Source organism: Hippocampus bargibanti, linkage group LG02, assembly GCF_051943395.1.
Source record: "Hippocampus bargibanti isolate YZ-2025 linkage group LG02, ASM5194339v1, whole genome shotgun sequence".
Lineage (NCBI taxonomy): Eukaryota > Metazoa > Chordata > Actinopteri > Syngnathiformes > Syngnathidae > Hippocampus > Hippocampus bargibanti.
The window spans coordinates 8,239,007-8,383,185 of NC_142735.1; the positions used below are offsets into that span (position 1 = coordinate 8,239,007).

The following is a 144,179-nucleotide window of genomic DNA, read 5'->3' on the forward strand; positions in this document are numbered from 1 at the left end:
CATCAAAGAAGCCATTGTCTCTGAGGTCTTTGAAGAGTGATAACCAGAATTCCATGCATTGGCTGCGAAGAAACCCCCACCAATATTCAATTCTTTGATTGGCGGTGCTGGCTCCATCCAAGTAACTGTCAAGGGTGCTGCCTGGCGGTATGGGCACCAGGAAACGCTGGAAGCCTTTAACATGACCATTTTCAGTCCCCAAATCAGCTCGAACGATTCGAGGACAACCTCCCAAACGGTGCACAACTTCAATGTAGTAACCTCCAATTAACTTCGGGTCACTACTTGTTGTGTAGGCATTGAGCCACATTATTTTCCTTGAAAAGCCATCAATAGCCCCATTGATGCAAATTCCAAACGGTTTCAGTTTGTCATATGAATCCATATGCCAAATAAAATTCGGCCCTTTCGAGAAGTAGTTTCGTCGTCTCAGACGTCTTGCTTGCCTTAAAGACACTCCTCTCGGATCCAACTCTTTCAGGACCAGACGAACATCCTCTTTCCTGACAAGAAGCCCATGTTCTCTGCACTTACTGTACATCCACCTGTAACCGTGTAGTTGTCCGGAATTCTGCAACTGGTTGTGAATAAAGTCAACCAAGACGCCCAAGTCATCGAACGTTTTTCGGCGAAATAGTCCACTTTTGTTCACCACTCGCTTCAAATGTCTTTCACTTATTAGTAAGCCGTGTTTAATCTCAAGAACGGATTTTATATCTTTGTATTTCAAGCCAATTTTAAAGTAAAACTGGATTAAAGGAACGAAAGGGTGAAAAGGCTCCATGTTTGTTGTTTTCGGTTACACTGACGATGAACCGGAAGTACATGTACGCGTATTTTTTTAAAAAAAGATTGCGAGATCTCGCATTCTTTGCAAGATCTCGCAAAGAATGCGAGATCTCGCAAAGAATGCGAGATCTTGCAAAAGTATTGCGAGGGAACGCAAAGTATTGCGAGGGAACGCAAAGTTTTGCGAGGGAACGCAAAGTTTTGCGAGGGAACGCAAAGTTTTGCGAGATCTCGCAAAGTTTTTTTTTTTTTTCTTCGATGTCCCCTTAGGGGCTCCGTACTGTACCATACGATGTAGTGCAATTTGTATGGTTAAATAAATAACATCACAATTATTATTATTTTTTTTTTTATGGGATGATGTAATTGTTTGATAGCATTTTCAATAAATATAAAATCAAAATAAATGTGCCTAGGCGCTGTATTCTGATTAACATTCCATTTACGGAAAAAAGAAGATTGAATAAAGACAGACTGATCATTACCGTCCATTTAAGGAGACACACATCTTTGAGAGCAATCCAACATTTTGATGCAGCAACACACCCTTAGTGAAATCTATATTAAAGAGCCAACGGGTCCAAATGTCATATGACCGAGCCGTGATCACCTGTGACCAGTGGTGGATTTCATTGCTAGGCCTTCAGTAGTGCTACGTCTGAATCAATCCAGATTGAAAAATGTGTGGTGTGATTTACAAGTCCACTAGAGTGTACCATTTACCAGGAAATAACTAACCGACCTTTCTTAATCATGTCAATTTTTTCTTGAAAAGTCCATCTTGAAAATGGCTTTAACAGGAAATCTCCAAACTAATCAATTTCTTCTCCTCCTTTAGCAATTGTGGGTTGACAAAAATGCGACTAAAACAACACAATATATTTGCCTATGCAGCTCACTACCGATACAGTGTGTTACCTGCAAGAAGGCTGTGGTACCCCTTTTGGTCTGCCAACTCGAAATCTCATTGGTTACAGCAACAGTTTGATCAACACATATGATGCGACAGGGTCCGCAGAACTGATTGTTAAGGTGTCCAGGTAGATTTCTGACCGTGATAGCGAAAATATGATTGGTTAAACGGTTAAATATGAAAACAGATGTCTGGAAGCAGCGGAACAGGGGAAAAGTAATGAAAAGAAGCTGAAAGACAATTTGGAATTATTTAATTATAATTCATGGGCAAAACATAATTAACATCAGTCCGTGATTGTCACGGTTTGCGAGGTGGTAATGGTGGGTGCGGATCCCAAAAAGCAGGCAGGAGGGAGCAGGAGGTTGTTTGACAAATTGTATTAAAATAAAGGTCAGCAGGAACAAAATGTAAAACATCAAAATTATCTGAACAGAAAAAATACAAAGTATCAAAAGAAGACCAAAAGTAAAAGTCCGCCAAGGTTAAACAAACAGATGCACAGCATACACAATGCATGCAACAAACAAGCAGCAAACAATGAACCGACACCGGATGGTCGTGCCGGATGTCCTTTTAAGTGTCAGTGATTAAAACGACCAGCACCTGCGAGGCTGCAGGCAGGGCTGACGTCGCTACCCGTTGGTCGCCAATCTGATCGGGACGACCAGCACCTGTGCAGGTGAGGGCGGGGCCGACAGCGCCCCCCGTTGGTCGCCAACCAGATCATGACAGTGATTCAGATTCATTAAGCCAGCAGAGAAGGCTTTGCAGCCCTTGACGGTCCGCCACTCCCTGTGACATGAGACAAAATATTAAATAGTACAGTGTCTTTATATGTGATGTGGCATGGTGGTTCACACTCCGTGTTTATTCTCCTTAAAATATAGTCTGGCAAAGCTTAATTGAAGCACCTCAGTTGTCATACTGTTTAGCAATGAAATGCTTTTATTCAAATGAAGAGTTTGGATTTCCTGAATCAGACAATTGAGTAGCAGGAGAGAACTGGAAAACTTCAAACGCTGAAGGAGGAAATGACCATGGTTAGTCTTCAGCAAGACAACACAACAATGACAGCAAAAATACCACTGTGAGTGTCACCCCAGTTTAGCCACGAGCTGCCTCTGAGGAGAAGAAATAGATGAATAGAAGCCTTTCTCAAAGGATAATTGAAGCAGCGGAAGGCAATTACATTTTCAGGGAACCACTTTAAAAACCGGCTGAGCCCCTACGTTTTACTATGTTTGAACTTTACCACCTGAACTATGTGCTCAAATTAGTATGTGTATTCATGTTTTGCTTGTAATCACATTATGTTTTGTGAGAGCACGTGTAGTTGGTGTTGCCCTGAACTTACATGTCTGAAGTAAATCAAGGTTTCTGCCCATGTCACCGTGGATACGGGAAAGTAGTGGGAAGACTATGAATAAACCGGTTTAATTCAGTCAGATTAATGCCCTCTTTCCTTCCTGAAATAAATCACTCTTTCCTTCAAGCGTCTGAATCTGACAGCCACTGACAGCCAATTAAAATGACTTTTCTCCATCAGCGTGTATTTTCTCTCCACAACTTGGCTCAGGCCAGAATAAACACTGAAGAATTCATGGTAAATGCTGTATCAGACCAGCCAATCTGCAAAACAAATTCCTTGCATGCCTCATAAAAAATAATAAATCTTGCGAAGAAGGAGCTTTAAACATTCAAACAGCAGTTCTTGGTTCAAATGGATCAGAGCACACGGTTCATTTAACATACCAAATAACATCACACTTTATTATGTACTATTGTTTCAAACATTTCAACGTTTGTATGAATGAATACCAATCAATAATATTTCAGACGAAGGCCAAATCACTCATTGGGGTGGTCCATTGTGGCGGGAAGGAGAGGATATTTTGCCGTTTAATTGCATTTTACAGTAAGAGCAAAGAGGGGACAGGGTGTGAGGGTGGAGCGGTCTCTCAGAAATCCAACTCAGGATGCAGGAGATGCTTTGTGCTGCCAAATCACGCTTGAGCCCCGCAGCATACAGCTGCACCTCACAGGAAATTCAATTACCTTTGCGCCGTGCCCAGAAGCGTGCCAGAATTATATTCTGGCACATTTTTGAACAGCATATATTGTGTTTATCTGAGTTATATATATATATATATATTGAGACCTCAACTTACAAACACCTCAATTTACAAACTTTTTGTCTTACAAATGTCAAATTTATGAAAATTAAACCTTATAATAAGCACTATTTTCATAATACACACCCACCACGGCTGGCGGAGTGATCTTCGGCGGAAGCACACGACCGAACAGCACCAGAGGTTAAGTTACCAACAGTCCTTATGGAAGGTGACTCTCCTTCCATAAGCCATCAACGACCATCAAAAAGGTAAATACAACTTTATTTTACAGCACAGTTTAATTACAGTCGTCATGTAATGCGCCTCTCTTTCCAAACAGCAATTCCCTTTGACCTTCGACCTCCAACGCCATTCCATCAAGCCATAAATGACCATCACAAATGTAAATAAAGTGACTTTATGATACAGTGCAGGGTATTTCTTGGATTGGATTGGATTGGATTTGCCTTTATTAGTCTCGCAGTGGAGAAATTTACATGTCTTTCATTATAATATAATAGCACATTTAATATAAATAGAATAAGGTATGTTGAGTGTAGTTTTAAGGCTTATTTAGTTGAAAAGTATATTTTATGGAAACCCGGGAACGGATTATTCCCATTTTAATGGTTTCCTATGGGAAATCTTTTTTTTGAGATACACACTTTTCGCCTTACACACTCTGTCTGGGAACCAATTAAGTTCGTAAATTGAGGTCTCACTGTATATATATATATATATATATATATATATATATATATATATATATATATATATATATATATATATATATATATAGGGTGCAGTTCCTTCCAACTATCGGCCAATAACCTGTCTCTCCACAACATAGAAGCTCATGTCAGGCATCATTGCGGCTAAGATAAATGGACACATGGATCAATACATGAGCAAAGCACAGAAAGGCATTAGTAGAGATACTAGAGGTGCCAAACATCAGCTGCTGGTTGACAGAACAGTCGCACAAGACTGCAGGTCCCGACATACCAACCTGTGCAGAGCCTGGATTGATTACAAGAAAGCAAATGACTCGATGCCACACACATGGATCACTGAATGTTTGGAGTTGTATAAGGTCAACAGGACCCTGAGAGCCTTCGTTGCAAACTCGATGAGGATGTGGAAAACCACACTTGAAGCCAATGGCAAGCCACTAACGCAAGTGTCCATCAAATGTGGCATATACCAAGGTGATGCACTTTCCCCGCTGCTGTTCTGCATAGGACTGAACCCCCTCAGCCGGATAATCGCCAAGACAGGCTATGGATACCGCCTCAGAAATGGAGCTACGATCAGTCATCTCCTCTACATGGATGACATAAAGCTGTATGCTAAGAGCGAAAGGGACATAGACTCCCTGATCCACACAACCAGGATCTACAGCAGTGATATCGGAATGTCATTCGGGCTGGAGAAATGTAGTCGGATGGTGACTAAGAGGGGCAAGGTAGTCCACACTGAAGGCGTCTCACTCCCTGAAGGAACAATAGCAGACATTGAAAACAGCTACAAGTACCTTGGTATACCACAGGCCAATGGCAACCTCGAACTAGCAACAAGGAAAGCGGCTACGACCAAATACCTCCAGCGGGTGAGGCAAGTCCTCAGAAGCCAGCTCAATGGCAAGAACAAGACCCGGGCAATAAACAGCTATGCCCTGCCAGTGATCAGATACCCTGCAGGAATAATAAGGTGGCCAAAGGAAGAGATCCAGACCACGGATGTTAAGACCCGAAAACTCCTCACCATGCATGGAGGGTTCCATCCCAAGTCCAGCACCCTGAGACTGTACACAAGCCGTAAGGAAGGAGGCCGGGGACGAGTGAGTGTGAGAGCTACTGTCCAGGATGAAACATCCAAGCTCCATGAATACATCAAAGAGAAGGCTCCAACGGATGATGTACTCAGAGAATGTCTCAGACAATGGGGAACAGAGGATGAGGTGCTGGATGAGGGACAATCATGGGAGGAAAAGCCCCTACACGGGATGTACCAGCGAACCATAGCAGAAGTGGCTGATCTCAAGAAGTCCTATCAGTGGCTAGAGAGGGCTGGCCTAAAGGACAGCACAGAGGCACTCATCCTGGCTGCCCAAGAGCAGGCCCTGAACACTAGAGCCATCGAGGTAGGGATATACCACACCAGACAAGCCCCAAGGTGTAGGTTGTGCAAAGAGGCACCTGAGACAATCCAACACATAACTGCAGGGTGTAAGATGCTGGCAGGGAAAGCCTACATGGAGCGCCATCACCGGGTGGCTGGCATAGTCTACCGAAACATCTGTGCGGAGTATGGACTGGAAACCCCAAGGTCAAAATGGGAAACACCTCCCAAGGTGGTGGAGAATGACCGAGCAAAGATCCTGTGGGACATCCAGATACAGACTGACAAGATGGTAATGGCCAACCAACCAGATATCGTGTTCATAGATAAAGGGGAAAGGAAAGCCGTTGTCGTGGATGTAGCGGTCCCGAGTGATGGAAACATCAGAAAGAAGGAACATGAGAAAATTGAGAAATACCAAGGGCTCAGAGAGGAGCTGGAGAGAGCCTGGAAGGTAAAGGTGACAGTCGTGCCTGTGGTGGTCGGAGCACTCGGGGCAGTGACCCCCAAACTCGACGAGTGGTTGCAACAGATCCCGGGAACATAATATATATATATATATATTTCTTAACAAACTCTCTGTCCGTGAAAGCTTAGCAACCCGAAAGCTGGCCCGAAAGGATGCCTTCTTCAGCTGAGCTTGGCGTACTAATGTATTCTGCTGAGATAGTAGTCCACTTTTCGCTTTGAGAGTTTGTCTGCTCTTATTTGGCCTTGCAAGCTATCGTACTTGTCTGTGACAGGATTCATAGTGTCGGCGAAGATTGTATTCTTTGAATACCGCCACCGCTTCTTGACAGATGAGACAAACAGCCTTTTCTTTGCATTGAACATAAAAATAATCGTTTGTCCACTGCAGGTTAAATACCCTGCATTCTGAATCAATATTTCTCTTACCTAACCTTTTCACCATTATTCCGTTCTCTCTTTGACAGGAAGGTTTACAAGAGAAAACGGGTCTGGGACCAAATAGAACGGCAAACTGAGCGCACCTGAATGTACCACTGGACTCCTTGTGTAGCGTCGCGACTCCTTTAGAGTTCTATTGTGAGCAGGCGTGTTTGTATTGTTCAATCACGATTATAAACAACATACATTGATTACATTGATTAAAATAGGAACAGATAATGATCGAAAACCGACCTTTCACTTGTAAAAGGATTTTTTATTTTTCTGGAGGCCAAATAGTAGAAAATCTGATATTCATCTCTGGTATTGTTCAGGGGGCCGGGCCAAATGTGCTGACGGGCTGGATACCGTCCGCGGGCTGTAGTTTGGTGACCACTGCCCTAGAGCGTTCAGGGGCAGAGACGATGTTACATAATGTTGTTGTTGGCGAGTTGTTACCAGGACTCTGCTAATAGAGTTGTATAAAAATACACAATGGATTCACCTTTATTATTATTATTAAAAGAAAGGAAAAAAACAGTCTCGCCGGTCCGTGAAAATATTGTCTGACATTAAACCGGTCCGTGGTGCAAAAAAGGTTGGGGACCACTGCTTTAGAATATCCAAAGAAACCATTTTTATTACTGATCCAGATCATCCGTCCTCTATGCAGGTGATGTAACATGTTGGTTTTTGTTTTTCTCACATTTTCCTATGCTTTCTTTTGCCCCATCACACGTTATTGACGTGCTGTCAAAACCTGACCCTACTGAACCTTTTTCTCTTTTGCTTTCCACTCAATCCTGCAAGTTTGACCACCTCATCCAGTATCCTTCTACTTGAAACAACATAGCTAATTTGTATTTGTCAGACTTTCTTTTTCAATGAACTGCCGGTTTTTACTTTCTCAGCTCATCCTTTTTTTCTAAAGCTCACATACTTTCAATAAATTACCTCTGCGGTTGGTTATTTACTCTCCTATTCTATTCTATTTCCTCTCCATTCCTCTGTCGGTAACAAGAGGTTGAAACTAATAACACCCCCTAAAAGCAACACTTTTGGAATCCAATTAAGGAAACACTCACTCAAAACCAAGTGTGGTGTAGAGTACTGAAGAATGCTTCGCAATCCAGGCCCAAACGCAGTTACTTCCTTGTTTGGAAAAAAAAATCCATCAGCATGGATTTTTTGTTGTTAGTTAATGCTTGTGCTGATCTGATGTGAGTGTTATTGGTGGACTAGTGTGGCAGTGACAGTCAACCAACATATACTGTAATGTTGATAGACCATATACTGGTCCAGTCATACCCGTGGAGCGGCCCTGTGAACCAGTGGATAGTGCATCGACCTCACAGTACAGAGATTGTGGGTCCGATTCTGACTCTGATCTTCCTATGTGGAGTTTGTGTGTTTGTGCTTTCTTCAGGTATTTTCAAATTTCTAAAACATGCATGGCAGGCTGACTGAGCACTGCGAATTGTCATTTGGTTTGAGCCTGAATGCAGATGGTTGTTTATCTGTGTGCCCTGCGATTGCCTGGCAACCAATTCAGTGTGTCCCCCACCAACTGCCCGAAGATGGCTGGGATAAGCAGGAGCACCCCGTGCCTCCCAAGACCCTTGTGAATCGGAAAATGGATGGACGGAGTTATTCCCGTGTTCGTGATAGGTCTGCGGATGTCAAGGGATGTTGAACAATAAATGTGTTGGACACCGTAAAATTAAATATACTGGCATTTGCCATTTAATTATTTACAAATTTATTAGCAGGGTTCTTCTCCACAGTACAAGTACTTTTATTACTACGCCACAATGATTGGGAGACCTTCCAAGTCAGCATAAAGTAGATAAACACGTAAAAAATGTAACCTTTGTCATTTGTGTGGCTGATTTCAGGTCACTGAGTGTCATTTAATCAGGTTCCACACAATCGGTGGCATGTATCGATTATATGTCACGTCTTCTTGTGCCTGCTTGTGCTCAGCCAGCTGGGCACTTCCACCTGAGCCAGAAGTTGAGGAAGCCAAGGAAGTCAATCATGTGGAGGCAAGGTACAGAGACTCACTCTGATAGTCAAGACTCGCGGTATGGTGAGTATGCTTGAACAGGGTAAATTTCCAACACACAAGTGATCTTACACTTTAGCTGGTATAATTTTTTAAAGGTGTACGTTTTGGTACATGACCAAAAATACACAACACACTCAAAAAGGTAAAAACCAGAAGGGAGAATAAATTATACATATGTTTTTCTACTGTTTAACTCTGAACACATTTCTGTTAACATTATTGCTCATGGGGGGATGGCGTTGTGTTATCAAACCAGCACCCTGGAACAAAAAATGTTGACCTTCAAGATGCCAATGTATTCATTTTAATATACACTTCTGTGGTAAAGCCTTCAGCCATATCGAAGCCATGTGGACGTGCAAATAAAGTGTGAGCACTCCGACTGTAGGACCCCGATATAGTATAACAGAAAATATCTTGGTGTGTGTTAAATGATAGAATTAATGAAGTTATATTTCAATCCATTCCAACTGCTGTTCAACTACAGAAAAATGGAGAGCGGAGTGAGACAAACAAAGAGAAAATCAACACTGTAGTACCTGGCTCGGTGAAGAGTGAAGTCTAGGAGGATTTGTTATGCTTTATGAATTATCTATGGGTTAGCCAGATTTGGAAGCACTGATAACTCCTACCTGGGGCGCTGGTTTATATCCTCCGTGTCCTCTCTCTTCCCTAATGGGGAAACAATGTATCAAACAAATATGCACACAAAATATTAAATCGAAGCCAGCACCTTCTGTTACAATATAAGAGACCCATGAAGACTTTTACTCTTGAGCTGATAATGCTGAAAAATGCGTAGACGCACCGACTGTTATAATCTGAAAGCAGGCAATACGGCGATGATGCACATAGCCGTTCTACAAATATTTGATGGTAAAATGGAGTGTTTTGACTTATTTTTTCTTGAAATGGGCAGTAGCGAGTCGTGCATTATTGTGCACATAAACCAGTTAAGAAGAAAACCCAAATGGAGGGAGCAGTACATGGTAAGAAGAGAGTTATGCAGCCCGTGGCAGATGAATTTTCTCTCCTAAAGTCAACAACTACTTGTATTTTGGAAGCTATTCAAGGATGAAAAACTTGAATGTCTAAATTACTTGGTAATTTTTTTGATAAATAAGAGGATTCTCATTTTTTTAACATCTTCAGACACTAACAAGCCTGAACACGGGGAACGTTGGTATCTCAATACCGATACATAATCAATATGTTTGCATTCTGACCACTCCACCATTTTCTCAACATGACTCATGTCTTAAAACTCCAACTCCAAGGATGTTGTTCATTCCCACCTTTGACTGTGTGCGCAATCATGCATCATACTAGAATAACAATAAATGCACTTAGTATGTCACATCAGTGCACTCCTTTGACTTTCGGTTGAACCCTTTTCGATGGTCTGCAAAGTACGTCTTCCCTCGCCATATTCATAGAACTCTTGCTGATATCTGCATTTTCAGCAACCTTCTGACACACTTTTTCCTGTCTGCCCTGCTGATCATTTTTTATTCCGTCCATCAGTCACTCCCAAATACAAAGCAAAATTCCTGCTGCCTCGTGGCCTCTGGTCATTGTTATCACACAGACACACATGCACACAAACACACACACACACACACACACACACACACACACACACACACACACACACACACACACACACACACGCACACGCACACGCACACGCACACACACGCGCACACACACACACACACGCGCACACACACACACACACACACGCGCACACACACGCGCACACACACATTAATTGCTATTATTTAGCTCCAATATATTGTAGAGTCGACAATGATACAAAAAGGTTCTACATTGTAGACAGACCTTTTTTCTCACATCAACATCCTTCTGGGAATTTGTTCATGTCACCGACTGATAATTAGACATGTGGATGATTGCCATGGCAAATATTTAGTTTGGCTCCACCAGTTTTCCAAGTGATCTCCTATTGTTTGTTTGTTTTATGCCATATCCACAGAGTACCAGCTGCCTCCAGGGATAGACACATCTTCGAAATGATTTATTCCAAAAGAACAGTTGAGAAACAAAGATGTGAGTTGGCTAGTCCTTGGTGGTTCCGCTGGTTCTGTGTTTAATTCTATCGGCCAATTGCTTTCAGTGGGAAAACGAAAAAGTATATTTAGGAGTCATAACACACAGTACAATCTCCTCTTCTTCTTTTCCTTTTGGCTTTTCCCTTCAGGGGTCGCCACAGCGAATCAATGTCCTCCATCTAACCCGGTTTTGTGCATCCTCTTCTCTCACACCAGCTACCTTCATGTCCTCTTTGACCACATCCATAAACCTCCTCTTCGTCTTCCTCTCGGTCTCCTGCCTGGCAGTTCAAGGCTCAGCATCCTTCTCCCGATATAGTCACTGTCTCTCCTTTGGACATGTCCAAACCATATCGGTCTGGCCTCTCTGACTTTCTCTCAAAAGCCTCTAGTATGAGGTGTCCCTCTAATGTACTCATTCCTGATCCTACCCAACCTGGTCACTCCCAAAGAAAACCTCAACATCTTCAGCTCTGCTACCTCCAGCTCTGCTTCATGTCTTTTCTTCAGTGGCACTGTCTCCAGTCCAAACATCATGGCTGGTCTCGCCACTGTTTTATACACTTTTCCTTTCATCCTAGCTGAAACCCTTCTATCACACATCACACCTGACATTTTTCTCCAACCGCTCCAGCCTGCCTGGACACGCTTCTTCACCTCTTTTCCACACTCTCCATTGCTCTGGACAGTTGACCCCAAGTACTTAAAATCCTCCACCTTCTTTATCTCTTCTCCGTGTAGCATCACTCTTGCACTTGGATCCCTCTCATTCACACTTCTTGCTGTGACTGATTTTCATTCTTCTCCTTTCCAGGGCATATCTCCACATCTCTAGTTTCTCCGCCACCTGTTCCCCGTTCTCACTACAGATCACAATTTCATCTGCAAACATCATTGTCCAAGGAGATTCTTGTCTAACATCGTCTGTCAGCCTGTCCATCACCATAGCAAATAATGACTATTTCCTTTCAAAAATGCAACCAACCAATGCTAAATCGTCAAGTTCTATTCACACGAAGCCACGAACGCCAGCATGTGTGACGGGTGTCACAACAGTGACTATCTTCATCTCCACGATGCTGCCGTATCAATGAAGACGAGACGCGTGGATGTGTCTTTTTATTTCCTCTATTTCTGCAACACAGTATGGCAGAAGGGATGGGTGAAGTCGCATGGGTTTCGTCTTGTGATTAACCTGAATCTCCTCGAGATTGTTCTCAAATGCAAAACATTGTAGATAACAAAACAGAATTAACAACGTGTGATCGTATAGTGGTTATTTACAGAAAAAGAGAATACAACACAAGTTCACTGTTATTTACAAGATGTCCCTGAACGCATCATGGGCGGAGACTCGGCAGAACACGCGGTGCGCTTGTAATGGCTGGCGCACAGTTCAACCAGCCACGGACACTCACGGGCAAATGAAACACGACACAAGAAACTAAATATTGTTCAATAAAAACGAAATGAAACAATTATTACCTGCAACACAGTATGGCAGAAGGGATGGGTGAAGTCGCATGGGTTTCGTCTTGTGATTAACTGCGCAATAGAAAAGCACTATGAAGCACATGCGCTCCAAAGTTCCACTCGACAAAACGTGAAGTAAATAATGACACAAAAAGTAATCTGGACTCGAAATGAATAAGGGAACTAATTAGATAACACTAGACAGTACAAAAGGGGAAACAAAATAAGATATTGTCATGAAAATGCGCGTTAATCGAGACCAACAGAAAATTGCGACTCACCCTGAATCTCCTCGAGATTGTTCTGGAAACTATGGGCGGGACATGGTGCCACACTGTGCGCCGTTGCGTCACTTCCTTCATAATTTAATAACCTAAGTGTACAACTCCGTTACATACACCCCCCTTAAATTATGCAGAAGTGAGGCAACATACACACGGAAGACAACAGAAAGACCAACAGGCACAATAGACAAGGTTATCGGGCAAGGATGTACAAAAATGCTGTCTAATTATGTCACTCATCTGACCAACTACGTCAGGTGACTGGAGTAAGGGATCTGTCGCCGGTGTGTCAGGGTCTGTGTGCTCGTCGGAGATGCACTGTACTGGGTCTGGGAAGGAACTCTGTCCCCACTAACATAAGTGGCCTCAGCTCGCACCTGCCCATTCCCCTCTGTACAAACTACATCACCCTGCATAGCACTACATAACTGTGACAGACTGGAGAAAGGTATCTGTTGCTGGTGTATCAGTTGTCTGTGCGCTCGTCGTAGATGCACTGCACTGGGTCTGGGAAGGAACTCTGTCCCCACTAACATAAGTGGCCTCAGCTTGAACCTGCCCATTCCCCTCTGTACAACCTACACCACTCTGGATTACACTACACAACTGTTACACGGTTGGGAAGCCTCTACTTCTAGCAACACACTCATTCAAAGGTGTGCTACTGGTTAAATGTAAGGAGCTCATTCTTAGACTTAACACACGAAAACACGTACATGAAAAAAAACACACTAATTGCAAAACAGCAGGTCAGACAATTAACACACTACATGTATTTCCAAAACGGGGGTCGACACACCGTCCACCGAGTGATGGGACTGCACAGCGTCTTCATTGTGCAGCATCGCGGTCCCGGTCCGAAGTGGAGAGTCACTTGTGATCCGGGTCACGGCACCAATGTGACGGGTGTCACAACAGTGACTATCTTCATCTCCACGATGCTGCCGTATCAATGAAGACGAGACGCGTGGATGTGTCTTTTTATTTCCTCTATTTCTGCAACACAGTATGGCAGAAGGGATGGGTGAAGTCGCATGGGTTTCGTCTTGTGATTAACCTGAATCTCCTCGAGATTGTTCTCAAATGCAAAACATTGTAGATAACAAAACAGAATTAACAACGTGTGATCGTATAGTGGTTATTTACAGAAAAAGAGAATACAACACAAGTTCACTGTTATTTACAAGATGTCCCTGAACGCATCATGGGCGGAGACTCGGCAGAACACGCGGTGCGCTTGTAATGGCTGGCGCACAGTTCAACCAGCCACGGACACTCACGGGCAAATGAAACACGACACAAGAAACTAAATATTGTTCAATAAAAACGAAATGAAACAATTATTACCTGCAACACATTATGGCAGAAGGGATGGGTGAAGTCGCATGGGTTTCGTCTTGTGATTAACTGCGCAATAGAAAAGCACTATGAAGCACATGCGCTCCAAAGTTCCACTCGACAAAACGTGAAGTAAATAATGACACAAAAAGTAATCTGGACTCGAAATGAATAAGGGAACTAATTAGATAACACTAGACAGTACAAAAGGGGAAACAAAATAAGATATTGTCATGAAAATGCGCGTTAATCGAGATCAACAGAAAATTGCGACTCACCCTGAATCTCCTCGAGATTGTTCTGGAAACTATGGGCGGGACATGGTGCCACACTGTGCGCCGTTGCGTCACTTCCTTCATAATTTAATAACCTAAGTGTACAACTCCGTTACACATGTACAATCATATGAAAAACAGTGATTGTTGCAAACAATAAAGATATCTGGATGCAACACAATTAAATACTGTACATGGATGAAAAACCAAAACTGCAACGTTTACATAACTTACGTGACGTTCGAGAGTGGCTGAATAGAATGCCGACGCGCAGCTGTGACGTTACAACAGCTTTTTGACTGACTCAAGAAACACAAAAAGTGATGTTGGTTGCCCTTTAATGCACAGTATGGAATGTACAGTCATTTTCAAAATCATGACGCTTCAGCAGACAAAACAACAAACATTGTTGCAAAAAACGCTTGCATTCATGTAACAGTACATGTACATAACACTGCAATTAGTATGTGTGTAAGCTATTTAAAAAAGTCATCAATCTTCTTCTGCTTCCCATTTTTATATTTTAATATGAACACTTCCATCTTGTTTAACGTTTCTAAAAAAACGGATGCATTTTCTACGTAACACACAATGCCTTTAATATGCAGTGTGAAAACCAACAAAATAATTAAAACTAAAGTTAAAACTTTCTAATTAACTGAAATAACATTTTCTATTAATAAAACACACCAAAACTAACTATAATTAGAGTGAAAATGTCAGTCCTTTTGATTTTTGGCAATTCATTTGGTATACCAGACTCTGGGGTTGATTATGAATGTATTTATTTTAATATTACTGCATGGCCATGAACTGGAAGTAGACAAGGTAACTCATCTGGGAGTTTTCATCCTTTTAAGGTATTTTGCCCACAAGCGACGTCATCAAGCAACAGCCACCCACTCTGAAAACATCCCCCCCAGATGATGTTTCGACTCCGAAAGAAATTTGTGCAATGCATTCCGCTTGCTTTTGTGATTTAACTCGGCCCGATACACAACGCGAGATCAACGCTTTCTTTTCTAATTTATTCCTTTACCAATCCGATTTATTCTCATTAGGGTCACGGGTGGCGCTGGGGCTAATCCCAGCTCTCTTTCAACAGTAGGGGACACCCTGAACCACCTGCCAGACAATCACAGGGCTCACCAACGAACAACCATACATGCACATGCACACACAGACACACTTAGGGACAATTGTACAACAAGCCTGTTGTGCATGTATTCGGAATGTGAAAGGAAACATTCCCCAAGAGAACCTACGCAGCCCCGAGGAGTACATGTAATTACCAGACAGGGAGGCCGGAGATGGAATTGAACCTGATACCTCTCTAGCGTGAAGTCGACATGCTTACCACTCAACTACCCGGCTACACTAATTTAAATTTTGAACAGAAGTATATAAAAGATAAAAAATAAAAATAAAGCCTGTACACGGGTTTAACGTGTTTTATCAATATTTCAAGCCACAAATACAGTTTATAACCTGTCAATTTGGCAAATGAAGAAAAAAAGCTTGAGAGTGTGTGTACATGTGATGAGAATGTAGCAACCATTTGATCTGGGCGCAGTATGTTTTTGCTATTTCTCAGGTGGGTTTTTTTTTATTTTTCAGCCTATCAGGGGTTGCCTATCAATTGATTGATTGCGTTACCAATTTCCAATTTAGTGATTGTCATTAATGACTATGTATGTCATAAAACACCAATATCATTATAGTTTGTACTGTCAAATGTTCAGTATTCACATTTTTCAATGTTGAATAATAATAATAATCATCATCATCATCATCATCATCATCATCATCATCATCATAATCTTATTATTTTTCTTTCGGTTTTTCCCTTCAAGGGGTCGCCTCAGCGAATCAATGTCCTCCATTTTAAGAGTTTTAATCCGCATGTTTGTTTTGGCCAAGCTTTTACGCCTAATGCCCTTCCTGTATTTCTCTCAGTTTGTTGTCTTCGCCACACACAGTCTGCTGTCCCCCCCCCCCAGCGAGCTATCAACTTTATTCTATACCCGACTTCCTGTTTTTGGGTTGGACTTTCTTTCTCATTCCAATTTGAAAGGTTCTCCCCCACCACCAAGTCCTAACACCATATTGTCCTTTCTGCGGCTGCCTTGGAACAAGATGGGCAGCTTTGAATGAAAATGCATGTACTGTAATTTACTCGATTGTACCGAGTTGCTCAAACAAGTTTGGGGAATGTCTGTGTGTCTGTTGGTCTCAGAGGATTCAACGTTATAAACTTGACAGCCGATTAAGCTTAGAAAGATGTTCAATTGTTTGTGATTGAGACACTTTTATTTTTTAAAGGATTAATATGTGGGCGAAATCTGGTTTTAATCCCTCATAATGCTAATTACAAAGTCTACGCGCACAAGCTTCAAATCGTCTGGCCAAATGATGGTTCAAACCACAACGGTTGGTATGCAGTAGTGATAAACTTCATTTGAGTCATTAGAGACTTGAGGGTGCTCTTGAACTACACAGTGCATCCTATCAGAACGGAGTCCACGTTAAGTAACGACTGAAGCTCAAAAGGAGGTATGCTAAGGGATTTTTTGAGAAAAGAAGTTAAATTACAAATGTGGCTCTCTTTGGCCTATTCTGCACCCTTCCATCAACTTCCTAAAAAAATCATTTGCATAATTCTGCTGGAAGACAAACAAACAAACCCAACAGATGCAAAGAAAACATAACCTCACTGACGGAGGTAACAACATGAATTGTTTATAATCCCCACGGGGAAATTTGGCTCATTGTTTCTGCTTCACTCAACAGCTCAGAGGGAAGCAGAGGAGAGAAGAACATTAACATGGGAAATGCTTTGTGTTTTGTTCTGCTCCTGCCAATCTATCAGAAACACATGCACTGAGATTATTTTTGCTCTTGGCAAAACTCTTGTACAGTGAGTTCAATTAACATTTCAATTTTGCATTGTAAATAAGTTGAAATCAACATATTCAGATGTCACAGTGGTCAACTGCTTAGCATGTCCTCCTCACAGAACCGAGATTGGGGGAACGAATCCGGCCGGCCCTGGCCTACCTGTGAGGCATTTGCATGTTCAGCCCATGCCTGTGTGGGTTTTTTTCTGGGTACTCTGGTTTCCTCCCACATTCCAAAACATGCATGGAAAGTTAAACGGACACTCTAAATTGGCCATCTGTGTTATTGTAAGTGCAAATGGGGTTTTGTCTATGTGTTCTCTGTTTGGCTGACCACACATTCAGGACAAACTTGAACAAAAACTTGAGATGCAAGTGTTTGATATGGTTGTTGTGAAATCAATGCTTCACAAGGAGCATTTGGGCAGATCAAGAACAATAATTTAAGCCAGAGGCTTCAAGCTGTTTGATACGACTATAGTGACAAATGGTGGAGAAACACATGTAGACAGACAATATAGTAAGAGGAATATCTCATCTCATCTCATCTCATTTTCCGTACCGCTTATTCCTCATTAGGGTCGCGGGGGTTGCTGGAGCCCATGTCAGCTGTCTTCGGGCATGAGGCGGGGGACACCCTGAATTGGTTGCCAGCCAATCGCAGGGCACACAAAGACAAACAACAGTCACTCTCACACTCACACCTCAGTAAGAGGAATATTATTTATTTTATTCAAAAATCTAAATATTAATGCATCTTATTGAAGCACTTCCACAAGTTGTGAAACACTTGATTGATTTGTTTGTATGACAGAATTATACTGCACACACCAGAAGGAGCCAAAATGAATTCATCATGATGCACAACCTATTTACTGTAATACCATTTGATTATGTTCTTAGAATAATGACTTGGGGCTGACTTTTTTTAGATACAAGCTGTTGTTTCACAACAATAAGTAGTTGGACGTCAAATAAACCACTTGTCAAAAAACAGGCCTTAAGCTGTTTAATGCAACTGCCAGTTGAAGTTTACGATTGACCAAAACAAAACGAATTGAATGACCCTATCAATATGTACCACCATATACAGTTCGTTACCTCGGCTGTCAGTCTGCCTGCATTATATTATTTGAACTAAATTCTGCATTGCAGTGCTGTGAGACTTAAAAGCAACAAATTAATAGATTATGCAACAACAAAGAGACACGAGTTGAGGAAGGGCAATGATTTGTTAATGTGAATCCCAGTGCAGAATTTGAGGTAGGACAAACTCCCCCTGCATAAAGATTGCTTGTTGCACCCATAAAGGACTGCTTGGAAAAAAGTGGTATTCCTAATATTGTCATCATCATCAACATCTGTCTTATATTGCTCCAGGTGGGCAAGATGGGCTCGCCAAAAAAGGCAATAAAATGGACATTCAATTTATGCAGTGTGACAAAAAAAAGTATTTCTATTTGTCTGTAATGATGTCATTACGGTATGTCTTTATGGACTGCTTGAATAGTTGGTGGCATTTGTAGTCATTTTAGTGAATAAGGATGATTTGATAAACACAAACCTCAAAGTGTCACGTTTTGCGAGGTGGTGATGGCGGGTTCGGATCCCAAAAAGCAGGCAGGAGGGAGCAGGAGGTTGTTTGACAAATTGTATTAAAATAAAGGTCAGCAGTAACAAAATGTAAAACATCAAAATGATCTGAATGGAAAAAATACAAAGTAGCAAAAGAAAACCAAGTGTAAAAGTCCGGCAAGGTTAAACAAACACGTACACAATGCATGCAGCAACCAAGCAGCAAACAAACAATGAATCGGCACCGGATGATCGTGCCAGGTGTCCTTTTAAGTGTCATTGATTATAACGACCAGCACCTGCGAGGCTGCCGGCAGGGCTGACGTCGCTACCCGCTGGTCGCCAATCTGATCGGGACGACCAGCACCTGTGCAGGTGCAGGCGGGGCCGACAGCGCCCCCCGTTGGTCGCCAACCAGATCATGACACAAGGAAACACCATTTAGGTTTATGCAGGTGCTGCAGTTGTACATTTTGTCAATAAAATGCAATATTTTACTCAAATATTCTGAATTTCAGTGTGTGTTGTGACTTTGTCATTTGATTCAGTGAGGAATATTATTCCACAGGTCTGTTCTCAGCCAAGGATGGCCTCCTTCTTGCTTACTGACAAGAAAGACCCACAAATGAGCAAAAAAATGCAGGTATTTTTGTCAAGTCTGCTCCATATCAATAAGGATACCCATGAGCTCCTTCAGACCTTAGTGACTCCGAATTCAAGTGAAGTTAAGTTTAGAGGAGCAATCTCCCAAAAGTAATTGATTTCCAAAAGAACAAAAGGGGAAAATCGAGGTTCACAAAATTACCGAAAACACTTTCTCAAGTGTGTATCGAAACTTGATGTGTTTGAGGTAAATGTCATCATTGTTCAAGTAGGAAGATATTGTGTCTGGAGAACTTAGTCCCATGTGGGAGCATCCGTGTACCTATTGCGATAGTTGACCTTTTCGAACTTTGCAAGTCCTTGTTACTCAGAGACATCACATAACTCAACATAGATTCTGTATTTTTTTTATTACAATTTCATTTTTTAGTCTCTACAATTGTCTTTAGAGTTATGACCCTTGTTTTTTTTTTTTTTTGTCATTCTGTCCATCTATTTTGAACCACTTTCTGCTCAGAAGGGTTGCGGGCGTGCTCGAGCCTATTCACCCCGGTTCAGGATGCAGACAAGGTACATCCTGAACACACCATTCACAATTTAGTTTAACCAATTGACCTACTAGACATGATTTGGAATGATGGAAGAAACCGGAGTACCCAGATAAAATTCACAAAGGAGAACATGAAAACGGCGCTCAGGAAAGCCGGAACCAGCATTGAACCCTGCACCTCTGTACTTTAAGGGCTACACACTAACCAATCAGTCGACCACCGTGGCTTTCTTTTGTACTCAAATTACATTAGGCCCTTTCACCTCCTACAGTCATCAGACGTCAAATGTACACAATGTGAATTCAAATTATAGTAAGTCACATGCCTGCTTCAAGCAAACGCACGATCCGAGTGTACTGTGACTCACCTCAATTCTTAGGAGAGAGCACAATGAAGTGGCTACCTACCTCCTTGATACACGGCCAGGACATCACATGTCCTTTTAGCAAATACTTTCTTGTTGAACCTCCCCACCCGAATCTGTCTTTACTTTTTTCTTTGACAATGTTACTTGCTCCAGCAGTACTCCCTGGCCTCACAACAAGATAAAAAACAGCGGACAAAAAGGAACAACTGGAATCACAAGGGTCATTTTCTGGTTAGTTTGAGTGGCCACTCTTTCGAAATGTGTGTGTGTGTGTGTGTGTGTGTGTGTGTGTGTGTGTGTGTGTGTGTGTGTGTGTGTGTGTGTGTGTGTGTGTGTGTGTGTGTGTGTGTGTGTGTGTGTGTGTGTGTGCGTGCGTGTGTGTGTGCGTGTGTGTGTGTGTGTGTATGTGCTAAATAAGTATGTAGATGTGTTTTTTTTACAAATCAAATGGTGAAAGTTATGATCCCAATTTATTTCAGAATTTACACCGACGTACACCTACATTGAAAGGTGACATAACACAGAAATACAATAAGATATTTTTGTACTTGTTACCTTCTGAAATAAAAACAATTTCCCCACTGTGGGACGATTAAAGGCTTTCTAATTCTGATTCAGTTTCAGTTTATTTTCCATGAAGAAAAATATCAGTTTAATTGAGGTGCTGTCCGCAAGTGCGGATACTTTTTTTTTTTGCATCGTTATGTTTTTTGTGACCACATACGTTCAGCCTATAATTAACAAATTTGTCTGTCAAAAAACATTGAACGACAATTGTTTTGATTTTATTTTAGGATAATTATAAAACATTTATTTTGCAGCATAAAATAAAACCATCCAGATGCAGATACATTTTAAGTAATGTGTCTATACTTAAAAATGTATCTGCATCAGGATGATTTTTTGTGTGCAACTTACTTAAGAAAGAAAAGTGAGGAAATTCTACCTGAAGATTTTTTCAGCATATATGCAGCCTGAGGTTGGCTGGCGATCGGTTGAGGGCGTACCCTTCCTCACACCCACAGCACACTTGCTGTTGTAATAAATTAACGGAATGATGGAAAATAAGTGTCCATTTGTAATAGAAGCTATGATACAAAAAATAAAATCAATGTGAGGATGATAAACAAAAGAAAAAACAATATAGGTTATATAAGGTTGGTAAACAGAACGCGCACCAACTTCAAGAGAAAAAAAAGTTCAGAATTTGAATACAGTTTCAATGAGAAAATTTTAATTTTGAAAGTCTAAATGGGTTATATAAATTCTAAGTGGATGGGAGCAAGCATGATATTGTACACACACAGGCTGTCATTTTTCACATTCCTGTTTAAATCCATTGTTTTCTTCCTGTCACATCTCTACTAATGCCGCTTAATGACATTTGTGGATAAAGGCGCCTCTCACTTTCACATCTTCCTCAACACATTAAATTAGCCGTCTGCAGGACTCGGGCATTGCAAACCTGGGGGGTAAATGTCAGCCAAGGGCGATAAAAGAAAGAGCAGAGAATGGTGAGTGAGACAGGACGAAGACCATAAAACAATCGGTTTGGAAACAGTACGCTAACAAAAGTGAACGTGATGGAAATAAGAAGACAGGAGATTGATGGCTCTTGTGGAGGTTGAATGAATGTGATTCGGATGGCCGAGACTTCAGAGACCTATTAATGCAATCTGTGGATTTAAAGGTCAAGGTGGTCTGAGTTCAACCTGATAAAACAAATCTAGGTCCATCTTCGCCTCAATTTTAAGTAGCCACCAGCTTGTCATTGTAGTTTGGTCCTGTGAGGCTCATTAGTACCTGACTTAGGTGACGGGCATTCATAGTTATCACACACAGACCCCTCAAGAGGACTCTCTGACCTGTTTTACTTATTCTGCTTTGGACTTGAAACCCTTCCATCAAAAGACTTTGACATGCCTGTAATCCCCTTTCGGTCCTTCGCTCACTTTCAAACCTCTGAGGTCTTGCTTGACATTCTGCTCCTTTGCGCGCGTTAAAGCAAGGTATCCTGATCTCATGAGATTTTAGTGTCAAAAGTTATATGAAGGATACAATTTTTCTCGGTTTTATGCTAGGGGTAAATATACTTATCATCAAGGGGATTGAGGATAAACTGATAAAGTGATTTCACTTTCTTGAAAGAACAAACAACAAACCGAAATCATCAGCAACATACACGTTTGTGATATAAAATATGCCCCCTTATCTTTACAAAACGATGACTAACACTACAGGACATTAAAATATGGAACCACAAGGCCCCAAAATACACAATTTTCATCATTTATAAACCAAAAGAGGAAAAAAGATTTTACTCGACAGATGGCAGTCAAAGGAAGAGAAAAAAAAATCGCTTACTTTGTTTTACTAAATCAATAATGTGAACACATACATCAAAACACATTCAACATACACCATATGGACTTTAACTTTGTAAAAAACTTTTACTCTTATTTTGTCTGTGCCTGTTTGTCATGAATGTGCGTATAATGTGGTTAGAAGTGTTTGTGTTTGTGAGTGTGCATCTGTGTCTATACAATTGTGAAGGCCTGTGTGTACGCATACCCAATGATTATACGAAGACGTGAGTGGCAGCTGCAGGGAGACAGAATTATTGATCGCATGACCGCAAGTTGTCGATTGAGACCCCCACCAGGTTGATGAGGTAATTGGCAAGCTTGCAGCTCTGTGTGTGAGATTGGACAGATTAAAAAAATAAATAAATAAATAAATAAATAAAATCCTCTACAAATTGGATTTTGGTTCATTCGGTTATTTAACAATTTTGGTAGCTGTCTTTTTTGAACATTTTGTGAATCAAAATGGACCACTGCAGTGAACATATTTATATGCTGTTATTATTCATTGTGTCAGGCTTGTAATTTGTATTTTTTTTCTCGTAACATCCAGATGAGAACAGATTGTGTTGGCAAATATATTTCCACCGATTTTAAACTGAATACAATATAAAGACAAGATATATCATCTTCTCATTGATCATGTTTTTTTTTTGAATGAACAAATATTCTTTAACGTTGAATTTGGTGCCTATACGACATTCCAAAAATGCTGGCACAAGATTACTGACATCATCATCACCTCCACCAACACGAGCACACGAAATACACAACAAAAACACAAAGTGATTACAGGATGATTCATTCATTATCTAATGTCGTGTTGAATTAAAGATGCTTGAGCACATACGCTAGATTAATGGCCATTAATCAATCATAGATGCAGGAAAACTGGAAGAAAGGATGCAGTTGGTTACATTTGGTATTCGTCGCTGAAAAACTGTTTATCTGAATTGTGTTTGTTCAAGTTGAATTTGGGGTCTTGCATACTTCCACCCAAACTCATTCAATAATCAAAACCCATAATTAATTATTAAAGTGGAACTAACATCTTGTACAACCCCTGATTAATTAATTGACAGAATTGCCATGTATTTTCTCATTTACTCTTGTGATGATAATCTGTTCAGAGGAATTAAATGAATCACTCGGAAAGAAAATTTGACTTTTTTGAAGTACCCTTATTTTATTTTGTCAGCTAGTTTCGTCCGGGCTAGTGGTTCTGAACCTGATTTGAGTTACCTAACTCAACCAGTTCATATGCACGTTCATTGAAATCTTCATTCGTGAAAAATAAAACTACAATTAATTTTTTTACAAATTCAAGTAAAAACATAGTTATTTAAAAGAAAACAAATTTACACTCAATTAGTATAATATGACATGTGAGTTTTTGTTTGTGCACAAAATTAACCAACCAGTGATGCCCAAGCAGCTGTGTCATAACTAATATTGAGTCGGGTGTATCTTTACCTCTGTGGCAGAAGCTCCCTGAGAGTTATCCACCCCTTCAGGTTTGTTGAAATCCAGGTTAAGAACCACTGGTCGAGGACAAGCCTGGGAAAAAAACAGAGAAACACAAACCCATTTATTTCGAGCTGCAATCATATTTTATTTGTTTTTGCATGTGGTGAAGTATTATAACCAACGACAAAAAATAGAATACCCTGATTCTTATATTAATATTTTTTCCAGAAGGGGATGTAATAATAATACCCCATAGGATAATCAATCCTAGATAGAAAATATTCTTCAGTCATTTACTGCCATTCCCGAATTTGGGTTTTGGCGCTGGTCAGACCACTGGCAATGTTTTTCTCCTTCCACAAGGGGGCAGGATTTCCCTCTCTTACAGCTGCCCTAACTTGTACCTCATATTACTTCAGACCCATATAATTTAGGAATTAACTATTTTTTTCTGATGAAAGAAGAGAGTCGAAGGTTTCTTACGCTGCATTGAATGTTTATGCAGTCTTAAAACTCAATATTCTGTGGGTGCTGGAATTTGAGTGAACATGACAAAAACTGGCACTGGAGTGGGCACATTTTTGTACATGTGGCAATGAATGAGTTAAATAAGCATTCAAGCAGAAGGTTGATTCATTCATTCATTCATTCATTCATTCATTCATTTTCGGAGCCTCTTGCTCCTCACGAGGATCGCGGGTGCTGGAGCCTATCCCAGCTGTCTACGAGCAGTGGGTGGGGGACACCCTGAACCATTTCCCAGCCAGTCACACACACACACAGAATCACAGATGAACAACCACCTGTGCTCACAATCACACCTTGGGCAATTTTGTGTGTTCAATCAACCCGCCATGGTTGTTTTTCGAATGTGGGAGTAAAGTGCAGGACCGGAGGAAACCCACACAGGCCCAGGGAGAACATGCAAACTCCACACAGTGAGGCCAGAATGGGGATTGAAAACACTTGAGGTCGACGCACTCACCACTAGATCACCGTGCCGCCGTGTGAAATAACATGCCACATTATTATGTTGCAATGCAGTCAAGTGTAATACATAATTTACATTGATCTCCTGTAAGGCTACCCTTTCTACATCTTAATAATCATCCTGCTTCATCTCAATGGTGTCATGAAAAGTGAAACGGAATTAAGTATGGGACTTCAAAATTATTATTATACAACCTAGACCATGAAATGCACTTAAAGGTGAATATTGAAGACAGTTTAATGTACATTCATATGCATTCATCTATGTATAAATGTATATCTTTATTTGACATAAATGAATGCAGTACTCATTTTTCTTTGTCTCTTCGGAGCTGGAAATGTGGCAATTGAGAATTAACACGTTGGTCAGAAAAGTCTGTTCGCCTTGTTCAGCGCATGAACCTGTAGAGTTAAAAAGTATTAGCAAGTTGCTATTTGCAGAAGTTATTTTGTATGGAAGGCTCAGAATGTGTGACATTTTCAGTAAATTGAGCCCACATTGAAAAATAAATATGACGAGTAGGCATATTTTTACTCAAACAGGATTGAACTGGCCTATACATAAAATAACATCGGGACACATAGGCGTGGAAATGAGCATTTTTCTTGTGTTTCTATGAAGCGACAGAATCTGTGTTTCCGGAAATGGGAAAAACATGGGAAAATGTGAGACTAAAATAGGGATTAGCCTTGCAATGTATCAAGTTAGAAACGCAAAATCAGGGCAAATCAAGCATGAGGAAAGACTTGTTCAAACTGTAGAGAACACGTGAAGAAAGCATTCAGCTTTAAGCTGCCTTCGCCTGCCAAGTCCAGATATCCACACTCCTACGGAGGCCTTTTCTGTCTTGTTCTTCCGGCTCTGCATGGGAAGAACAAAGCTTGATGTCCCTGCCTGGTGGCTCTCAGGATTTTTTCCAGTTATTGTCTGTCTTTATTTCCAGCTGACAGACACATGACACCAGGCACCTGACTGTTTGCTTGGCACATTGGTGAAGTATGCAGTTATTAATATGCAGAAACCAAGTATAAGCTACTTGAAACATGTTGCATACTGTATCTTACCATGGCTAGCACGATGACTTTTGTTTTCTATTTGAGGTTTTTATTCAAAAAGAATGATCATCCGGCCACTACGTCAGGGTCAATATCACTATTAAATGGTGAGCCTGCGCTTATACAATGGGGCACTTCCATCAGTGCTTTGTCAATCATTTTGTGGAAGTTTGAGAACATTCGCATTAAAACGAGCATCAGTCAGCGACGAAGTCGCGGACCTTCCGACAATAGTAATTGAATGTCCGCCTCAGTTGACCAGTGCTATTTGTCTTGCATCCTAACTTTATACAAAGAATATAAGATTCACTGGAAAGCTGCAACTTTTGGGGATGAAATGCGGAAGCCTCATGGCTGTCATGATTTGTAAGGTGGTGGGTGGTACTGCACCCATAAAGTGTAGGAGGGAGAAGCAGGGTGTATTTGACACATTGTATTAAATAAATTCAGCAGGAACAAAATCTCAAACAAAGTCATCAGAACAAAAAGGTTCAAAGTAGCAAACAAAACTATGAATAAAACATGACAACACAAAACAAACCTGACAGGTTAAAACAAACAATGACCCGACACTGAATATTCAGCGTGGGAGTCCTTTTTACTACCACTGGTTAAAATGGCCAAATCCTGTGAAGCTGAGGGCGGGGCCCCAAAGTGCCACCGGTTGGTCGCAAACCGAAACGTGACACAGGACACAGGCAAAGAAAGAGGGTTAACCTTAAAAAAACGAAATACAAGGAACACATGTCGCTCTGCACTCTAATTTAGCACGCAAAGCAACCTATGTTGTCACACTTGCCCAGGGCTAAAGTTAGGTAATGAACACAAAGACTAGGTAAAAAGATTTAGGCTTGTGTTCAGTCAGCAAAATGGACATCCAAAAATCAATTCAACCACAAGGGCTAATAGTACATGTCACAATAAGGGTAAGTGTGTGTGTGTGTGTGTGTGTGTGTGTGTGTGTGTGTGTGTGTGTGTGTGTGTGTGTGTGTGTGTGTGTGTGTGTGTGTGTGTGTGTGTGTGTGTGTGTGTGCGTGTGTGTGTGTGTGTGCGTGTGTGTGTGTGTGTGTGTGTGTGTGTGTGTGTGTGTGTGTGTGTGTGTGTGTGTGTGTGTGTGTGTGTGTGTGTGTGTGTGTGTGTGTGTGTGTGTGTGCGTGCGCGCACGCCTTTCACTGCACATCAATAAAATGATTGCATGACTGAGCTACTTGCACAAGGAAAGAACTCTCGCCTCCAAGCACTCTGACCACATAGGGATCAATTAATTTATGTAAACCAACAGCTTTGACTGAACATGAATCAATAGCTGCCTGAGAACATGAAGGGATCCACACAGGCAACACCTTTGAGGACAGATTAAGGTTACAGCGCCACCTGACCAGTGCAATTATTTATAACTGATTTGAGACACAATAACAATTCAGGCCTGGCTGCATGTTCTATTCTATCCTGATGTCTACTGACAATTTGACATGATTTTATTCATCTGACTGCGAATGCAGAATAAGAACACCATCAGCCTTGAGAGAGCCTCGGAAGCGTTAAATTTTGCAATTCAAAAAGACAACTTGTGGGCAACTAACAGTAGACGACTAGCCTTTGCACGCTGCACTTTATTTCCTACACTTTGTTGCTACCTGGCTGCAAGACAGTAATTCTTGGGAGGAAATGGAATGTTGTTGGAACCGCTCACCTTTACAGGCAATCCAATCCCACTTGCCTGCAGACGTCGGTAGTTGCACAGATCACCACATCCGTCAACTCAAAAGAGAAAATTGTTTTAGCATTTGGAGAGGAAATCAAGGAACAGAGCAGAATCTTTCAGAAGGACAAACATGTTACGTGAAACAAATATAATAGGCATACAACAGTAGTTGGGGCTGCTACTCAGTTGGGCAACTCTGGTGTAAACCGAAGGGATGTGCATCATAGCCAAAACATTGGAAAACTAACTGCATAGAATTGAGTAGAAGGAAACAATGCAAAATAGTGTGGTTGATCGATTTACAGTATTCTCATCTACTTTGTTGAAGAAAACATAATATTGAATTCACACAGAGAAGTGTGCATCCTCTCTGATTATTGTCAGTATAGAATCATCATGTCATGCAGATATAGTTGAATCATTATGGCTCCATCAGATGGATTGTCCTGAAAGAGCTGACTGGCTCCAGCCACATTGAATCAAAGTCATAAAACCTCAACGTGGCAGACTGGTTGACCAGTGGTCAGCACATTGACTTCACAATGCAGAAGTACGGGTTCAATCCCCACTCCTGTGTGGAGTTTACATGTTTTCCTCATGTGTGGTTTGCTCCCAAATTCCAAAACAGGCATGGCATGACAGGCTGATTAAAAATTCCAAATTGTAGCTTGGTGTGAGTGTGAGCACAACTGGTTGTTCGTTTCTGTGTGCCCTGCGATTGGTTGGCAACCGGTTCAGGGTGTCCACCATGCACCTACTGCCCGGAGAAAGCTGGGATAGGCTCCAGTACCCTTCACCCCACCAGCAACTGCTACTTTTGTGAGGATAACCAGATCAGAAGATTGATGGATAGATGAATGGAAACCTCAAAAAATTTAACTTGAAAATAAACAATTCCGGTACTATGCAGCCAATGGCTGTTGCAACTGGCAGTGATGTTACGTAATTGATAAAGGAGTGAGTTACCTCTTCATAGACTGGTACTGAAATGTGAAAGAGACCAAAACTAAAATAGAACTAATTATTATTTTTTAAACCGACATCTCTCTGAACTTTGCTCAAGGATGTGGAGAATTTTACATGTCATTTAAGGATGTGGAGAATTTTACATGTCATTTTTAGTTAGTGTCAATTGACTTGCATTATCTTTGAGGAGATCTTTTTCTAATCTGTTTGTTTGTCTCTCCTGTCCTTCATCCTCCGGAACGTGACCCAGAAATCAATGCCAGCGCAACATCTTGAAGGACATAGCAACGTTTTATGTCGATTAACATTGATGCATGTAGAAGGTTTTGTATGTAACGGAACAGCCGGTGTCCAATCATTCAGCACTACTTGAATTACTGGAGAACCCATTTGAGCATCACACAGTGAAATAGAGAAATAGAATAAGAGGGTGCAGTGGGCTCATATAAAGTCCCGGCTTGCTGTAAAATGTCACAGTGTACTATGTGAAATGCTGGTAGTATATTGCAACGTATCATCCGATTTAAAGCATATGTGGAACAGATCCATTACATTGTAAAATGCATGCTTCGGTTTGTTGAGCAACGTAATCATCTTCTTAAAGCCCCGGAACAGCCTGAAGTTGGGTAGAAAAAGCTTTGTGATTTTTCAAAGCATTGGCTGAATCGAGCGTTCGTTGCTGCCAAGTCCCACTCCGCAAAGCCTTTCTGTGGTTTTGCACACGAGGTTTTCTGAAGGGGTTTGGTGTTTTCATCAGCGGTGGTGGTTTGTCAAGACCAGAATCTGAGAAACCGAGAACTCATGTATGCATTGGACAGGGTAAATTGTACTATACATTGGAGAAAAAGAAAGTTGATGAAGCTTCTCAAACTGGTGTGAACTGCAGTCAGGGACAAAAAAATATTGACAGGTGGCAATTTTGCAACGCTGTTCCAATGTCATTTTCAACCACAGGCAAGGGAATGAACATGATTCAAAAAAGTGCAAAGCCAAAACCATAAAATAATGATAACCTCATGTCTGTCCAAATGATACCATCGACGCAATTGAAAAAAGGAAGTGAACTGTGGTTTTTTTGGACGCCCTGTGTATATCTAAGCCTAAAATAAATTACCCAAACCACGCGAATCTGGGGAAAATGTATATGCTTAGAATCTGCTATTATCACCTCCCGAAGGTTTCAATGACTGATGTCATGTGTTGTCATGTCATGTCTGATGATAAGACAAGTTTACCCAATGCAATTTCGGCGATGATCAACGTCTGTCAGTATTTTTGCCCCTTTTTGCCAGCATGTACATGCTTCAAATGATTCCTCCACATAGCAAAGAAAATCCACAATTTTAAAGAATATGGCTGTGGTGGCCCGCTGGCAAAGAGAGGGGCAAAGTCAGGAAAAGAAAAATCAAAGATCCACATCAATTAGCATTTCGAAATGTTCCAAGTATTGACAGGTGTTTACCTAACCTGACACAATATTTTAATGAATGCTCGTAGTCACAGCAGAAAACAACAAATCATGGAAGGGTCCACTCTGCTTGTGTACTGCTTATCATTAGTTACTGTACCAATGCATACAGTCATGAAAGCTCAGATTGTGTTTATTTTTTAATTTGATGTAGTTCATGTTCTTGAGTGATGACCATAAAAAAAGTACTCATTTTTAAGCCCAAATGCAGTGTGCTCCCATCCCAAGGAATTGAAAGATTCTCTACTGCTTATTGAGATGATTCCTTAACAGGGTAGGGTAAACCTTAAGATAGGAGGTCATATTTGAGGTTGGAATTACGAAATTAGGATAAAGGGATTATGTCACGGTTTGCATGGTGGTGATGGTGGTGGATCCCAAAAAGCAGGCAGGAGGGGGCAGCAGGGTTTAATTGACAAATTGTATTAAATAAAGTCAGCAGGAACAAAATCTGACAGGGTGAAGCAAACACAAACATTGACCTGACAACGACTTGTCGTGCCGGGAGTCCTTTTAACTGTCACTGATTGGAATGACCAACACCGGTGCAGGTGCAGGTGGGGCCGACAGTGCCACCCGTTTGTCGGCAACCAGATCGTGACAGATTAAGGTTGAGTATCCGATTAGGGTTTAGGTTCGCGTGAGGGGACTAAAGGTTGTTTGTCTTATGGTTTGGGTTGCTGTTGATTTTTTTTCCTTTTTTATTTCTGCATCGGTGGGATAGTGGCTTTGCTGTGTAAAATTTTATGAGATTAATGAGGTCCAGTCGTAAAGATAATGGATGGATGGATTTATTAATGAGGTTTTACTTTGCAATGGTGCAGAACTACAATGCCTCAGGGATTTTAGAAGCTATTTCAATAAAATCCCTCCAAAATTTACTGTGTGATTTGGCTATGAAGCCCACGACACAAGACTGCCTGTGACAATGCTACACCGGATAACTGCTATACATTGTTTTGGGTTTTTTTTGTGAATTTTTGGCACCAATAATGCCTTATTTATGCTGCATAACTAACAATATTCCACTTGACGTCTATGGATTTTATTGATGATTTTATTGATTGATTGAGCTCACACAATCGATTCTCTGGTTATCCATCCATCCATTTTCTGTACGGCTTATTCATCATTAGGGTCGCGGGGGGTGCTAAAACCTATCCCAGCCGTCTTCGGGCATCCTGAATTGGTTACCAGCCAATTGCAGGGCACACAGAGACAAACAATAATTCACACTCACACCGAGGGACAATTTGGAGTGTTCAATCAGCCTGCCATGCATGTTTTTTTGGAATTTGGGAGGAAACCGGAGGACCCGGGGAGAACATGCAAACACCACACACATGTAGGCTGGACCGGGTCTCGAACACTTGACCTCTGGACTGTGAAGCCTGCGTGCTAACCACTCGACTACCAGGCCCCCATTCTCAAAAACATGTTCATTTCGATATTTTTTTAAAATTTGTAATTAGTCAAAGTGAAGACAGTGCGGTTTATGAATTGAGATGTCGTCAGTCACAAAGGGCAAATTTGTCCTCGCTGTGAAGAGAACAAACCGTGAACATGGTGAACAAAGTCAAAGAGCAGCTCCGATCATGAACAAAGAATGAATAAAGGTGATGAAATATTGGGCAAGAAAAGACAAGCAGAAATGTCTTATTTTTTCTTTCTTGTTAAAATGTTTTACCCCACTTTTGCTCCTATGTCCTCTCTTTTACCTCTACATCCGATTTCTGCTTTTAATCGTCTTCAACTTTTGTTTTTCTTTCTTTAACCGATTCATTCTCTTCTCTTCACAACATGACTGGGGCTCTTTTTGGAAGCAGTTCAATAACTGTGCCTCCTTATGCACTGTATGAGTGCACACATCTTTGCATTGTAAATGGTTTTGTTAGGTACTACACCGGCAAATATTATTTAATTTCATCAAAATTAAAATATATCATTTGGGATAAGTGTGGTTGTTTGCTTGCAAGGCACAGCAAATAAATTGAACCAGGTCCTCATCTACGAGTAATTGCATGCCTGAATGTTTCTTTTTATTGTGAACAACGTCACAAAATGTTAACATTTACAAACTATACCGTGGATGACTGATGATTTATTGACATTGATCATTTTATTAATTATGAGTTAGTGCTGCCATACACGCTATAATATGTATAAGTGTATTGATAGTACGTTGCCTCTTGAAAGCATGGGGACAATAACTGCTCACAAATTTGAATGCATTCATCATACTTTGGTGTTATGTGATTAATTCAAAGTGGACAAAATGGCCAGTAAGTGAGATTATGATTACGAGGGTGTCTGTAACTATTATTTTGATTAGTAGAAATACATATCTCGGTATAAAGCTGAGAACCTGGACATGATAAGAGTCTCTTTTTTTAGAAATGGTCTTTCTCACATTCTCACGAATGATGCACTAACCACTAGACGTGCCAGTAATTGAAAATATCCCTATTTATTTCAATGTGGCTGTCATGTTTGATCCGTGTCACCATCAATAACTTTCTAGCTGGGAGAAGAACATAGTTTGGAACCAAATTTGCCTTGATATTTTTTAAGCCTGTCATCCCCGCTAGACTGAATTGCTGCATTTCTTTAAAACCCCGCGGCAAACCCTCAGCCAGCCTGCCCAGACTCGTCACTGCTTTGTATGAATTGGATTACGTTAGATTCATTTAGAGTTAACATAATTGTCATTGAAAGTACATGCGCAAATTCTGTTAATGTGCATAGCAATGACATTGTTAAAAATTGAGTTATGGTTTGGTTCCAGATTTTTAAAGATGTAACCAATACATATGCAGTAGTTGCTTTTGTTTTGTATTTATTATGTGCTCATATGTGTGATGAATGTACTGTAGTTAATGCCATCAATCACATTGAAAAGATAAATAAATACATACATACATACATACATACATACATACATACATACATACATACATACATACATACATACATACATACATACATACACTTGCTGGGTGCAGCTCATGATTTTAAATAAGCAGCACAATACAGTATTTGCTCGATATATGCAAGGATGAGGCATTGTTATACCAGATTTGCTTGTCACACAGAGAACACTTAACATATTCTACATAAGTAACATAGCAGCAATACATTTAACTTATAAAAAGTATCAAATTTCATGGAAATTTGAGTATTTAAATGACATTATGACATTCCGCTTTATCATTTTTGTCTAAAGAGAAGAAGGCAAGTTTCCCTGGATTAGTATTCAAAAATCAACCAATGAATTTGAGAAAAATAAATGTAATAATGAAACTAAAGAGTTTGGCGTGTGTGCCACTACACCATTAGTGATGTTTTAATTTCCTTAAAAAAAATAAATAAATAATGGTTTAATTTCCTTTAAAAAATCGTCATAATCAATACACAATCGATACTGTATATTAAGCTCAGAAGAGACAACTGCAATTACACAAAACAAGACAATGAAATGAAGAAATGACAGCATATTGGTAGAGAATGACATAGGTGAAGTAAAGAAAGACATTTGTTTTTTCATAGCTTCTCTCGGGCATTGTTTGAATGTACTGCTAATTAAGTATGTGGCTCATCATCAAGTCCGATTAGGGTTGCAAAATTGTGAGAAATGGACTATTATGTCATCTTAGTATGGCACTTGCTGCAAATCCCCCACACCGTTGGCCATTTCTTCTTCTGGTGCTTCGTCTTATCTCCCCTTCATTAGTGCCGCCTCCCATCTCATCTGTGCAAATGTATGCTTTCAATTACAGTAACTGTTACTGCTTCATCAGTTTATTTCCCACAACACAAAATGAACACTGAGAATGTTGAAGTGATTTTCACTATTTCACGGTTCCTTTTATTTTGGGATGTGTACATATACATTATGTATCTAGATAGATATGTTAATCAAAAAATATATATATATATATATATATATATATATATATATGTGACGGGCGTCACAACAGTGACTGTCTTCATCCCCACGATGCTGCCGTATTAATTTATTTCTTTTATTTCTGCAACACAGTATGGCAGAAGGGATGGGTGAAGTCGCATGGGTTTCGTCTTGTGATTAACCTGAATCTCCCCGAGATTGTTCTGGAAACTATGGGCGGGACATAGTGCCACACTGTGCGCCGTTGCGTCACTTCCTTCATAATTTAATAATCTAAGTGCACAACTCCGTTACATATATATATATATAGCAATCTCACACACACATGCAGTGCGGACACACAACCAATAATAACGATGATAAAACAATGACAATGTATAATGTCATGAAAAATCTGTCAATGCTTTTCAATTCTGAAAATGCAATGCCAGTCAAAGTGTTATCACAAAAATATTGATTTCCAGCAAAGCACACAAAGTACAAAAAGAAATACAGTAAAGTCTCGTTATATCGATATTCAAGGGAGTCCGAAAAAATATCGATATAACCGGGACTATCGATATATCCGACCCTGTTTGCATGTAATTTTCTCCGTGCGTGCATAGAAATAGTATCGATATAACCGGGACTATCGATATATCCGATATCGATATAACGAGACTTTACTGTAGTTAGAAATAGCTAGTTACAAGAAGCCAGGAAAAGCAATGCATAAAGAAAAGTGCTTGGGAAAGGCAATATACTGGGGAACACCAGGAATTAAAAAAAAAATGTCAAGAAGCCGATACTATGAAGGCAGGATCAAAAGCAAAAATAAAAATACTTCCAAACTAGAATCTAAGATTAACAAGAGTGACTATGGTGGGGTGGGCCTAGGGGGGTCGAGAAGAAAACCACACCTGAAACAAGGTCAATAATCCGACAAGAGACGAGGCAATTTGGCAGTCCTGAAATCTTTGTCAAGGCGAGATGAGGAATAGCTTCTGCTGGCAGAACATGCCCTTCACTCCAACAATTGAAACAGACAGAACATGACAAAAACACTTTTATCCAAAGCCATTTTGATTGTTGATGTGGTGTTTAAATAGCAAAGCCAATCTTGTCCCCGTTGAACAGGGCACTACCCTCAAAGGCAACAGCCTCGCGTGACTCAATACTTCTCTTAATACAGAGGAAGAGAAGGGTGCTGGGGTCAAGAGAGAGGAGAAGTGGCAGTAAAACAGGGGGTAAGGCAGGGCAAGAGACTAGTTTCAGTATCAGAATCATCTATATTGGCCAGGTATGTAGAACACACAAAGAAATTGTCTCTGGTAGTAGAAGCAACACTAATATTATCAATAACAAACAACTCTGATAAACAGACATTTCAACAAGGTATCAAAAGACTTTCAGGAGTGCCACCAAAGACGATGAGAACTAAAGTGATCAGTGGTAGAATACACTACTGTAACAGCTGTGCAGTTGTTGCAGGTAACTGTTGCACTTGTATTTAAAAATGTCCAGTAGAAATAGTTGCAGAACAATTCTCAAGTGTGTTAAACCGTTTAACTAAATGTGACAGTGTATAAATAAGGTTTTAATAGTTGTAGTAGAAATATGTTGACAGAGACATAAACACAAGGGTTTAGTTTACTTTGTAGTAAGTAAAAGAATTTTAAATCTGACAACAACAGTCAAGCTGAAGGGATGAGAGAAACTTTCTCACACATTTGAGTGTAAAGTGATGTCCACAATTGGAGACAAGATGACAGGCAGTTCTGAGGTCAACATGAGTTGTATTTTACAGACAGAGCTCACCCTGTGGATGGTTAAATCAGATATTTACCAAACTTCCATCAGATCATTCATTAATTCACCCATTAATTTCTGTGCCTCTACTCCTCTAAAATGAGTTTGAATGAGCCTCAAAGATTTACATAATCTCTAAAGAGTTATGAATGATAGCTTTTGTGCCAGAGGGTGATAACACATCATCTTTCTGGGGGTAGCAGTGTCCACAGGCACATCCTTGTGGAGATTGAAGCTTGGGGAGGTGAGACAGGCACAGTATTTCAAACACATTGAAAGTTCTGTCGGGTTATTAAAAGTACCTTTTTCGCCTGAAATTCTGATTAAACTTAAATTGTTCAAGACATTGCCTCCAACTTTAACCCTGACCTCCACATAGAAGCACAAATACACAACTGCCAAAAAGTCATACCTTAAGTTAAATGCGGAAGGCCACCGCAGATATATATATTTTATCAGTATTTGAAAAACGTTATGTATTGGGCTTTTTTTCCTGTCCTCGTGTAAATTATCAAGTGAAAGGAGCCTAAGGAAGGATTAAATAGAAGTCGCTATTTCATTTTCACGGCTGGTCCAGCTAGCAGAAACACCCAGACAGTGTGAATATAATGACATAAAGAAATAAGATTTGCCAATTGAAAGGAAGAGTGAATCGAAAGAAATTGCTTAAATCTGTTTTCACTAAAGTTGTACTGTGATGAGACACATTTTGCATGAAATTTGAAGGACAACCGACGTCTCCTGACAAGTTGTGTCCATAATTTGTAAAATTGCTTCAAATCACTTCTACTGCGCGTATTTTACAAATATTCCACTGCATATAGCTATATTTTACGAGGTAAAGTCTCGTTATATCGATATCGGTTATATCGATAGTACCGCTTATTACGATACTATTTTCATTTCCCTTGCGCATTTCTAGTCTTTTTATGTATAATTAGTACCGTTTACTACGATACCCGGTTATTAAGATAATCCGGTTATTACGGTGCTCCTTTTCATCCCCCGCCGGCCATTTTTGTTGTTTATATTGATATATCCGTCGCGCCATTGGTCAAGTTGGTCACGTGTCTTGTTACGTGAGCCGCCATCGGTCGCGCCATTGGTCGACTTGGTCACATGAGCCGCCATCGGTCGCACTATTGGTCGACTTGGCCATGTGACTTTGTCACGTGACACGCCATCGGTCGCGCCATTGGTCAACTTGGTCACGTGTCTTGGTTACGTGTCACGCCATCAGTCGCACCATTGGTCGACTTGGTCAGGTGACTTGGTTACGTGCCCAGCACCCGTGTAGCAGAGCCATTTTCATTTTCAGACGCTAGCTCGTGTGTAGCAGACGAGATTGAAGTGTTTGTGTTAAAAGGTAAAAATGGGAAGCAGAAGAAGATTGATGACTTTTTTAAATTGTATACATAATACAGTAAGATGTAAGCGTTGCAGTTTCCCTGTTGTGTTATGTACATGCCCACTGTACTGTATATGAATGCAATCGTTTTTTGCAACAATGTTTCTTGTTTTGTCTGCTGAAGCGCGATGATTTTGAAAATTATTAACATTCCATACTGTGTATTAAAGGACAGCCAATGTCACTTTTTATTCAAATGCAAATAAAAATGACTTCACGCCAAGACGTCTTGCATTGCTTGTGAATCCAAACAATGGCTTCAGATTCGGATAATATGCTTTCTTGTTACACATCCAGTTATGAATATGTTTCAAATACACTGTAGTTCTGAAGATTAAAGCATACATGTTTACAATCATTAAATAATTATATGTGCCATTTTGAGGCAACATTGGGGGAACATCTCTCACCCAAAAAAAAAAGGGAGCTAATGGCCAGCTCCGTTTCTTATATGGCGCTTGGCTGCCCTCTTTTGGCGGCTTTTGTTTAATGCAGTTCGGCGCAGGATCGGATATATCGATAGTCCCGGTTATATCGATATTTTTTTGGACTCCCTTGAATATCGATATAACGAGACTTTACTGTATTTGTTGTAATTTTTATTTGGCAATGTATGAAAAAATAATTAAGGAATCTGTTGAATAAGATGCTTGTACAGGAAGTGAAGCAAACAGTAGGAAAAAAGGAAACAATCAATCAAAACAAAACATTCAAACAAAAAAACTGACGATCTAACAATGATCTTATTGTCAGATAACCCCTATTTCCAAAATTGTGCTATTGCACTGCACACAGTATGGTTGTCTGGTTCGCATGTGGGCCTCACTGTGCAAAGGTGCAGGGTTCTGGCCTCCCTGTTTGGAGAATGCATGTTCTCCCATGCCTGTGTGGCTTTTCTCTGGGTACTCCGGATTCAACCCACATTCCAAAAACATGCGTGGCGTGTTCATGGAACACCCCAAATTGTCCCTAGGTGTGAATGTAAGCGTGGATGGTATTTAAGCGCCCTGCGATTGGCTGTAAAGCAGTTCAAGGTACCCCGCCAACTGCCCAATGACAGGCTCAAGTGCATTAATGCCCCTTCCGAGAATAAATTGATTAGAAATGAGATGGATGAAGAGTAAATACATTTTTTTTCTTTACTTTGGTTTTATTTTATTCTTTATTTTATTTTTATGTAAACACTCAACTTGATTGTTTTACCTATACCTTTTGGATTCTCGTTGCTTTAGTACAGCATGCATTATGAGAAATGAACTGAATCAAAATTAAATGAATCATTTGGAAATCACAAGAGCGCTCAGACACACACCACTGGAAAGAAGAGATACAAGTATTACTGATCATATTTGGCCAGTGTTTGAGTGTGTGTGTCAGATAGAGCAGGAAGAATATTAAGTGCGGCTGTTAACTTTTAGTGAGAAAGGTCCCTTCTGGATAAGAAGCTGTATATTTGACAATGTACAAGAAGATGTACCGAGACGACAGATATAAAAGGGATAGCAGGAACAAGGAAAGAGGACAACTTTCTTAAAGTGCCATTTATCATCCTGACGGTCTGGAAACAAAGCGTGACATTGCCGCAGCTCTACAACGTTATTTTGTTCTCTCACTTCTGCAAATGACTTTTCGCTCCATTTCAGTGCAATGCTGCAACTAGATCCTCAGGAGTAAGTAAAAGAGATCCGCTAGTGCTCAACTAAATAGCTTTGCTGGTGCATAAATATAGAAGCCGAATGACTTCGGATGTTAAATCACTTCTGCTTGTTAATGCCAAAGCTATACCAATCAGGCATAGAAATTACTTCTTAGTATTCTCCTTTACTCAGAACCAACTGATCAAGTGTTGGGGTATGAGTGGCTGGAGCATATGTTATATGTATTCTGAAAACGCATCTGAGTTAGGGGAAGCGCTCAGGACTAGAGTCAGGTAGCCTTAGAGTTATGTCAGCGCCATGGTCAGTTGCCATGACCTCTTCAAAAATTACCCTTTTCTTCAAACATATGGAAACTGATATTATTCCCATTCTACAAGGTCTAAATTAGCTAAATATACCAGTTATTGTGATCTTGGACCTTGGCTATGCCTGACTCAAGAGCCATGTAATTTTATTGTTGACGTTTTTCAAAAACGCTGCAAAATTAGGGATATTATGTCCTTATTTTCATTGTAGCTTTCCAGAGGTTGAAGCTATAGCATTGAAAGTGGTACCAAATGAAGGCTAATAAGATTTTCTTGAATATGGTGGGAAGCACAATAAAACACATGAACACCTGTGTAAATTGTAGCTAATTTTAATGCACAAACAGCTGGGACACTACAAAAAAATCAGTTTGGTAGTATGATAGCACTGCACTGACACATATATTGCATAAGAAACTGCCAGATAGAACGTTACTAATACATTTATTATCACTTGTTCAATGTGGCTTTTTTGAAACTGCCATTTTTTTTCCTGTGGTACTCCACAATTTGTTGTAAGCAGCTTCTTTGCTCTGGGTTGGTTGTGATCCGAGTTGCAAATTCACTCATTAGTTGCACACCTCTCTCAGCCACATCATTGGTCACTTTCACTGACCGCACAAACTTCTGTGCATTCCTGTAGCTGTAATTGTCTTCCCAGGTGTAGTGAGCCAGTCACATTTCACTCGAAGAGCATCAAACAGAAAGTCCGTCTCTGGCCCTACCAGGTCTGTGAGAACTGTAGCTGCTTTGATGACAGGAAACACTGCCTTGCCTTTCCTGTAACTCTCAGGTTTCTCTGTTTCTGACAGCTTGACTGCGAGCTTCTCTTTTGCAGACTTGGTCATGCTGGCATTTGAACTGAATAAGGTGAATGGCACTAGTTCCTGGGTCAGATACCAGCGGTGGTTGTTCATTTTCTTGAGAACAGAGGTTGACCAGTTCATAGTCATACTGCTTGTATTGCAGCATGTTCTTCATAAGATGGAGGTCATGGATAGGTGCATCAGCTGCAGATGTGGTGGTCACCTAGTGGCTGGTGTAGAATCAGGCCAGGAACTTGTTCATCCTCTCCAGCTTGAAGATAGTGTCCGTGTTGTATTTTAGTTCCTTGGAAAACATGAGCATCTTCATACAGTAAATGTTCCTGGCCATCCAGCGGGCTTGGTGAATGGCACCTGGCTTTGCCCAGTGGATACCTCAAGGAGGTTCCTCACCAAGCAGGATCAGGCACAGCTCTGCCTCCTCTCTGTAATCTGCCCTCGGACTTGCTTCCTCAAGGAAATTGCTTAAGACTGCAATTGTGCTTGTCTTCTTCTGTTTCAAGTCAACTAGGCCCAGAACCCTTGGGCAGTCCTTAACCAACTTGTCCCACTTCTCTTTCACATTGCTGAACATTGAGTTGTCAGGACTCTTGACCTTGCTAAACACAGCCTCCCATACACTTCCAATTATTACCTCTGATATGTGATGGCGACAAGCGAAGTAGAATACCTTTTTGGCTAGTTTTTCTTCAATAAGCTTCGCTGCACCCTTGTTGATGCCACTGTTGTTTGCTGTGGTATCAAATACCAAGCCTACAATGTTGTCTGTGAGACCCCATGTTTCTATCAGTTCCAATGTACCATTACACTGTTGGATTCCTGTGGAACTTTCTATTAAGGGCACACCAAGCAGCTTCCCTTCTTCATACGCTGGAGTACCAGAGACGAGCACTGCAAGACCTTCCACTGGGTATCTTTCACCAAGAACATCCCGTAGAAGTTTTCCATCCCAGTGTAGTGTGCAGTAATCTGGGGGACTTTCCTTGAAATTATTCATGTAACTTTGGCAAGTTACGACGAGTGTTTATCCTATTTCGTCTTGTAGTAGAGGCTGATATAACAAAGTCATCAAGATCTGCGCCTCCTGCCTTCAACACTGCAGACACCATCGCTGTAGTCTGGTTGCCAGAGAGTGACAACCGATCTGCAGTGCTACAAATCTCTTCACTGGTCATAACTGAGTGTGGAAAGTGGAAGGTTATCGTACTTTTGATGAACAGCTTGGTGTTGTCTCAGTGTATTCTGAACCCTCACTAGTACCAGAGCCTTGACTGTTCTCTGGGTCTTTATCACTTGAAATGTTCCCAATTTCTGCTGCTGCAGCAGTCACTGATTATAACATTCTTTCTTCTTCTGTGTGACCAGGCGAGTGGTCTTTTGGTCCAAGTAGAAATCGACGTACTCTTCCTTGGTCTCCTTTGTGAGCAGCCTGTTGCTTCTTATCTCCTCCACAACATCCTTTGTTCCAATATCAAATAACTTGTCTAAGTCCTTCAGAAACTTAGTTCGTTTCTCTTCCTCTGGTTTGTTATTTCTTCCCTTATTTTTAACAATTTTCCTGCATTTTTCATGGAGGATCATGAAACGGTTGACTGCATTTGGTCTAGTTAGTGTTTTAATCCTTGCCATATTCCAGAATGGCAAAACGACATCCACTGTATGATGGGCTAAAGACCTATTGTCACTGTTGGGATTATCATTCATCAAATGCAGGAAATACTGCAACACCTGGCGATTAGTAGGAAGTTGAGAGCCTCTGATGCTGGAGCTGGGTTGCCCAATGAGATCCACATCACTGAATGACAGGAGTTGCCACCTATCTTCTCTTTTCAGTTTGTTCATCCCGTTCACTTGTATCGCTGCCCACTTTCCCACAGCGTTGTTCTCTTCCAGATGCCATGTTGTCAGCAGTTCACAAATCTTAACAAATCAGCTTTCACTTACAATCTGAAATGAAGATAAAACATAATTAGTGATAATAAATTATATCCATGCATTAAGAGTAATATTTTTGAGATAAAGTTATGTATTATATGATGGCATCCTTCCCAAGCATAAAAATATATATATGTTTGTGCATTAAAATTAACACAGGTGTTCATGTATTTACTACCACATGTAAGAACACTTTATTAGCTTTCATTTGGTACCACTTTCAATGCTATAGAATCAACCTCTGGAAAGCTACAATGAAAATAAGGACATAATATCCCAAATTTTGCAGCGTTTTTGAAAAACGTCAACAATAAAATTACATGGCTCTGTAGGCACGCATAGCCAAGGTCCAAGATCACAATAACTGGTATATTTAGCTAATTTAGACCTTGGAGAATGGGAATAATATCAGTTTGAAGAAAAAGGTCAATTTTGAAGAGGTCTAATGTGTGGTAGATAAAATGAGCGCAAACTGTGATAATCACGTCAAGACAAGGTACATAAAATGAAAGTTCACAATGCTAAAAAGCTAGCTGAGCCAAGTCAAACCAATTAAAAACTTGTCGGAGATGGAAATTCCTGTTGCGGATTCCAAGGTTACACATGGTAGGTGCGTCAAAAACCTTTGACCAGAAATTCTCCACACATTGAAAGTGCGCGAGAAATTTGTTTCAGAGCAGGTGGGCAAATATATCCCTGAGTGTCGTCTCCATAGAAATGTAACTGGGTCTCTTGTACCTGTCTGCTTACTTGACAGACAACAGCTCTAAGTAGGCTGTGCTGAATTCTTCTCTACGCTGTACCAATGCTGCCCGCTAATTTGATAAATATAACCAACAGGAAATCTCCCTTGGCTGACCATTATTTGTGCATTTTCCTGTAATGCAGGGCCTGGTTGATCTTTGATTGCGTCCTTCCACAGTGGGATAGTGAACAAAGTAGTCTTAGACTGCATAATGCCAAGAAAAAGGCTGTAGAGATTCCGCTAGCTTAAATGTTTCCACCATTTGTTTACCTCCTTTGTTTCAACAACACAGAATCAGTCCCACTATTAGCTTTCTGCAGGGATACCATTGAGTAATTGCTTGAATGAGATGGAACCCACTCAAAAGCTATAAATATCAACAACAGATGTCCTCTTTGACATCATTGCTACTTTAAATCTCCGACCTTCGAGTTAGCGTTCCCCCTTGAAAAGCAAACCTCCTTGAGAATGGCACTCGGCATTCGATCTCCATGCTCCTGTGTCCAGGAATGAGATAATCGCATAATCATGTGAGTTCAGAGGTTCTTTATTTTTAAGACAGGCAATCCGACTTGATGAGTCCATTCATGCACTTCAACTTTGCTTTACTGTGCATGCAACCATGAACAACTGCAATGTACTTCAAGGCCATTAACATCATTACTCTAGTTTAGGTTTGGCTTATGGCTCATTATTACAAACATTTCAGTCAAATGAAAAAATGTACAAGTGAGGTCAACCGAAGCAACCTTGATCGCAAAAGGCATCATAAATATTTTTTCTTCTTCTCGGTTTAAGATTTTTGTTTAACTTGTATTTTTACGCAAATTACGGACTCAGGCAGCACAGTGTTCAACTGTTTAGCATGTCCACCTCACAGTGCAGAGGTATAGAGTTTAATTCTGACACTTGAATCAAGTTTGAATATTTTCCTCATGCCAGCGTAGATATTCTCAGTGTACTCAAAATTCCTCCACCCATACCAAAAACATGTATGGCAGGCTAATGAACACTAGAAATTATGATCGTGAGTGTGAATGGTTGTTTCTACATGGACCCTGTGACTGGCTGGCAGCCTATCCAGGGTGTACCACGCCTGCCGCCCAAAGACAGCTGGGAGAGGCTAGCACCTCCATGACCCCTGTGAGGATAAACAAATTCGAAAATGCAAGAATGGGTGGATTTTTATCTTATTGCAACGCTATCTGATTGTGCAATTCTTCATCCACTGTGAGCATAATGTAATGCAGGAAAATTCTGTAAGTGCACGAAAATACCATATGTAGTTTCTTTTCATAGTGTTGAATAGGGGGGGGGGAATCAAAGTTCTTAATTATACCTCTGGAAGGAACACCTGCATGCCGTGTGCTGGAGTTTCAATTATGATTCTCATTTCCCCCTATAATCGACAGTACATAGCCTCTCTCTGGCAGACATTAACCCCACCAACAAAAGAACCGAGAAGAAAAAAATAGGATAATTGAAGCAATGATTAGTACGAGATGGTGGAAGTGCCATTTTTAACCTGAAACATATGAACTCATATGCAATAATTAACCGAGAGGAAGTATTTGTTCACGTCTAAAACGTATAGATGCTACAGGTATATGCTTTCTTCTTTTTGTCACTCTATATCGTACATCTGTGTAGGCTCTCAATCGTACAGGAGTGGTTGATCGCTGAAAACGTTTCTTCAGCCGTCATCTGTACATCGTGGGTGTCAAAATCACACCCCGAGGGCCTAATCTGACCCACCACATCATTTTATTTGGCCGTGAAAGCAAATCTAGCATGTCAAATGCCATGCTAAAGTCTGAACCAAAATTTCAAATTGTAGTACGTAAACCACAATAGCAGTCATTATTATTGACTTCAAATTTGAAAACTAATTTGTTGTGCATTCTGTAAGTAATATGTGAGGGGGGGGGGGGTAAACCTCTCATGGTTTCCCCAAATTCATTATGGCTATCGAGAGGAAACCATAACTACAACGTGGCCCGGGCAAAAAAAAAATGAGTTTGATACCCCGGCTCTATGTAACTCAGCATTGAGACTAACTCAAACACTAGTTAGTCTCAGTGCAGAAAACCCCATTTTAAGGTAAATACACAAGTGGTCATGCATTGTGTTTGGATAACTTACAAACCTAATTAGTTGGAAGATTTAACTAACAAAAAGGCTGCAGAGTCATTTCATTTGATTAAGGTTGAGGGAACATTGAATATATATATTTTTTAACATTTATTAAAAAAAATTCAAGGTCTGGACTGAAGGCAGGCCAGTCAAGGACTCGCATCTTTTGACAAAGGCAGAAGATAGTTTGGTATTGTCTTGCTGAAATAATCAGGGGCATCCATGAAAAACATGTTCCTTGGATGGAAACCTGAATGAACCTTTGAGCATGAATGGTGCCTTCACAAATGTGTAAAGTAACAATGTCTTTGACTCTATCAAAATACCCCACTCTCACAGATGCGAGCTTTTGAACTTTCTGTCATGAACAGTAGAGATGGTTCTTTTCTTCTTTGGCCCGGAGGACATAACGTCGACAATTTCCAAAAACAATTTGAAATAAGTACGCATCAGACCATTCATCCATCCATTTTCTGAATTGCTTAATCCTTGCGAGGGTTGCAGGCCTGCTGGAACCTATCACAGCTAACTTTGGGCAATACGCGGGATACACACTAAACAGGTTGCCAGGCAATTGCAAGGCCACCTCTGACCCCCCCAACACTTTTTCACTCTGAATCACTCTCTCATGGACAATCTCTCTATTGAGAGCACCCTGCTTTCTTGCCTTGATGTTATTTTCATTGAAATATAGCATCTTCTCAATGCTGATCCTGTGACAATGTTCTCTACACTGAAGAGACTGCAGTACCATTAAGTGGAACTCATTCCTCTTTGGTGCTCTCAAATGTGTGTCTCTCCTTCCTTGCTCTCTTCTGTTCATCCTCAAGTTAAGTGGAGTGGCTCTATAGTTAGAGGCCCTCAGCTTCTGTCATGTCTTGCTCGGCCACCTTCCAGTGTGTTGTAAATGTTGCATTAAATGTTTTGTCAAATCGGTATTAGCTCAAAGAGACACATGCCTGGTGTCTAAATGATAGCTTCATGTTCATCCCATTATGTAGCTGTTTTTGGTCCAACCCACATCGATCACCTCCCCCTCAAGGTCCATTTTGGCATGCACTAATGCCAAAGTATCAATAAAAGCATGACTTATAAGTAAGTGGATGAGGCTATCCATGTCCTGGGTGGCCTCTTTTTTTCCATGCTGAGAGACGTGCCTTAATTCGCTGCTCGTCAATGCTGGTTCTCTGCACAGTTTTACTGAGCAAGATATGTGGAGGTGACAGGAAAGGGAAGTGATTTGAATTCAAATGTGAGGAAATAAATCTCGGAGGTGAAAGGACATGACAGTAGTGGTGCTACATCTCCTCACGACAACATCGCTTGTCTTCGGTACTTTGGAGGATTTGTTGATACAATATATTTCCATTGTCGAAAGAAAGGACAAATTGGACCCCCCCCCCCCCCACGGCACACACACACCCACACCAAACAATTTTACAACATGCTCATGTCGGTGCGAGAGGGAAGCTATAAAGTCGCAATTTGTCGTAGCTCAATTGGCTTAGTTGCACATTCACCAAAAGAAGGGAAAATGAGGTTAGTTTAAGTGTTGTACATTGTTAGTGAAACCAGTAAAGTGCCGGTGTCAGTACTGAATATCGTAAATTGAGGCTGTTTGTTTGTGTTCTTCGGAAACATTGATAGAAAACACCTTGCTTGAGTTGGCATTGAATAAGGCAAGTCATCATAGGAATATACTTGTTTTGACCACCAACCACTGCTTTTTTTAACTACTGGTCAAACCTTTCAGGTTAAACTTCTCTAGTTAATTCTCTTTTATCAGTGCATTTTGTCTTTTCAACACATCAAATCTGGCACAAGATAGCTGAAGTGAAAGGTCAGACATGAACATCGTGGGTGATTTGGAACATCTGGCCTGTCAGACGCCTGTTCATTATGGACAACTTATGACGAGCATATAAATCCCCTGATCAGAGCCACCACTGTGGCTCTGATCAGGGGGTAGGGGTATTCCTCCCAATCACGCCCCTCCAGTCCTCACTGGCATTGCCCATGTGAGCTTTGAAGCAAAATGATTGATTCCCCAGAAGCATCACTCTCTCGCACTCCTACCAGGGCCTCCAAAATGGGTGAGCACTCTGAACTGCTGTTTGGTGCACAAACAAACAATTGTCAGGACAATGGGTTATATATGTTGTACCCAACCAGCCCCGATTGATTCAAAAAAGTGATCTGAAGGAAGAAGAGAGGCGATGGGATAAACAAAGAAAAAAAAATCATTCTCATTTGTGACCTACAGCTGATTGCATGCCATGTGAGAACACTGAGAGGATGAGAAGCTGACTGAGTAATACACTATATCCTCCTTCTGGCTGCTGTTGAGCTGTTCTTTTAACTATAGTTAAAGGACAACTGACGTCTCCGGTCAAGTTGTGTCCATAATTTGTAAAATGGCTTCAAATGACTTCTACTGAACGTATTTCAAAAAGATTCCACTGCATAAAGCTATATTTTACGTTTTAAGACTTGCGCTGAATATTCAGGAAGTCTTGTTTTTGAGTTGGTGACGAGTCCGTATGTGACGTCACTAAAAGAACGCCCCTGACCGAAAAAAAAGACACATTGTAGCAGTCCTTCCATCACGTCAATGTATTTTGCTGTATTGTTTGGTCTGAAGACGTGGTGTTGCACCCTAAAGCCGCCAGAAGAGGGTGTCCAAGCTCCATATAAGGAATTTATCAGCCTGTGGAAACGGAGGTGGCCAAAGGAAGTCGGCATTTTGTGCCTCTTTTCTGGTGATCGTTTCTCCCCAATGTTGCCTCAAAATGGCATGGAATAAATTCTTTAATCGATTGCAAACATGTATGCTTTCCTCTTCAGAACCATTTGAATCATATTCATAACTGGAGGTGTAATCAGAAAGTATATTCTCCGAATCTGAAGCCATTGTTTTGATTCTCAAGCAATGCAAGACGTCTTGGCGTGACGTCACAAACTGGGGGCGGGACTTTCTGAAAATGCCCAATTCGCAGCTCAATTTTTTGCAGATTTTGGACACTTTAAGTCATTTTTGTTGGTGTTTTGCATTTGACTAAAAATATCATACTGCGTGTTTTGGGTATTTTAGATGCTATAAAACGCTTTTCTGGTGCAAGTTAAAAAACAAAAAAAGTGACGTCGGTTGCCGTTTAAAGGGGAATACATCTGAATTGTGATTGAAAAATAACATGTAGCTCCTATGGATCCAGTCGCTTGAAAGCTGAATCTCCAGTTCCTCGAGATCTGGTTGCTGCCTGTTTTAGACCCGCCTCCCTCGACTCCAACACACTTGATTCAAATGATCAGCTTATCAGAAAGCTCGGTAGAGGCCTGATCAATTACAATCAATTGAATCAGGTGGTTGGAGTAGGGAGGGATGTGAAACAGGCAGGCCAGGTCTCTCAGGGAACCAGAGTTCCCTAGCACTGTAAAGTGCTGCCTTAATGTGAATTGAAACCAGATGAGGGATGTACTCATAAATCTCAATAAAATGGTGTTCTTGTCTGACGTACTTTGTTACTTTTTGTTTATTTTTTTCTAACTCGAGGCGACGTACAGTTTGATTATGGCCTGAGATTATGATGAAAGGATGTACGTACAAACTGATAAATAACTGCATAACACGTGATGTGAATTCATCATGAATGAAAAAGTGTTCTTTTTACAAGTTTTTTTAACCTATCCTCATCAGATTATTGTTATTTTTGAATATGTTTATGCTTTCGTGTCATCTCGTGGGACATTGGTTTCATTGAACTATGTTGAAATGGGAGGGGGAGCTTCATTCAGTCGGGCCATAGCTGTATTTGTGAGGCAGTGCTTTGTCGCCATCTTGTGGAATATATTGGTGGTTATATAGTGCCACTTAGCAGTTGTTGTTTTTTACGACGATACTAGTGCAGCGTGTTCTACCGGAAAGAAATTCCTTGTGTTCTACATACTTGGCAATAACGATGATTCTGATTCTGATATACCTAACCAAATTGCAATGACTTGACTTGGGAGGTTTCAGCAATCAACCCAATTTTATTCTCAGAGTTCCAAACTTAGAATTGTTTGGATACAATGCTTTTGTAGAAATAACACCTAAAATACTTCCTTTACCTTTTCATATATAAATCTAACAACATATATCACAACCTTCAAATTAGATGTTTTATGAATACCCTGTACAATGATAATCTGACCTGTATATTTAACCGTTTTAAAATGAGAACAGCGTTGTTGTATGGCGTCATGCAAGAGTGATTGCATGTTGAGAGCATTAATTGTAAAAAAAAAAACTTGTTTGGTTGTAGGAGCAGACAAGGTGTGAGAACATTTTTTTAAAGCGAGGGAAACATTAAGTGATAACCGGTGTATGAAACATTTATTGGAATAGGGAAAAAGTGAACATTTCCAGGTAGTTTTACTGGAGGTATTTTCTTCCTTGGCAGTCAAATGCAATGAACGGTGGGAGCCAAGAGATGAATAATTGGATTGCAGCACTTGTGATAATCACAAGTGAACACAGTCTGGGGGAATTTCAATCACACGTTGAAACTGAGAGAAGTAGCGTCTGTTATTGACAAAAATGAGATTGACAGTCAAAAGGGAGAAACCGAGATGGGACATAAATTAATGGGATGAATAATTCATTTTAGAAGAAACGGATGAATGGCAAACACAATGAAAAGCTGAAATGGTCTGACAATTAGAGGGCAGTGGATAACTCAACAGAGGAAGGGCCAAGTATTCTTCAGGTTTGTATTTGTAAAATTCCAAACTCGTCGTGGAGCCACTGGAGCCTGAGGTAGAATCATATTCGGGAGGTGAGGGAATATAATGTTCTGCTGGTGGGCTCCTGCTCCTTTTACGTGTGTGTGCATGTGTGTCAGACCCCTAGAAATGAAGGACGTTCTCAAATGTTATCCATCCACGCCTGCCGTGGGGGCTATTACGGACACACAAAAAAATGTGGTGTCTCAGTAGAAATGTCAAACTGTCTGTGCAGTAAGATGATATTACTTTCAAACATCACTGCAGTCGGTCGCTTACATTTTGTGTGTTTAGACATAAACCTTTTATTTTCCTAATATTTCCATTTTTCTGCCATTTACATATGATGTAAAAGATGTTCTTGTTTTTTTTTTTAATAAATACATGTTTTTATTTTTATTTGTACTTTCATTGAATATGCAATCTGAATTTTCTTAACCCACTCTGTACTTGACAACAGCAACAAATAAACATTTAACATTGGCTATGTAAAATATAGAGTTTTGTATTGGTCCAATGACAACCCAGACACTTAAATGTCCTCCAAACGCTGAAGAACAATTACACATTCAGCTTTAACATATGGTGGTTCTTGTCTGACGTACTTTGTTACTTTTTGTTTTGTTATTTATTTTTTTCTGACTCGAGGCGACATACAGTTTGATTATGGCCTGAGATTATGATGAAAGGATGTACGTACAAACTGATAAATAACTGTGCATAACACATGAATATCAACATATTGTTGATCACATTCATAATGAAGTCAGCATTGTTAAGGTAATTCACGATACGAACACATTGTATACATTGTTTTTATTTTCTTGAACATCGTTTTATTTTCTCGGACCTTCGTTTTTATTATACATCCGATCAATGACGTCACATCCTGGCCAATTCCATTATTTGCCGTCCCAAAGATTAAATAATCTTTTTTTGCTGCTTTAATTTCTGCTTGATTTTTCTGTTGTTAAAAGAACCTAACAAGCATGCAGCCTGATCTAAGTCAAAAAGCCACATTCATTCATTTGGTCTGCACACGGGACCAGAAAAACAGTTTTTCAATAGAGGAACTTCGATGAGAAGGTTTCTTCAGCCGTCATCTGTACAAATTTGAAGGTTTCGGACCACTCCTGTACAACTGAGAGCTTACACAGACCAATAGAGGAACTGCAAGTGGATACTGGTGGAAATGTATAAAGATGTATGTGTGTGTGTATTCTCGTTTGCGCACTCCAGTGGGGACATCAACCTGACTGCACCTGACAGCCCGGTGGGGACTAATGTACCCGTGGCGACCTAAAATGAGGTCCCCATGGGCAAATTGTTCTGAGAGACTTCTGGAAATGATACCCCCAAGGAGGACAGCATGGTGTGGGACTTGCAATAAAAAATAGTCTCCTACTAAAACTCCCAGAATCACCGATTGGCATAAGCGAAAGGCTTATGTCACTTAGGATCCCTCTGGCTAATAAAAGATACGCCACCCTTCTTAATACTTATGCACCTACCCTACCATCAAAGGAAGACGCTAAGGACAGCTTCTATAAGGCATTAGATGAGGTCCTCCGCAGCATACCTAAAGAGGATAAGATCTTCTTGCTGGGCGATTTTAACGCAAGAGTGGGGAAGAACAACAAGGTGTAGAGTGGGGTGATTGGTGGGCATGGCATCGGGCATGTCAATGCAAATGGCCTACAGCTGCTAATAAGTCTTTGTGCTGAGCATGACTTGACCATCACAAACAGCATCTTCCAACTGAAAAACAAGCACAAAGCATCCTGGATGCACCCACGCTCTAAACATTGGCACCTGATCGATTACACCATTGTGAGACACTCAGACATAAAAGACGTCTTGCTCACTCGTGCAATGAGAGGAGCTGAGTGCTGGACTGACCACCAACTCATGATGACCACGCTTCGAGTGCAAGTACGCCCTGCTATTCGTCTCCAGAGGTCAGGGAAGAAGAGGCTGGACTGCACCCGGCTAGCGGAGCCTATGGCTCGGGACAAACTCTGTCTCTCTCTTGCTGGAAACCTGGAAGACATTGAGCCTATCCTGCTGGGAGAGGACTCCATTGATGGAAAATGGTCCACTATCATCTCCAGGCTCTATGAGGCAGCATCCAAATCCATCGGATATAAGCGCAGAAAGCACAAGGACTGGTTTGATGACAACACAGGCACAATAACCTCGATGCTCAAAAACATGCACTCAACAAGAAAGAAAGAAAGAAAGAAAGAAAGAAAGAAAAAAGAAAGAAAGAAAGAAAGAAAGAAAGAAAGACGTTTTATTTCTTGTAATGACAGCAAAAGGATGATTGTGCGAAAGTCTTGGAATGTTTTTGAGATGAGCACACTTAAATATTAATGTTTAGTGAAATAAAGGTCACTTATTAGACTGACTGAATAAGAAGAGAGCTAATGTAAGATTGTAACATTGACGAGAACAAAATCTCACACACACTTTTGTTGGAACGAAGAAGCTTATTTGAAGAGGCTATCAAATGAACACAGATGAACATAATTAGAGCTCATATATTGATTATGGATGATCTGCTGAATATACATATACTGTATATTCCAGTGTGGAGTTTGCATATTCTCCCTGGTCCTCCAGTTTTTCTCCCACACTCCAAAAACATGCATGGCAGGCTGATTGAGCACTTGAAATTGTCCTTCGGTGTGATTGTGAGTATGGATGGTTGTTTTTCTCTATTTGGTCTGCGATTGGCTTGCAACATTTACAATTTGCTTAGTGAAGCCCATAAACAGACAGACAGAGAATATATTTCTCTTTTGTCATCTCAAACATGGCATCATTTTGTCCTTTTACCCATTATGTGTACTTTTCATGATCCAGTATAACTAGTCACAGTCCAGACTCTTTGATCCCCCCGGAAAAAAGTACATGTGTCTCACACACATATGACTGCCCTTTCACTGTGCCCACCAGTTATGATAGACTGTAGCAATATGTGACTGGAGCGGCTGCCATGCCCCCATGAAAATGTCCACCATATATCAAGATTTACTTCATTTTCTACTAACAACAAAGTGAAAAACGGACACGCTCTTAAACAATGTCACGCACAAGGACGCAATAACACGAGTTTGTTAAAACATCATTTTTTTCATGTCAGGCCACTTTCTTGGTTCATTGTCAATTGATGTTTTTCAATGGACAAAAACAAATACGACTAGGTACTTTTTTTCTGTGTCTGACTATCATATGAGAGACAGAGTACTGTGGATGTCATCGCAGGAATATGGAGGAACATTAAGCTTTTAGTCAGTTTGATGGCTATCCTAAAAGGTGCCTGACTATTTCTCTTTTTGTCAGGGTCATCCTGGATATGCACACATGAACAGGCATTTATGATTTTTACTATCATGCCATGGAACTGAGACCACAACCACCAAAAGCTCAACTGGTCTCACTGCAAAGCGATTTCTTAATATCAGAGATTACATTATGTATGGATATAATTAACATAATCTATTTAATAAGTGTAAAGTTATTTCATTTTCTAAATACTTGGCACAAAAATGCCCAAAGAAAGCGCAAAAGCAATATTGTATTTGAACATAAACATAAAGCAGGTGAATTTTTCAGCAAACAGTGTAGAACAGATTCCCCAGAGAAGATAAAATAATAGGCTGGCGATAAATTGAGAGGAACAACAAAAGTAAACCTGCATACCAATGTTAATATACTTTAGTGTTGCAATATCACACTCAACAGCTCCCATGTTACTTTAGTGGTTCTTCTTCTTGCTGCCTTCAGTAAATTGCCCGGTATATGTATCCATGGGTTTCATGATAAATATTGAACTACACTATATTTTCTGATGTCCTGAGCAAGCCAGTCATTTATGAGGCAGTCTAACGCAGAACAATGGCTGATATAAATGTTCATGTACATCTAATTTCTCAGTCACACACCACCGGTAAATTGGCCAACCGATGTATAAATTGACAGCAAGTTTAAAGGCAAGTAGTCCCGGGAGAGTAAGTCAGCACAAGTTAGCCAAAGGCCAAACAGTTAAATGTCATATTTGTGCATCCTTTTTAAACTCATAAATTCAGGAGAAAGTTCCACAGTTGTTAAAAAACGACATAGTAAAACAGATTTTCAATCAGCTTCTGTATTGAGATTTCGGAGGCCAGCCCAAAAGCCCTTTTCGGTCCCTGGGGAAAAATATAAAAAAATACAATAAAATAAACAGCCTGGGCCCGGTAGTCAAGTGGTTGGCACACGGCTTCATAGTGCGAGGCCGCTGGTTCGCGTCCCGGTCCGGCCTCCCTGTGTGGAGTTTGCATGTTCTCCCCGGGCCAGCGTGGGCTTTCTCCGGGGCCTCCCAAATTCCAAAAACATGCATGGCAGGCATATTGAACACTCCAAATTGTCCCTAGGTGTGAGTGTGAGAGTGACTGTTGTTTGTCCTTGTGTGCCCTGCGATTGGCTGGCAACCAATTCAGGGTGTCCCCCGCCTCGCGCCCTAAAACAGCTGGGATTGGCTCCAGCACCCCCGCGACCCTCATGAGGAATAAGCGGTATGGAAAATGGATGGATGTATGGATAAACAGCCTGAAGCCAAACTGGGGTTTCACTGGAGTTGTTGTGCTTGAACACAGAAAAAAAATTGCATTGGTTCCAACAAAGTTCAATTTCAAAAAACAGGATTGTGTAATTACTTTTTATGTTAAAAAAAAAGTGATTTACCATTTAGCTCCTGGGCACCATTCAATCAATAAGGAGAGACGTATAGACAAATAATATTCACAAACACTGTCACAATTGTGGACAATTTACAGTTTCAGTTAATTTTGTGAGCAAGCATGAGATTAGAGACAAAACTAAATATTGGATTGGATTTGCCTTTATTAGTCTCGCAGTGGAGAAATTTACATTTCACAGCAGCAAAGTTATGAAAGTAGAAAAACTAAATATAAATACGTATGTTTGAGGTTTTAGGTTTTCTGACCTTTTGAATGAATGTACCAGTCACTGACGGGAATGGGCGGTGTGATAAGAAAAGAATAGTACAATTTAGAAACTGGTGAACATTTGTCATTTATGAGACAAGATTGACTGCTTCCAGGGCATCTCACATAATTTGTTGGGATGGACTCCTGCCCACTTATGAACATAAAGAGGATACGCGTTATTAAAAACTATTGGATGGATGTTGTTTTAGCTGTTTGTTTTGTCTCAGTTAATTTTCACTTACGGTTTAAATGATCTTTTTAACATTAATCACCATAATTTAGATTAGGGGTGTCCAAAGTCGGTCCTCGAGGGCCGCTGTCCTGCCTGTTTTCCAGCTCTCCCAGGAGCAACACATCTGATTCAAATGATCAGCCCTGTGTGTCAGCCAGCTCTGAAGCAGCATCAAAATGGTCCTGATGATTTGAATCAGGTACGTTGCTCCTGGGAGAGCTGGAAAACAGGCAGGACGGCGGCCCTCGAGGACCGACTTTGGACACCCCTGATTTAGATAATACAAAGCAATCTATTAGTATTTTGCACAAGAGTGTGTGACATTTCTCAGTGAACACAATGATACTTTCTTGACAAAGAAGAAATGAAGTGGAAGAACTAAAACGAGTGCTACGAAAGATTGTGAAGACATGCTGAGTGATCTCTTCATTCAAGCGTTTTGTGACCCCTCTAGTTTGAAATGTATCAACATTACCCATCTGACAATATCTTCCTCACTCTTAGTTGTCACTCTTGAGAGCCTCACCTTTCAGTTCAAAGTCAAAGTCATCTTTATTTTCAAATATGCTAATATGCATGACATACAGCACAGATGAAATTAATGTCCTCTCGGACCCAGCGTGCAAGGCACTAATAATGTGGCTAAAAAAGACATACAATTGACAACAGACAATACATGTAATTTCTGAATGTTCCTTTAGTTCCTTTAGCCTTCCACATCAGCCCTCAGTCTGCTCTCCTAAGCATTACACTCCGCTTATCAGCGTAATTATATCTTTTTTTCCCATTTTTGGAGCTCAGTCGGGCGCTTATTTTAATTCACACCTTAGTATTTCAGCATATTTTACTTTTGCCCGTTTTCTAGAAAGAAGCCCATTAATATAAAGGGTATTCTGCTTGACTGTTAAAGGACAACCGACGTCACTTTTTTGTTTTTTAACTGGCAAGGAAGCAGGTGGCATTGATGAGATCTTTTAAAAGCTCCCGCTTCTCCTTTACCTTAGCATTGTCGATGCTGATGTTGAGTCTTCGCTCATTTTTGATGAGGCTCCGTTGTAAAATTTTCAGCTCGCAATATCCCATTTGAGTCCAGACATTGTCACAATTTGAGAACAGAAGGCAGAAAAAGCAGAAAAGGCGGTTTCTTGCTGGACATCCACACAGCCAGCCTTCTCGTGAGTACCAGTCCGCCTGAAAAGAGCGAGTATTGTGTCCCGTTGTCTGAAGCAAACCTTTTAGCTCCGGTGTTGGTCTTCCTTTAATTATTACCTCCTGCTTCGATTGAAAGTCCAGTTTAGAAAATTCTTTCAATTTAGATATGTAATCCTCCATTCTGAAAGTGAGGCCAAGCAACACGAAAAAATGACTGCAGGGTTGCACTTTACTTGCTAACTGTTTATTGTAGCTTTCTGTCTCTAATTCTATTATTCTGCAGACGTGGAGTAAGAAGTATCTCTGGAATCACAAGCGCCCCCTGCCTGTCATGAGGCGGAAGAACTGTTTGCCTCACCAACGCACAGCGTTTTGATAAAAATCAAACAAAATAAACACTGTAGTGCAGTGTTTATAATGTACAATGACTCTACATTATATACACCAGCTAAACTGTAGAAATTTAGTTCATATACTAAACGTGTTTGAACGCTTTAATAGCGATATGCAGAAGGACAGCAATGCGGTCTCACTGCAGAGCAAGCCAGCACAGTAAGCATAGTGATTGCGCAATCCATGGTGAGGCTCAGCCGGCTGCTGCCTCACCGCTCGTCTCTACTTAGTATTTGAAGGGTAAATGTGAAAATTCAATTTTGAAAAAAATCCTAAAACGGTGAAGTTAAATGGACAAGAACTTTAAAGTACAATTCACTAAATACATATAACTGTTTAATTTATTTTTTCATTTGATATTTCCATGACAGCTTTCCATGATGACAGGTGAGGCACTGCCTCCCCTGCCTCCACTGACTGCACATCACTGTCGGAGAATATGCTTTCTTGTTACACATCCAGTTATGAATATGATTCAAATAGTCCTGATGAGCAAAGCATACATGTTTGCAATCGATCGGCTGAAAGCTCTGCATCCCATCGTGGTGAGACGGGCAGAGGGCACATAGAGGTGAAGGGAGGATGAGGCTCTGAGGGACCGAGAGGGAACAGAGATTTGAAGCAGGTCAGAAAGTGATGGTGGTTGTGGATCCCAAAAAAAAATCAGGCAGGAGGGAGCAGCAGGATGTATTTGACAAATTGTATTAAAATAAAGTCAGCAGGAACAAAATGTAAAACATCAAAGTCATCTGAACAGAAAAGTACAAAGTATCAAAGAAAAACACGACTAACAATCTGCCAAGATGAAACAAACATGAGAGGGTGCAGCAAACACTGACCCGACACGGAATGGTCCTTTTAACTGCCACTGATTGGACGACCAACACCTGTGCAGCTGCCGGTGGGGCCGACAGCGCTGTGCGTTGGTCGCCAATGAGAATGTGATAGTCTGCCACTGATCGGAATGACCAACACTTGTGCAGGTGCAGGCGGGGTCGACAGCGCCACCCGTTGGTCGACCAAACCAAATCATGACACTTTAACTACATAAACTATTTGAAAACAGTGTTTGTGGCCTTCTGTCCCTATCTTTTACATGTTTGTCACACTTAATTTTTTTCCTGTCATCAAACAGATTTACATTTTGGTCAAAAACAACACAATATTTAATTTTTAAATTGTGATCATTCCCCCATTTTCCAATCAACTTAATCCTCGCTAGGGTTATGGGGGGTCCGGAGCCTTTCACAGCTGTCTTCGGGCAGTCGGCAGGGGAACAACCTGAACCGGTTGCCAGCCATTCTCAGGGCATACAGTCATACAACCATCTGTGCTTACACTCACACCTAGGAACAAATGGAGGTGCTCAATCGGAATAAAAATGAGAAAACTACACGACAAAAGTGGTTGCCCCCAAAACCTAATAAATGTTTGGGCTACCACCAGCAGCACCAACCGAAATAAAGTGTTTTTCTAGAACTAATAATGACATTTCTGTGAAGATATTTTCACCCACTTTTCCTCATAGAATTTCTTTCATTCAGAAGCTCTGGAAGACCGTAAAAGGTTAGGCAAGAGCATGTCAATCAGTTTCAAGTCTGGAATTTCACCAGTTCTCCCTGAAGCCTTCATTTTGTTTTTGTAAGCCATTCAAAAGTTGACTTTTTTCTGTATTTTCGATCATCAGTGTGCTGCAGAACACAAGTGTGCTTTACCTTGAGGTTGAAAACAGCTTGCCAAACATTCTCTGTCAGGATTTTCTTGTAAATAGCAGGGTTCATTTAATAGCCCTGTATCTACCCCGGTTAAGGATGATACTTCTTACTGACGTCACAACGTTTATTGTGAAACACTTGGAACACCGTGAAAACTATAAAGGACATTGAAACGACCACATTACAATAAGTTCGACAAAACATTCAGTCAAAAAGGAAATTAATAACGTACCGTGTGCACCTTACTAACCCAAAGTAGATAAACGTTGACGTAGACTTTAGACTGTCGTTCTCTATCTAGCAGTTGCTCTGCTTCTGTCTCTCTCTAGCATTAGTCTCGTTCTGTCTGTCTCGCCTTGCTCTCGTTTATCGAAAACACATGACACGGAAGCGGAAGTGATAATGACAAAACAAAGTATCGAAGACGATTTTAAGAAAACACACATTTAAAGGTTCGCATAGAAATGTTAAACACTTTTACAGAACACAAGTCCAAATAAATTATATTTTTGTTGTCGTGGCAACCAATGACAAGATACCCGCCTTTTACAAGCCCGTTACACTACATTCACAATGTTTGAATTTTCATACGATATTCCTTTTCTGAAATAATGTTACTGTGGCGGGCACTAGGACCAGGCATCTCACCCAGCAGGTGCAGAGGAGGGGGCGGTTCATGTTACATATATTACACGGCTTATGCTGTTCAGTTCAGATCCACTTGTTAGCCGTTGGAATAAACACGTCTCCACATTTAATCGTGTGTGCTCATTCCTCAACGGCTACACTGGTGACCCCGACGATGGAAATGTTCATGGCAACGGACGAAGATGTTTCTTCTACGGCCATGTCGCCACGACCGGCGCCCAAACTCGCAGCTGCCGCCTACGCCGCGAAGTTGCCCGAGTTCTGGCACAGCGACCCGGCTTCGTGGTTCCAGCATGTGGAAGCACTTTTCCATCTACAAGGCGTCACGACAGATGACCTAAAATATTACATGGTCGTGGCGTCCCTCGACCAACCGACAACGCATCGCATGATGCAACTTCTGCGCGCGCCTCCACGATGCAGGAAGTACGACGCGCTCAAACAATGGCTGCTCCGACGGTTCACGCTATCGGCCTCGGAGAGAGCAGACAGACTTCTTTCGCTTCCCGGACTCAGCGACGGAACAGCAGTGGATCTAATGGACAAAATGCTGTCGCTGTTAAATGCGGATGATGGCGGTTTCCTTTTCCCCCACATTTTCCTTCGCCAGCTACCACCCGAAGTGTGCGCCGTGCTCGCTAACTCGACGTGCCTAGCCACCGGCGACTATCGTGGCTTGGCGGAAGAAGCAGATCGAGCGCTTCTGGCGATACGGCGGTTAGCCGTGCAAATTGATCCAACCGTCGTGGCCGCAGTGGGATCGCAGAAGCGGCGCAGGAAAGCCACCTGCTATTTCCATCAGCGGTTTGGCGCCAAGGCTCGACGCTGCGCACCTCCCTGCTCCCACGAGACGACAGGAATCTTCAACGCCCGACAACCAGTAGCAGCCGTGGGCGCCAGCAACGAAAGCGAGCTGCTTTTCATCACGGACTCCTCGTCAGGAAGACGTTTCCTTGTGGACAGCGGGGCACAAGTAAGCCTGCTGACGCCCACCGCTGCGGACAAGATGGCAGGTGGATGCGGGCCTGCCTTGTGCGCAGCTAACGGCTCGCCCATCGCTAACTTCGGTTCCAGGTCGGTGACTGTGCGTTTCCACGGACGGGAATTCAAGTGGAACTTTATTGTTGCCGCGACCACAGTTCCCATAATTGGCGCCGATTTTTTATGTGCTCACGGACTTCTTGTGGACATTGCCAACCGTCGTTTGATTGACGCCATCTCTTTCGCCACTTTTCCGTGTGAGGCTGGAGGGCTCGGGGCGTTAACGCATGCAAATTATTTAACATCGGGTAACATTTATGAATGCCTGCTGACCGATTATCCGTCGTTAACCACACCCGCCTTTTCCAATGCCGATACTAAACACGGGGTAGAGCATTTCATTCCCACGGTTAGCCCGCCAGTTTTTGCCCGCGCTCGTCGCCTCGACGCGGCAAAATTGGCAATGGCGAAAGGGGAGTTCGCGACGATGGAGCGCTTGGGCATCGTGAGGTGTTCCAACAGCCCGTGGGCCTCACCATTGCACATGGTCCCCAAAAGTGACGGTTCTTGGCGGCCGTGCGGTGATTTTCGTCGGCTTAATAATCTAACCACACACGACCGTTACCCAATTCCGCACATCCAGGACTTTTCCGCACGTTTGGCCGGAGCCGTGATCTTTTCCAAAGTTGACCTCGTTCGCGGTTATCACCAGGTTCCGGTACGGGCAGAAGATGTGCCAAAAACTGCAGTAATAACCCCTTTTGGCCTTTTTGAATTCCTCCGTATGCCTTTTGGCCTGAAGGGGGCGGCACAGACCTTTCAGAGACTGATGGACTCAGTCTTGCGAGGTCTTGATTTTGTATTTGTCTATCTAGACGACATCCTTGTGGCCAGCCCTTCACCGGAGGAACACCTGTCGCACTTAACCGAAGTTTTCAAGCGCCTTGATTCGCACGGCCTTATAGTTAACCCTGTTAAGTGCCAATTTGGTCTGTCCAAGATCGATTTCTTGGGGCATCGCATTTCTCCACAGGGCGCCATCCCCTTACCCGCCAAAGTGCAAGCAGTGGTGGATTTCCCCCGCCCGGCCACAGTTAAGGCTCTGCAGGAGTTTTTGGGCATGATCAATTTTTACAACCGGTTTCTTCCTCACGCAGCCGACCTCCTACAACCCCTCTACGGCGCCTTGAGAAAAAAGAAGGCTAACGACCCCGTCGAGTGGGCACCGCAACGAGCACAATCCTTCCAACGGGCCATTAAGCTCTTGCGGGTGCAACTCTTCTGGTCCACCCAATCTCAACCGCACAGGTAGCTTTGACTACCGACGCGTCTGATGTTGCCGTAGGGGCGGTGGTTGAGCAGCTTGTGGAGAACGAATGGCAGCCCCTTGCATTTTTCAGTCGGAAGCTGCAAGATAACGAACGCAAGTACAGTGTTTTCGACAGAGAGTTGTTAGCACTCTATCTTGCAACGCGCCATTTTCGTTTCCTCCTCGAGGGGCGCCGGTTTACCGCATATGTGGATCACAAACCACTCACATTCGCCATGTCAAAGGTGACTGAACCGTGGTCGGCCCGACAGCAACGGCATTTGGCGGCCATTTCTGAATTCACAACAGACATTCAGCACGTGGCCGGCAAATGTAACCCTGTGGCCGATTGCTTGTCACGCGCGATTGTGTGTCCAGTCCAGCTCGGGGTGGATTTTTCAGAGATGGCCACCGCCCAATCTGAGGATCCGGACATCCACGAACTCAAGGCAGCAGGCACAGCCCTGAAACTTGAGAAGGTGGCACTGTGTGAAGGGGGTCCCGCTCTCCTCTGCGATGTGTCTACGGGTCGCACTCGTCCTGTGGTTTCGCAGGAGTGGCGTCGGCGAATTTTTGATTCTATTCATTCCCTTTCACACCCTGGCGTCCGGGTGTCAGTCAAACTACTTGGGGCCAAGTTTGTCTGGCCTGGGTTACGGAAGGACATCAGGAAGTGGGCAGCTGCATGCGTGGCATGTCAGCGCACCAAAGTCCACAGGCACACCCGAGCAAACCTGGAAACTTTTCCAATTCCGGACAGGAGATTGTGGATCTGGTCGGGCCCCTCCCTCCTTCGCAGGGTTGCACACATCTCCTCACCATGGTCGATCGAACCACTAGGTGGCCGGAAGCAGTCCCCCTGTCCTCCACGACCTCGGCAGATATTGCCCGCGCATTTCTGTCGTCCTGGGTCGTACGTTTCGGCACGCCATCCGATATCACTTCGGACAGAGGCCCCCAGTTTGTGTCCGAGCTCTGGTCGGCCATGGCGCAGTCCTTGGGTGTGCAGGTACACCGCACTATGGCCTACCACCCGCAGGCTAACGGGATGTGCGAACGCTTCCACCGGTCACTGAAAGCCGCGCTACGGGCCGCGCTGTCGGACGGTAACTGGGTCGACCAGCTTCCGTGGGTCCTGCTCGGGTTACGTTCGGCCCTTAAAGAAGACCTTAACGCCGCCCCCGCAGAGTTAGTGCTCGGTCAACCACTCCGCGTTCCTGGTGAATTTCTGCCTGAAGCTTCGGGTGCACCTTCATTCCCCCTTTTGCCAGCAGAGCCCCTGACTCCAGCACCAATTCACCACTGCGTCCCCAAAATATTTGTTCCGTCTGCTCTTAGGTCAGCCCGTTTCGTCTTTGTGCGTCACGATGCCCACCGCTCTCCCCTCCGACCGCCGTACGACGGCCCGTTTAGGGTGCTTGAACACGGTGAAAAGAGTTTCCACCGGTCACTGAAAGCCGCGCTACGGGCCGCGCTGTCGGACGGTAACTGGGTCGACCAGCTTCCGTGGGTCCTGCTCGGGTTACGTTCGGCCCTTAAAGAAGACCTTAACGCCGCCCCCGCAGAGTTAGTGCTCGGTCAACCACTCCGCGTTCCTGGTGAATTTCTGCCTGAAGCTTCGGGTGCACCTTCATTCCCCCTTTTGCCAGCAGAGCCCCTGACTCCAGCACCAATTCACCACTGCGTCCCCAAAATATTTGTTCCGTCTGCTCTTAGGTCAGCCCGTTTCGTCTTTGTGCGTCACGATGCCCACCGCTCTCCCCTCCGACCGCCGTACGACGGCCCGTTTAGGGTGCTTGAACACGGTGAAAAGAGTTTTGTGCTCGATATGGGTGGGCGGAGGGAGGGCATTTCAATAGACAGGCTCAAACCGGCTCATTTAGTTGCAGGCGAGGACGTTTCGCCTGCCCAGGCCCCACGTCGCGGACGCCCTCCGAAACCTCCAGCCTCACCGCGGCATGCCAGGGTTGAGTGTCGTTCCCCCACTGAGGTCTCGCCCGAATCACCTTCACCACCGAAAGACGGACTGCGTAGTCGTTGGGGCAGGCTGGTTAAGCCCCCTGCAAAATTTTCACCTTGACCTTCCTTCTGGGTGTTCTGGGGGGGGCTGTGTGGCGGGCACTAGGACCAGGCATCTCACCCAGCAGGTGCAGAGGAGGGGGCGGTTCATGTTACATATATTACACTGCAATATGCTGTTCAGTTCAGATCCACTTGTTAGCCGTTGGAATAAACACGTCTCCACATTTAATCGTGTGTGCTCATTCCTCAACGGCTACATTACATTTACACCACATGCAATGTTGGAAGCTCAGAATTGCCCAAAGCCTTTATTTTTTACAATTTCTTTCATATTTCAATGGCAGAGGGGTGCAATTGGGATTTCAGTGAAATTGGACAGCTGTATATTATTTGTCTGAATAAATTTGTACCATACCTGCGCAGTACTTTCTTATCAGTCTCGTCATGTTTGTAATACTACACATGTGCCAGCAGTCAACTCATGCATGCATACTGACAGAGGGGTCTATACAGCGGCATTACAGTCCATTTTAGAACCATAAATGAATAATGCATTTGTAATTGGTTGCAGTTTTTTGTAAATGTTTCATTATTGACACATTTTAGTCAGAACGCCATCCAAGCACTGTCGACCTTTGATCACTCACATCATCCCTCAAACTGGATCGCCTCACCGAATATGGCGCTATCTTTATTTAACATGCTGTATTAAGTCCACTGAACTGATAATGCCCTTTCAGGAGTAAATTTGATTAATGCAACTCCAAGAAAATCAATTTTCCACTGTCTTTCTTGCTTCTTTCATCTCCGTTCCCAAACTGCCTTGGCCTATCCATCTATCTTCAAGATTGCCATGGTGGTGGCTCTGATCTAATCTCTCTTGAAACTGCACAGCAGAAGTGATGGCATGGATTACCGCAGGCGCATACCCCAAATTAATCAGTGTGAAATCTTCATTTCTCAGAAGAATGACATGTCCATTCAGATTTATGCCTCACAAATATCACTGTTTCAAATGACTTGATACTCATCATATGTACCTCATTTTCATTCATAAAATAATTCAGACACCCAAAAAAATAATACATTTGAGGGATTAAATGGATTGTCAACAGTACCTGTACTTATATTTACTAACTACTGTGAGAAACCATGTGCTCTCATAAATGAATACCATTTGTTATCAATTATAACATATAAAACTAACTATTGAAAGTAATTCAAGCAAAATTGTTATCTTAAATGTTTGCATCAAATGTGTAGCCCTTTGCATTGGTCAGTTCCCAGGAAGTAGGTCCGATTGTGTGAAGTAATTAGTCGACATTCTTACAGGACGGAGGCACAATGGACGGCAGGTGAGCACCTCTGCTTCAGAGTGTAAGAGGTCCTGGGTAGAATTTGTATCATCTCCTCATGCCTACATGGGTTTTCTCCAGGTGTTCCTATTTCCTCTCACATTTTAAAAAACATGTGCGACAGGGTAACTGAACACTGTAAATTGTTCCTGGTTGTGACTCTGTTGTCTATGTTTGCCAATCATACGATTGACTGGTGCGCAATTTAGACTGTACCCACCCTACCTCCCAGACACAGGTGGGAGAAGCTATAGTATGCCTGCAAACCTATCGAGGATGCATTGTTCTGGAAATCAGAATCAGAATCAGAATCATCTTTATTGCCAAGTATGTAGAACACACAGGAATTTGTTTCCGGTAGAACACGCTGCACTAGTATCGTCGTCAAAAAAACTGCTAAGTGGCACTATACAGTTCCATTTTGGCTACTGTTGAAAGAGTTCAAAGAGTTAATGGCTTGGGGGAAGAAGCTGTTTAAATGTCTGCTGGATTTGGTGCGCATGGATCGGTAGCGCCTGCCTGAGGGGAGTAGCTGGAAAGGGTGGTGGGCAGGGTGCGGAGGGTCCAGTAGGATTTTCCGCGCCCTAGTTTGGATTCTTGCAGTGTGCAAGTCCTCGAGAGTGGGTAGGGCGGTGCCAATGATTTTTTTCCGCCGTCCTAACTGTCCGTTGAAGTCGGATTTTGTCCATTTTTGTGGCGGCCCCGAACCAAACGGTGATGGAAGAACGCAGGATGGATTCGATGACAGCCGTGTAGAAATGTTGCAGCACCTCCTGTGGCAGGCCATGCTTCTTTAGCAGCCTCAGGAAGTACAATCTCTGTTGGGCCTTTTTCAGGATAGAGTTGGTGTTGACCTCCCACTACATGTCCTGGGAGACTGTGATTCCCAGGAACTTGAAGGTCTCAACGGTTGACAAAGGCAGTTGGATAGTGGGACGGGTAGCTGTGGTGATGGATGTTTCCTGAAGTCCACGATCATCTCTACTGTCTTGAGCGTGTTCAGCTCCAGGTTGTGACGGCTGCACCAGAGCTCCAGCTGCTCCACTTGTTGTCGGTACGCAGACTCGTCGCCGTCTTTGATGAGACCGATGACCGTGGTGTCGAATGAATGGATGGATGACTGAGTTAAAACAACAACAACTTCAACTGGACAGCTGTGGCAGGTGAGTAAATACTGTTCGCAAAAAATGTAATCAATTACTTTTGCATGAACCAAAATCATTTTCACTAAATAAATGCCCTGGCTTTGAGATGCAATTATTTGTCTTAATCCATATTTTTGCTAAACTTCACACATGCTTAATTGTGTTGACGTGAAGCATAGTTTTCCCCATTGCTCAAAAAACCTCATTTGTATTTATGACAGTCTTGAGTCTCCATTCCTGATTAATCCACTTAATATTAGGATGCACATCCATAAATCTCCTCTGAGCCATGAGACAGTGTAGTGTGGAGTCAGTATGTGATCTGAATGCAACATGATTTGCAAACTGAAAAGCCAGTACCTAAAGAGCTCTCCTCCAAATCTTGTCCCTTGGATAAATACTCAGAATGGTAAAGAGCATTGCTGTTTCAAACATTCAGTCATATCTTCCCGCATCTTGAAGCACATTCCAATAAAACGGATTGAAGTCATAAGCGAATCAATGGTGATTATGATCCTCTTTTGAGAGACAGACACAGCGAGTCACAGATTAGCAAGTCATCAGGGAGTAAATACTTCTAATTCCCTCAGAGGAGCTGAAAGATTTCTTCATCCTTATTGAGAGCTGGACTGTTCAACATGAAGAGCTTTGTCGAAAAGTGCTTGCATCAGAATACAACTAACTCAACAAAATGACAAAAGTGGTGTCTAGTAAAGACGTGATGATATGCTTTGTTGTGTTAGTCATTTCAGATCAATGTAGGGTAATGTATCACCATGTATCGATGAGAAGGTTTCTTCAGCCGTCATCTGTACTTTTTGAAGGTGTCGGACGAAACGTGGACCACTCCTGTACGACTGAGAGCTTACACAGACGTATCACCATGTACAACAAAAGATAGTGACCGAGCAGAGTAAAGCAAAAATCTGAATTGATCCCAAAAAGGGTCTGTTAGACCATACTCAGAGAGAGAGAGAGAGAGAGAGAGAGAGAGAGAGAGAGAGAGAGAGAGAGAGAGAGAGAGAGAGAGAGAGAGAGAGAGAGAGAGAGAGAGAGAGAGAGAGAGAGAGAGAGAGAGAGAGAGAGAGAGTGAGAGAGAGAGAGAGAAAGAGAGAAAAGAGAAAGGGAGAGTGATAGGGAGAGGGAGAGAGAGCACCATTTGCTCATTAACTGCATTTCATATTTTCTGTTTTGTTTTGTTTTTTTTTTTGTATATCTGTGTTTGTATTCCTTATTCTTCTCATCACTCCTCTGCAGCATTTGGCAGGTTACAGAGCGTTTGCCCCGGTCAGGCACAGTAAAAAAACAGTGTATGTCATTGGCTGACAAAAGACACACTCACTGATTAAACCTTAAAAGAACATTGACATTCAACCAGGTGGCGCAAAAGTAATTATTAATCAACTAAGTTTTTTTTTTTGTTTGCTATGTTTTGTTTTGTTTTCTTGAGCGCTGGGGCAGCCAAGTGGTTAGTGTGTCGACTTCACAGTGCAGCGTCCTGCTCCGTTCTCCCTGTGTGGAGTTTGCATGTTATCCCCGGGCCAGTGTGGGTTTTCTTTGAGTACTCCGTTTCCTCCCACATCCAAAAACATGCACAGCAGACTGATTGGACACTATAAATTGTGCCAAGGTATGAGTGTGAGTGAGGATGGTTGTTTGTCTCTGTGTGCGCTACCGAGTGGCCGAATAACGATGGGATGGGCTCCATTTCTGATTGGCCTATCTACTTGTTTTCAAGCCAATCTATAGTTTTCAAGTGAAAGTGTAAAATACATTTCTTCTGTACAAGCATTAGTGTGTCATTGAATACCCCTGAGAGTTCTGAGTGCCACCCTCACTCTCCTCTCTGTACTCAGCAGCTGGCCGGGGTACAACAATAGAACTGGATGAACATGGATGTATCTTGCATCAGTCACATACTCCATAACAGTTCCGTATGCACTGACACACACACACACACACACACACACACACACACACACACACACACACACACACACACACACACACACACACACACACACACACACACACTCACAATCAAAAGGGCTCTTCCTGCCATTCTCCAAGACACTCACACAACGCCATAATAAGCAGATGAGATGAAGTAATGAGACAGCGCAACATGTATTTTACAGGGAAAAATCTGGTGTTTAATCACTTGCACCCACCATGCGTATAATTAAGAGAACATGTGGAGCATTGAAAACTTGAAAGGGGAAAAGTTTGGATGTTGAAACATCCACAATCCATCCAGTTGCAAGACACCTTCTATTATCAAATGGGACAGCCCCCTACCATTGAACATGTACCATCTATTTCCAAGCAACAGATTATCGCAGCCCTAATGTTTGACAGATGGTGAAAATTTGACTGTAATACTTGTGCTACAAAATGTTGCAGGCAAACATTTCCATTCATTCTTTTCTAACAGCTCACTCATGAAATAGCAAACAGGGTGAATGGCAAATCCTGACAAGATTCTATGTCCTCCATCATTTCATGAAAATTCATATGGCGGAAGCAAATTTGGGAAAGTTGCTTTTTGCACAGAGGAAATTAATCAGGATGTTAATTTTCAATAAATAGACTATGTGATACAACGTGATAGAATATGTTTCAATGTCTCCCACACTATGACATTTTCCTATTCCCTGTCAGAACAGTGTTGCCCAGTTTTGTCGATTTGATGATGCTGACATCTAGTGGTTTAGATTTGTACCAGTACTGTACTTGGATTGAGTAGTTTATGTGGACTGTTTTGTGTTCAATGCATATTCTTCGTTGGCTACTGAAATTCGTTAGCTGCAAAATAATGCATTTAACACATTGATGTAATTGAGTAATAACGTCAAAGCTTTTTGGAACTATCATCCACAATTGTTCATCCATGATTGCTGGATATGAAAGACATTAGCCCCGTTTTGTTTTGCAATCATCAGGAACATATTGGGGGGGGGGGGGTCAAAATATGCTCCGAAAGCTTATATAGTTCAACAAATGCACGAAAATTTTACGTATATGTATATAATATATACAGTAAAGTCTCGTTATATCGACAGTACTGCTTATTACGATACTATTTCTATGAACGCAAGGAGAACATTTACATGCCGCAGGATCGGATATATTGATAGTCCGGTTATATCGATATTTTTTCTGACTCCCGAGAATATCGATATAACGAGACTTTACTGTGTATATATATATTCCAAATGTTTTGAGGATCGTGCTGTGCATTATTTTACAGTCTGTTTTTATAATGTTTGTTGTGTAATTTCAATGTACGTATTTGCATTTTAAATACAATACATATGCACATTAGGATGTTTCAAACATTTACTCATCTACAGTTTGGATTTATGTTCAATGGCTTTAGTATGAATTCATTGTTACAAATATTAAGTGCATTTGTATTTTAAAATATTGAAATATAGAGTGCATACTCAATTGACATTGGCTTAAACATTTTTCAATCTATTTTTCGGATGAAAACCTTCACTTTTGCTGAACACTTGGGCCTGCAGCACAGTATTTTCATGCTGGTCGTGATAGAGGTCCTTGGACGGCTGTTTTTTAGTGTACAAATTTCGAGAACCACCGCTAATAAACGATCACGTTGAATTGCTAGGATTGTATTTAATCGACACGGATGGATATTTTTCAACACATGTAAGAGATATCAAAGTGACCTGTTTTTTTCTGTATGCGGTCTTGCGAAGAAAAAGTTGACTCCCCGCCGCCAAAAAATCACTACATGTCCCACAAAGCCCTGCAAAATGCCCCTTCTTCTCTATGACGCGTGACTGTCGTGAGTCATCCAATGGTTTGCGATGAGTATGATGATTGACGCATCGGTCATATGTTACCATTGGTTTCCATGCAGTTTCCAGGAAGTAAACGCCACCACTTGGAACCACCTCTTACATGTGAGCACAGTCGGCGACACCACGCGAGGCGTGTGGAGTAGAGAAACCGGCGGAAAGGCAACGTCACCCTTCGGATCACGACGTAGGGTAGAACACAGCAAGCGGAGCGGCGTTGTCCGAGGCAGGTATGATATTGATTGTGATTTCAGCTGGTTTAATGGCAACATTGCAGTTGCTGTTGGGCTGAACGGTAGGTCGAATTAGATAAGAAACGGGTGGACTTTAGGGCCTGGCTGATCGTAGGCCTGTTAGCTCTCCGCGTACTTCACCGACAGAGCGATCCCGAATAGAAGCTCTCGTTTTCGGTCAATCGTCGCTTCAACGCTGGTCGGTTTCCTTACAGGACACCGCACCATTCATTTGGCGACGTACACGACTGCTAATGGGAGGCAAACCTTTTGGGTTGAGATGGTTATTCCAGCGCATTCACCCTCCTTTCTTTCAATTTTAGGTGCTGATCAGCTACAGCAGAAAGATGGCGGACGACCCCAGCGCGGCGGACAGGAACGTGGAGATCTGGAAAATCAAGAAGCTGATCAAAAGTTTGGAAGCTGCTCGGGGGTAAGGACGCGACGTCGTGTCTAGTTTCCATGTGTTGGGTGATGGCACTGACTTAGCGCGGCGTTATCCGGCTGATGTTCTTGTTTAAAGATGCCCCGTTGTACCAGCTGGACATCAGTAACGAAAGGCCGACTTTGGGAGTGGTTAGCTTAGCATCACTAGCTTTCTGCTGCTATGGCTGTGAGCGGGCTCGTGTATGCGTGCGGTCGTCGCATTTCGTCGGTCTGTCAAATAAAACAACAACAAAAATAATGATTGCAACTACGTGACCATGTCGACGTTTTGGGTTGCCATTTTTCAAAGACTAGCGGAAAGGAAAATTTATTAAACCCAGAAGACATACTTGAAAGAGTGGCACTGAAGACATCCGTTATAAACGTCATCTGTGGAGGAAGGCCGCAAGTGTGTCTTGCGCAAGATGGATAATTGGTTAAAATAGAAACGTCGGTCAATTTAAAGTCGATCTGTCACTCACTAGAAAAACCTTCCTTAAGAGGTGAATCTGTCATAAAACCCAAACGAGACTTGCCTCGTCTTATAGCAATAGTGTCCATGTAATTGTTTTTACATCGTATAAAACTAACCAAACTGCTCCCAAAGATATTGTAATAGTTAATCAGAATCAGAATCATCTTTATCGCCAAGTATGTAGGACACACAAGGAATTTGTTTCCGGTAGAACACGCTGCACTAGTATCGTTGTCGAAAAAACTGCTAAGTGGCACTATACAGTTCCATATTCCGTTAAACTTTTTTTGCCACGAAATGTGTGTAATAGGTCAACTCTCCACCTTAACCAGTGGTCGTAACCGCAGTAGTGACCCTACTTGTTCCCTTCCCACATTGAGTGCTGTTAGCCTACTTTTGGCCCTCTTGTGTGGCCACTAAATGGAGAGATTATAATATGGAAGAAGTGGGACGTGTGCACTGTCCTATGCACCTATAAGGTCTACAGGTCACTGCTTACACGTGCACTGAGTGGGTAGGTGGCAAGAAATGGACCCCAAGTTCATATTATGTCCTTGAAACCAGCCATCTACCTGTAATGAGAAGGCTGCCTCATGCTTGCTTGCCTCGATAATGGCTATAGGAGCTTGCGTTGAAGCATAGCAACGCCAGATAGTTTTGGTAGGCCATCTTTGATGTTTTGTATTGTATAGATGTATTACATTTGAGATTGTTTGTCAGGTAAACTTATATTGCATTTAGAAAAACACGTGTCATTCTGGGATTTGTATGGAGTTTTCCATTGAACCTTAACTGGGAGTGGCAATAGACAGTTTAAAGCAACAACTTGCTCTCCTTTTTGAATGTTTGTTTGCCATCTGCCAAACTACTACTTTTAAGTTGGCTATCGCGACACTTGTACCTCAAATTCCCACAAAAGACAACATAAAATTATCAAACACCTGCTTGTTTGCGGAAATCCCCACCCCGGTCAGTTATAATTGAAGTTAATGACTATATAATAAGAATAATGTCCTCTTTTTTAGTAACGGCACCAGTATGATCTCTCTGATCATCCCACCCAAGGACCAGATTTCCAGAGTGGCCAAAATGCTGGCAGATGAATTTGGCACTGCTTCCAATATCAAGAGTCGTGTCAACAGACTCTCCGTACTTGGGGCCATCACTTCTGTGCAGCAAAGACTAAAGCTCTATAACAAAGGTAGGTTGAACACATCAGATAGAAATGTAATAGCCTGTAATTTTTACTTTCACTGTAATTTATTTCACTGGTTATAAAGGTTTACGGGGGGAATTCAACATTCATATTTCAGTGATTTGGTATCTTTGTGCAAAGCCCCAAACGTTTTGTGGGGGAATGATAAGATGCCTAAGTCAATCATCATGGTGATATCTGAGTATTTATACAGTAAAGTCTCGTTATATCGATATCGGATATATCGATAGTCCCGGTTATATCGATACTATTTCTATGCACGCACGGAGAAAATTACATGCAAACAGGGTCGGATATATCGATAGTCCCGGTTATATCGATATTTTTTCGGACTCCCTTGAATATCGATATAACGAGACTTTACTGTATATACTATTTGGCATTTCAAAAGGTCTAATCTCTTCACATATTATTCTTGGAAATCAGTAACCAGCTTCCCTTTGGTTATGTTTACGTTCTCACAGGGTGATACACGTGGGGCAAATGGGATTGAGAAGGTCTCAACATGCTGAAATATATGTGTGTGTGTGTGCGCGCGTGTGTGTGTGTATGTATATATATATGTGTAAATATGTATGTATGTGTGTGTATATATATATATGTATGTATATATATATATATATATATATATATATATATATGTATGTAAATATGTATGTATGTGTATATATATATATATATACACACACACACACATACAAACACAGAGAAACAACTAACCATTTCAACAACTCGGGACAATCAGCCTGATGTGCATGGTTTTGGGTCTAAATGTGGGAGGAAACCGGAGGACCCGGAGAAACCCACAGTCCTGGGGAGAACATGCGAACTCCAATCAGGGAGGCTGGAGCCGGGATGGAACTCACAACCTTTGCACTTACAGGACAACAGACGTCACTTTTTTGTTTCTTAACTGACATCAGAAAAACGTTTTATAGCATCTAAAATACCCAAAACATGCAGTATGATATTTTTATTTAAATGCAAAACACCAATAAAAATGACTTTAAGTGTCCAAAATCTGCAAAAAATTGAGCTGCGAATTGGGCATTTTCAGAAAGTCCCACCCCCAGTTCCAAGATGTCTTGCATGGCTGAACAATCAAAACAATGGCTTCAGATTCTGAGAATATGCTTTCTTGTTACACATCCAGTTATGAATATGATTCAAATAGTTCTGAAGAGGAAAGCATACAAGTTTGCAATCGATTAAATAATTATTTCTGTGTCATTTTGAGGCAAACGGGTGGGGGGGAATGTCGCACCCAAAAATGGCGACCAGCTCCCATGAGGAATGAATCAGCCCGTTTCCACAGGCTGATAAATTCCTTCCATGGAGCTTGAATGCCCTCTTCTGGCGGCTTTTGGGTGCAACATCAAGGTTTTCAGGCAAACAGTACAGCAAAATACATTGACGTGATGAAGGACTGCTACAATGTGTCTTTTTGTCGGTCAGTGGAGGGGTCCTTTCATGACATAACGTGAGGACTCGTCACCAACTCAAAAACAAGACTTCCTGAATAGTCTTAAAACGTAAAATATAGCTATATGCGGTGGAATCTTTGTAAAATACGCTCAGAAGTCATTTAAAGCCATTTTACAAATTATGGACACAACTTGTCCGGAGACGTCGGTTGTCCTTTAAGAGTTGGGGTGCTAACCACTCGACCACCTTGTTGCCTATTTCTCCACATTTATGCTGTTTAATATTTAGATGAAAACAACTAATTGTTCGTGTTATTTTCCTCTTCTCTCCTCAGTACCACCCAATGGCTTAGTTGTGTACTGCGGCACCATTGTTACAGATGAAGGGAAGGAGAAAAAAGTAAATATCGACTTTGAGCCTTTTAAGCCAATCAACACCTCCCTGTACCTCTGTGACAATAAATTCCATACCGAGGTAGGTGCTTTCTCCTTTTGTGTCGATTGGACTTAAACTGTACCGTTTTGAATTTGTACGGATTTCATTTTGTCTCATGCGCTCCATTTTTTTCTTTCTTAATGTAGGCATTGACAGCCTTGCTTTCTGATGACAGTAAGTTTGGCTTCATTGTAATTGACGGTAGTGGGGCGTTGTTTGGCACACTTCAGGGGAACACCAGGGAAGTGCTGCACAAGTTCACTGTGGACCTACCTAAGAAGCACGGTACTACATTACACTGTTCTCGCGACTCATTTCATTTAATATTTGTTACAACCCACCCAGGGCTTTTTTTCTATTCCTGTTAGTTTTTCTCAATGGAGCTCTTCATCTTTGCTATAGGGAGAGGAGGACAGTCAGCTTTGCGGTTTGCCCGTCTAAGAATGGAGAAGAGGCACAACTATGTGAGGAAAGTGGCTGAAACGGCTGTCCAGCTGTTTGTGTCCAACGACAAAGTCAATGTGGCAGGAATGGTTTTGGCTGGTTCTGCCGACTTCAAAACTGAGCTCAGCCAGTCTGACATGTTTGACCCAGTAAGTATGGGTTCTAATTATCTGAAGTATGTTGAGTTTTACTTGTCCCAATCCCAAGTCAAAATAGCCAGTGTAATGTGTTATTGTTCATGCTGGGTCATTGTGTTCTCAGATATCTGGAGAGGGTGGGCTTATTACCTTAATTGCTTATTTTAAATTCTATATGTTTACAGTCAAACCCCAGTTTTCAACCATAATCCATTCCAGAATCCTGTTGGAACATAGATTTGTTGAAATCCTAAACAAGATTTCCCATTATAATCAATCTAAAAGCAAATCTGTAAAGAGTCTAGAAAACAACTTTTTTTAAAAGCATTTTTAACTACTTTACACCATAACCTGTATACACAAATAATAATAGAGCAGATCATTTGTAAAATACTGTTTTAGCCAATTGCAGGGCATACCAACTTTGCAAACCATCCCTGTATCTTTGATCAGACTGTCTCCTGCCATCTGTCATTGATGAACATTAATATTTCTCCGCTTCTAATATTTTTTTTCCTTGGTTTGCTCAACACACTGGATTTTTTTAGCCATATCACTGAATTTCTATTTTCTGTCTTTTTTTGTATGCTCAAAGATACAATGCAATAAATAAAATACAATTATAAATAGAAAAAGAAAGCTACACAGAAAATATGATTTTTTTTTTTTTTTAATTGCTGGGTTTTGAGATGGGACATGAAGGTGGGAAGAGAATCGATGTTACAAATGTTGGGAGGGAAGTGAGTTCAAGTATCCAGTTGTTGCCAAGTAAGCCCTGGATTTTTTTTATTCTATTTGTTACAACATATCTCTGTGAGCAATACTTTTCGACGATGCTGGACATACAATCGAAGAAAAGGAACAGACTTTGCTCTGACAATGACATGAGAGGTGCACTTGCCAAGGTGAAGCTACACATATCTGAACTGGTCTCTCAAAGGCAACAGCAGAAGTCACACTGATTTGCACATATGTAATTTGTTGTGAGTTTATGCACTGTATTGGTCTTAAAAGAAGGTGATGTTCATGCATGGCTCATTTTGTGTAGCAATAAAACATCTTGAATTTGGAAAAAAAAATCACATTTTATTTTTCACTCAAGAGGGGTTCAGTGAATGTACATATGAAACTGGTGGGGTTCGGTACCTCCAACACGGTTAATAACCACTGCCATAGAGTGACTTTTCTTTTATCCCACCATCGTGGGGCAAAGTAACGGTTTAGAATGTCATGTCAGGTTATATCCCAGGACTCATGTACTATATTTCGCTGCTAGTGGCATAACTCTTGTCACATCAAACTGCTTATTCTGAATGAATTGCTGCACTCTTGGCTATGTACATGTTTTTGTTATTTGATTGCTGTTATTGCTCTGTTTTTAACCAGTGGACTTTTGTGTTTTCAAATAAGAGGTTACAGGCCAAAGTTCTCAAGTTAGTGGATATTTCCTATGGTGGAGAAAATGGCTTCAACCAGGCCATTGAGCTCTCAGCAGAGGTTCTCTCCAATGTCAAGTTCATTCAAGAAAAGAAATTAATAGGTAGTTTTTTATTAACATCGTGTCACAAATTTCTAAACTCTCAACAGGAGAAATAAGTAGCTTTGAAATTTGTCTAACACTCTTCTTTGTTGTTGCCCAGGGCGATACTTCGATGAGATCAGTCAAGATACCGGAAAGTACTGCTTTGGTGTGGAGGACACATTGAAAGCCTTGGAGATGGGAGCGGTGGAGATCCTCATTGTCTATGAGAACTTAGACACTATGCGTTACATTTTACGTGTGCATGGAGCCGAGAGCAACGGATCTGAGAATGGTATATGCCTGAAAAGTCACCTGATTGTGAACCGTGCAACCCTCATGCTCAATGTGGATTCTGTGATTCCCAGATGAGAAGACTTTATACTTAACGCCAGAGCAGGAGAAAGACAAATCTCATTTCACAGACAAAGAGGTGAGGACTTCACATGCTGACATGATCGCCGTTTGGGTAAATTGTTCACTCCTTCTGAATTTATGTTGACAGACAGGGCAAGAGCACGAACTGATAGAGAGCATGCCGCTGTTAGAGTGGTTTGCCAACAATTACAAGAAATTTGGAGCCACGCTGGAAATAGTCACAGACAAGAGCCAAGAAGGATCTCAGTTTGTCAAGGGCTTTGGAGGCATTGGGGGTAAGCACTTGTGAATTACAACAGAACATTCAAATATAACAGCAGTGTCTGAAAGTCGTGACAAAAAGTTAGCGGACACCCGGGCAGACAACTCTGAAAAGTTGCCTGCCCGACCATAAAGTTGCCTGCCCCATTTTTCACTTGCTTGAAACACAATAAGACTAATCGTAAAAAAAAAAAAAAAACATTGTTGCGAAGTATAAAGGATTTTTTTTTTTTTTTTATTTAGGACGTACCTACCACAAATGCTCCCTTGCTTAATTTATGGTAAATATCCCTTGAAGATTTTGCTCCAGTTGTTGTTTGTCGTCATGGTGCACAATGCAATGTTTGCGTTGTCTGGTCAAAGCCACTTGGACTCCTCTTTCTAGGCGGCTTTCAAAACTTTCAAGTACACTTCATGAGTATGCAAATTGCCAAACGTATGTTCGTTTGGCAATTTGCATACTTGGCACGGCAGCCAATCAGAAGCCTGTTTCATGCTTCGGACTATACCGTGACTGCAAATTGTACTTGAAAGTTTTGAAAGCCACTTAGAAAGAGGAGTCCACGTGGCTTGTAGTGGTTTGCTTGTAGCTTTTGCTTTATTGAATAAAACTAACGTTTGATTAGAAAAAAAATCTGTAGTTTTTTTTTTTTTGTTTTTTTTCCCTGAAGTTGTCGGCCACCCGGGCCGAGACGTTTTGAAAATTGTATGCCCTGGACCTCCGGGCAGACGTTATTTCAAACACTGACCACAGTCTTATTTAGTGTCCTTCTTTTCCTTTCGGCTTTTCTCCTCAGGGGTCGCCACAGCGAATCAATGTCCTCGCATCTATCCCGGTTTTGTGCATCCTCTTCCCTCACACCAGATACATTCGTGTATCCTCTTTGACCACATCTATAAACATCCTTTTCGGTCTTCCTCTCGGTCTCCTGCCTGGCAGTTCAAGGCTCAGCATCCTTCTGCCGATATAGTCAATCTCTCTCTCCTTTGGACATGTCCAAACCATCTCAGTCTGGCCCCTCTGACTTTTTCTCCAAAGCCTCTAGTATGAGTTGTCCCTCTAATGTACTCATTCCTGATCCTATCCAACCTGGTCACTCCCAAAGAAAACCTCAACATCTTCAGCTCTGCTACCTCCAGCTCTGCTTCCTGTATTTTCTTCAGTGGCACTGTTTCCAGTCCAAACATCATGGCTGGTCTCACCACTGTTTTATACACTTTTCCTTTCATCCTAGCTGAAACCCTTCTATCACACATCACACTTGACATTTTTCTCCAGCCGCTCCAGCCTGCCTGGACACGCTTCTTCACCTCTTTTCCACACTCTCCATTGCTCTGGACAGTTGACCCCAAGTACTTAAAATCCTCCACCTTCTTCATCTCTTCTACCTGTAGCATCACTCCTGCACTTGGATCAGAGGTTTGATTCGCATATTTGTTTTGGCATTTTTTTTTACGTCGGATGCCCTTCCTGACACAACCCTCTGTATTTATCCGGGCTTGGGACCGGCACAAGAAGACACTTGCTTGTGCCCCCTTGTGGCTACATTAGTCTTATTTAGCGTCCTTCAACCTGAAGAAACATAGGATTTTGGTTATGCTGGATGGGAATTATTTTAATTAACACAAGTACAAAATATATAATGATAATAAAACCAATTAAAGAGCACAGTGATAAAGTGCACAGATAGCTTTTGTATTGGCTAATGTATGCCATCTTTGTCTTCCACTCAGGTATCTTGCGGTACAGGGTGGACTTCCAAGGAATGGAGTATCAAGGAGAGGACGATGAGTTCTTTGATTTGGATGACTACTAGGTAGTCGGGGACTGATAATATTGGGAGAGAGAGAAAGAAAACAAAAGAATGAAGGATTAAGGAAAGACAAATACCACCTCTATTGCAGCAAGTGAGGGGCTCAACTGTGTTGACCACGTAATGACAGCCAACTTCCGATTTACTTGTTGAATATACAGTGTTGCACATACATTTCATCTGTACACACATTGAAGTACATCACACAGGCTGAAGAGGAGTGAATTTTTCTTTCATTGAGAGAGAGAGAAAGAAAGAAAGCCTTTCCTGACTAAATCCCTGCCTTAGAGTTTGGTTCCTTCCCCTTGTCGGATTGGACTTCACTCATTTTTTGTTCGCTATCGCCCTCCACTTTCCCCTCTGTATTGAATGAACACAACAGCAAGTGTCGCTCTCAACCCAGTTGGAAGATGAACAATTGACCACACAAAAAAAAATTTCTCGTGTCCACCCCTCTATGTTTAATCCGTTTTCTTTTCATTTTTTTACCGGCGACTGCTGCTGTTGTATTTTATGAGCGTTTTTTTAAAAACATGGGTTCATGTAGAGAAAGGGGGACAACATATTAAAATTTGAACTGCTGAAAACCAGTGCTACCTCCTCATCTCCTGTGCTCGATAACACTTCTGCTGTCAGCCTGCCCATCTTGGGGAAACCTGAAGATTTCTGTTTCTCGGTTGTCAGATGTGATGTATGCATGATTGCACAGTAATTCCACTTGTTTTAGTCAACATTACCTAACTTCTTCTAACTTCGGCATACTTTTTTGTTTGAAAATATCCAGCAACAGAAATCAAAGTTTTGGAAATATTCCTTGTTTGATGTGCTTTCCTGCAAGATTAAATAACTCCTATTTTTGATTTTTCAATCACATTTTATTCTACTATTAAGTTTTTTTTTTCAAATGGATTATGCAGTAGTGTATCAATTTCTAAAGTGTTATCAGGGATTCTAAATAATTGGAAGCAACTCCTAACATGATAATCCAATGTGTGTAAAACATGTAAAGGTAGATAAAACATCAAATCAGTTAAATACTAATAAAATGTGCACTTCCTTTGTACATATGTATCATACATACGCCTGTCTCGTGGAACTATTGCCAATTTTGCTGACCAACCGTTAAACGTTTGTAAAGGCCACTGAAATCAAGCACTGTCAATATCTTTTTGTACCCGACACCAAATTAGCCATCAACCTCGCAATAAGCAATGCGGGCGAATGATGTTGCTATTTCTGGTTTAACTTCAGTATAGCAACATCATTTTTTAGCAAATGCCTTTTTGTTTGTGGGAGTAACCGGAGAAAGCCTTAGTTGCTCGCTAAGCCAATAATCAACCAGTAATTTCATGGCACCACGCCCCGTTAGGAAGAAGTGGTTCAAACACCTTGTTGGTTCGACGCATGGGCGTTCCGGTCCCCCACCCTGCCTTTTCACGCTGTCCTACCCAATGCCTGAGCAAAGCGAATGACGTCTCTGCATTTGCGGGCCGCCGACGCAGGGCTGGGTTTCCATTTTCCGAGCGCGTTTCGGGGGGGATCGTCAACATGGAGCCGGAGATGGACGACAAAACGTTGGATCTGATGGTAAGATGTGTTCGAGCGGTGACCCATAGGGCCCTATCGGGTGAACGTTGCTTGTGATTTGAAGGGAGGAACAATCCGAAGCGGTTTGCTTTGAGAGGCGGAGGAGAAAAGTGGGGACCGGGAATCTACGGGAGGGCCCGAAATAAGCGATACGTTTTTAGCATTATTGCTGATAGCTTGTGTTATTGTTTATGTATATTGCATTTGTTGGAGTTGGGTGGTTTTAACAAACATCGATTCGGCTACCGGTAGCGATTAGCTTTGTATCCGACGGATTCACGCTGCTGTCGGCCCAAGACAGCTGAGGTTTCTCGGGGTAGCGATCACTGCGGTGACGCTGCGCCACTTCAACTGGGCCCAATTTGGGCATTAGCTAGCCAGCTAACACTGGCGAGGGGTGAGCCACTAAATGTACGCTTATGTTGACATATTTGTTGCGTTGAAACCGTCACCTTAAAATGTTTGGATATGTCCGACAGTTTTCTAGGCTTGTGGGCATATTGTTAAAATGATCCTAAAGTGAAGTATGGCTGTTTATATTTTTGAAATGCGTAGAAGGAAGTGTAGTGCTTTTTCATTCATCTAGCATTACGGTTAGCGAGGCAGCAAGTTGCCATGTAGCAAGCTGGCTAGATCTACATACTTGATATTCCTTTTCACATCAAAATAATTATTTAGATGAGACAGGAGTAAGTGTTTGACTGACTAAACATAGCTAATACCCGGTCATTCTAAATGTAGTTTTTTCCAATGCGGTGTATTTACTATTTGTTCTGCTCGTGCCTGACTGTTTATGTCGGACGATTAGCTATTTTCAAAAACTAGGCGGCTAGAGAAGCGTCACTTAGACAAAAACTGTTACTACATATTTATTTATTCAGATGATAAGATTCTGAAAATATTATCCCTCTTTTTGATAAGTACAACGTCGATGATGTATCGAGGTTCCTTTTGTTTGTTTGAATAGCTACGTGGAATATGGAATGAAACAAAAAAATCTGAAGATACAAAAAGGAGAGGAGTAGCAGTACCTTACATTGCAGGAGTTTCTGAAAAACTACAGGGTCCTTTGGAAACACAAAATTCCTACTTATTTCAAACTGATAAACACTTTGAGGCAAAAATTAGTGCATCCAAAAGATAGGCTGCCAAATGAAAAACAAAGTAATGTAGTTTACTTAGTACATTGTAAGAATGAAAATTGTAAAGATCAATACATTGTGCAGACTAAACAAATTCTAAAAAAAGACTATCAACATTGCAGGGATAATACTAGTGGGCCTCCGACACCTTCAAAGAAGTACAGATGACGGCTGAAGAAACCTTTTTCATCCAATAGCTATGTGGAGTTTACACTGAGTTTAAACATCAAATAAATAGTTCATCTGTTGATGGAGTTTCCACCTCAACATCATAACCAAAAGTAACATTCACTTTGAAGGCACATGTAATATTCAGCATCTCAACAATACATTTTGCCATTGCACAAATAACTTTACTGATAAAATGGTTTACAAAAAAGAGCAGATTATCCTCAACATTGATTGGTGGGTCACTAAGTGATATAAACTGTCAAATGACTATTGATAAAATAAAATGCTGCTGTCCACAATTCCAGTCCAACTAGTCCCAGTTAAACAAAAGTGAGGTTGAGTTAATATGCTCTTTTCCCAAAAGTGTGGTGAAAATACAGTCTGAGATAAGCCAGTGCTGTATAAATGTGATGCAGAATTAATGTTATTGATTGAAAAGTTTGTTGTGTGTGTGTGTGTGTGTGTATATATATATATATATATATATATATATATATATATATATATATATATATATATATATATATATATATATATATATATATATATATATATACAGTAAAGTCTCATTATATCGGTTATATTGATAACGGGACTTTACTGTATATATATATACACACAGTAAAGTCTCATTATATCGGTTATATTGATAACGAGACTTTACTGTATATATATATACATACACACACACACACACACACACACACACACACACACACACACACACACACACACACACACACACACACACACACACACACATATTCTATTTTGGGGGGGCATCCTTACATTTTTGGCAGGCTTTGTTCAATTAAACTTTCCCATTGCGTAGTTAATGCTAAAGTGCTTTGCGTTATGATTCATTTTGTACATTTTGTGATTCAATAATCACTTATGGCAAAACAATTGTTGGGAATAATTTTAATTGATCAGCAAATCACGGCACCCTTCTGGCTCCTCTGCACACCCACTCCTGGTTCACATCTAATCACATCTAATATTGCTTCTGTAGTATATGTCTGTAATTTGTGAGAATGAGTGTGCTGTGCTCACTGCAATGTGTGTGTAGCTCTAATACTGGTTTCCCCTCTCACTATTTCCCCTAAATCCCTCCCTACTCTTTTCCTCACCTTTGATGGACACACACTCACACCCCCCTGATTCCCAATTAAACACAAATTATTTGTGCATTCATTTTCATTGCATTCTGACACATCTGCACCACATGAACTCCTGACCAACTGCATTCATATGTCAATTAATTGATCCATTCATCCGTTCATTCACCTCGTTGGTTTCCTCCTGTTTTTCCTCAACATTACTTCCTCCTTTCTCTTTTCCTTTACTTCACATCTGTTTCTCTTGCTCTTCTTCCCTATCCCCTGTCCACTTGGGTCTCCTCCTCCCTCCCTCTCTCTCTCACACAGTGCTCTGTGCCTCGCTCTCTCTGGCTGGGCTGCTCCTCGGTGGCTGAGAGTTTATGTGCACTCAGGTGCCTGCAGAGCATCCCCTCCACACGGGCTCACAACCAGGTTCTGCGTCTCTCCTCTTAATTCTGCTGTTCCTCCTCTACGTCAAACCTACACTCCCCCTACCATCATGTTTTTTACTTTTCTTTCAACGTGACTTCAAAGCATCCACGAAAACCCTCATCTCACTTGCCAACCTCCCTTACCCAATGTTGTGCTTTCCTCCAAATTTGAAGCACACTGCTCTCAGGTCCATGCCCGGTGTGTTTCTAGCCTTCCCTGCCGACAACCTAAGTTATAGTATCATAAACTATAATTAACATTTAGAATTGTACAGACATAACTGGTCATGGACATTGTACTCTGTATTGAAGCCATTTAGCACCAGCCCTTACTCAATTGGCCGCTTCCTTATTGCACATTCAAGTGAAAAGAAATATCCACCTTCGTTCTTCTCCCTGGAGGTGTGAGGGCAGAGGTAGGGATGGTCTTCATTAAAGCCCTTAGAGCAGGGCTCTCAAACTCAATTTACCCGGGGGCCGCTGGAGGCAGAGTCTGGGTGAGGCTGGGCTGCATCAGGATTTCCACAAGAAAAGCACAGATAAAACATTCCAATGTTCTCAGAATCTTTATTTTTAATACAAAAAAAAACGAATTAAATGAATAAATGGAAAAAACAATAAAAAATAAATTAACCAATAATAAATAAATAAAATAATTATAATCCCCTGCTAAATGCTAAATGGCTCATAAGGCAGATACAGACGACTGAAAAAAAAAACACAGGAAAACTAATTACTTCAATAAAGTTTCAAATGTCTGTATTCACAGTTCTTTAATCTTCAACTTTCTTAACATAAATAAAATATTGAACATGAACTGTCCTAAACATGTCTTCTCTTGCCTACTTCTTGCTGCTAGAGATGCACTTACTGTTGAGTTTCAGTTTCACTCGCGACGTGCCAATAATAAGTAAGAACAAACGCGATCGGCCGGGATGGACATTGCTACTGACACGGCACAGGCCGGATAATAAATCACAGCGCCTTCTTCATTTCTGAGCTGAGAGCAGTGGAGGACTATAGGAGCTGAGTGGAGTCGGCGGCTTCACGGCTTCTACTCCGCCCAGCTGACCGGATGAATGAATGAATGAGTGAACGAAGCACTGGACAGCCTGACCGATGTGCCACCCTTCAGAGCCTTTTAACCCACCGTGGTTTGTTCAGCTCCACACACAAGTTTCATTCATATCAATCATGCGGGCCGCACTAACATTAATCTTTCATATCACGGCGGGCCGCAAAATATTCTTTCGTGGGCAGCAGATGGCCCGCGAGCCGCGAGTTTGAGACCACTGCCTTAGAAAGTATCTGCTTACTTGCCTGGCTGCCTGGTCAAACTTTGTCTTCTCCCTCCCTCTCTTCTGCTCTGCATGGTCATCAACACCAGCAAGCCCATCTTGCTTCTTAAGACCCTTCAGTTTCGGTCTTGGGACCAGATGTTTTTCTTTTCTCTGTGCCTGTGTGGTGACCAATAATTAGCCTACCCCACCCCCACACATAAGTAGGGAATGCCATAATTATAATTTGGTAAGGATTAGGTGCAATTGGTTGTTAATCAGTCACATTTTTTAAGCAGTTGAGGCAACATGGAGTGCACTTCTTTGATGAGGCCCAAAAACAAAATTTGGATTCGGCATAATCTAGGTTGCATTCAAGATGATATTTTAAAACAACAATAAACATGAGGGTTTAAATCGGTGGTGTCCAAATTGTGGCCCACCATCCATTTTAGAGGCAATTGGCATGTACTAAAAACAACTTCTGACATGGACCTCATTGCTGTTTAAAAAACAAGGAGTGGGTGTGGATAGTGTCAGGAGTGGGGGGGGGGGGGGGGTTTGAGGAATTGGGCCTGCCACTACTGCAGGCTGTAGTAGTAATACACTTTATAGATATGCAAATAAATGAAAAACAGACAAAGCTAAAGGAGTAACAGAGCAAAGATGATTCACTTTCAGAAAATGGTTTCATTCACTTTCCGTTAGTAATTGATGAACAAATCACATTTATGGTTCTCAAATATGGAGTGAATATAATTGGATTAAGGAGTCAGGTGTGGTCGTGTCCTTGAGTGTTTTGAAAGACGCTTAGAAATAAAATGTGATATTATTATTATTAGTATTATTATTAGTAGTATTATTATTGGCTTTTGGGGCAAAATCATCAAGGTGACAATTGAAAAAATATTAATGACCTAATTGATTTAGCCTTGACACTGCAGTCATCACTTAAGTGTTGACGACATAAAAATTAATGTGCAGATTTTCAGCTTTTACTAGGTACATTGATTTTCCTATTTCTCTGACTCAACTAAGAAGACTTCTCTATCATGCCCATCCCTGTAAACATAATATTTGTTTGGCATATTTTGTGGTTTTCCCTCAAATATTATGTTGAATAAATTAATTCGGTTGTTTTTCAACATCGTTATTTAAAGTTCTCTGCTTTTCCATCAGTAGCCTTTATTTTTATTTCTGCCCATGAAGACAGGCATGTTTGTGAACATTATTCACTCATTTAATTCATTCATTCAATTATAACATTATTTTATGCTACAGGGCCCACAGACCTGATTGTGAAGGTGTCCGTGTAGATCAGGGGTCCCCAAACTTTTTCCTGTGAGGGCCAAATAACTTTTCCCTTCTGTGATGGGGGGCCGGTGTCAGTTTGTAACGGAAAAAGTGTGACGATCATAGGGGAGCTTAAAAACATTGTTTTCCAGAAAGCCACACATAACCAAATAACCCTTTCCAGGTTATTTACAGAAAAAAATCAGGAAACAAATAATAACAATATTAATGCAATAAATAATGACTAAATAACCCTCTCTGAGTTCTTCACAGAAAAAAAATCAGGAAATAAATAACACTATTTATGAAATAAATAATAACTAAATAACTCTCTGGGTTATTCATAGAAAAACAGGAAATAAATAACACTTTATGAAATAAATAATGACTAAACTCTCTCTGTGTTCTTCATAGAAAAAAAAGCCATGGAACATTAACTTTCTGTTGTGCCATGCACAATTTAACAGATAAAAGTTCAGCTCAGTTGTCAGAGCAGAATCTCTCTGACACATATGAGCAGTCTCTTAAAGTTCTTGTGTTCCTTCCTTGTAATCCTTTTGTAGGTTCCAGTAGGCTTGTAGACACCGCTGTTTGCAGCTCTCTCATCAACTTCCCTGTGAAAACCACAAAGGAAGCAGGTTGAGAAAGTGAACGAAGTGATACAGCACCTACACAGCACAATACATTTCACTACCATGGCTGTAAAGATGGATTTTATCCCAGTAGATTTTATTATGATTATATTTGTTTATGCTCAGAATGACTCATTCAAGTCAGAAAATTTCTCCACTGCGAGACTAATAAAGGCAAATCCAATCCAATCCAATCCAATCCAAAAGTGTATGTTCATCAGTGTGAACTGTGGGTCTGCATCTGGCTCGTGAGAAGTTGAATATCAGGTTCCATTCTAGTTACAGCCAGTCTCAAGCACTGATGCAAATGTTCTTCTGTCAATCTTGATCTCATCGGAGACTTCAGCAGTTTCATGCGAGAATAGCTTTTCTCGCAGATATACGTGCTGCCAAAAACTGTGAACATTTTCATTGCGTGTTTTTTGATGTTTGGATATGTGTAGTTTGGGAGGGCGGCATAGAAGTCAATGAGACTGTTGGGCTTCAACGCGTCTTTCAGACCATTACAGTTCTGTAACTCAGGTCCAACTTCTCCATGGTTTGGTACACTTAGTCAAAAATATCCTCTCCCGTTGTAGTCCCTTTGAGACTTTGGAGGGCTGCCAGCTCCTCGCATATCTCAAAGTTTGAGCTAACTCCACGAATAAAAATGAGCAGTTGCGCTGTGTCTTGCACATCCGTGCTCTCATCCAGTGCTAATGAAAAAAGTCAAATTCTTTCGTCTTCTGCTGCAGCTGGGCATATACATTCATCCCGATTTCTTCACCCCGTCTGGTGATTGTACTCGCCGACAGACCCACGGCATTATATGCATCTTTCTTCTCGGGACACAACTCCTCCGCGACAGCATCCATCCATTTCCTAACAAACTCTCTGTCCGTGAAAGGCTTACCCTCCTTGCTATCAGCTTAGCAACCCGAAAGCTGGCCCGTACGGATGCCTTCTTCAGCTGAGATAGTAGTCTACTTTTCGCTTTGAGAGTTTGTCTGCTCGTATTTGGCCTTGCAAGCTATCATACTTGTCTTTGTGACGGGATTCATAGTGTCGGCGAAGATTGTATTCTTTGAATACTGCCACCGCCTCTTGACAGATGAGACAAACAGCCTTTTCTTTTCATTGAACATAAAAATAATCGTTTTTCCACTGCAGGTTAAATACCCTGCGTTCTGAATCAATTTTTCTCTTACCTAACCTTTTCGCCATTATTCCGTGACAGGAAGGTTTACAAGAGAAAACGGGTCTGGGACCAAATGAGCGCAAAACTGAGCGCATTTCAATGTACCACCGGACTCCCCTCCACTTCCTCATACGTCACTTTCTTGTGTCGCGTCGCATTGTGACCGACTCCTTTGCCGTTCTATTGTGAGCAGGCGTCTTTGTATTGTTCAATCACGATTATAAACAACATACATTGATTACATTGATTAAAATAGGAACAGATAATGATCGGAAACCGACCTTTGACTTGTAAAAGGATTTTTTCTTTTTCTGGAGGCCAAATAGGAAAAAAATCTGATAGCATCTCTGGTATATTTCAGGGGGCCGGGCCAAATGTGCTGACGGGCCGGATACGGCCCGCGGGCCTTGCTTGGTGACCCATGGTGTAGATTTATGAACCTGGTAACAAATAATTACTAAAATGTGATTGGTTAAATGCTTGAATAATAAAACACATCTGAAAGCAGCACAACAGGGGAAAAGCAATTTAAAGAAGCTAAAAGACAGTTTGGCATTATTTAATTAGAATTTGTGGACAATTAACATCAGTCTGTGGTTTCAATATTTTTAGGCCCGCAGAGAAAGCCTTGGAGGACATTTGACAATAAAGCTGACTTTGACTTTGACCTGATTGTCCACCACTGGATAGCGTGGCTGTTTTCGTGGCACTTCGCTGTCCTGGCTCAACATGCCGCTTTTAGCAAACTGACGGGTGAGAGGTGAAAATTGCACTAATGAGCACATTTGTTTTATTTTGTTCCCCTTAAAACAGAACACATCAGGGATGGAGTCACAGAATCTAGTGGATGACCTGTCGCCTAAGAAAACCACAGTCATCAAGGTAACTTTCTATGCTTGTCAGTTGCGGTGACCCATGTGTATTGTGTGGTCAGACTCACCTCTACCAGTCACAAGGTTTTCTTCCTCTTTTTACAACTTTTAGTAACTGTCTATTTCAAATAAAAATAATACAATTAATAATAATAATAAAAATAAGACACAATTTGACGCTTGTGGTTAAGTAAAAATAATTAGAAAAAATTGATGTTCAGGAAAATAACAAATTTGACCACACTACCATTGTATTTTTAAATATTGTACAAATGTATTTAGTGTAAAAGTAAACAAGACTTGAATATGTTGGGCTGCAAAAAGCACTTCTGTGAGGTGACATGCATATTTTTTTTTACATGCGAAACACTTGCCTGATAGAAGTATAGCAATAATAAAACATCCCTGATTTTCTTTTCTTTTTTTTTTTGGACAAGACTTAAAGCTGTGACAAGTGCTGCTATTTCAGAGTAAAAGTAGAAATGAGTTTCATGGATGAGGGCTCGTGTAGCGGAAACCACAGCGTTTGTGTGAAGCATGTTGAGTTGCCCTTTGCTGCTTTAACGCCTTGCCTTGCTTATGAGAACAAAAAATAAATGTGCGATCCGAAGGAGCAAAAAATAGGCCATGAAACAGTGAGGCACAACTTGATTTGACACTGAGAGGCAGTATGGTATCTCGGGGGCATTTAGGCCTCTGAAGGAATACTAAGAATAGCAGATAATATGCCACCTGCCAGTTGTAAGCATACTTGATAAGTACATTGCATTAGCAATTTTTTGGTGTAACGGCTTGGCATATGTATTACGGGCGAATGACTTGGGATACACATTATTCAGTCATTTAGAAACCAGTTGATGCTCTATTTATGAAGTCCAATAACAGGACAAGCATCAATTGGCTTCTTGCTTGATGACTGTTCTAGTCCACAACATGAAAATATTGAACTACAGTAAAGTCTCGTTATATCGATATCGGTTATATCGATAGTACTGCTTATTACGATACTATTTCTATGAACGCAAGGAGAAAATTAACATGCCGCAGGATCGGATATATCGATAGTCCGGTTCTCATCTCATCTCATTTTCCGTACCGCTTATTCCTCATTAGGGTCGCGGGGGTTGCTGGAACCTATCTCAGCTGTCTTCGGGCACGAGGCGGGGGACACCCTGAATTGGTTGCCAGCCAATCGCAGCGATAGTCCGGTTATATCGATATTTTTTCCGACTCCCGAGAATATCGATATAACGAGACTTTACTGTAATTTAACATTTATGATTGTCAGCCTTGGTCGTTTTGTGTCGATAGTGGAAAGGAAAAAAAGAAGTCACTCAACACGCCTCACTCCACAGAATAATCAAGGTTAGGTGATCTGGCCTTTACAGATGTTGGATGGAGCATAAATGACTTGTGCATTTCCAATGTACAAAGTGATTGAATATTTAATAGTGTGATCTTATGTCGTAGGCCATTCTGAAACAATACTGTTAGTCGCTCAATTGTCCTCTTCTCTTTACAGCTTAGTAATGGTCCTGTTGTTGGGTCCCGCAAACGTCCATCAGAGGGCAACTACGAGAAAGAAAAGGAACACTGCATCGCCCTTTTCGACCAGTGGTCAGAGGCTGACCAGGTGGAGTTTGTAGAGCGTCTAATCTCTCGAATGTGCCACTACCAGCACGGCCACATTAACTCCTACCTCAAACCCATGCTACAGAGAGACTTCATTACAGCGTTGCCAGGTAGGAGAACCAACACAACGGCCCCATACACTGGGTAAATTGTGAGATACTGACTGTTTATTCAACGACAAAGCTACCTTTGTGTGGTCTTTTCCCCTGTTTTTCCCTTTGAGGATACAATGATCATCATCATCCATCCATTCTCCTAATGCCCATCAATTTATCCATTTTCTATACGTGTCCTCATTATGCATGTCCTCACTATGGCTGTCGTTCAGCTGGAACCTGTCTTAGGTTGCACCGGGTAAACCCACGACCGTTCGGAACTCCTTAAAGAAAATAACACATGAATTTAAATGAATACGAAGAAAATGAATGGACAGCTCAAGAAGGAAGTGTTGATAGTGTTTGAGAGTGAAGAACACAACACTAGTTTGGCAACATTCCCTCAATTTTATGCCATGAAAATGCATTTGATAGAGTCGGTTTTCCAAATGTTGATTTGATATTTCTATACATTACATCGTTTAATAACTGATTTGTTTCATGTCATAGATAACCCGACAACCACATGTTTACAAACTTTATGCTGTGCACAGATTTTGTTACTTTGTTAGACATAAAGCGCTATATAAATCAATATGTATTGTATTGTATTGTATTGTGTCAATCGATTTGAATGGTTAATATGAAGAGATGTTTATAGCAAGTTTGACTTCCACATTTTGTTTAAATAAGTCTTCATTTAATCTCTACGTTAGTCGTTTTGTTTATTTCATAGTTGTGTTGACATCTTTCAGGTTAAATTATAAAATAAACCAAAATCAATATATTTTTTTGAATCCTGGTTTAACAGTTAAATAAAAACAAAATGATGTCTGGTAATGCGCCAAAAAAATCCAACAAAATTCATTTATACAATCAACTGTTATGGAATACTCGACACATTTTGCAGCCGTAATGCTCAACCCAAGTTGCAAGTTTATATAATGCAAATGTCTTTCTCGCTCTCTCTTCTTCAGCCCAAGGCTTAGATCACATAGCAGAAAACATCTTGTCTTTCCTGGATGCACGTTCACTTTGTGCAGCAGAGCTGGTGTGTAAGGAATGGCAAAGGGTTATCTCTGAGGGTATGCTGTGGAAGAAGCTCATAGAGCGCATGGTCCGCACTGACCCACTGTGGAAAGGACTTTCCGAAAGACACCAGTGGTGAGAATTGCCCTCAGCATTTGACACTCACATTCATTCAATGGTAGATTATATTACCGTTGGATTATTATTATTATTATTATTATTATTATTATTATTATTATTATTATTATTGCTATTATTATTATTATTATTATTGCTATTGATTATTGCTATTATTGCTATTATTGGATTGGATTGGATATGCCTTTATTAGTCTCACATTACACAGTATTATTGTGATTATTGCTATTATGATATTATTATTATTATTAGTAGTAGTAGTAGTAGTAGTAGTATTAGTAGAGTTATTATTAGTGGCAGTATTAGGACATCATAAAACAACAATTAAATCAATCCTTCTTTTTCTCATAGGGAGAAATATTTGTTCAAAAATCGCACATCCGAAGTCCCACCCAACTCTTATTATCGCTCCCTTTATCCCAAAATCATCCAAGACATAGAGGTAAGTGAATTCTAAGGCAAAGAACAAAGTACACAAATGCCAATGTTTGGACAACACATTTGATACAATTTCCTCCCATAACAGAGTTTTTTTTCCAGCGATTTTTAGTCACGAAGTTACCACATGTCCTGTTTTTCAAGGCTTTGTTTTGTTCTTGATACAGCACGTTACTTTGTCGTTATATGTGCTCGAACCTACAATTTTTTTGCATTTTATTCCCCACGTTTAGCCTTGTGAACAGTCTTTCTAATTGGATTCTTTTTTTCCTTCAGACAATTGAGGCTAACTGGCGGTGTGGCAGGCATAATTTGCAAAGGATTCAGTGCCGCTCAGAAAATAGTAAAGGCGTTTATTGTCTCCAGTACGACGACGACAAGATCATCAGTGGCCTTAGGGACAATTCTATCAAGGTTTGTGTAGAGGCTAATATGAAGTTGTTGGGATTTTCTTTTGCCACTGTTCTGCTGTTAATTCTGCCAGTTTAGATTTAGATGTTAGATGTTTTGATGTACAAAGCTTTTTTTCTTGGTTATGAGACTGTTGCCTCAATCATTTATTTGGGGAAAAAGAGCTGGTACCATTTGATCTATTGCATAGCAAAATATTCCAAGACATGTCATTAGAAACCTACATTACAGTACTGTGTAGAGAGCTGTTTTTGTGTTTCTACTTTGGTGGTGCCAGGCATGATGCCCAATTCAGATTTTTTTGTTGTGAGATCTGTTCTGTTTATATACAGTAGTTGCTAACATAAGAACAAATGAGACTTAGAATGCACACGTAATCCATTTGTAATGTGACCCGAACATGCATGAAGCAGTGTGTAGACTGTAGAGTGACGTGCATCAAGAAAAAAAAATATGTCACGTGGATCAGTGTTTGCTAATGTGAATAAGATGGTCCAACGTAAATAATACACCAGCACAAACTGATTGACATCAGACACAAATGTGTGCCCTACCAATTAACATGACAAACGACAAACAAATGTATGCACTAGCAAATATTGTCATAAAACGTTTTTTATTGCAGATAATAGCAAATTGTTGTGGCAAAGTAGATAAAATGGGACAAATTGATAAATTTCAGATGCGAACAAACACAAATGAATTAAACCTCACAACACACAAAGATTCCACCAGATGGCTCCAAAGTATTTGATGTATTATTGTTTTAAAATCCTTTGGCCTGAGCACAAAAACAGCTGACACGCAAGACTTTCAGAGAATAATGGAGGTTCCCTGAAATAACTGTGAATTCCGAGCTGCCGGGTTTCACCGAAAAGCCACTTATACTACTTATGAGACATCTGGTAAACCGTTCTGTCAATTTTATTGCACTTGCTTCAAGACAAAAGTTTTTTTTTTAAAGGCTATGCCTTATTGAGAGAATCCAGTCCCACACCGGTACATTCGACTATAAAATATTCTAATATGTAACAGCTTGCCACTCTTTGAAATTATGTCAACCTAATGTATGTTTATGTGGTTATTTTATTCTATACCTGCATTTTTAAGCAAGTGCCGTATTTCCTGGTGTATAAGTTGGACACAAAAGCCTTCATCTTCTTCAAAAGATGACTCTGCGCCTTATACGTAGATGTGCCTTATATGTGAAGTAATATTAAGCCACAACAGGTCTCGCTACTATTGTCAGCAGACACGGCTCCGTTTCCCCCTGTAGAAGAAGTAGTGCGCGGTCCATGCTGGGATATATAAAATGTAACCCAAACTTCTATACAGTGGCACTTTATTATGTCGCGTGGCTTATGGAAAATATTTGTCAATGTAATTCATTGAAGGTGCACCTTATATGTACCTTATATTCGGTCTTGCATCGTCATTGTCCCCTTACCTTGCCCCCTAAACCTGCAGACAAAGAGAAAGCAAACAAGCGAATTATGGGCTAAAGGGCTCAACTCCATGTGGTTGTGTGCCTCACTTATCCGACTGGCCTGTGAGGAGAGGAATACAATGTGATGGAGAGCAGGACAGCAATCGTGGGGGAGAAGTGCATCTTATTGTTGTACGGGATGCTGCCGTGCACCCAGGGGCGCCCTAAATTATTCTCCAAGCGCACACGTTCTGCCTGCCTCAGCAGTGGGGAAATGGGGCGTGAACAGAATCACAATGATGACAAGTGCTCTTTTCTTGCTTGACCTAAATCTGCGCTCATTCTAAAAGCACAAATTAAATTCTGCTCCTTGTGTGTCTTAATGTATTTTTTTGGACCTGCAGATATGGGATAAACAGTCACTGGAGTGTCTGAAGATTCTCACTGGTCACACAGGTTCAGTGTTATGCCTTCAGTATGATGAGAGGGTCATCGTCACTGGGTCATCTGACTCAACTGTGAGGTACGAAACTTGTTGCGTTAAAATCTATCCGTCCATCCATGCTTCGAACAGGTTTATCCTCATGGCAATAATACAATTACCATGACAGAATTTTATGATGCGGTTAAAAAAAAAAACAGATTTGCTTCAGTCGTTGAAACCAACCTCCTATCTCTTAATGCCATCTGACTTTTTCTAAACGATCCTGAAATATGTTCAAACACGAGTGAACAGCTCATGTCAGTCAGATGAGCTTCCCGAACCTTTGAAACTATCAGCCATCGAGCGCGTTCAAAAAAAAGAGGGAAAAGCTCGATGTCTCAGTGTAAGCAAATTTTAGACCCTAAACCTCAAATTCACTTACATTTTATCAAATTCTAGAACTTAAATTGACTTTTGATCAATATCCATCAGGTTTCCAATCATATCGCAGTACATGAACAGACCATTGGTTACTAAATGCCATAGAGGAGGATGCTTTGTCTCTTCACACTGCAGCACTTTCCGGATTTTCTTCAGAAAGCACACGACAGTAAATATAGTTTGGTGCTACAGACAACAAATTCAAAGAATATTTTCAAATGAACAAGAACTTTCATCAGGTTAAACATGCAATATTTGTCTTTCAAGTGTATTTGGTCGAATATAGCTTGTAAAGGGTTTTCAAACCGTAATACCCTGTTTTAATGTACAATATATTTCACACAACATCCCAACTACCTTGGAATTATTTATGTTCAACCCTGTAAATAACAATTGTGACACGGCAGGCTTAAGTGAACTTGCTACTGTGCGTCGGGTGTGCGTTTTCTTGCATTTGGAGGGGCTGGTATTGAGAGTGGGACAATGAGCAGGTATGCTCCGGGACAAGTAAATGGGGAGCGAGGGATGATCCTTTTAACATAGCTGAAACCTCAAAAAAATTGGATTTTGCATGAAACGAGCTCTCTGTTTGTTCTCAATATGAAATTACATATGAAGTTACCTATGAAATATTTGTCTGGTATTTTTGTTTTCTCTTCGTTGCTTCATAAACTTGTGTTTGTTCATGATTGGCGGTGTTGTTTATTTGCTTGGGTGAAGCATAATTGGTTACCTTGTTTGAATTGTGCAATAAGAAAAAACAATGTTGTGACTTGCTTTTTCTCTTCTTGCTTCCCACTTGTTCTGTGTTCCCTGTGTCCTTGCAAGGGAAAGGGGACCTTTTGTCCACAGTTCTTAACATGCAGCGATGTTTTGTGTGTTTCAGTTCAGAGTGTGAGGCATTACCTCATGTGTATTTTTTCCGCCCTAAAAGCTTCCTCCCTCATGTCATCTCCATCACTTCTCCCTTCTTTTGGCTTCCGTTTCACTATGCCCCCCATTCCTCCGCAGGGTGTGGGAGGTAACGACGGGTGAGGTACTGAACACGCTGATCCACCACAACGAGGCCGTGCTTCATTTACGTTTCGCCAATGGCCTCATGGTCACATGTTCCAAGGACCGCTCGATCGCCGTTTGGGACATGGCCTCGCCAACTGACATTAGTTTACGGCGAGTCCTCGTGGGACATAGGGCAGCTGTCAACGTGGTCGACTTTGATGACAAATATATTGTGTCAGCCTCAGGGGACCGCACCATCAAGGTAATGGTTTGAGAATATGGATTTTCCCATTTGCAGTATTTTTGCCTCAGGGTAGGGTTCATGAAATAGTATTTACCTAATAACATTGGTGCAGACAATCTTTATATCTTTAAATTGTTCTGCCAAAGCTTCTTTGAAGTGTCTCAATTGCAGTCAAGCCAGACATACACTTGCAACGTCTTTGTAATTACTTTTCTGAAAGTGTGATCCATGCGAGTCATTTTTTTACGGTTGATCTCTTGATATACGCAGGTATGGAGCACCAGCACCTGTGAATTTGTCCGCACTCTAAACGGCCACAAGCGGGGCATTGCTTGTCTTCAGTACCGGGATCGATTGGTTGTTAGCGGCTCATCTGACAACACAATTAGGTATCGCTTGACAAAAGCTGGTCTATTTCCTCCATGAAGTCTAAAGTGCTTTTATGATATGATGACATTCCCTCCACCTCCTGTTAACAATGAGACTTGTATTTTATGGAAAGAATTGAGCAACATACAGACACAAATATAATCCAGCTGGCTTATTACCACAAAAAGTGAGAAAAGATTTTGTTTGATTATACACTTTCTTCATCTTGACACTCAGCAAGTAACCTTGAAGAAGAAGAAATCAGACATGTTATCATATAATGGTGCTCTGCTACACTGCAAAGACATGGATAAATAAAGAAATAAGACAGACTATTGACATTACTGCAGCAATCAAACCTGAACGTCAACAAGTTCAGCCAACATCCACCGTCCGTTCCGAAACACTAGCACTCTGCCAGTAATGACACTTATGCTCATGGAGAGCCAAATCTTTCACAAATGCCGGTTACAGATTTCCAGCAACAACCCAAAAAAGATTTCCCCAGGATATTTTCTCATCAGCATGTGGCAGAACTGATGACCCCCTCAGACAATGGTGGTTCAAAGATCATATTTTGTCACTTAAAAGTATATAATCACTTTTGCAGGTTATGGGACATTGAGTGCGGGGCATGTTTGCGAGTGCTGGAGGGACATGAAGAACTGGTGCGTTGCATCCGCTTTGATAACAAGAGGATTGTCAGTGGCGCTTATGATGGGTAAGGCTCAAGTTCAATGAGGACTCTGCATCTCCTTTCTTCTGTCTTATGTGCATCCCATGACATATGTGTTACGTTGTGGCACGTTTTGCTCTGCAGTAAAATCAAAGTGTGGGATTTGCAAGCAGCCTTGGACCCACGAGCCCCTGCGAGCACACTATGTCTGCGTACTTTAGTGGTGAGTGTTCACACCTCTCTTCTTCTTTTCCTTTTGGCTTTTCCCTGCAGGGATCGCCACAGCGAATCAGTGTCCTCGATCACCAGAGGTTTGATTCGCATGTTTGTTTTGGCCAAGCTTTTACATCGGATGCCCTTCCTGACACAACCCTCTGTCTTTATCCTGCCTCGGGACCGGCACAGGAAGACACTGGCTTGTGTCCCGTTGTAGCTACAGAACAAGCAGCTTTATGAGCTTAATAAGGATGAAGATACTAGATAAAAAGGCAATGACAGCAAGGATAATAGTTATCGGCAAAATAAAGTAAAACTACTCACCATTTGATGACAATGCTTTGCTCTTACCGTGAAAGGGGCATCCCTCTCCCTACAAGGCTCATACCTGATTGCATGTAAATATTATACATGCTGTTTGGTTTCTGTTCGACATTCATATTGTGTTGCTCGACAGAATCAGCTCCGAATTAGTAACAGTAACACACTGCCAATGTAGTGAAAAGGCTGACATCAGCATAAACCTCACCTTAGCAAATAATGTATAGACAACAATGCTTTGGTTATTTGGAATTTTCTCAAAGGCAGCTTGTGGCTGATTTGACTCTACGTCGGAGTGGTGTGTTTGTTTAGAGGCAGGACGCACTCAGGATCACCTCATGTCAAAATAATTCATTGAAAGGACAGTGAACAAAGATGGTGGATACACCATAATAAGGAAAGTCAATGTCACCACAATTCATAATGTGCCATTGAGCATTAATTACAGCTTGACAATGGCTTCTCATGCTGTTCACAACTGATTGTCTGCTGATGCATGGCCTCGCACCCTTCTGAAGGTCAGCTGTCACATCATTGAGGTTTTAAGGTGCATAGTTTTGAGGTTCTCCATGGTGACTTGGCTGATGCCTCAGGCTTTCAATAGGATTCGGATCTGGAGAAAGTGCTGGTCAATCCATTTAAGATAACCCAGACTCCAACATGAAACCTCTGTGATCTGGATCTTGGTCGTTCATGAAGATTAAATTTGCCTAATCTTGTTCATGTAGGGCCACAATAACTGGTTGAATAATGTCATTCGGGTAGTATGGGCTTGTCTCTGAACTGTTCACGAATGCTTGCCCACACCGTGACACCACCACCACCAGAAGCTGATCCTGTGAACACAGTGGCTGATGCATAGCACTCTCCTCCAACATCACTGGAGGCCATCATTTTTGCTCAGTGGGGATTGACTTAGATCTAAGAACCACACTGGGGACCTCTCGTCCCTCAGCCGATGTAAATGCTCCCTGGCCCGTGCAAGAAAATGACGGCCATGCTCTGTGATGTGGTCAGGTACCATTGCAGCGCGTCTGGCATGCAGATGACACTGATGTAAACAGTTTCGAATGGTCTGATGTGACATTTAGGTGTCTGTGACCTCTCTGTAACGTGCCTGGGATTGAGTGGCATTCATCATCCATTTTCTCGGGGCATTGTTCACAAAGTAGTGGTCATCAGCATGGAATGAGGCCAAAGGACGTACACTTGTACATCTTTCTTTGGCTCTTCCAGTCTCTCATTATCTCTGTTGCAATCTACTGATGACACTCTAAGCTCAGTGGCCACTAATGTTTGAGAAGTTCCTGTTTCAAACATCAAAAAGGCAAGGTACTGTTAATCCATTGTTAGACGTCGTCTTGGTTGCATAATGTCAAAATGTGAACGGCATGATGAAGATGACTGTTTACATACCAGCTCTCATTGAACCAGAACATTTCTTGGCTGGTTTAAGGATGAAACGCCTTTTGTGAATTTCGCCGCGAAGCATCTCGTTAGAGAACAGCAACTTGCGCAACAAGTACTGAAACGTCAAACAGTTGAACATGTGCATTCAAAAGCTTAGAGAACATAGGTCACATGAAGTTCACCTGAAAAGGTGCATTCTAGACTCATACTGAAATTTTCTCTTGAAAGCCAAATATCCCTAACTCTTTGTGTGTGCAGGCATGTGCGTATAAAATCAATTGACCCAACTTTACCAATACTTTTAGAGGGACTCTATGTGTTGTGACATCAATACACTTTGTATTTGTAGGAGCATTCTGGCCGGGTGTTCCGTCTTCAGTTTGATGAGTTCCAGATCATCAGCAGCTCTCATGACGACACAATTCTGATCTGGGACTTTTTGAATGTCTCGACCAATGGCCAGTCAGAGGGACGGTCTCCTTCCCGAACCTACACGTACATTTCTAGATAGCAGGTATGCAAACAAACCCGTGTGTTCAGGAATAACTCAGTCGAGTCTCAAAGAAATCCAGCATTCCCGATATGTGTCTTCAAATTGTGTTTTTATGCTGATTTGGTGAAAAGATGCATGAACGTGCCTCACAACACTGCTCAGCTTGATGTTTCTGGCTTCAGAAGAGCTCTTCACACGACTTCTGCTAATATGTTTTTTATTTTCTTCTTTTTTTCAGTGTAGAATTACTTGGAACTCAACGACTGATTTATTTCAAGTGTCTCAAATGTTCCATGTTTCCATACAATTGTGCTTGTCAACGAATGACTCCGCAGTGTGCACTGATCATAAGTCTCCGCGCATCTGGCCCTACCGAGTGTGAACAATTTTTTTTCCGTGTGTACCCGTGGTTAGAAATCGATCTCAATAATGGAAAATTGCCGCATCTGTTGAGATGTAAGGTGACTTTCTGTCATCATTTGTGTCCATTTTAATGTTTTGTATGCTACAACTTTATGGCAACAATCAAAGGCGCTATTAATTCATTCTCAGGTTTGTGGTCTTAATAACACGGTATTATCTGTGGGAAAAAACTTATCCCGGGGTTCAATTCCAACCACTGCACCGGGAGAACTGGTGCAACTATTCAATTGCTCGCACCATATCTGATTTGGTCGCAACTTTGTCAGGAGCGGGGGGCAATATAGCATGACCACATTTTCTGATGTATTATCGTCTCATTTGGTAGCTACAATATCATATGATGTCAAGATACACGGTGAGTGGTTAGCACGTCCGCACCACAATGCAGTACCGTAAATTTGTTTTTTGATTTGAGAGATTCAAGTGCCAAATCTGTCCACTTTGACATATATTATTGAATCATCTTTTATTTGAGAGATATATCTTTGAAAGGCGCATTTAAAGTTTTGACTAGTTATTCAAATGTCTTTAAAACAATAGCAAAACAGTTCCTGCTTCATATTCTTTAGAATTGAATAATTACTGTATTTTCCAGTGTATAAGGCGCACCGGAGTATTAGGCGCACCCTCAACAAATGATGTATTTTCAAACTTTTTCCAGATACAGCGATATCTTGGCTTACAAACTTAATTGGTTCCCACACAGTGTGTAAGGCCAAAAGTGTGTTTCCCAAACATTAATTTCACATTGGAAACCATTAGAATGAGAATAATCCGTTCCCAGTTCCCCATAAAACAATTTTGTACTTTCTAATTTTCTAAGCCTTAAGGCTACACAAAATATACCTTATTTTATTTTTAATAAATGTCCTATGGTATTGTAATTACTGTACTGTATAATATTTACCTTACTGTATATTTTATTTACCTTAGTGATGGTCATTGATGGCTTGATGGAATGGAGTGGCCGGTTTCATCAGCATTAAACACTTGATGAGGAACGTAGCCTTCTTCTTTCACCATCTTGAGGAATGATTCCTTGGAAGCCTTGGCAGCTTTATTGTCAGAACTGGCTGCCTCACCATGACGAATGACACTATGAATCCCTGTGTGACGCTTAAAGTTTTCGAACCATCCGTGGCTAGCCTTGAAATCATCAATGGATGACGAACTTCCAGGTTGCTTCTTGACGATATCCGAGTGAAGTTGCTGTGCTTTCTCTGCGATCATTTTACCGACTTCCTCATCCATTGTGTTCTGTTTAGCTGGGTTTATAGCTTTTTGCATCAAGTGTACAGATGGCTTGTGCGGGTTATTTGTGGAGCCTGATTGATGGGATATTTTAACCTTGCAGTCTACTCTGCCTTTGAACTATCAAAGTTGAAACAAGTCCAAATTTCAGTTTTTTATCCATTCTCTCTCTCTCTCTCTCTCTCTCTCTCTCTCTCTCTCTCTCTCTCTCTCTCTCTCTCTCTCTCTCTCTCTCTCTCTCTCTCTCTGTCATCTGCCTATCTATTTAATGTTTGCAGCTCTGTGTTTCTGTAAACCCCCTCACTGCTGCATTCTTGACCAATCACGTGCGGCTTCAACCAAGACTGGGGGCGGGTAATAGAGGACAAAAAAAGTCTGTTCGCATTTCCTTGTTTGGAGAACGCTTTTGAACTATCAAAGTTAAAACGAGTCCAAATTTCACTGTTCTCTATCCATTTTCTCACCATTTCACATTTTTTTTTCACTTTTGTTTTTTTGTTTCAAGCTCTGTCGTCCCCCCTTTCGTGTGTGTTTTCTCACTCTCTCTGCCGTCTTCCTGTTTCTTTAATGTTTAACCCCCCCTCACTTCTGCGTTCTTGACCAATCACGTGGCTTTAACCGAAGATGCCATTTTGTTTTTTGGAGAACGGACTTACTCTCTCTGTCTGTAACCCACACCCCCTCACTGCTGCATTCTTGACCAATCACGTGGCTTTAACTGAAAACTGGGGGCGGGGAATAGAGGACCAAAACAGTCGGCCACCATTTTCTTGTGAGAACGGGCACGTTCGCGAACGACACATTACTGATTGTGGCAGCTCCGTGTGTATCCCGAAAAATAGTTTGTATGCCTAGGTAAAATTTTCATAAATGTAACGTTCGTAAACCGAAAAGTTCATAAGGCAAGGGGTTTTTAAACCGAGGTATCACTGTATATGAATATGTAAATGTTTTCCAAATATAAGGCTCACCACATTATAAGGCACAACACCAGAGACTATGGTTGCGCACTACTTCTACACGGGAAATGGAGTTGTGGCCGCTCACAGTAGTTGTGAGACCTGTTGCCGCTCAATATTACTTCACATATAAGGCGCAGGGTCATCTTTTGAAGAAAACAGACTTTTGGGTGTACCAAATACATCAGAAAATACGTAATGTATTGTATTATATTGTTGAATTATTCGTTGTACTAAGTTCATCCTGTCTACTTGATATCTAATTTAATTAATAATTTATTTTAATTTAAATTTAATTTATGTCAGGTATTTGAACACCTACAATACACTGTAAGTAAAGAATATGCTTTAAATTAAATTAAGATGTGTTGAATTATTATTGTATTATATGTTGAATCAACTTGAAATCCCACTGAATTGAACCAAAATCGAATCCCCCCATTCCCGAAAAATATTGTGTGCAAGATTCTGAATCGAAAAGCATAAGCATGTGAGGATCACTCAGCGGACTATAACCATTTTTGTTCTTGTTTTTTTTTTCTTTCTCATAGGTAGCTTCATCTACTGCACCCTTTCTTGTTGGAGCCCAGGGCTAATTCAGCTGATGGGTGCATCAATCATGGAACGGAGACCATTTCTTCTCCTACCTCTCCGTCATCTCTCTGTCCACCTCCTAGCCTGCTCGCACCTGCTTTCCGTCCGTTCCGCCCAACTCTGAATGGACCTCTAATCATGTGCCCATTTTCTACCAGCACTGAGCATGCCCCGGCAGTAGAACCAATGCCACTTTCTCCAGGAAAATCACCTTCTACTAATTTATCTTTTGTAAACTAATGACAGTATTAATAGACAATATATCAGTCACAGGTTCCCTTCTCTACCTGCCCCTGAAATTAATGAAGATTCTGCTCCTCAGTTTCCACGCCCTGCCCAAAGCGGCTCTACAGATAAGGAATTACTTATAGTTCTATTTATATATTACATATACATACATGCAAATGTGGCACAGCTGGACAGAAGAAGGATGGAGCTGTGACGCAGGAGAAAGAGACTCTACTCAGCTCCAGAATAAGGAGAAAAGAATGGGAAATACGGAGGGACCGCATGAGGGTGAGGTGTGTGCGCGTGCACACTGCCTTTTCGCTCCCTCCTCACCGTTTCTCTATCAACATTATACATCCCTTCCCGCTTCATGACCCCCCACCCCCCACAAGAAATGCACACTAGCTTGGAATATGGCGGCACACAGAAGCGAGTATGTGCGCGCGCTTGCTTATGTGGACTTGGCCGAACAGAGCAAACAAAGGTGTCAGACATGCATGTGAGCTTGCTACGGATACAGCATCCTGGCACACCTCTGCTGTTTTTTCTCTCTTTAACCCTTATTTTCTTACTGTTTCTTTTGTAATAAATGTTTTTTTCTAATTTTATTTTGGTATCTTTTGATTCTGAGTACAAAATTCACACTAGTTTTCAAATCCCCTTTGCTGTCTTTCATTTCATTCTTTCTTCTACCTTTACTTTGTTCGTTTGTCCCACTCCACATTTGAGCTTGCTTTGGTTATGAGAAGCTGGAATTCATTCAAATTTAGTTGTAAACAGATTTGTCTTGTTAAAAAATGTGTGTTGTATATTAAAATGATTTTTTAAAGAAGAAAATGACCTTATTGTGAATAAAGTACTTGACAGTGAGTGTTGAGCCAAATGTAACACGGATGAGTTTCTATGTTGTGTGTTTGGTTGGGGAAGTGTGGGCAGATTTGCCCACTGCCTCATCCCATTTGCAAATATAAGACTAAATAAAATGTATTTTCTAGCTGAGAGACGATGGGTAAAAGATGGATAAGTTTTTCATCATGCACATTATCAAACATTTATGCTGAAACTGAGGTGAAAAGATTACTTTTCAGTGATAAACTCAAGATAAAATGAAGCAGAAAGGCACAGACTCATCTGGCCTGAGTAACCATTTGACAATCTGAAGAATGTTGGGCTAACACCTTTAAATATCTGGAGAACAGACCTTGGATATGAGCTTATAAAAATTCTGCTTACGTTATGTGACAAAAATGTTACACGCGAAAGGAAACGAACAAAAACTCGTTTTTGGAAAGCATTCAGTCGTATTTCTGATGAGATAAATGAACATGTATTATAATGTGCTTATACATTGAAACACATCTTTATTTTATTTTTATTTGGACCTCTTCTGCTGGCACTACTTGTTACTTTCGATTGTACTTTTCTTCTCGTCTCTGTGAGAATGGTCAAAATGTTTTTAAAGGATTTAAAATGACCATTTCGAGTAAAAATATGTTACATATTTGGATATTCCACTTAACCCCAAATTACTGAGTTAAAGAAAGAAAAGTTATGTAATTTATTTCCCGCTATATGTGGTTGTTGTGTAGGAAATAACACGGTGTTTGAATACTGTTGAAAGGATCCATGTTTTATAATTCTGTAATTTAACATTGTTAGAGCACGTGATGTCCGTCAATTAAAATTCGTAAAATCCTTTTGATAATATGAAATCAAAATGAAAGGTTGGCCCGAGATGGATGCAACATGGCGTTGACTGAAAACGACTTGAACTCCAGATTTAATGTGAATACATTTCCATTTCATCTATTTGCCCAAATGTGCACGTGGAGCAAAAAGAAAAATGAAAAAGCATCCACCAGATGGCAATATTAACTCGCTTAATTCCCACAGTGAAATCAGAAACAACCTGTTACAGTGGGCCACACACACCATCTTGTATAACTTAGCGAAGAATGTGTGTTTGAATAAATACAACAGTGTGCATGAAGCAAGACTGTTGTATGAGGTCGTGGATATGTTATAGTGCATTGAAGAAGGCGGAGTTTGTTATGGACCTTGTGTTTCTCGATTCACACTATCAAGTAGTGCACATGCCTGGCGTGTTTAATGTGCTTGGTATATAACGGCCGTGTATGGGTGTGTGTGCTTCCGCTGGGTCTATGGGATTTTGGCCCGTCATTCCTGCAGCTCTCAGGTCACAGCTCTGTTCTCACACAAATATTTGACATTCCTTCCTCGATGTGATAACCATACACCTTCCACTCTTGAGTTTGGCTACGTAAAATAGTTCCATCATTCCCCGAATGCGACTGGAACATTGTTTAAGCAATGAACAAATGGGCCCACCGGCACCCCTGACTTGCTCTTCTTTATCCCACACCCTCGTTGCCCTCCTGCCTCCACACCAATTCCTGTTGTCTTGTAAAAGGAATCTTCCTGCATGAGCCCTTTCCCCTTGAGTCAGCTGTTTGTGTCTGCCAGCATGATTGGGTCATTTGGCAGCAACATCTCTTCAATGACCTCCTCCTACGATATGGAAGGAAGGGGAGGCTGATGGGGGCAAGATGAGAAGAGAATCTACTCAAACACAATAGGGCATATTTTCCTTACTGCTTGCTTCACACTGCAGGGTAGAAATCAACAGGCATGTTTTAGTGACTGCACAATGGTTTCCGAATTTAAACGTGAATGTCAAGTGAATATACTATCTATCTATCTATCTATCTATCTATCTATCTATCTATCTATCTATCTATCTATCTATCTATCTATCTATCTATCTATCTATCTATCTATCTATCTATCTATCTATCTATCTATATATCGAGTTGTTAGCATGCCGGCTTCACAGTGCAGAGGTCGCTGGTTCGCCTCCTGCTCCATTCTCCCTGTGTGGAGTTTGCAAGTTCTCTTCGGGCCTGCATGGGTTTAGTCCGGGTCCTCCGGTTTCCTCCCACAATCAAAAAACATGCATGGCAGGCAGATTGAACGCTCCGAATTGTCCCTAGGTGTGAGTGTGAGAGTGACTGTTGTTTGTCTTTGTGTGCCCTGCGATTGGCTGCAATTCAAGGTGTCCCCCGGCCTTGTGCCTGAAGACAGCTGGGATAGGCTCCAGCACCCCCCGCGACCCTAATGAGGAATAAGCGGTATGGTAAATGGATGGGAGGATTGATGGATGGATGAATGGAGAATCGGTGACATTTGACATCACCACATATTGATCTGTTTAAAACCATAAATAGTAGCATCATAGTAGTAGTGAGCCAATTACAATCAATAGTCGTATGGCACGGGTGTCAAAGTCTTTTTTGGCCGCGGGCCAAATTGCAGTGACAGTTTTCTCTCGGAGGGCCGTTATAAATTTGGGGAAGCCATTTGAATGTTTCATCTCGACCACATATTTCATGTAGAGCACACAGCAAATTAATGAATAATTAGTTTTCCAATTTGAAGTAAAAAATAATTACTGTTCTTGTGGTTTACAATTTACATTACATAAATTAGCATGCATCATGGAATTTCCCAAGTATGATTTACTTCCGCGGGTCGAATAAAATGATGTAGGTGGTCCAGATTTGGCCCCCGGGCCTTGACTTTGACACCAGTGTCGTATGGCAAGCCTTTTGTCATTTGATACGTACACACACTGGCTACCCAATTGATTGACTGATAGATGGATTGATTGACTTTGAATGTTTTTGTTTGACAGCACAATAAAACTTGCAGTGACTCAGTCAAATGTCACAGAGGATAAAACCACAACGATGCCCAATAATGTATTTGTACTGTGGTCACCTGAAATTTAGTTCAAAAAGCTAACCAGCGGTTACTAAATTTGATGTGCGGTCTTTGACTTCACAAGTAGAACAACTCTGTCATCTTACCAGAGCAACAAGTACATTAACTCATTCACTGCCAGACATGTGCAAAAATGTGTCCCTTCCGGTGCCAGGGTTTTTGTCATTGTCACTTGAATTCCAGGACCCACAAATATTGAGTTTTAGGACTACATAAACATTCAATACAGCATTAGAAACCTGAGACTTTCTTCTTTCATCAGAAAAAAAGAGTTAATTCTTAAATTATACGGGTCTGGAGTTATATGATCTTGAAATGGGGGCGGCTGTCCAAAATACAATGCAACACATACATATTGGATTATATACCGCTTTAGCAAGAGCTGAAGCTGCAACAAAGCGCTAATATGGAGAAAAAAATTCTGCCCCTTGTGGAAAAGAAAAAAAAATATTGCCTGAGGCCATGGCAAGCGCTTTATAGGCACCCAAGCATAAAAAAAACGAACAAATTCGGGAATGGGGCTCCAGGTCATATTTTCAAATTTCAAATAAATTTGTGAATGGCAGTGAATGAGTTAAAAAAACTGCACTTGTTGATATGTATGATACTCGTACTATTTGTGGCATTCTAAAATTCTTCAGAACAAGTGCTTACATTGTACAGTAAAATCTCGTTATATCGATATCGGTTATATCGATAGTCCCGGTTATATCGATACTATTTCTTTGCACGCACGGAGAAAATTACATGCAAACAGGGTCGGATATATCGATAGTCCCGGTTATATCGATATTTTTTTGGACTCCCTTGAATATCGATATAACGAGACTTTACTGTATTACTAAACTAGCGGACAGATATTAGTTGTTTGGCTAGTATACAGAACTTTTTTTTCCTCATAGTTTTCTGAACTTTATTGTCATACTATCCTCTCATGTTTCTTTCTTTTCAGTTTGGCCCTTTCACCCAGATTTCATGTAAATGTATTTGAATCTGCATCGCAGCACACAAGTAGCGCGGGGTTATTCAGGCCACACCCATCTGCATGCCGTGTGCATTCAAGCTTCACACTTTTCAACATTCTGGTGGCTTTTTTTTAATGTACTCATGTAGGATTCTCAATGTTTAAGAGGCCTCACTATAAACTTGAGAACTGCCTTTTTTTGTGTGTACGTGTCATGTGAGGACAAATAACTTCTGAGACATATCGAAAGGTTCTGTAAGGTTTACTGAGTCAAGAAAGACTTCCGCACACATAGCTGAAATAAATAAATGAAATAATTTTCTCATAATAATTATACTAGCCATGGTAGTAGGATTGCTTATTGAGTGTTTCTGTTTTATATATAGCTTTCAATAAATTGTTCCCTTTAATAATTTGTTCTCATGGACGTACGCATGAGACTTTGGTTTGTTGCATTGAATGTCCTGGTAGCAGCATTCTGTGTCCACGGTATCGCACAGGATGTCAGTCATCCCCTGGGGGTCGTTTCTATAGTAATGCTTGGAGAGAAGGCACCTTCCCTTGTGTGTTTGCTGTCTGTGCACATCATTGTCCCCGTGCACTACCAAGCAGAGGGTGCTGTGTCCTCTGTGGGTCATGGTAAATGGGAGGAGTCTGAAGAAGGCCCACAGTTGTCTTTGGTTGCCCACTGGTTTGGTGTTCTGTTCATGGCTGGCTGGTTGTTGGTTGTTTTTTGGCACATTTGTTCTATACATTCCAGTTGCTCCCCGACGTCAGAGTCCTCAAAGTCCCTTGTGATCTCTCTTTCCTTGTGGTTGTTGACGAGCGTGCACAAACACATGCACAACATGCGTTCATATCTTCGTTTTTTCTCTTACAGACAGAGAAGACATGCATGTGTAAAGTGAGTCGGTCACCCAGTTCCCTCACTGATCCATTCATTCGTCGATAACTCTCACAGGTTCGCACCGATCTTGCAAGGGTAACAAGTGTGTCACAAGTTAAGAGTCCATGATTGGTCCTTGATCTGCGCAGATCATTCTATCATTTGTCCACGTTGCAGTCTTTCCCCTCTAGACTGAGGGCCCACTCACCCCTTTTCACCATTGTCCCTTCTCTGTATGGGCCAGTTGCAATTCCATTCTTGATATTGTCCAGCTGGTCCACAGCAGGAGATGTAAAAAGGCCATGTGTTTTTTGGGGCGTTGTGCAATGAAGGCCTTTGTGGAGCCGTGAGCCTTGGATTCTTTTGGCCGCCCTTCAGGTGTTCTGTCAATAGTTCTGGTCTGTGAAGGGAAGCAGACCAGGTCCATATCGCTTCCAGTGATGGACCACCAATGGTCTAATTGGTCCCAGGAAGGAAAAAAAGAAATGCTCTACAACTATGTGGCTGTAGTGGCAAAAAGGTTGGTAGAAAAAGAAACCCCATGAATGATTCATCGAGTTTCTAGTCAATGTTTGGTCCAAGAAAGCGAGTTGTTCAGTGGAACGCAAATGGTTTTTAGTTGACTGATTCAGCCAATGGTAAGCTCTAACTTGAACTTGGGTGTTTTCCGACATTAGCGAGGTCCAGTAGCACGCACCCTCTTGCCTCTCCTGCTGATGGTGGTGAAGCGGAATGGTGTGGTGAGGTCAGGTTGCTCCCCAGGTGGGAAACGCTTCATGAAGTGTACATCCTGCTGGTTTGGGAGCGTGTGGGGGCCGCGGCGAGGGCGCCCTCTTTTTGTGAAGCCCACATACCAGCCTGTGTAGCGTGCGGACATCAGAGCTGTGTAGTGGTTTTCCAGAACCTTTTCCACAAAAACACAGTCGGCGCTTCTGTTACTAGCCTTCTGTGAAAAAAGAAAGCCCGGGGAACCACGTGTGCATAAAAGAGAAACAGAGAGAGAGGGTGATCAGGACAGTGTGTCACAATCATTTTGTGTTGGAAATGGCGATGTCAATGAAAGTCATTCTTACCTTCCCTACCAGCTTGCCTCGTCGGTTCATGCACAGGTAGAAGTTGGTTTCTTTGCCCCGGATTCTCACCTGGCTACCAAAGGTGTCTGCCTCCACTACGAGCTGGGCTTGTGAAGGGACAAAAAGAAGGACAGACAGACATTAGAGCCAACGAAAACAATGGCAATGTGTGGGAGTCAGCATAATTTCTCCCTGACATTTTATTCCCATGTGTGATCTCAAACAAACCCACTTCCATTCACACAGTCGCTTTCATATGGCTGACTATCCTTACCTGGTCGCTGCAGTCATTGACCGGGAGTACCATAAATGTTCCATGACAAGCGTTACAAAATGTATATTTTCATTCTAAGCTCCGAGATTTCCCCTTCACTGTGTGAACCTTTTCTGGTGCACCTCAAAGAACCCAATAACCATCCACACCGTCAATCATTGAAAATCATACTGTACATTCATTTTGCCTGTACTGGAGACACGGTAATGAACCACTACACCATCAAGACCAAGTAAATTTTTTATCTTTGCAATAGGCAGTTAAGCAAGAAGAGTGTAGTTTGGGGTGTTATTCATTGTTTTTGTTGTTTTCATTAGCGTCAGTACAATTTTGTCCACCGATATTGTCAGAGCACAGGTGCTGTATTGTTTCTTGGTTCCTTTTATTTTGGGTACTGAGGAACAAGTGAACAGTCTAAACATTTTTTATGATGTCAATGGAATGTTCCACTTCTTCTACGTTGCTCGACAAATGCATCGTTTCAAGACAACTCGGTTCATGCAGATGTGAAGGTGCTGTTTACAAATTACAAAACAGATTATGTTGGTGATTTTGAGTATACGTAGAAAGGCAAGAGAAGTCTTTGACTGGCTCTCAATTTGTTCGCATATAGTGTATCCAGTGACTGAAACTCATGAAAAAAAGTTAGCGGACACCAGGGTAGACAACTCTGAAAAGTTGCCTGCCCGGCCTATTAAGTTGCCTGCCACATTTTTTACAACTTAAAACAAAATAAGACGACTAATCGTGAAAAAAAAACATTGCTGCGAAGTATAAATGATTTTTTTTTAATTAAGGAAGTACCTGCTACAAATGCTCCCTTGCTTAATTTATGTTAAATATCCCTTGCTGAAAATTTTGCTCCAGTGTTGTTTGTCGTCATGGTCAACTAGACTATTTAAATTGGAATCGTGTGACCCACTGCAATGTTTGCGTTGCGTTGTCTGCTAAAAGCCATGTGGACTCCTCTTTGTAAGCGCCTTTCAAAACTCTCAAGTACACTTTACAGTCACGGTATAATGTACGTTTATATTTTGTAGCGTCATAAATTTTGTTAGCTTCTTCTGGGACTGAGGTTCTGTCAATCTACTTTGGAAAATGATATTCAAATGCACGACCTTATAACGCTTGGAAAAGTCAGAAGCACAAAACAGGCTTCTGATTGGCTGCCGTGCCGAGGATACAAATTGCCAAACAAACGGCAGCCAACCAGAAGCCTGCTTCGTGCTTCGAACTTACCGTGACTGTAAAAAGTACTTGAGAGTTTTGAAAGCCGCTTAGAAAGAGGTGTTCACGTGGCTTGCAGCAGTTGGCTTGTAGCGTTTGCTTTATTGAATCAAGCAAACATTTTATTTGAAAAAAAACCCTTTTTTTTTTTTTTTTTTTTTTTTTTTCTTGAAGTTGTCGGCCACCCGGGCCGAGACGTTTTGAAAGTTGTACGCCTGATGTAAAAGTTGTATGCCGCGGACCTCCGGGCAGATGTTATTTCAAACACTGCCGTAGCATACATTAATCCTCATGGGAAACAACACTTCCCATCCTCAAAGTGCGATTGGGCCTGGTTAAAAATAAACCCCTAAAATGGTTCCAAGATGACCATTGTCAACAAAGGAGTCAAGAGAAATCAATACCTCCTTCCCTCTCCCCCCCACCTCAAAATCTCCCATATCACTTAAGCTCGCTTACATCATGCACAATACCCCATGTCTTTTGGTCTTTGGAATGCTTTCTGAAACATCTACAATTCACAATGTTTCGCTCGAGGTAGAGTGTTTTTGTATATATTTTTGTGAATAGTGGAGAGATACAATACAACCACCAACATCAAAAGGAGCATCTAAAGAAATATGAACTCCAGGCTTGCTACTGCCCATCGATTCCGCAAAGTTTAAGGGTTTCAGGCATAATTACCTTCAAAGTGGAGAGGAGAATGAAATGGGGGATGGACACGGGGAATGTTAAGGCATGGAAGTGGAAAGGGAAGGAGGGAGGCAGGGAGAGGAAGCCAAGCCTACGGTTTTAAATCCAGAGGAGACAACAGCAAGGATGAGAAATCAATGCGCAGATCGATGAATAAGATGGGCTTCTAACATCAGGTCTGACACCGCCGACCAGCCGCCTCCTCTCACTAACTCACATCTTTTTCTTTATTTTGCACAAACACCTTTATTTTCCTGCCCACTTTCCATCTTTTGCTCGCTTGTGAATCACTGAGTCAGTAATCGGTCGATAAGGTCTGTGAACAATCTGTAATGCTGCCGCCGCCTACACCTGTTCCTGCATTCACTTGTCTGACCACCGTCACTGTCTACTTGTGTGTGTGCACCTTACCATATTTGTCTCCATCTTCTCCCCGGGCACTGATCCGACGTCCCAGCACTTGGACATGCTTGCCGCTGGTGCGACTGTAGAGTTGGTAAACCCGGTGGTGTCGTCGACTCATGGTGTCTCGCACCTGTGTCTGGTTCTCCACATGCACACTGAAGTTGACCCCATCCACACCGAGTACCTGTTGGAAACGCGTAAGTGTACCCGCATTAAACTACAACTCGTCTCTATGACTCTAAAATTCCTCCTTGTCATGTTTCTCACCTGTAATGGATTGCACATCACCAGCAACATCTGGATACATCTGGAAATAGTCGAAACAGAGCAATAGTTAAAAAAAAAATAAAGAAAAAACATTGACATCTGCGAGTCTCAAGCGTGACACCATTATTCATTCCCCTACCCCCCTCCTGCCCGAACTACCCTCTGTTCAACAGCTTTTTGCTTTATTGGCCAATATCTCAAATTGCTGGCTGGTACGGGAACTTGACATACACACAGGCAAATATCCAGGAATCAGCAGACTGACAACACCCATAGCCCTGTTTATAGTTACACTACCTGACTTCTTTCCGAGCCCAGAGTTCTAAGCGGGCTATGCCAAAATCTGGCCTCCAAATGACCCGACTTGACCATAGCAAAATGGCAAACATGCTGAGACAAATAGACTGTTTTGGTTGGGCCATCAGAGGCAATGAGTCGGTTTATTTGGCTGCTTTGGATATGTAGACAGCTGGGCTGGACTACAGGTGCACACCGGGCTGTGATGTGGTTTTGGCTCGAAGTGGATTGTGGGACCAATTCAAGATGCTATGAATAAGCGAGAACACGAGCTACCAAATGTGCGGAAAATAATTTCTGGAGGAATAATATGGTGATGCACAAGTCACATGTGTCGTCACACTGCTTTTTTGTGTTGCACCTCAATTTTGGGCTATTTGAAACTCATGACAGAAACAGCTAGTTCTTTTTTCAATTATGATATATTTCTATCTAAGATTGGATCAGAAACCTTGGAGCTATCGTTTGTTATTTAAAGCTCTGGAATGGTACGAGTCAAAATCTGGTTGTCCTTGAGCTGCTCTGGATCAGTGACTTCATGACTTTCAGAACCATGCATGGAAAGTTAAAAGCAATTCTACCAATCGTGTCTTTTTCCCCCACCTCGTCTCTGCATGCCTCTTCCATCTCGACTATGTTCTCTTTCTCTCTCTCTCTCTCTCTCTGACTTGTCCTCCTTATCTCTCCTCCACCTCGTTCTCGCTCTGCTATTGTTTTCCTGCCTCCTGGTTTATGTTTGGACTTGGTGAGGCGACTCCCCCGCACTGTCATGGGCATGCACACATCTGTGTGTATACACGAGGAGCAGGCAGCTGACAGCTGGACTGAACCAAAGACATGTGCCCTGATTCTTAGACTGGGAGATAGCGTTTGAGGGACCGTCTGGGACAAAGAAGGCTTCAGAGAAGATGATGCAAGATGAAATTGCCAGGGAACTATTCTGGCTAAGAATACCAAAAGGTGAAATCAAACCAGAAGTTCACACGACAGGGCAATGAAGTAGCAATGAAGAACTGTAGAGACTGTATAAACTCAGTGTGTGGTCTGGTCTGGCTTGAGCAGTAGACAAAAAGATCAATAGTCGGAAAGAAAGGGCAAGAGGTTGTAAGTCATGCTCATCATAACAAAAGTCACCACCGGCTCCTGACTGACAAATGGATCTCAAGGCGAACTCTTTCTTCTTAACAAAAAAGGTTTACCCCTTGAGGACCACAGCAAGTTGCTGGTGTCGGCTATAATAATGAACATATTAACTCAACTTGATTTATATAGCACTTGAAAACAACCCATTGCTGTATCGTGTACATGAATTAACTAATTGTTAAGAATCTGAAATAGGTTATTTGGCCACAACCAGCAAATCCAACGCAATTTGTGGTCCAACATGACTTTATCTCGGGCTGACATCCAGATCTGCATGGCAACATTTCTTAGTGCATTTCAAAATTGGCACCAAAACAGAAGAACATTCAGAGAGATTCTTGCAGCGCTAATCAAGGAAGAGCACATTTTTTACACGTTGCATGACCTGGCCAAATACACGTTCTGCCCTGGCTTTGGAAAAAAGTACAAAGATTTTGCTTTCAGTCTATTTATTAGCACTTTGTCATTCATTAGAATAGATAAAAAAGGGACACTAATGCCTCTTTCCATAAGACTCATCAATCAATCCAAGAAAATTCTTTTATACTTCTTGGATCTTCAAGATTTAATCCAAAAGGCTCTGGGTTTCTAAATCCAGTTGCCTTGAGCTCAGCCTTAGTCGATTACCCTGACCTGGATGGCTGAAAAATGACACAGACATATTATATCCCCTTTTATGACAGCACGTACTTTGCTGTGTTGACTCTTCAGTCATTCTAATAGACACAGACGTCCAGGGCAATGCTGCGTTGGCCCTCACATTCTACCAATACTGCCAAAAAAACCTGAGCCCCTGTGCATTGTGAGGACTGTCAGCTGTTAAAACACCATTGCCGTCGAAGACACTGCAGGAAAAGTGCCTCGACACTGGATTCCCCGCTCCCACAAAAACCACAGACACTCCGTGTTATGCCAGCCACAGAGCGAAGGCGAGAGGAAAGAGGGGAGCGGTCGGCTAACGGGGGAGGGATGAGAAAAGGACAGAATAGGAGCAAAAAAAAAGAGGCTGGCCACAGCAATGACATAGTGGAGGTACTGGGGGAGAGGGAAAGCCTGGTGTGCGGTGGCTGTCTGCCAAAACAAGCAACAATTCTGACATCATGAACCTGCGTCCCCGCAGATGCACCGGGATAAAGCTGCGGTGAGATGAGCCGGCCTCAGAGCGAACGAGCGTGCGAGCACCAGTGTGGAGAAAGCACGATCGGCCCGCTGGGACTCAGCACACAGGACGGCGGTTTCAGCTGTGCGCAGTCGTGGTTAGAGCGGTAGGCCGACACTGCATCAGCGGGCCTCAGCACGTTGGATGTTAGTCTGTGGGCCTCTGTGGCGGCGGTGAGGCAAGTGGGTGTGTGAGCAGCAGGAACAGACACGACTGTAGGACAATAGTTCGAGAAAGCCTCAAAGTGGAGCTGCGGCTTTTAAGAGAGTAGCAACAGGTTGCTGCGGTCAGGACCTTTTCCCTTTGCATACCAGACTTTGATAAAATGGTGAACTTGTGTTTTCTGGGCAGAGGAAATAAATCCACAAATGTCTGAGGTCAAGCGACAGGCAAGAAGCAAACGAATGGCTTGATGATTGGCTTTGGTCGACCTTAACAAAAACCAGCAGACTAAACAGTCGGTCTGCTCGTCCTCAGATGCTGCCAGAGGCGCCGTCATTCATCAGTTATTAATTCAAAGTTTTATCTCTGCAAGCATCTGTGGAAAAACCGTTTCATGCAAGTCAAGGAGACAGATGTAGGCAGTTAGGTGGATAAAATGGAGACAGACAGTGAGATGCAGGCAGGGAGGCAAAAGTCGGGCAGTGGCAACGAAACACACCCAGCCCAGGTTGCGAGTGGAATGAGAACTATCTGGCGAGGGCTGCCATGTGGGAGCTGTTGAGCCGATGCGAGAAAAGAAAAATAAATCCCTCTCGGCTTTTAAGAAGACACACCTCTAATGGGCAAGCAACAGCCCCCGAGTATGCATCCTCCCTCAGATTTGCTTTTGGCACCTTATCCCGTTCCTATCCCACTTGATAAAGTTTGTTACTCGAGTCAAAAATATTTTCGGCAGGGAAAAAAACTGCAGAAGGGATAATAAGCATTGTGGAGCAAGTTCTGGCCATCCCTGAAGTAAGCGTAGACGGTGATGGGGATGTTTATGGCAGCTTTTATGAGTAACACAAGAACCCAATGTGACCTAGTGACCCCAAACTGTCAGCCAATCAAAACAGGACTTTCCTGGCATGTTTCCCACCGGGACTGATGAGGAGTGATGTAATCGTTTGACACCGCAACCCCACCATCATCTTCACGTGTTGCTCAGCTTATTTGAAAGTAGTTTAAACACGAGCTGAAGACTGAGCAGATTTCTGCATGCTAAAGAGATTAAAAAGGCAGACTTACAAGACGGTCAGCGTGGAAAGAAGGGACCACATTGCTTCCCCCCTCCACTATGGAACTTGGCCCAGAGTCAGTCTCCTTGCTCGGCCTGAGCCAGTCCGATGGTCCGGAGAGTTTGTCTCTGCGGTTGAAATCCGGTGGACGTTAGGCAGAGTCAAAGAGTGAGCGGACACTCCAGTTGGCATCGGCAATGGCGTGGCCCAGTTCCCACAGCGCAGAGAATAAATAAGCAGCCGTGGGCAAACTGGTGTTTGAGGCCCGAGTAGCCGGGCCACTGTGACCGCAGAGCAACCTCGAACAGCTGTCGCCAAGGGGAGAGTGGGCGGGGGCGCAAAACGATGAGCCTCAGATGATGCGCGCCCCGACAAAAGACGAAGCAGGTGAAATCACGTGCTCTATTTACAGATTGTCAAACTCCCAAAATACTGGTCACCCTCAGCAGTCCCGTGGAATGATGCGACGCACGCGTAATGTCACGCGTAATCCAACCCTCTTCTGCGTAAATGGGAATGCGCACGACGCGGGAGGTGTCGCGTTCTCACCGAGATGACAACGGCAAATGAGCTTCAGTCCCGGATGAGTAGGTTCAGCAAGTGATGGACGGTCTTGACTACGTGACAACGATGCCAGGTGGGAGAGGGAGGCTTTGCAGGCGCAGGGTAATGCAAAGTACCTTCGGTCATGTCGGCTCACCCACGATGTCCCCGCTTGTCTAGCGCTTGGGTGACACCACCGCGTCCGTCGCGAATTTTATTAGGTCTTGGAGCTGTCCGGCTCAAAGTAGCGAGCTGAAGGGACGTGACGGGGTAGGGGGTGGCTGAGGAGGTTTGGGGGCAGCTGCGACCCGCGGAGGAAATGACAGCCGCACTTTGCACCTGATTTTCCGGACGTGCCCGCCGCCCTCAGACGCTGGTTGCCGCCTCGCTGCCGCACATCTCCCCGCGCCTCCTCGATACAAAAGCAACCAAAACACTGCTCGGTGACATCACCTCCAAAATGTTTGACGGGGGAAAATGCAATCCGATCGTTGTATTTATTTTTTTAAACCTAGAAAGTTAACTCAGTTCCTATGAAGGGCGAGTGGGGGGGGGGGGGGTGGCTGCACGAACGTCTCCCCGCTTCGAAATAGAGGAAAAACAGCCCCCGGTTGCAAGAAGAGAGGGGTTGAGCTCGCCAGGTTAGTGGAGGAATAAAAAGTTTAACCCTGCAAACGTTTACCCCAAATCACTCTGACAGATCCACTCGCAGTCCAAAACCTACAACTCCTCTCTTCTCCGTCTCCTTCTTTTGCTGCCCTTCTCTTTCAGTCACATTAAAGAAAAGAAAAAAACGAGGCCAGCTGTGTGGTTTTATCCACTTTCCTGCTCATATGCAGATGTTTCTCTCTTTAAAAAAGGCCAGACTCTTCGCATAAACAGCTCTCGTTGAGGGGACTGCCCGGGAGAGGAACGTCGGCAGGCACAGACCTCACTCTAAGAAAACCAGAACAAGATTTTAACAGACGCGGATCAATCCTCCCTTCCTCCCTGCACGGCTCTCTCTCTCTCTCTCTCTCTCTCTCTCTCTCTCTCTCTCTCTCTCTCTCTCTCTCTCTCTCTCTCTCTCTCTCTCTCTCTCTCTCTCTCTCTCTCTCTCTCTCTCTCTCTCTCTCTCTCTCTCTCTCTCTCTCTCACTGCCCCCCTCCCCACATTGTTGGGATTAGCCGTTTGCAACACCATGCACGACAAGAAATGCCAGGTGAGGGCAACATGAGGAAATTTATGACTATCTGTTATTGACGGTCTTTTAAAAAGATCACGAAAAAAACCTCAAGACTGTAGAATGCTGGATGGTAGCTCAAGGAAGAACAATTTGGTGTGGCTCAAATTAGGAGGGTTTGGCATTTGTTAATTTAACAGAATTTGGGACTCAATTGATGACCACCACTAGGAATGCACCTTCTGCTGGTTGGATGAGTGAAAGAGTATTGTATTTTCCGGTGTATGAGGCGCACCAGAGTAAGGTGCATCCCCAATGAATGGTGTATCTTCAATCCTTATACACATATAAGGCGCACCGAAGTATAAGGCACACCCCCAATTAATGAAAAAGTGTTCATAATATAATAAATACATAGATACATGTTTTTCAAACATAAGGCACATTATAAGGCACTACAGTAGATGCTGGGGTTATGCATGACTTCTTCTACTGGGGGAAATGAAGTCGGTGACTTATGACAGTAGTTGCGAGACCTTTTATGGCTCAATATTACTTCACATATAAGGTGCAGGGTCATCTTTTGAAGAAAATTAAGGCTTTTGTGTGCCCCTTATACAATGGAAAATACGTTAATACTACAGCAATTCTTTCAGACCTAAACAAAGTAGAAATTGGACCCTGTCTTGAACAGTCAGTAAACATCTGTTTTAAAATAAACTGCTAGGCCCCCATTGCCCTTATATGCCATGGCCTCCGGTTGACACCCTCTCCACCGCCGCCCCAATCTCATCAGTGAACGTTGAAGTGATGCATTATAACTTCACTTGTCTTAATTTTAAGTGAAACCTTAAAAGGGGAACTGAATGGACAATGAAAGACAGTCTGGATGGTGGTATGTAAGCAAGGACATGGATCCAAAAGGAACATTTCTCAGGGTTTTCTGCAGATACGCCCGCACTGTGTTCCCCTGAAAAAAACTCTCTCACCGCTTCACAACCGCAGACAGTCAGCCAAGCCAACACAACGCCATACCTTTCAATGACACACGCAACACACACACACACATGAACTCACAGACTTGAGTGAGAAAGATTGCATGGTGGTGGTGGTGATGGGGTGGGGCAGGGTGTGGGGGGGTTAGCCTCACACACTACGGACAGTTATCTTGGCTCCAAGTGAAGGCCTATTCTTTTCATCAGTGTACTTTTAAATCATACACACATGTACAGTCGTTTGTGCAAGAGGACAGGCTACAGCTGGGACGGGCACCCGGGTGCTGTGGTTAAATGCCTTTCCAGTTATGCTCCACAAAAAAACGCCTCTGGCCTCTTTTCTTCCCACTGGCTCGTTCTGTGTCTTTGCACCTGTGTTTGGGTGCTTTCTCCCCTGCTCACCGCTGCTGCAAAGGACATGAGCATAAATGTTGTGGAGAGGGATTTGAACCGCATTGTGGTGACAAGGTATGAATCCGTCTGGTACACTGAAGACCAGATGAAGGTTTTCGAGAAAAAAGGTCTGCATAATCACAAGAGGGTTGATTGATTCCATTCTGACTCATTGAATTGTAACTGTCTAATAGTTTACTCCTATGTGTGTTATTTTTCCACTTTAGAATATTTAGGTCAGATTACGATAACCACAGCTCTATAATCAACCAACTGATTGAACTAAATGCACACCGGGACAAATTATACAGCAGAGTGCAGCATTGCTTGAATGTGACAATTCTCACTCATAACTCCTTTGTAGTCTGTGGCATTTGACTCAGCATGATTCAGACTTGGGGCGGCCCGGTAGTCGAGTGGTTAGCACACCGGGTTCACAGTGCAGAGGTCGCCGGTCCGGCCTCCCTGTGTGGAGTTTGCACGTTCTCCCCGGATCCGCGTGGGTTTTCTCCGGGTCCTCCGGTTTCCTCCCACACTCCAAAAACATGCATGGCAGGCAGATTGACCACTCCAAATTGTCCCTAGGTGTGAGTGTGAGAGTGACTGTTGTATGTCTTTGTGTGCCCTGCGATTGTCCCCCGCCTCGTGCCCGAAGACAGCTGAGATAGGCTCCAGCAACCCCCGCGACCCTAATGAGGAATAAGCGGTACGGAAAATGAGATGAGATGAGAGATGATTCAGACTTGATCTTAGTTTTTCTCCCTGGTGCTTTCTACTATATTTGTGACTGCTTTATTTCCTGTGTAGGATAGTTCCATGTTAAACATTTTGTTACAGCTTCAGCTGTTGTTAAAGCGCTATATAAATCAATATGTATGTATTGTATTGTAATGTAATTCACTTGTTTTGAAGATTTGGCCAATACACCGCCATTTTCAGGTATGAAACACCACGACACTCAGTATAAAATCACGAGGCAAAACAGACAACTGTCTAAATCGCAAAGAAATGACATTTCTTTGTTCCGATGGAGCTCATTTGAATTACAAGACATCAGATCTGTATCTTCTTTCTATAGCTTTCGTCTGTCATGGACATAAGATTCAGGACTGATGTTTCTTTGCTTTTGCATCTTGAAGTTAATCCGTCCAAACTCTGAAAAAGATACAGATTCTCTCTCAGTATATGTAACCCAATTTCCAGGGGCGGCCCGTGCATGTCACACCTACTAATAGTGCTACATCTGAATCAATCCACAGCTGACACTGTAAACAAACGTGTGGTGTGATTTACTAAATGTCCTGTACTGTACTCGAGTGTACAGGGCCCGCATAACTTGTGAAGGCGTACAGGTATTTCTGACTCTGGTAACAAATGATGGCTGAAATATCATTGGTTAAATGGTTAAATACGAAAACATATGTCCGGAAGCAGCACATCAGGGAAAAAGTAATGAAAGGAGACTGAAAGAATTATTTGGGAATTATTTAATAAGAATTCATGGACAAAATATAATTAACATCAGTCTATGTTTCAGATATTTTTAGGCCAACAGATAAGGCTTTGCAGGGCTTGATGGTCCGCCACTGCCAATTTCACGACATAAAAAAAGTTTCCCACAAAAGCTTATTGTATGTCAGACATTTGTGTGTAACATTCATACGCATTTGCTCCTCATTGAGTTACAGTATCATCACACATGTTCCACATTGATCATCATGCCATGTCTATTTGGATTATTGGATTATTTCATGAAAGGAACTTTTGCAGACGAGTCAAAGTGCATGTTCTTGTAAGTTATAGTTATTTTGTGCTACATTTCATGAGTTATTCGTTGGTATTTATTTCCAGATGATCAAAATCTGTGTTAGTATAATGCTGCTTGATTGATATTGACTTGGAACATGAATAAAAAATACCACCGTACACTCCTGAGCCCCAAAGGTTGAAAGTTGACAGGAAAGAAAGACCAGAAAGCAATTCTGTTTTTACTTTTTTCTGATTCCTCCTCTGTCACATCATTCACTCACTCTCTGTTATTCTCAACCCTTCACCCCTACCACACCTCTTTAATCTGCTCCACAATTGTATCTGGTCTTTCGGTGTCTGCCTTTGCTTGCAGCCTGATTATTGATTGTTCATGTCTTGCCTGTGCAGCTACAGTGGCGATTGATTTTTGGTTAACACACGCACACGCGCGCGCACGTGCACACACACACACACACACACACACACACACACACACACACACACACACACACACACACACACACACACACACACACACACACACACACACACCATAACATCTTTGGAGGTCTAGTTGTCATTTGCTATCCATTTTGGTACCCCACAATTGTCACACCTGCCCACTTCAAAGACTCTTTACATACACATACCCACACACGCGTTAGGGAATAAAAGGAACAGTGATAAGAACACACATTCGTCCCTCTGTTGTGTTCAACTGACTTGGCATTGATGGACATTATCCTTTCTTTGTATGCTCTCTGGTCTCATTAAAGATAATGTAAGAGAGAGAGAAAGCGAGAGAATTGGGGACTCTGTAACTGCAAAACTCCTCTCTCTGTATGTGGTCAGCAGGCATACAGGCTTCTTCATTCAAGGAGCTTGGTCAATATGGCCATTCTGACTCGCAATTAACATCGATCAGCGCTCGTCAATACTGTTAGCACCCAGACAAAGGGTCACACAATGAGCCCTGGCGCATTGTGTGTGCAGACCCTTTCTTTATCACGGTCATGCATTTCGCCAAATGGCACTCTCATTATATGGGGGCATTCAAGCCTGACCCCAAGGTCATGATGGCCGAGGAGTGTGGTGTGCTGGACTCTCGCGTGCAAACTGGCTTTTGACTCTCCAAGATATGAAAAAAGTCAGTCAAGTTTGGATAATATGTAGTTTATAAAAGACCTTGATGATGCATCATGTATCATGACTCCAGTGGATGTGGCCCAATCAGTCTGGCCTATAATATATGACCTCTCTGTATTTTGATGAGGAGGAAAGTCTGGCTTGTGTCTTTCTTTCATACCTGCAGACCCTTCAATATTTGATGTTGCGATGTAAGCCCAATAATGGTTTCTGGGATTGATATTGCTGCTTTGTTAAATATCCTCCAAGTTTAAACTGTTCCACAATGTGTAAATGTATAAGGAACCTATAAAGGCTCTTTGAAAATCTGGGCCCCAATGTAAAATGATGGAATGACTACAATGTGGTGCGTTTTAAAACAAGAACCGGTTTGCCACTTGTTTGCGTCTGCAAGATGATACAGCTGCACCTAACGGAGAGCAAGAGTTACGGTAATTAGCAGGGAGATGCTTGGGTGATCGAGAGCTGCGCTTGACCTAAAGAAAAAGGCAAGAATACTGTTTTTATTAGCTGCTTTTGTGAAGGTGCACAGCCAGCTCTTCTCTCTGCCGTAGCAAGAGGAATCTGATTAATACCATTTGCTCTCCGCGCCCTCCCAGAATTCATTACAGCTGTTGTCTGTACGCAGCCCAACTTCAGTCTCAAGAGCATCATTGATTTGATGTTTTTAAGTTGAAGGATTTTATTTTTGGGCGATTCTTCATGATATCGATCTTTTCTGTGTCTAACGTTGCTTTTTTCAGAGTGAAACTTTTCCAATAATTTTACTTTCTTATAGTTACACCTGTCATCACAACAACGCTTTTCAGTCAGGTCCTCTTCTTTCACAAGAGCCAGATTCATACTGATAAAACGATCCGATTTATCGTTGTAATGTGGCTGACGTTTGCCAATATATAGTATATGATAATACGAAACATGTGCACTGCTGAGACATTAGAGAAGCAAACTTTACGACGCAGACCAGATCTGAAATTAACACTGGAGGAGTCAGCATTACGGAGCGGTATTTATCAAAGTAAGAATCTAACTCGGATGGTTGACAGTGTTAGCATCACATGTGGGTTTAAACCGATCTGTAGATATAGTACATCTCAATGAAAAAAAACAGAAACCTCCAAATATCTGTTGTTTGACCTGTTTTATGCCACAGAGAATCTCAAGCTTATTCTAACCAATCTCCAGATCCCAATTATGCTGTTTTGAACTCAAGAACTCACATCGACTGGACAATTCTTTACAAATCCTGACTTGAGGTGAAAATGGTTCAAGACATTGTGGTTTGGGATGTTGCTTTTGGAGCCTGAAGTTGCAAACGTTCAAAAATAGATGTCTTCCTAGTGGAAATGTGTGCTTTGTTCAGTTGTCAGCGTTTGCTCCGTCACAGATCCCAAAATATGAAAACTGTCACACCTGTCTTTTTTTTTGGGGGGGGGGGCACTGGTAGTCAGTAGAGACCTTTGTTTAATTCATCAAGGAACAGTGAATATTAAGTCTACATATGCCTGTTCAAGTGTCAAGTTTTTGTAATCTGAAGACATGAAATGAGAAGATTAATCATTCAACTGAAGACTTCTGCTGGAAAGGAAAACAAATTTCATGGGAAGCATATTAAATTAGTTCCAAATTATTTGGGGTTCATCTGAGGCACTTAAAATCGTTGCAGGTGTATGTTGGCACCTATTTTACATGAATAGAATCGGTGGGGAGTATGATTGGTTCATTTTGTGCACATCCACATACTCAATTTGAAGAGGGTGTTCACATTCGGGTAAAAATACGTATTACCTCTGCTACCCTCGAAAGAATTCATCGAATAATAATGCATTTCATTTATAAGCACCTTTCAAAACTCGTAAGGTCACTTAATATGGCCGTGGAAAAATAGACCAAGATAAATTATACAAAAACCAAAAAAACAAAAATTCAGTCCTAAATCTGACCTATAACTTTTACAACTGAATTGGATCTATCATGTGGTGTTCTGCAGGGCTCAATTTTGGGGCCTATGTTGTTCTCAAGATATCTGCTCCCATTGGGTTCCATCCTAAGGAAACCTGATATTTCCTTCCACTGCTATCCAGATGACGGTCAGATCTATGCCTGACTAAGCAAAAAAGACACTTTTTGTTTAAGACCACTTTCATCCTGCCTGGAGGAAATCAAGGCCAGGATGGCACAAAACGTATTGAACTTCAATGAAAAGAAGACAGAAATGACAGTCTCAAACTTGGGTCTTAAACTGGACAGTGAACTTAAACTTGACCAACAAATTGGTACTCTTACATACATTTTAAAGTTCTTTTCAAGATCTTATTTGTCTTCAAATCTTTAAACGGCCTCACTCCTCCTTACCTTTCCGAGGTCATCCACCTCTACCCACCTTCCTGACGCTTTAGGTCTGCTGACCAGACAGTATTAGATGAGTCAAAAACTAAACGGAGGCTGAGACGGGATCGAGCCTTTTCCGTTGCTGGTCCCACTCTCTGGAATGACCTGCCACTGACCATTCGGCAAGCCCGGTCACTGCCCATCTTTAAAACCCGTCTCAAAACTCACTTGGACTCTTTGGCATTCAACGCAGCATGATTCCGACTAGATCTTGGTTTCATTCCCTGGTGCTTTCTACTATCTTTGTACAGTTTCAGCTGTTGTTAAATTGCTATATAAATCAATATGCATTGCATTGTATTGTATTGTATTGTATTGTATCTGTTTGATTGAGAGGGAGAGTAAAAATAAAGAACTGTCCTAATATGGTTTGCACACACTTTTGTAACTGTCAGCGGTCAGAATTAACCAGTCTCATTCAAATATGTGTTAAATTGAAGTCAGCACACACCTGCCACTGTTTAAAGTCACTCTGATGAACAAAAAACAAATTGTGGATGTTATCAGCTTTTTTTTTGCTTTTGAGCAGAAGCCTGAAGCTTCTGTGCTATCACTGACAGCTATTTAGAACGTTTCTTCTTTTCTTTTAAAGCTCAAATTCCAGCTCAAAGAAAAAAAATACATCAAAGCGTGACACTGCACCCACATTGTTATTTCAAACTTCACTGCTATGATGTTCTTTTGGTGATGAGTGATGTTGTGTTTGCTCCAAACATGCCATTTGGAATGCATGGCAAATAAATTCAACTTTGTTTTCATCAGATGAAAAAAATGTTTTCCTCCATGCATGAAAAGGTTTCTTCAGCCGTCATTTGTACTTCTTTGAAGGTGTCGGACGTTTCGCTTCTTATCCAAGAAGCTTCTTCAGCGAACTAAAGTCTTACTGGGAGTATAGGCCCTATATATATATATATATATATCCCTACTGTCCAAACATGGCGAAGCCTGACCCTGCTATGATAGGTACCTGCTCTCAGGTTGGGGGGAGCAGAGGACTAATCCCTGCAGCTCCACTGATAGCTTCTATTGTCCTGACGCACGACTGGCCTGATTGCCCAATTGGCCCTGGTATCACCTCATCAGCATGACTAATCCTATGTTGCCTAAACAGTCTATTGTATGAACGATCCAAATTGAACCTCACCCCACCATTACGGTTAAGGGAAGGATTTTACTGTTTTATGAAAATAGCTTCTTTTACTCCCCTTTCAAACCATCTATTTTCTTTCGCTAAGATTTTAACCTCATTGTCGTAAAATGAGTGGTTGCTAGCTTTTAGGTGCACATGTACTGCCGATTGAGGCCCACTAGTATTATCCCTGCGATGTTGATAGTCTTTTTTGAGAATTTGTTTAGTCTCCCCTATGTAGTATTTTTCTTTACAATTTTCAAGTATTGAATAAACTACATTACTTTGTTTTTCATTTGGCAGCCAATCTTTTGGATGCATTAATTTTTGCCTTAAAGTGTTCATCGGTTTGAAATAAGTAGGAATTTTGTGTTGCCAAAGGACTCTGTAGTTTTTCAGAAACTCCTGCAATGTATGGTACTGCTACTCCTCTCCTTTTAGTATCTTCAGAATTGTTGGTTTCATTCCCTATTCTTACCTTTTGACATTTGTTAAAAGACCACTGTTTGTGAGTGCTCTCCTGACAAGTTTTGACTCCTTTTCCCTACTTTCGACGCTTGTTGGTATTAGTTTAGCCCTATGCTGGAGGGTTCTGATAACTCCTAGTTTGTGTTGTAGAGGGTGTGTTGAGGGGATTTTCTTCATGTCAAATGAAACATCAGAATCCATGCACCGCTCCCCAAAAATATTATCATTCTTTCCAATTGTCTTGTACAGATTATAAAACACATTTGGTGGTGGATTACAGTAAAGTCTCTTTATATCGATATCGGTTATATTGATAGTACTGCTTATTACAATACTATTTCTATGAACGCAAGGAGAAAATTTACATGCCGCAGGATCGGATATATCCATAGTCCGGTTATATCGATATTTTTTCCGACTCCTGAGAATATCGATATAACGAGACTTTACTGTACTTTGGCCTCATTTTTATAGACATGTAGCATTCAAATAGGGTTGTGGGGACATTTTATCATCAAATATTTTTCGTAACTTGGCACCTGTGCTGAAAATGTTTTGAGATATATACAGGATACTTTTTTTCCATCCAAAATGTATCAATATCATTGGCAATGCATGGCAATAAAATGAAATTCCAAGTGCAGTGATTCCAATCTTTACCGTCTTTTTCCCCCCATCATCTCTTTCCCTCAAATACTTCTCTTCACTGCCATAAATATTTCTACTGCTTCTGCCATGACTGTTTCTTTTTCTCATCTCCGCCTCCATAATTCTTCCAATCTCAAGCTGTGTCACTTTATCTCATTCAGTTTTTTTCCCTCTTCTTGCTGACCTTTTGCCTTGTCATTGGGTGAACCAGGAAGTTTAATATTATTATAATTATAAAAAAAACTTTAATGTCCTACGCAATTACTCATTCCAACAAACCAACTTTGAGGTGGTATGTCAAAAGGGTGAGAGGAAGAAGCTGCGCACCCCCTGCCCTAAATCGTTCCTCTCATCTTTTAACTGTGGACCTTCACTCATCTTTTGCTGCTTCTTTCATTCTTTCCATACACGGATCCTTCCAAAGCATCTCCTTCTCCCTTGCTGGCTGTGTGACTTCTGCCAGATGGCGAGGTTGTGGTCATTTACTGCACAACTTCTCGATTAAAAGCGCTCCACTTGCATTTTTAACCTCTATGTACTTTTTGCTGGAAAATACAAGAGCATACTTGAAAGAAGAGAGGAAATCAGAGTAAAAGCAGTAGGAAAATACCACTTTTGCATGAGTAAAGAAGGAAACATAAAACAGTCAGTCAACAGCAAGCTCAGTGGTGCATTTCTCAAAGAGGTGCAAAATAAACTTCCATGAGCAATTAACACCAAGTCCTTACCCAAGTGCACCCACTTAGAATGCTGAGAACCTTTCACAGGCTCTCCTTGTACCCTTGTAAGAAATAGCACAAGTGCTGTGCGATTGTCATTTGGACCTTTGACAGTACAGGTCATTGCTTCAGTCCCTTTCTTCCTCTGCCCTGGACGAATCCTCATTTGTAAGACAAATATTATAACAAATTAAACAGCAAAACAATGGGTGGGGGCCTGTCTGACGTCAGCCTGCATTTCATTAGAAATTGCTCGGCTAACACTTTCCATATGGGGAGGCCTGCAGGCTAGCCCCCTGCTACCCAAGCAGCCTCAGCCTAGCCCAGCTCGATGTGGTTACCACACTTTGCTCCAGCTTTACTTTTCAGAAAGGCCAAAGTTCTGCCCCTAATTTAGGCGCAGAACTTTACATACATACGGCCTGTCACACGTGATGTCATTTTTAGTTTGGCCTGCTCACTAAACATCTGATGCCTTCTTTGTGCTGTTTTGAGCCCTTGTTTTTCCATCTACTGTTTTTCTCTGTATCCTCCAAATTTAACACACCACGAGGAAAAGTGTTGATAACAAACCTGGCAAATCTGAGCCATTAAAAATATCTGCAAATAGATGCAGTAGTGCTTCCAAATTGTGGAAAAATCAAGCCATTGCCTCCCTTCTAAAATGCTGTGGGTGTGTCCAATGGATGTGTGAAAGCATGCTCTGCACAAAAGTGGATATGACTTGGTCTAGCCTTTTTTTATGTTTGAGCTGTTAAAATATATTTACACTAGGTTCAACGTGCTTTTAGATAATAATGCATTTGTTGCATATGAATTAAGCAGCAAAGTCTACCTGTTGTTATCCATTTCAGGAAGCGGCCATTTTGTTGTTTGCCGTCAACAGAAAATGATATGACAGCTGCTCAAGACTCAGGTAACGACTAATCACGACTGACTAGATTTCTGAGGTAAGTCGAGTCGTGCCGTGATTGGTCGTTACCTGAGCACTGAGTAACTGTGATGTCATTTTCAATACCAAAATGGATGCCCTCCTCAATAAAATGGGTGGCTTTTGATGCTCAATACACAAACACAATATTGATCAGAATGCTGTTTATGCAAGTAGTGACTCAGATAAGATATTATCATAAAGAAAGATTTGAGGTTGACCTCCCTTTTGGTGGCCGAACTAAGCTCCATCAGCCTTTTTATACATCATGGTGTGGTGTCGTGTTCTGTTGGCATTTCCTTGAGCATAGCTTCATCTAGTGGATCTATTGTAGATTATTTCACACGCCTCACAATCCAGTGCACCTTTTAGTGTGAAAAATACAGTGAAAGTCACTCATCTGAAGCATTTTCGTAAAAAAAGCATTGACAATCCCGCTCCCAAATCTAATGAAATGCAAATTAACTATCATAAAAATGACAAAACTCACGCCATTCGCCCAAGACCATCACTAGGCACCCAGCTTGATGTCATTCATGTCCAGATGAGGCCCATCAGAATCTTTCAACTCGCATAATGGATGACACTTTGGCACACTCAGCAACATGTCTGCTGCAGAAGAAATGACTGACAGTAATCTACGAGACGTGACAGTTGGAGGGAACATAAAGTATTCTGGAAAGTGCTGCATTACTGTAGAGCACATGACATGTTTTTGGATTCAGATAGTTGTGGTGTATAGGGTGTCTCACATCTGGGTGCGTGGCAGGGCTCTGGGTATGTTTCCTGTGGTGAAAATAAGGCATTTGACGGATCGTCGAAATATAACACAACAGAAATCAAGTTAGGAGAGAAATGAGTTCCGTGACTGAACTTTGGATTCCTCTGTAAGGACTAAAACAAGGAATTCCGACATGTGAGCAACGTCTGTGTGTATTTCTCTGGACTTCAGCATCATTGTAAGCATGTGGGATTTTTATGGGCCATGCTGTGTGATATATACGATTCACAGTGCACATCACAATGTGAGTTGTAGAGTGCTGGTAGCCATCCCTCATCGTTGCTCTGCGCCCTCAGGTCTCTGCTGTTAGCATTCCTCCCACAGCTGTGATTCAATTCTGTTTGTCTATGTACATATCTATGATTCAACAACAGACATCCCCATGAATTATGAATTTGAAGAAAAATGAGGCATACATTTGGGCATAAACAAGCCAGGAACGGGAGGTCATGGCCTCAGTCCCACTTTCCTTCATGCCACCACTGAGATGCCTTTGTAGAAACATAGTTTCCTTCCTGCATAAATAATGCTTATAAAATAAAAAGGAAAACGTTTGAGCGATCTCACCCTTGAGCTGACGTGCCTCCGTCATACTTGGAGAGCGGTGATTCTTCCTCAGTGAAGGCTGCTGTTTGGCCGATTGGTCGTTAGCCATGGATTAAACTCTCAATGCTGTTGATGCCCATCCAAAGCTTTCTTATGTTGATCTTTGCACACTGTGACATGGCCCCACTTTCATCTTAAAATAGGGAATGAGAAAGGAGTGTGATGACAATAATTAGAACCTCCAAAATCGAACTTCGTCTGTTCAGTGACGTTAGCCTTCCAATTTATGGTATTTTATCCGCTCTGCAAAGTACATTTATATCAACACACTTTTCATGCACATTTTTTAAAGCATTTCAAGATAATGGCTGACAATATTAAAACTCTGAGAACAATGTCATACTGCATGGCTTATACAGTACTTTGTAGATTTACAGTCTAAAACGGCAGTTTATTTGTTTATTTGTCACACTTGGGTGTGACATCTAGTATGTACCAGCAGGAGCACGGATGTGGCAGTGGAGGATGAGGGTTGTGTCGTGTCATGTCACCAACATATTGTGTTCAATAATGCACTGGCAACAACAATGTGGTCACGATAACTTCATTCATCATAAGACAGGCCAACAATTTTGACATTTGTTGACAACATCCTATGCTATGGAAGACAAACTGAGACTTTGTTGGAGAGAAAAATATGCGCTCTAACGAATTTCATATGGTCGTTTCTTGTGATTTGATGTAATGCAGGTCAGTCAAAATATGTCTTTATGTGAAATCAGACCATGGCACGACAGAAATTGGAGGCCGTTGCACTGTGCTGAAGAAAAAATGTGATGTGATCAATTAATCGACTTCAACTTAACTTTTACCACAAGAAATTGTGAGTCATTCACACTCCAATATATACTGTTGTGACACAAATGTAACAGATTCATTTGAGATAAATTTATAACTCGGCAGTTCTCACTTGACCTTCTTGAGTGTTTTCAATTTCTCTTGAAAACAAAAAGAACTTGGAACAACTTCATTGTCGTGCGCGGGATTCTACAGCTTTTTGAGAATTGCACAATTTTGAAATTAGTCTGAAGCAATAGTCACAAATGCAGTACACACATGCAAGTGATCACAAAAAAATACATGTAAATGAGTCAAGATGTCGGTTGCATTACATAACACCAGTACGCTTGGTTGGAACGTAACATGTATAACTTGCACTTGCCAAATTCAAATTAATCTGTAATCATTCCTCACAGGGATTTCATATGATAAATATTTCTATTTATCTGTCTGCCTGCCTGCCTGCTTGCCTGTGATAGATCCAACTTTGTGTAGTCCTGTCTGTCTGTCTGTCTGTCTAGCGATGTAGCTATCTAGTTAAGTCACTAGTTCGCTATCTCGCTATCTCACTATAGCTATCTATCTCGCTAGCTAGCTTGCTGCCTGTCTTCCTATCTGTTTGTCCGCCTGTCCATCTGTCCGTCTGTCCGCCCGCCCGTTTCTTCTTCTTTGCAAAATTCCTTTCTTCTTAAAAGTGGAGCACTGTGTTTAGAATGTGCTTCAATTGGAAGTGTAGTAAGCAAAAGTAATTTTTCCAATGTCCGTATTGTGTTGCTAGAAACTTCTTTTCTTTACCCAGGAAATGTTTGCTTCGACGTATTATATATGGTTATGACAAAACAAATTGCTCTTTTTTTTGACAGTTTCTCTCATTTTTCCATAAACTTCAATTAATTTCTTTTCCATTATTTTTTAAAACATTTGCACACATTTCAAACATTCCTTCAACAGTTTTCCAATAAAACTTTCCAGAAAGCAGTATATTTATTTGGGAATGTTTCCCATGTTCAATTCCACTACTTCAAAAAAAAAAGAAGTTTTTTTTTCCTGCTTTAGTAACCGTCACCATTGACATCATCATCTTTTGAAGGGTATGCTGAGGAAGAATGAGTGGATGGAAAAACATTAAGGCAACAACAAAAAAGGAGCAAAGAAAGCTGAAGAAAACATGAGCAAGAAAAACATGCAATTATACAGTACCATTATATTTAAACTGAGGATGGAAATGAATTACAGAGTCTGAATCTTCATTGATTTAAAAAGAAGCCACTTGTTAGCATGTGACAAAGGTTGTGCATCAAGCTCACCAGTGAATAAAACAGCAATCTGCAGAAAATAAAAGATGGCTTCCCTGTTGACAAAACGTCCAGAATGTTTACAGTGTGTATTCCAACTTTGGAAATGCGGGACCTGAGATTTTTTCAACAGCAAGACAATACGTGCGCTAAGGTACCAATCCCGACACTTGCACATATTCAAATCAGCGAGGTTGGCTCCTACAATTACAATGGCGGAGTGTTGCATACCACAGTGACAACATCAGATGTTTGTGTCTGGTTGCGTGGTTTGCTCGGTAGCAGTGTGTGTTTTCAGCGGCTGAGTGATGCATGTGTGCATTCAAAAATGATGGTTTGCACGTGCGTGTGTGTGTGTGCGCGCGTGTGTGTTCGTGTGTGTGCTTGTTTGTGTGTGTGAATAAACCGCAACTTCAGTTTGTGTATGCAGGGGCAAGGTGTCTGTTTGTCTGTGTGTTTCTGTTGGCTGGTTGTTGGCAAATCAGTTGCTGGTGTTTTTTCGGCAGTTTATGATCAGTATTTTCCGGCTTGCATGACTTAGCGTGTGAAAATCCATTCACACCCAACACAAATGTTCGTCGTGCACACACACACACACACACACACACACACACACACACACACACACACACACACACACACACACACACACACACACACACACACGCACACGCGCACATAAAGGAAGATGAGATTCCATGGAGTGTCACAGTCTTGGTAGCAGCGCGGTGCGGTGTGGTGGGAGCATGGGTGTATGTCGTGTCTGTGAGTGCAGCTGCACGTCTCGGTGTGTATGGAAGGAGTGTGAAAGACATCAGACACCAACACATTAATAGACTTAATCAGTGACAGATGAAATTCTTGTTGTTTTTCTCACCGCAGCACTGTCTGCTCCAATAGAAACAAGGCACAGAATGTGCACCGAGACTGACGGGATGACTGAGGTTGGAAATCTCGCTTGGACTTTCAGCCACAATACACACACATATATGCTAACACACACCTCCAGATGCTGCAAAGAAAGGTAGTACACTTGGAGTGAACCTGCTTGCAGATTGCTGTGCCGCGTGGTGTTCGAATTGAATAAAATATGCTCAGATTACAAACAAATAAACTGAGCCTTCACTGGTCTTTGACACTATTACACAAATACATCTACAAGCACATACACACACACACACACACACACACACACACACACACACACACACACACACACACACACACACACACACACACACACACACACACACACACACGTGTCAAAGTCCTTTCTGTGTTCCAGCTGGGGACCCAGCTGCGGTGATGTCATTTCTTGCTGCCACTTTGCTGATTGTGACTCTTATTGAAAACAGAGCACTTTGATTTGCCTTCCAGAGTGAGTCAGCGTGCGGCAGTGTGCTCATACGTATATACATACACACATAGACAAACACACACCCACACACATACACGCAACTCGAGAAAGGATTGAACGCATGAGACATACTTTATGAGCAGCCGTGCTTAAAGGCTGGATCATAAAGCCACTTGAGGAGGAAAACATTGAATATAGGTAAGAGCTGACAGAAGGACAGAAAATGATGGGGGAAAAAGAACTGACGATTTGCTCCAGGGAACAATAAGAGAGATGACCTTCGGCAACAAAATGTCTCCCAACTACATCTCTGTCTGTTTGCTCTGTCGGAGTCGCGTGCCATTGTGTCCTTGGGAAAGACACTTAACTGATCTTGCATCCCGTGTCACTCACCCAGCTGTGCGGCTTGATGTTTGGTGATGGTTGGAAAGGCCTTGGGCACACATTGGTAGCCACACATCCGTCCGCCTGAGGCCAGAACATGGTTATACCACCAATTGAGTGTGTATGTGTGTGTGTCCGTGTGTGTGAATAACACTGCTAAGCATATAAAACAATACAGACAAAAAATAGACAAAAACAATATCTAGTATTGAATGGTGAATCCAAATATTTCATTAGTTTTTCTCTATACGCCCCTGTCTTTCTTGCAACAAAGTGAGGTGACATCTCACCGGATACAGTATTTTCTATGAATCTATTGACGGTCAGATATTGTTCTTGCAACCTTGCTTGAAAGTATGTCAGTATTCCCTCTTAGCTATGTGACTGGGCCAGTGCGATACCTAGCGATACCATACAAAACTCCCCACAATCCTTACCCAAAAAAGAGAAGAAAATAGCATGTACCGTAATTTCCGGACTATAGAGCGCACCTGATTATAAGCCTCACCCACTACATTTTTAGCGAAAACCAATTTTGTACATACACAAGCCGCACCTGTATAGAAGCCGCATGTGCCCACATTAAAACATGTAAACATATTTACAAAGAAAGACGGTACACAGAGAGTTTTCAAAGTTTTCGTAATATAACTTAACAATAATAATAATATAACTTTATTTCCAAACCGTGCCTGTGACCCAGCTGTAAAACGGTAGCAACGTGGTAACAACACGCTCGCAACACAATAAACAACACAGTATAACAGCTCAAGTAAAAGAACATACTGGTAAAAATCACGGTAAACTGTCTTCATCTTCCGCCTTTGAACTGAAGCCATCGAAGTCATTGTCCTCAGTGTGTCATATAGATGTTGTTACACACTCCCTCAGCCTCCCTCCCTCGCTGTCACTGTCGGGTTTCCAGCTTCTCTCCATCGATTCGTTTATGCCAAGTTTGCATGCAGCAGCTGTTTCTTTCTTTATCGGACAGCTTGATTGCTTTTAGCTTGAAAGCTGCGTCATATGTCTTTCTCTTTGCATTTTGCATGATGAGGTTTTGTTCACGCTCATTTAATTTATGCACAAAACAAGAAGTTGCATTCTTCCTCGACGCATGCATTCCACCTGTTTTAATCTTATCTTTTCTACTCGAGCACCCATGGCGGCCATTAGAAAAATTACATAAATTGGCGCATCAATAAATAAGCCCCAGGGTTGAAAGTTTGGGGGAAAAGTTGTGGCTTATAGTCTGGAATTTACGGTTCGTGAAAAACTGCAGCATATGGGACAAAGTGAACTGTTATCCTTAGGGCAGAAAACAGTACATGTTAATGTCACTCTCATCTATTTTTTTTATCAAGACATGATCATTTTTGAGTGTCCATAGCAGTGCTTTATAAAAAATGATTGACACTTTTGAGTGTGCGCGTGTGTGTGTGTGTGTGTGTGTGTGTGTGTGTGTGTGTGTGTGTGTGTGTGTGTGCGCGCGCGTGTGCGTGCGTGTGTGTGTGTGTGTGTGTGTGTGTTGGGGGTGGGGGGGTCCACACATGTATGCACTCGTGTGGAAACCTTACAGATAGTTGAATGAGGTACAGGGCTGTTTCCAATTGCCCTCTTCACTTGAACAGCCAACTTTATTTACATAATCAAGGGGAGATATTGCAGTTCATGAACACAATATAAGTGACCCCAGTCTTGTGTACGGACCCCAGTGAGTCAATTTTTTTCTTGTGCAGTGTCAAGGACGCTTTGCACATCTATTCACTGAATTTGAATGGAATCAGGTGAGCCGCTTCTATTCGACAGGAAAGAAGCATGCAAATATCGACTTATAGCCGCACCCTTTTACGGAAATATGTAAAGAAACCTAACTCCACGATTCTGTTTGTTTAATTGCCCATAGGTGAGACGTATCAGATTTTTCATGCAATGCAAACAACACAATTCTGATGTTTTAAAATCTGACTTGGGCCTCTTTCAACTGTAGATCTGAACTAAATATGTCCGCAATGCACCTTCAGTATCCGTACTCATGCCACTTATATCATCAAAAAAAGAAAAGCATGAATGGGGGCGGGTTTATGAGGGGATATCGTACTGACAGTCATCCGTAAATCTAAAAAGCGATTTTTGGTCACAGTCATGTATTTATATTTGATGTTCATTTAATCCCACTTGAAACAGGAAGCATAATGTCGACATTTGTGGTGAAAGAAATTCAGCTGCACACAATTCATTCATTGTGTAGGGCAATAGCATGATCAGAATCAGAATCATCTTTATTGCCAAGTATGTAGAACACACAAGGAATTTGGTCGAACACGCTGCACTAGAATCATCATCAAAAAATTGCGAAGAGGCACTATACACTTCCATTTGGGCTACTGTTCAAAGAGTTAATGGCTTGGGGAAAGAAGCTTTTTGTCATCTTCATTTCATGTCTCCATGATATAAGATAAAAAACCCTCGCCTCACTTTGCCTTGAGTATTTCTTCCTCCTCCCGCCTTCCAGAACTATGTTTACTTGAACAGTGCCCCATGTGATGTCATTTTCTTTTGGGTGTATGTCGTATTTTGTGCAGATGCATGTCACATCATGGAAACGTTACATTCACTTCAAAAAACAACCTGGATTCCTTTTTCTTCTTACTTAGACCACATAGGCTTAGTTATTCTGATGAGGTGATGCCAGGGCAAATGGGGCAATCAGGCCAATCGTAGACACCATAATCAGGCAGGACAATAGAAGTAATCAGTCAGGACAATAGAAGTAATCAGTGTAGCCTCAGGGAATAGTCCTCTGCTCCCCCCAACCTACAAGCAGGGACCTATCATAGCAGAGTATGGCACCGCCACGTCTGGAAAGTAGGGATATATAGGGCCAAAACTACCAGAAAATCTTAGTTCACTGCCTCTTGGATAAGAAGCGAAACGTCCGACACCTTCAAAATAGTACAGATGAAACCTTCTCATCAATGGACCCCTCCTGTACGACTAAGAGCTTACACAGAAGAAATGATAATGATAATGATAATGATACATCAAGTTTATATGGAACAGCTCTAATCTAAATTTTGGTTGTCACACATGGGCGCACGGTCGGTGGTCAGACACCGTCAGCCTCCATGTGCACACTATAGAGCGGCAAACTTTATAGAGCAAAAATTACAATAAAATTACAATACAATACAATACGAAAATGCCAAAACAAAGAAAACTCCACCCATATGCAGTTACAGTAGACTTTTCACTGAAATTGCACTCAGTATGAAAATATGGTTTTTTAAAGTTTCGTGTAAAAGGGAAGTAAACACTAACCCCTCACCTGGCATAGTGATTCTTGGAAAAATGCTGTCATTTTTTGGACGTCTAAGTAAACGGTTTTAAACACAGTTGTGTTTATTTGGAACTTTTCAGAAATATCACTTTTACATAAAGAAAACATACTCTAGGATTAAATTTGTCCACTTTTCACCTCTTTAAGACCTTCACATTACACTTTCACTGCCAAGAGAGACAAAACTCATTGCGCCCCAGAGACCATTCATTCACATGACTTACTTTTTTAACTCTTTCTTAAAACCATCATTACTACCAGTTTTGAAATATTTTTTTCACTCTGCCCCATTTCCGGTGGTCTTTTTCCCCTATCCATCCCTCTCCACAGGACCTCAGACCTCATCTCTCCATCGGCTGTCTTGTATACACTCGTCTGCTGGCATGTCTTTCGTCTTTCGAGCCTTTGAAGGTTATTCAGGCTCCTAATAAAACTCAGGTTCGCACCACAACAAAAAAGGTTCAGCGCTGTCTTTGAATAAACAGTTTAATTCATTTTTTTCCTCCCTCCTTTTGATTTCTCCTTCGACCTCATACCCCATGTGTGTGTGTTTGTGTGTGTGTGTGTGTGTGTGTGTGTGTGTGTGTGTGTGTGTGTGAGTGTGTGTGTGCGCGTGTGTGTGTGTGCGTGTGTGTGTGTGTGTGTGAGTGTGTGTGTGCGCGTGTGTGTGTGTGCGTGTGTGCGTGTGTGTGTGTGTGTGTGTGCGTGTGCGTGTGTGTGTGTGTGGGTGTTTGTGTGTGGGTGTGTGTGTGTGTGCGTGTGCGTGTGCGTGTGTGTGTGTGGGTGTTTGTGTGTGTGTGTGTGTGTGTGTGTGTGTGTGTGTGTGTGTGTGTGTGTGTGTGTGTGTGTGTGTGTGTGTGTGTGTGTGTGTGTGTGTGTTTGTCAATTAGAGTTAACCAAAGAAAAAATGTTTGCACTTTTTTTATGTGATCATGATGTTCTGGATTGCATTATCAGAGTACAAAGGGGGTGCAGAGTACTATTAAAAGGAGATTAAATTGGAACAAGAGATGTAAAGCAAGTAACTGGCAACCTTTCATCTCATCCAATCAGTCAATGTGGTTCTCTTTTCTCACGTTTTTCTCTATTTTACTCTCTGATACACAATATGTGCACAATACTCACAAAAGGGGATTACTGATCAGAATCAGAATCATCTTTATTGGCCAAGTATGTAGAACACACAAGCAATTTGTCTCTGGTAATGACTTGTTATTGTTCTTTTGCAATAAATTTAATTCATTACAATTTGCTCCATTGAAAAGTCCAAAGGGCTTTGGTTTGGACTGTGTTTTGTGACTGGATATATCCGTGGTGATTGTGTTTTAGATTCAATATTAATCATGTCCTCGATGCAGGGCAGTTCATGACATTTGACGGGTAAAAAAATCTGAAATGTGCCTCTATTTACTCTAAGCAACCAGGATATCATCATTCTTTAAAATTGAGCTAATGTGCATTTTTGGAATAAATATACAGTATCTTTGTTATGTGCAGGCCATGATGCTCAAACACATCTACCGTTGAGCTGCTACTACAAGGATGTACGATTTATACATTTGGAACAATTTAACCTTTGATCGATTGAATCAATGAGGACAGTTTGCCGGTTTTCTCTTTGTTTCTCAGATCTCGGTTTCCGAGCAAGTTGTGAAGCACCAGTCCCCCCGCTGTTCATGCAAGCTGCCTAGCGGGCGATATTGGACGTTCCGTCACGAAGCTTTGTGGGAACATTTATCTTCATCATGCAGTAATTGTCATTAACTCTTACTATTTTATTATTGGTTGTATTTTATGTTTCCATGAGCTCAAATTTGTGGCATCTGTGCAATATGAAGGGTTTGGATTCAATTGACCCTTGGATAACAGGAGCAGATAATAAGGTGAGTCATCATTTATGGTAACTTGACATCATTTCAGCAGAATGTGAGTATATTTTGTTGTGATAGTTTGATGTGATTACTATACGTTAGACGATAAATTTGTATCCCAAATCTTTCCAACTCACCCTCCTACTTTAAACGTGCTGTGTGAGGTCTTCTCATGGCTGAGTGGTGGTTATGTTTTTTTTCCTCAATCTACATGTGCCCATTGCCTCAATTATTTGCTTTTGGAGTTTGGGTTTGTCTTTCCTACGCCTCCTCATATGTGGCCATGAATAGCCAGCGTACAATGTTCACAATGGCCACATCATTGTGGGTGTAGTGTGATTAACTTGTTTTGCTGCATCACTGTTAGATCATGTCTTGTTTCGTCTCGTGACTTCTGCCTTCATGCATGTTGTTCACTACGATCATTCCCCCCTGCAGAAAACTCATTACACTTATGGTGCTCTGAAAGGCGTATCTTGACTCACCAGCTACCATTCATCCATTATTCAAACCGCTTATCCTCAAGAGGGCCATGTTTTATAAATTACAATACTGCTAATCTAATTTGTTCAATTAGCTTAAATTTTATAGTACAGTATTCTACTGTTAAGTGTAAAATGTCTACTTTTTTCAGTGAAGGCTGCTTTCTAAGACGTGTTTCTAAGAGAGGCGTGCGCACTTCCAGGTGACTGGTCGCCTCTCAGTCGCAGGGCACAAAGAGAGACAAACAACCGTACACACCTATACCATCAGGGAATGGGAATCAATAGCACGCTGGCCGCACACAAGTCTCGCGAGTATGTCCCGACTTCATTATCAACTCTCATGCCGATTTCTTCTTCAGTAAGGTGTTATACAATATACATGCACGGCCGGACAGTGATCACCTGCCTTATGCTACTGACCCCAACCAGGGGGACAGAGAGAGAGAGAGAGAGAGAGAGAGAGAGAGAGATGTGGAGGGAGGAAGGTGTGTAACCCCAACTTCTACTGTAGCATCTTATAATGTGGTGTGCTTTGGAAAACGTTGACATATTTATTTAGTATGATTGGATTTTTTTCCATTGGATTTTTTTCCATTCGTTGAAGGTGCGCCTTATAGTCAGGTGCACCTTATATACGGAAAACGTTTGAAAATGCGCCATTCATTGGCAATGTGCCTTATACTTCGGTGCGCTTTATAAACCGGAAAATATGGTAATTTAATAAAATTGATTCCCTTGCAAAACATGTAGAAAGTCACTTTGGAGTCATGTCATGCAGCACAGGTCAAAAGGTCATTGCATACACACTTGCCCATTGCGAGCGAGGCCTTATCTTGTGAACACTGTGGCACACTCCTACAAGCACCTGCAATCTGAGGTAAACTCCCTCAAACCACATTAGTCTTGTGTACACTGGCAACACCTGGCTTTTCCCAAGCGGGTTCAAATAAACATCTTGTTGAAAAGAGCCCTGTTTTGTTGGATAAACTGGAACAACCTGGACTCAAATCAGAGTGTAATCCACCGCATCCAGAGGAATCACGTCAAAGTTAGCTTGACAATTTGTCCTGTTTACATACGTAGAAATATTTCATTGGCTAAAAGGGTCTTGTAGGGCATATTTGAAAAAGCACATTTTCCCCTAAATGTAAATAGGTTTGTTGGAACTGGACCCAGATTGGTCCCACTGGCTGGAAAGACACTGTGCCACTGAATCAAGCCCCGGCAACCTAGGCCAGAATCAGGCCGGGCAGGGCAGAGCGCTCCATCAAGCGGACACGGACAAACATAAATATGACTCGGAATATTTCAAATATTTGCGGTGAACCTTAATTCATCTCATGAGATGCTTACACAACCTCAACATTGACAAAATCCCTTGGAGATAAGTTTATTAAGCACTTGAACATGATTTCCAGTATTCTGAGTGAACCCATCTATTTCTTCCTCTCCTCACCAGGTTTGTTTCCCTGCTCATTTCTTCCCAAGCCACATAAACCAAAACCAAATGCAGCAGTGGACCAAACCACAACTTGGTACTTGACAAACCCCCACTCCCTCTCAAGCAGCCGCTCTCTGACTCTGTCGTCGTCATCGTCGTCATTCTATCTCATTTTCTGTAAATTTGGTTTTCCTTTTCAGTGTTCGGAGGTTGCAAGCTTGAGGTGGTCATTTTTCATTGTTAATTTTTCAATGAATGAAGAACAGCAAACGGGGCAGGTGGGCAAAAGTTTCCGTTTGTGTATATTCATGCCACGCTTCATTAATCTAACCCCATTGTTGATTAATATAATTTAAAAGATTAATTTACATTCCTTGAAAAGTGTAAAACCAGCCTTTGTTGTCTTTATCCACTTCTGAAAATTATCCTTTACCAGAGAATATTTGAAATGCTTTACAAATCTTGAAATTCACGCTTCAGACATTCCTGGAGGTTCACTCGGTTTCGCGCTTGTCTAACACCAAAAATTTGGAATATTCCACAAGTCATGATGTACAGGAAATTGCTTTATTCTGCATCCTCTGCAGGCCACAGGAAGGCCACCAGTAAGTTCATTCATTTGTTTTTCAACATACAGTATGCAATTAGAAAAATCTTTGAAAGGAAGTCTACGTTTCATCTCCGCCATGTTGTGGAAATTATGTGTATTAATTTATATGGTATGACATAATTTGTTGGGCGGCCCGGTAGTTGAGCACGCCGGTTCGCGTCCCACCCCGGCCTCCCTGTGTGGAGTTTGCATGGTATCCCGGGCCCGCATGGATTTTCTCCGGGTCCTCCGGCTTCCTCCCACATTCCAAAAACATGCATGGCAGGCAGATTGAACACTTCTAAATTGTCCCGAGGTGTGAGTGTGAGAGTGACTGTCGTATGTCTTTGTGTGCCCTGCGGTTGGCTGGCAACCAATTCAGGGTGTCCCCTGCCTCGTGCCCTTAGACAGCTGGGATAGGCTCCAGCACTCCCCACAACTCTAATGACGAATAAGCGGTACGGAAAATGGATGGATGGAAATAATTAGTTGAATAGTGAGCTGATAAAAAAGTAGAAAGGCCAATGCATTTTTGAGTAGCTCAGTAAGGATTATCAGATTTAGAGTTTACCAAACAACAAAAAAGACATTTTTAAATCTGTTTGGAAAGAATCGATGAGAAGTTTTCTTCAGCCGTCATCTGTACTTTTTGGAAGGTGTCGGACGTTTCGCGTCCTATCCAAGAGGCTTCGTCAGCGAACTAAAGTCTTACTGGTCGTATCGGCCCTATTTATATATCTCTAATGTCCAGACATGGCGGCGCCAGACACAGCTATGATAGGTCCCTACTTTCAGGTTGGGGGAGAGCAGAGGACCACTCCCTGTGGCCCCACTGATTGTCCCTACATTCCTGACTAACGACTGGCCTGTTTGCTACACTCCCTCCGGTATCACCTCATTAGCATTACGAATGTTGCCTAACCTGTGTTGCCTAAGCAGGCTATTGTATGAACGATCCAAATTGAACCTCACCCCACCAGACCGGTTGAATGTAGGATTTAGTTGTTTTATGAGAATCACTTATTTTACTCCCCTGTAGTACACTAATACTTACACTAACACTGTAGTACAGTGACTGTACAGAAGGGAAAAGCCCAGAGGAAAAGAAGAAGAAAGAAGATTTAGGTTGTGTGCGTTTAGTCTCTGCCTCATGTCACGCGTAGTGTAGATGGAAGGATCTTTATTCCGCATTGCAATAGACGCCCAGTTATGACATTATCATCCAAATTATTGCATATTTGCAAAAGCCCAAAGGTCAGACGTTTGCACGGCTGTCCCAAAAAGCATAATAAAATGTATAAATAGGTTAATGGAGAAGACGTTTAAGGGCTTATTAAATGAAAAGGCTGGAAGAACTCTGACTTCAATGCTGTGCTTGGGTCAGCTCATAAATGAACCAAAAATGTGATTGTCAACTCGATGTTATCTTCCAAATGTTTCTCTTAAGTTTTGATTCGTAATGCGTGAAATGTCGTCAGTATGCTAACATTTCCAACAGTTGAAATTAGTCTTCTCTCCATAAATCAGCTATTTTATCCACATCTGCACTTTACACCATGCTTCATCCAAAACGTTCTCCTCGTGTTTAATACCCCATAAAACGTTACAGCTAATGCTTATCTTTCTCCCAGAAGTCACAGCAGCTTGTCTAGAATTTCTCCTTTTCCCCGCAACGCTGCCTGAGCATCTCCCTCTGGACCCGGCTGGAATTTACTACAAGCCTGTTAGGCCTAACAATCCCATTTGTCATGTATCCGAGTTATTGGAACGTTACAGTGGCACTTCCTGTGGCGTGGATGCGGCCGGCGGCTACGTTCTTGGGGTTACGGTAAAACAAGCGTCTAATGACACCCCCTGTAACCACAGCAAAAGAAGGAAAAGGGAGGGTGTGTTGGAGGTGCGGGGAGGGGGGTGGGGGTGCACATGTCATTATAGCACTATAACCCAGGAAATGCTTTGGTTGGCCACAGGGTAATTGGGACTGTCCCATGTAATTTAGGTGGCGAGGCAGGCAAGTCTGGCCGCACACTCGCTGCACTTGTCTCCGACTGGCTGTTGGTCAACCACATGACACCACAGACATGACAAAAGGATGGGGAGCACACAGTAGGGTGCGGGGGGGGGGGGGGGTGTTGAAAAGTGGAGATAAGGCTTGGCTGTAGAAATGGAACCAGAAGGCAGCAAAAATACCAAAAAATATAGTGTTTAAGTGAGTGTCTTCACGTGTGTTTAAACTGTGTGTCACAGTTTGTGCTGTCAAAGAGCAACCTCCATGGTGGGCAATACTTGTAGTTCTCCCCGCTGCAGGTTCTTCTACGCTGAGGCAGATGGAAAATAGGAAAGGGGATCAGGGATCAGAGAGAATTCAGCTTAGTCAGGTCTTCTGTGTGTGTGTGCGTGTGTGTGTGTGTGTGTGTGTGTGTGTGTGTGTGTGTGTGTGTGTGTGTGTGTGTGCGTGTGCGTGTGTGTGTGTGTGTGTGTGTGTGTGTGCGTGTGTGTGCGTGTGCGTGCGTGTGTGCGTGTGCGTGTGCGTGTGTGTGTGCGTGTGTGCGTGTGCGTGCGTGTGTTTGTGTGTGCGTTTGCGTCGGCTCCTCTTCACAAGCTGAGCTCACTTTAAGTGGGACAGACAGCTCAAAGACCAAAGATTTCTGTTTTGCGGCTCCAAACCACAGGTGTATGTCTGCGTATGCCTCCTCTGGGTACATTTCTGTTTGAGTGTGCCTCCTTTTTAAGGGATTGGGGCACAAGAGTTGTTATGGTTATCGCACCCTACGTGTGTAAGGTGTGCTCAGAAACACGTTACTGTTCCCTGCTGAGCGTCTGACGTCTGCTTTTGTGTTTGTTGTGGCAGCTGGATCATACCTGTCTGTCTGTGAAGATTTTTTCTTTGTATTAATGGAATTAGATGGATTGTTCCGCATGATGTCTGCATGTGTGGGTTCTGTCTGCCTGTCTGTCTATGTTTCTTGTTGTGTGTGTGTGTGTGTGTGTGCGTGTGTGTGTGTGTGTGTGTGTGTGTGTGTGTGTGTGTGTGTGTGTGTGTGTGTGTGTGTGTGTGTGTGTGTGTGTGTGTGTGTGTGTGTGTGTGTGTGTGTGTGTGTGTGTGTGTGTGTGTGTGTGTGTGTGTGTGTGTGTGTGTGTGCGTGTGTGTGTGTGTGTGTTTTGCAGGCTGCGGGGTCACCAGCAGGTCCTCCTCTCCCCAGACCAGACGAGACCAGACGCAAAGGGGGGCGATGAGGTGAAAGAGGCGATGCAATCCCGGACATGGCCTTGGGCTGTGATTAAATGAAAAATGAAACAGTGCGGGCCTTAAATGTTTGTAAATCAG

The 144,179-nt window shown here is 41.8% G+C and overlaps 3 protein-coding genes and 1 long non-coding RNA gene across 7 annotated transcripts; 2 read left to right on the forward strand and 2 right to left on the reverse strand.

Moving 5' to 3' along the window:
* Positions 1-39,751: 39,751 nt before the first annotated feature.
* LOC148901433 (uncharacterized) lies at positions 39,752-58,651 on the reverse strand. 3 transcript variants are annotated; one of them, XR_016117844.1, is made up of 3 exons: positions 58,529-58,651; positions 58,297-58,451; positions 39,752-42,183 (listed from the first exon to the last, which is right to left on the reverse strand). It is a non-coding gene; the product is annotated as an uncharacterized LOC148901433 (long non-coding RNA). The 3 variants fall into 3 exon arrangements; XR_016117849.1 differs by lacking the exon at positions 39,752-42,183 and adding an exon at positions 56,975-57,171; XR_016117845.1 differs by lacking the exon at positions 39,752-42,183 and adding an exon at positions 57,202-57,927.
* Positions 58,652-69,653: 11,002 nt separating this feature from the next.
* Positions 69,654-79,216, forward strand: LOC148901434 (eukaryotic peptide chain release factor subunit 1). The gene is made up of 11 exons (XM_089023666.1): positions 69,654-69,810; positions 70,137-70,246; positions 71,740-71,915; positions 73,690-73,829; positions 73,937-74,075; positions 74,193-74,383; positions 75,782-75,911; positions 76,012-76,185; positions 76,259-76,323; positions 76,396-76,543; positions 78,264-79,216. The coding sequence occupies exons 2-11, from the start codon at positions 70,161-70,163 to the stop codon at positions 78,344-78,346; spliced, it is 1,332 nt and encodes a 443-aa protein (XP_088879792.1). The 5' UTR covers positions 69,654-69,810; positions 70,137-70,160; the 3' UTR covers positions 78,347-79,216.
* Positions 79,217-79,772: 556 nt separating this feature from the next.
* LOC148901435 (F-box and WD repeat domain-containing 11-B) lies at positions 79,773-103,267 on the forward strand. 2 transcript variants are annotated; one of them, XM_089023679.1, is made up of 13 exons: positions 79,773-79,930; positions 87,967-88,035; positions 89,548-89,767; positions 90,730-90,916; positions 91,271-91,361; positions 91,634-91,771; positions 93,599-93,717; positions 95,071-95,320; positions 95,573-95,691; positions 96,282-96,392; positions 96,492-96,570; positions 98,644-98,808; positions 99,026-101,954. In XM_089023679.1, exons 1-12 carry the CDS (start codon positions 79,892-79,894, stop codon positions 98,803-98,805), a joined length of 1,584 nt encoding a protein of 527 aa, XP_088879805.1. In that variant the 5' UTR covers positions 79,773-79,891; the 3' UTR covers positions 98,806-98,808; positions 99,026-101,954. The 2 variants fall into 2 exon arrangements, with proteins under 2 accessions (XP_088879805.1, XP_088879813.1); XM_089023687.1 differs by lacking the exon at positions 99,026-101,954 and adding an exon at positions 101,972-103,267 and having other exon boundaries at positions 79,877-79,930.
* A 3,986-nt stretch (positions 103,268-107,253) lies between these two features.
* fgf18a (fibroblast growth factor 18a) lies at positions 107,254-117,123 on the reverse strand. Its single transcript, XM_089023697.1, has 5 exons — positions 115,662-117,123; positions 111,833-111,872; positions 111,572-111,749; positions 108,967-109,073; positions 107,254-108,839 (listed from the first exon to the last, which is right to left on the reverse strand). The coding sequence occupies exons 1-5, from the start codon at positions 115,691-115,693 to the stop codon at positions 108,567-108,569; spliced, it is 630 nt and encodes a 209-aa protein (XP_088879823.1). The 5' UTR covers positions 115,694-117,123; the 3' UTR covers positions 107,254-108,566.
* Between the last annotated feature and the right edge of the window lie 27,056 nt (positions 117,124-144,179).

What these genes read in the sequence shown, in the direction of transcription:
- LOC148901434 (XM_089023666.1), top strand. Translation starts at nt 70,161, where the DNA reads ATGGCGGACGACCCCAGCGCGGCGGACAGGAACGTGGAGATCTGGAAA. An exon ending in AGTCTGACATGTTTGACCCA is followed by an intron (nt 74,384 to 75,781) that starts GTAAGTATGGGT and finishes TTTTCAAATAAG; the next exon opens with AGGTTACAGGCCAAAGTTCT. An exon ending in TCAAGAAAAGAAATTAATAG is followed by an intron (nt 75,912 to 76,011) that starts GTAGTTTTTTAT and finishes GTTGTTGCCCAG; the next exon opens with GGCGATACTTCGATGAGATC.
- LOC148901435 (XM_089023679.1), top strand. Translation starts at nt 79,892, where the DNA reads ATGGAGCCGGAGATGGACGACAAAACGTTGGATCTGATG. An exon ending in ACAAAACGTTGGATCTGATG is followed by an intron (nt 79,931 to 87,966) that starts GTAAGATGTGTT and finishes CCCTTAAAACAG; the next exon opens with AACACATCAGGGATGGAGTC. An exon ending in TTAGGGACAATTCTATCAAG is followed by an intron (nt 91,772 to 93,598) that starts GTTTGTGTAGAG and finishes TTGGACCTGCAG; the next exon opens with ATATGGGATAAACAGTCACT.
- fgf18a (XM_089023697.1), bottom strand. Translation starts at nt 115,693, where the DNA reads ATGTGGTCCCTTCTTTCCACGCTGACCGTCTT. An exon ending in TGATGTGCAATCCATTACAG is followed by an intron (nt 111,750 to 111,832) that starts GTGAGAAACATG and finishes CGTTTCCAACAG; the next exon opens with GTACTCGGTGTGGATGGGGT. An exon ending in AGAAGATGGAGACAAATATG is followed by an intron (nt 109,074 to 111,571) that starts GTAAGGTGCACA and finishes TCCCTTCACAAG; the next exon opens with CCCAGCTCGTAGTGGAGGCA.